This window comes from Aquarana catesbeiana, linkage group LG02 (assembly GCF_042186555.1).
Source record: "Aquarana catesbeiana isolate 2022-GZ linkage group LG02, ASM4218655v1, whole genome shotgun sequence".
Lineage (NCBI taxonomy): Eukaryota > Metazoa > Chordata > Amphibia > Anura > Ranidae > Aquarana > Aquarana catesbeiana.
Genome location: NC_133325.1, coordinates 578915416 through 579037311, shown reverse-complemented (window position 1 = coordinate 579037311; position 121896 = coordinate 578915416). Strand labels below are relative to the sequence as shown.

The 121896-nt window shown below is 43.0% G+C and overlaps 1 protein-coding gene and 1 long non-coding RNA gene across 3 annotated transcripts; both read right to left on the bottom strand.

Annotated features, from left to right (window-relative positions):
- Window positions 1-1447: 1447 nt before the first annotated feature.
- Window positions 1448-63452, bottom strand: CEP85 (centrosomal protein 85). Of its 2 annotated transcripts, XM_073616139.1 has the most exons (14): window positions 63320-63452; window positions 60617-60667; window positions 60401-60535; window positions 51303-51793; window positions 48563-48687; window positions 41363-41480; window positions 41089-41274; window positions 33889-34041; window positions 25232-25386; window positions 25024-25153; window positions 24902-24952; window positions 7383-7490; window positions 4513-4738; window positions 1448-1895 (listed from the first exon to the last, which is right to left on the bottom strand). In XM_073616139.1, exons 2-14 carry the CDS (start codon window positions 60651-60653, stop codon window positions 1735-1737), a joined length of 2076 nt encoding a protein of 691 aa, XP_073472240.1. In that variant the 5' UTR covers window positions 60654-60667; window positions 63320-63452; the 3' UTR covers window positions 1448-1734. The 2 variants fall into 2 exon arrangements, with proteins under 2 accessions (XP_073472240.1, XP_073472242.1); XM_073616141.1 differs by lacking the exon at window positions 60401-60535.
- Window positions 63453-79674: 16222 nt separating this feature from the next.
- On the bottom strand, window positions 79675-90993 carry LOC141130025 (uncharacterized). The gene is made up of 3 exons (XR_012241952.1): window positions 90870-90993; window positions 84529-84573; window positions 79675-79733 (listed from the first exon to the last, which is right to left on the bottom strand). It is a non-coding gene; the product is annotated as an uncharacterized lncRNA (long non-coding RNA).
- Between the last annotated feature and the right edge of the window lie 30903 nt (window positions 90994-121896).

Sequence of the window (121896 nt, the reverse complement as noted above, 5' to 3'; positions counted from 1 at the left end):
GGTTGTGGGGGTCTGCGGGCTGGGGGCTTATCGGAATCTGGCAGCCCCCTTTAACAAGGGGACCCCCAGATCCCAGCCTCCCCGTGTGTGAAATGGTAACGGGTACATTGTACCTGTACCATTTCACAAAAAAAGTGTCAAAATGTTAAGAAAAAACAAAAAAACAACGCCACTGATCCGCCATATGACACTTCAGCGCCTTTGACAGTTGTTATATAACTGAGGGCGGGGCCACACAGTGACGTACCCGGGTGTCCCCGCCCCCTCTGAAGCACAGGGACTTCCCCATGGCTCCCCCTGGTGTCAGAGGGGGGCGGGCCACCCGGTTACGTAAACCGGTTGCCCCGCCCCCCTCTGACGCCAGGGGAAAACAATAATAAAAGGACTTGTCCCAAGCTGTGTACAATGTAATGTACCCGTTACCATTTTGCACGGGGGGGCGTTTGGGGGTCCCCTTGTTAAAAAGGGCTTCCAGATTCCGATAAGCCCCCCGCCCTCAGGCCCCCACAACCATCGGGCAAGGGTTGCGGGGATGAGGCTATTGTCCCAGTCAAGATGGGGACAAGGTGCTTTGGGGGGCTACCCCAAAGCACCCTCCCCATGTTGCCTGGCACAGTTCAGGGGCTCTCTCTCTTCCCCCCTCTTTTCCTGCGGTCTGCCAGGTTGCATGCTCGGATAAGGGTCTGGTATGGCTTTTGGGGGGGGACCCCCTATGTCATTTTCTTTTAAATTTTGGCGCAGGGTTCCCCTTAAAATCCATACCAGACGTGAAGGGCCTGGTATGGATTTTAGGGGGACCCCCACGCAATTTTTTTTTTTTTTTAATTTTGGTTCAGGGTTCCCCTTAATATTCATACCAGACCCAAAGGGCCTGGTAATGGACTGGGGGGGGGGGGGTCCCATGCTCTTTTTTTCAATTAGTTGTATCTATATTGCTGAGACTCGTCAATTCATTATAGCCACGAGCAGTTTTAAATGACAATTTTTCCTTTAGAAAGGTAATTTTGCTGTGGTACGGTTCTAAACACGGGAAAAATGCGCCACTTTACAGGCATACTATAGGACACCCCCCAGGAACGATATTTAAAGGAATATTTCATTTTTATTGTTTCACTTTAAGCATTAAAAAAAATCAAAAAAATCACTGCTCCCGAAAAAACGTCCGGTTTAAAAAAAAAATGTTTGCACTGATACATGTCCCCTGGGGCAGGACCCGGGTCCCCAAACACTTTTTATGACAATAACTTGCATATAAGCCTTAAAAATTAGCACTTTTGATTTTTCATGATAGTGTCCTATAGACTTTAACGGTGTTCCGAATTTTCTCCGAACACCGCATATTGTTCGGTGTTCGCAGAACATCCGAACAACCAAAGTTCGGCCCGAGCATAAGTTCGGGCCGAACCGTTCGCCCATCCCTAATCCTGAGTATATATAAAATACAAGCTGCATGAAATAGTTTATTAAATAAAAATAAAATGAAACAACCAAAAAACTGTTTTACATACAACACAGATTCCAAGTCCAACTGTGATGTCAGATTTCTTCAATAACCAAGTCAGTAGTGTGCAATGTAGGCCTTCCCCTTTAAACTTGGTTTCTTCATTTCCAGGATAAGGATTTACATTGCCTGCTTTTAATGCCATGAAATGGAGTCCTCTTCATCCTAGAAAAGTCATAACTATCTAGTGCAGGTAAGCAGGCATCGTGATACAGGCCAGTTCTGAAAGTCTTTCACTGTGTAACACAGTTATCTCCCATGTCCTGGGCGTAACGATCACTTATGGTAGTACGCAAATCCTCAATATCCTTTTTAAGCTGGTCTATTCCATTCCAATACCTTTCAAGAGACAGTAAATCTGATGGTTCTTCTTGGTCTTCTACAATTGATGTTGCTATTGAAAAGAAAAAATGTATAGTTAGCTTGAACAAAATGTCAAGAAATAACTACAGACATCTGTATGCTTGGATACATGAATATCAAAGTCTTGTATAGCTGTCATTTTCAAGAACAGACTTTTCAAGGTATTGCATGGTTGTGTCCACTTGGGAGAGTAATGATAGCACTATTCACATCACCAAAGCAGATCTCCAAATAAATCGTAACAAACTTCGATACCTACAATTGTCCACAGGCGATGCATCGAAAGCCTTAGCAAGTTGTCAGTTTAGCATTAACTGTGGCCAAGAATTACTGCTCTCACTCCATCCTATTATGTGTAGCACAACTGTCATTTTCATATGCAGGCACATCTGACGCATGCATTTACATGGAGGTGGGGAGAACATTTTTTATTTTTTTGTTTGACGCTACTTTATTATTTTTTTTTTTACAACGCTTCGTCATCAGACTAGAGTGGATAGCCCATTTTCACGTAGACCTGGTGGTGCCAAAATGACTTCTAGCAGAGAGCCAACAGTTGGCTTGACAGTAGTAAATATACTCCTGGCTGCTACAGAAGAAGTAAGGAGTGTGTTGAAAATTCCTTGCATCTGACGGCTTCTAAGGTTGCTCATCAGTCCCTAACCACAGGTAATCGCTTGGTGTGCGGATACATGCCAACATCGACAGCTGCTGTTAGCCTGTCACTACTTTGTAAAGGCTGAGTGGCCACCTCTATTTGCATACATCTGTCATCCCAACTGCAAGAGTCCACTAAATTCTTGCCACTGGAATCTTGTCAATGCGTGTAATCACCCATGTGAGGAAGGCCCAAGTCCAATCCAAGAGATCACCAGCACACCATGTTTAGATAAACAGACAGGACATTTTACGAAGCAACATTTCAAGGCCACTAGGGGCCTCTTAAACAGTGACTGGGAAGATCCACTCACCATGACGATAAGTAAAGAGGTTAAAACTATTGGAGGCAGAGTGCAAACCTCCAATTTACAGACCTTGAAAATGACACTCTGGACCTAAGCAGCTGATATTTTTCCTGGGACCAGGTGGTCAACAGGCATTCTCCAACTTTCAGAAGCTGGGGTGCTCCATCTCTCTGAAGAGGCCTTGGCACTAGTCTTAGCTGGCTTGGAGGGTCATTTCTTCTTGCAAAGACTTGGCATTGAAAGACTAAGAGGGATGAAAGGAACCCTTCCTAAAATTAGTTTTAGAAGATCTACTGGTAGAGGTGCAGGCCTTTTTCTTCTGGATGAGATTACTCTGACCCCCCCTGTGATCTCCAAATGTACTGATCCAAAGAGGGGCCAACTAGGCATTCGTTTTTCAAAGGGAAACCACTCAAAGCATTTCTTGCATGGGAGCTCATCTGACCAGCATTTGAGCCAGAGAATCCTGCGCGTGTGGTTAGAGACACTAGATTTGGCAAATTGCACCTGCCAAGCCATTCACACAGTGTGAGTGTAGACAAAGGCATCCCCAAGGATGGAACTAGAACTATAGGGCTTGCACTTAGTCCAGGCAGCAATGGTTTGACAGACTGCCATGGACGCATCCTTAGGTTGCATGGCAGGGCCTGTCAAGAATAAAAAGAGCTTTACAGAGTGCTTATAACTCCTTATCTACTGGTTGTTAACACAGGATTATCCTCACCAGGGATTGTGAGGATCTTGACAAGACAAAATGTGGTAGATCTTCTACAGGAAGTGTCCATTTAAAAAGGAAACTTTTCTCTAATGTGGCCCATACAAATGTACTAGGCGTCACTTGGGGGATAGGCACAGGAACAGTAGAGCTGCAATAGGTGAGCCAGTGATTAAATTTAACCCTAGCCATCCAGGTCCTCTTCTGCAACTATCAGAAGAGAGATTGGCCTCTCTTGATGCACTCCAAAAGGGATTCTAAGCGAAAAGGAGCACCATGGGCTGAAAGATGAGAATATCATCTGCCCACCTCTCTACCTTGGTTAATCAGCAGAGGCCTTGCATCCTTTGATAAAAATACAAGGCTTCTCCTAAATGGCAAAGAGGCAATACAGTTTACCCTATAGCCATGAGAAGAGGGGAAGGCTATTGTACTACTACCAGAAAACTGCGCTGCTAACTCTACGTAGCACAAGTTACAAAAGTATTATTACAACATTAGCAGCAGCTGGACCATTTGGCCCCACCTGGCCCAAATTATTTTAAAGTGCTAGGAATTCTCTTTTAAAGTGGTTGTACAGGCTGAAGGTTTTTTAACTTCATGCATTCTATTTCAATCTGTGTGTGGCCCTCCCTGTTCCACAGAAGTCAATTGTTGGCTGCAGCCAATATTCAGTTTATTCTGACATTAGAAGAGCCCTGCTGTCAGAATACAATGGCACAGTGGGGAGGATGCCTCCATCCACCTTGCTTGTGTGGATGGGGGAATCCGTTTGATTTACTTTTCATTCAGCCTGCTGGGGAAGGAGAAAAAAAAAAAAAAAAAAAAACCACACTAACCATGTATAGCCTTAAGCCTCCTGCCGCTGCATCTTAAGGGCAACATGTTTACTTGATCAACTCAGCTCTATGGACTATATTAGCACGTTCCGAACAATTTTAATACAAGTATAATGGCGACAAGCTTACAGTGTACTCCTAGTAGCATGGACAGGTTGGGGTCTGAGCCCTGCATTCTTTGGCTTAGCAGAGTGCAGATAGATCGTAGGTCCTTTTGACAGCGATTCATCTCTTTGAAAAGCTTGAGAAGTTGATTAGTCTCCATCTGTATAGGCTGTCCCTTTACACATGCCAGTCGCATCTGCTCTTGCAGAGTTACATTGCGCTCCATTAGATCCTGATTTTGAATTGCCAACTGGAGGGAAAACAAACATGTGGTTTTAAAAGAACAATGGTAACATGCGATGTTAGGTCAGAGAAGAATGAATTCTTATTAGTTGCTATGGGTTCTTTTGATTTGCCTTACTAAGCCAGAAATAGTCATGTTTATTTAGCAAGAAAAAGTATAGTCTATTATCAATAAATGCATATTTTGTATTGCAATTTTACTGTACAGTAGCTTTTGATGAGACACTTTCATTCTTGTGCTTGTTTTTTTCATTGCATGAATTATAGAGATTTTAGGTGTTAGAAACTAGAAGGTATCTTAAAAATTTTTGTTTTTTCTCTCTTATCGACTACTAGGATAATAATAAATTAACAACACAGGGAATGTATAGTTCCCCTGACAGCATATCAAACTGCAAGAAAAAAAAAAAAAAAAGAATACAGCAGGATATCAACCCTTCCTCACTACTCCCAACATGAAATTGATTTTGAATGGAGTTTCTCTTTACAGTGCATCTAAACCCAAAAACAAATGTTTACTATATTGCAGTTTATAATCCTAAACTGAGATGGCTACATTAGTTTTCTTTTTTCAGGTTTTTCTATCCCATTTCTACCTGGTGATACTGCCAATAACACTTGTCCTAAGATACCGTAAAAGCTCACTGTATCTGTGGAGGAGCAGCATTGTCACCTCAGGTTGCTTTCCTGATTTGAACTACAAAACCCTTTCCCTCTACATTACACAACAGAAGAGAATTGGGAATGCCAAATAACATTGTTTAAAATTTCAGTTCAGTTACAAGAACACACATTTTATGATGTTCATGTCACTCTGTGATCCAGCCTACCTGTGTTCAAAATGAACTTGTAGAACCTACAGGGTCACATTACTCTTTTTTTAGAACCTTAGAGTTAAACAATTCTCCATGTCTTTGCGTTCTTAATGTTGCCCACAAATTGAAAATACTGCCTTCCTGAACCTTGCTCACATGCATTTAAAGGTTTCAATAATGTATTAAAGTAGTTGTAAAGGCTAAAGGTTTTCATGCGACTAAAGGCTAGAGAGCCAAGTCTCCAGGAGACCTGGACAACACAGTCTGAGACTGGTGAAGTGTGGTACTGCAGTTGAAGCTGAGTGAGCAAATGAGCCAGGTGGCTTGGCATTTTTCAATGTTTGTATTCTGCTGAAGCCGGAGAAGATCCCCTGAGTGGGAAACTTTATGATGGACTATTTTGCCTTCTGCCACTTTAATAAAAATGGGCCACCAGGCCCTTAAATCTAGTTTGTCTGCTGTGGATTCCTTGTATAAAAACGCATCTACCACGAGAGCCAACTACCCCAATGTCACAGTATGAATGTATGTATGGGGCCTTGGATTATAAGCTACTTGAGGACAGGGGCTGATGTGTACATTATGTAACGTGCTGTGATGATAATAATAAATAACACAGGCAAGTTGGAAGACATGAACCAAGGAGGGTGCGGAGAGCAGGATTCTAGCTTGTAGCCTCTGGAAACCACCACCTCCACCTAAGCATCCAAGATGCTGGCTGTTCAAATGTCCATAAAGACTCACAGATGTCTCCCCATTTCGGAAAGTGGGGGCAATCCTTCATGCTGAGGAAGACTTTTCCGAGGGCTTGAAGTCCATGTTCTGCGAGTGGACTGGGTGCTAGGCTTGATCTTGGATTTGGAGGTTGAGGCCTAGGAGTATATAAGGATACCTTTTTGGCCTCCAGGATGGATGAACCCTTCTGGACATGTGAAGCAGGTGCTTTTCTTCTCATGTTCATGACAGGAGATGCCTAACAACCAGTCCAAGCAGTAGTTTAAGGCTGCAGGCATGAGTTCCTAACCCTCCATAATTAGAGGATCAGTCTGAATAACAACCACATCCCTTCTGATGACTTTAGCCCAACCAGCCAAAGTTTGGCAGACTAGTGTCACAGCCAGGGCAGGTTGCAAACCAGGGCCTGTCATTGAGAGCAAGGTTTTTTTTGTTTTTTGTTTTTTTTAAAGGAATGTCAATCACTTGTCTATGAGGTCTTTGAAAACAGGTGCACCTTCCACATGGATGGCATACTGCTGGAGCAACAGCAGGAGCAGCCCACTTTTTTTTTACCCAAGTCCTTCTGAAAACGGTACAGAACCCTTGTCAGGGTTCTTCCAGTTTTCTATAAGGATGATGGGAAACAATGCACCACGAAGGTCATGGCAGTCTTGAGGACCCTAAAATAACCCTAGGCACGAAACAGCACTAGTAGAGGTAGCAGGCTGACTCTCAATTTTTAAAAGTGATGCAAACTGCATCAATAAGAACCGAAAAAGTCGCCAAGTCTGGGCTTAATGGCAGCAACCTGCAACGCCTCCTTTTTCCAAAAAATAAAAATAAAATAAATAAATACTGAGGGCACGAAAATGGCTATGCTCAGAAAAGTCTAATCTTATTGCTAGATGATTAAAAGGCATCCATCTTCCTAGGACATTAGCAAAAAACTGAGGAATGGTGAAGTATGAGGGGTTATACCCAGCTTGCCATTGTTTTTTTGTTTGCCTGTGTCCTACTCCTCTTCTAGGTGAGGATATAATCAACAGTTTTCTGAATTCATGCATCCCTCAAGAAATGAGAAAAACTTTGGCCAAGTTAAAGAAAGACGAGTTGGCTTACCTCTTTCATTGCAGCCTTCAGCTGTTGCAGAACAGCTTCTTTGCGCTGAGATTCTTCTTTTAAGGCCTGACCCATGCCCTCTTCATGGCCGACCTGCTCTTCCAGTTCCTGCAGAGATTTAAGCATATTGCATGGCATATTGCATGAAATGTAAGGTGATAAGGCAAGGTCCTCTCTGCTGTGATTTCTTGTACAAGCTACAGATCGCTTAACGCTACAGTGTGGGAAAACTGATGGCACTCCATCAATAGTGCACCTTTAGTAAGTTTCAACACTACTTTAAATTTCTCTAAACCATCATTTTTAATTCTACTTTTGTAAAGACTTTTGGAGAAATTGCTACATTTTATTTACAATAAGTTTTAACCAGCCTTAAAATGGGACACAGGCTTTTTATTGCAGAAGAGACATGCAATGTCTCCTACTATAAACTACACCTACCTGCCTTCTCGCAGCGCTCCCTGGAATCTAAGAGGTTGGCCAGATCCCTGGGTGCTGGAACGACTAGCTTCTGCACATAGGCAGGTGTGACGTCAGTCTGCACCGACCAAAGAAGATGGCTGAAAACCAGCACATGGGGAAAAAATTCAGACAAGAGACCGTAGCAAAAAAGGTGAGCACTGATCCCTTTAGTTCAACTTTACAGGTAAACCCATAACATTAACAGTTTCTTAAAACCGTTACTTTCAGTGCATGCCATAAATGATAACAGTGAGTTACTTGTACTCTCAACCAAACTGTCAAACCATTAAAAGGTTGGTGTCATAGCTGTTTACATGGGCTTCAGCATAGCAACTGCAGATCAAACAAAGGTTAACATCCTCCCGCCCGGCCTATAGCAGAATTACGGCTGGGTGGGGGCTTTACTGTTCTGACTGGACATCATACGACGTCCTTCAGAACAGGCCACCCTCAGACACATTGCATCACCGATCTTGGTAAAGAGCCTATGACGTAGGCTCTTTACCACGTGATCAGCTGTGTCCAATCATAATGTAAATAGGAAATACCGGTTATTGGCATTCCTCTCCTCACACTGACAGCGCATGAGGAGGAGAGCCGATAAGCGGCTTTCCTCACAGGGGTGATCTTCCCCGTCGGTAATGCCTGTCAGTGCCCCCCAGTGATGCCTGTCCATGCCACCTATCAGTGCCCATCAAGCAGCCCATCAGTGACGAAGAAAATTTTCTTCTTTACAAAATTTTATAAACAGAAACTAAGAAACTTTTTTTTTCATTAAATTTTGGGGATTTTTCTTAGTTTGTTTAGAAAAAAATAAAAAACCAAATGGTGATTTAACCACTTCAGCCCCTGGAGATTTGGCTGCTCAATCACAAGGCCATTTTTTGCGATACGGCATTGCGTCACTTTAACATACAATTGCACGGTCATGCAACGCTGTACCCAAACAGGTGGTATTTGATCATCTCTGCGGTTTTTATTTTTTGCGCTATAAACAAAAAAATAGCAACAATTTTGAGGAAAAAAAAAAAAAAAAAACGCTTTTTTTACTTTTTTGCTATAATACCGGTAAATATTCATTTTTTTTTTTTGTAGCAATGGCGGCGATCAGCAATTTTTATCGTGACTGCGACATTATGACGGACGGATCGGACAGTTTTGGCGCGATTTTGGGACCATTCACATTTATACAGCGACCAGTGCAATTAAAAATGCATTGTTTACTGTGTAAATGTGACTAGCAGTAAAGGGGTTAACCACTAGGTGGCGCTGTAGGGGTTAAGTGTGTCCTAGGGAGTGATTCTAACTGTGGGCGGAAGGGCTGTGTGTGACACAACATTGATCACCGCTCCCGATTACAGGGAGCTGTGATCAGCGACAGCATCACTAGGCAGAACGGAGAAATGCTTGTTTACATCAGCATTTCCCTGTTCTTCCTGTCCGTGAGATGATCGAAATAGAAATAGAATCCGCAGGACCCGCGATCATGCTTATGAAGCTCCTGGCGGGCCTGGGCGTGCAAGCCGCCTCTTAAGGGGCAACGTACAGGTATGTGCCCTTCTGCCGACGTATAATCGGCGTGAAGTGGTCGGGAAGCGGTTAAAAAGCACATTTTTTCCTCAGTTTAGGCCGATATGTATTCTTCTGCATATTTTTGGGGAAAAAAAAATTAATAATCGCAATAAGCATATATTGATTGGTTTGCGCAAAAGTTATAGCGTCTACAAAATAGGGGATTTATGGCTTTTTTTTTTTTTTTACTAGTAATGGCGGCGATCTGCGATTTTTAACCACTTCCCTACCCGGCCATAGACAAATGACGTCCACAGATTGAATCTCCCATCCTGGGTGGACGTCATATGACGGCCTGGGCTTCCCGGCCGCCTAGGGGGCGTGCGCGTGCCGCGTTCCTTGGGACCCGGTGCGTGTGACCGGCGGCCGTGATGTCCGCCGGGCACCCGCGATTGCCAGGCCGGACCGTGGATCTGTGTGTGTAAACACACAGATCCACGTCCTGTCAGTTGAGAGGAGAGCGATCTGTGTTCCCAGTACAGCGGAACACTGATCGGTCTCCTCCCCTTGTACGTCCCCGCCCCCTACAGTTAGAATCATTCCCTTAGGAAACAGTTAACCCCTTGTGTCCCCCTAGTGGTTAACCCCTTCCCTGCCTGTCACATTTACACAGTAATCAATGCAATTTTATAGCATTGATCGCTGTATAAATGTGAATGGTCCCAAAAATGTGTCAAAAGTGTCCGATGTGTCCACCATAATGTCGCAGTTACGAAAAAAAAAAAAAAAAAAAAAAAAAAAAAAATCGCGATCGCCGCTATTACTAGTAAAAAAAATAAATTTTTTTTTTTTAAATGCCATAAATCTATCCCGTATTTTGTAGACAGTATAACTTTTGTGCAAACCAATCAATATACGCTTATTGCGATTTTTTTTACCAAAAATATGTAGAAGAATACGTATCGGCCGAAACTGAGGAAAAAATTTGTTTAAAAAAAAAAAAAAAATTCGGGATATTTATTATAGCAAAAAGTAAAAAATATTGTTTTTTTCAAAATTGTCGCTCTTCTTTTGTTTATAGCGCAAAAAATAAAAACCGCAGAGGTGATCAAATACCACCAAAAGAAAGCTCCATTTGTGGGGAAAAAAGGACGTCAATTTTTTTGGGTACAACGTCGCACGACCGCGCAATTGTCGTTTAAAGTGCGACAGCGCTGAAAACTAAAAATTGGCCTGGGAAGGAAGGGGGTGAAAATGCCCTGTATTGAACCGGTTAATCGGGACTGCGACATTATGGCAGACACTTGACACATTTTTGAGATGATTCACAATTATACAGCGATCAATGCTATGAAAATGCACAGATTACTGTGTAAATGTCACTGGTAGGGAAGGGGTTAACACTAGGGGCGATCAAGGTGTTAACTGTGTTCCCTAGTGTGTGTTCTAACTGTGGGGGGAGGGGACTGACTATAGGAGATGACAGATCGTAGTTCCTAGCTATTAGGAACTCACTATCTGCCTCTCCTCACAGAACAGGGATGTGTTTGTACACACACGCATCCCTGTTCTGCCTCTCGTGCCCGCGATCATCGGCACCCCCGCAGTGCAGCGAGCGCGCCTGCTATCCCGCTTAAAAGAGCTGACGTACAGCTACGATGGCTCGGGGGATCGTGCCGACCTGCCGCAGTATAATGACAGTGGCTGATCGGCAAGCGGTTAAATACCACCAAAAGAAAGCTCTGTCTCAAAAAAAAAAAAAAAAAAAATTTAGTTGGGGTGCAGCATTGCATGACCGCACAATTGTCAAAGCGCGAAAATTGGCATGGGCAGAAAGGGGGTAAAAGTGCCGGTATTGAAGTGGTTAAAGTGGAAATAAACCCATCGATTTAATGGCCTTAACCACTTGCCAACCGCCTCACGCAGATATACTGCGGCAGAATGGCACGGGCAGGCAAAATCATGTACCTGTACGTGATCTGCCTCCCACGGGCAGGGGGGTCCGATCAGACCCCCCCGGTGCCCGATCGGACCCCCCCCCCGGTGCCCGAGGCAGTCGGCTTCTGTCCGGGAGCGATGAGAGGTGAGGGGGAGGCCACCCATTCGTGGCCCCCCCCCCCCCCCCTCGCGATTGCTCTCAGCCAATGAAATCCTTCCTCTGCTGCTGTATAGTAAAGAGCAGCAGAGGAAGTGATGTCATCGCTCCTTGGCTCTGTATTTTCCGTTCCAGCGCCGAGGAGAGAAGACATCCGAGTGAGTGCACAACACACACACAGTAGAACACGCCAGGCATAGTTTACCCCCCCGATCACCCCCCCCCCCCCCGTCACACTGACACCGAGCAGTTTTTTTTTTTTTTTTTCTGATTACTGCATTGGTGTCAGTTTGTGACAGTTAGTGTGGTAGGGAAGTTAGTGTTAGCCCCCTTTAGGTCAAGAGTACCCCCCTAATAAAGTTTTAACCCTAATCACCCCCCGTCACCAGTGTCACTAAACGATCGTTTTTCTGATCGCTGTATTAGTGTCACTGGTGACGCTAGTTAGGGAGGTAAATATATAGGTTTGCCGTCAGCGTTTTATAGTGTCAGGTACCCCCATATACTACCTAATAAAGGTTTTGACCCCTTGATTGCCCCCTAGTTAACCCATTCACCAGTGATCACCGTATAAGTGTTACGGGTGACGCTGGTTAGTTTATTTTTTTATAGTGTCAGGGCACCTGGCGTTTATTACCGAATAAAGGTTTAGCCCCCTAATCGCCCGGCGGTGATATAAGTTAGGTTTTAGGGTCAGATAGGGTCTGCATCGCCCCAGGCAGCGTCAGGTTAGCGCCAGTACCGCTAACACCCAGGCACGCACCATACACCTCCCTTAGTGGTATAGTATCTGAATGGATCAATATCTGATCAGATCTATACTAGCGTCCCCAGCAGTTTAGGGTTCCCAAAAACGCAGTGTTAGCGGGATCAGCCCAGATACCTGCTAGCACCTGCGTTTTGCCCCTCCGCCCGGCCCAGCCCACCCAAGTGCAGTATCGATCGATCACTGTCACTTACAAAACACTAAATGCATGACTGCAGCGTTCGCAGAGTCAGGCCTGATCCCTGCGATCGCTAACAGTTTTTTTGGTAGCATTTTGGTGAACTGGCAAGCACCAGCGGCCTAGTACACCTTGGTCATAGTCAAACCAGCACTGCAGTAACACTTGGTGACGTGGCGAGTCCCATAAGTGCAGTTCAAGCTGGTGAGGTGGCAAGCACAAGTAGTGTCCCGCTGCCACCAAGAAGAAGACAAACACAGGCCCGTCGTGCCCATAATGCCCTTCCTGCTGCATTCGCCAATCCTAATTGGGAACCCACCACTTCTGCAGCGCCCGTACTTCCCCCATTCACATCCCCAACCAAATGCAGTCGGCTGCATGAGAGGCATTTTCTTTATGTCCTCCCGAGTACCCCTACCCAACGAACCCCCCCAAAAAAGATGTTGTGTCTGCAGCAAGTGCAGATATAGGTGTGACACCCGCTATTATTGTCCCTCCTGTCCTGACAATCCTGGTCTTTGCATTGGTGAATGTTTTGAACGCTACCATACACTAGTTGAGTATTAGCGTAGGGTACAGCATTGCACAGACTAGGCGCACTAACAAAGGGTCTCCCAAGATGCCATCGCATTTTGAGAGACCCAAACCTGGAACCGGTTACAGTTACAAAAAAAAAGTGTAACAAAAAAATATATATAAAAAAAAAAAAAAAAAAATAGTTGTTTTATTGTTCTCTCCCTCTATTCTCTCTCTATTGTTCTGCTCTTTTTTACTGTATTCTATTCTGCAATGTTTTATTGTTATTATGTTTTATCATGTTTGCTTTTCAGGTATGCAATTTTTTATACTTTACTGTTTACTGTGTTTTATTGTTAACCATTTTTTTGTCTTCAGGTACGCCATTCAGCTGCAGCGCGGATTTATTTATCTTGACAGCAACAGCGTTTGCTCCCACGATATATAAAGCCGTGACTCCAGCGGAGGTGATATATGCCGAAGCATGGGGGCAGCAGGGGCGGAGGAGCGATTTGCTCCTACCTTTTGCGGGAGGATGCCCCCATGCTTCGGCATATATAAATGGTGCATGTATGCCCATCATTAGAAGTGGGTGGATGAAGGGAGGTATTCTAATGGTGGGCATACCCACCGATCAATCTCTTTTTTTTCGTTTAGCCAACAGGCTGCATGAAGAAAAGAAAAAAAAAAAAAAAAAAGAAGATTACAATGTATGCCCAACAAGGACCAGCAATGTACTGGTATGTTGCTGGACTTTGAGTGGTTATACCAGAATGATGTCTGCAGGTTTAGGTATCATCCTTTTCAGCCAGCGGTCGGCTTTCATGTAAAAGCAATCCTAGCGGCTAATTAGCCTCTAGACTGCTTTTGCAAGCAGTGGGAGGGAATGCCCCCCCCCCCCCCACCGTCTTCCATGTTTTTCTCTGGCTCTCCTGTCCCAACAGGGAACCTGAGAATGCAACCGGCGATTCAGCTAGCTGACAATAGAGCTGATCAGAGACCAGAGTGGCTCCAAACATCTCTATGGCCTAAGAAACCAGAAGCTGCGAGCATTTCATGACTTAGATTTCGCCGGATGTAAACAGCGCCATTGGGAAATTGGGAAGGCATTTTATCACACCGATCTTGGTGTGGTCAGATGCTTTGAGGGCAGAGGAGAGATCTAGGGTCTAATAGACCCCAATTTTATAAAAAAAAAAAAAAAGGAGTACCTGTCACTACCTATTTCTATCATAGGGGATATTTACATTCCCTGAGGTAACAATAAAAATGATTAAAAAAAAAAAAAAAAAAAAAAAAAAAAAAAAAAAAAGAAAAGGAACAGTTTAAAAAAACAAAAAAAACAAAAAAAGCACCCCCGTCCCCCCCCTGCTCTCGTGCAAAGACTAATGCAAGCGTCGGTCTGGCGTCAAATGTAAACAGCAATTGCACCATGCATGTGAGGTATCACCGCGAAGGTCAGATCGAGGGCAGTAATTTTAGCAGTAGACCTCCTCTGTAAATCTAAAGTGGTAACCTGTAAAGGCTTTTAAAGATGTATTTAGTTTGTCGCCACTGCACGTTTGTGCGCAATTTTAAAGCATTATCATGTTTGGTATCCATGTACTCGGCCCAAGATCATCTTTCTTATTTCATCAAACATTTGGGCAATATAGTGTGTTTTAGTGCATTAAAATTTTAAAAAGTGTGTTTTTTTCCCAAACAAATGCGTTTGCAAAATCGCTGCGCAAATACTGTCTGAAAAAAAAAAGAAACACCCACCATTTTAATCTGTAGGGCATTTGCTTTAAAAAAATATATAATGTTTGGGGGTTCAAAGTAATTTTCTTGCAAAAAAAAAAATATTTTCATGTAAACAAAAAAAGTGTCAGAAAGGGCTTTGTCTTCAAGTGGTTAGAAGAGTGGGTGATGTGTGACATAAGCTTCTAAATGTTGTGCATAAAATGCCAGGACAGTTCAAAACCCCCCCAAATGACCCCATTTTGGAAAGTAAACACCCCAAGCTATTTGCTGAGAGGCATGTCGAGTCCATGGAATATTTTATATTGTGACACAAGTTGCGGGAAAAAGACAATTTTTTTTTTATTTTTGCACAAAGTTGTCACTAAATGATATATTGCTCAAACATGCCATGGGAATATGTGAAATTACACCCCAAAATACATTTTGCCGCTTCTCCCGAGTACGGGGATACCACGTGTGAGACTTTTTGGGAGCCTAGCCGCGTACGGGACCCCGAAAACCAAGCACCGCCTTCAGGCTTTCTAAGGGCGTAAATTTTTGATTTCACTCTTCATTGCCTATCACAGCTTCGGAGGCCATAGAGTGCCCAGGTGGCACAAAACACCCCCAAATGACCCTATTTTGGAAAGTAGACACCCCACACCCGAAGCTATTTACTGAGAGGTATAGTGAGTATTTTGCAGACCTCACTTTTTGTCACAAAGTTTTGAAAAAAGATAAAAAAAAAAAAATTTTTCTTGTCTTTCTTAATTTTCAAAAACAAATGAGAGCTGCAAAATACTCACCATGCCTCTCAGCAAATAGTTTGGGGTGTCTACTTTCAAAAATGGGGTCATTTGGGGGGGGTTTGTGCCACCTGGGCATTCCATGGCCTCCGAAACTGTGATAGGCAGTGAAGAGTGAAATCAAAAATTTATGCCCTTAGAAATCCTGAAGGCGGTGATTGGTTTTCGGGGCCCAGTACGCGGCTAGGCTCCCAAAAAGTCCCACACATGTGGTATCCCCATACTCAGGAGAAGCAGCTGAATGTATTTTGGGGTAATATATCATTTAGTGACAACTTTTTGTAAATTTATTTTTTTTGTCTTTATTCAATCACTTGGGACAAAAGAAATGAATATTCAATGGGCTCAACATGCCTCTCAGCAATTTCCTTGGGGTGTCTACTTTCCAAAATGGGGTCATTTGGGGGGTGTTTGTACTGCCCTGCCATTTTAGCACCTCAAGAAATTACATAGGCAGTCAAACTAAAAGCTGTGTAAATTCCAGAAAATGTACCCTAGTTTGTAGACGCTATAACTTTTGCGCAAACCAATAAATATACGCTTATTGACATTTTTTGTTTTTACCAAAGACATGTGGCCGAATACATTTTGGCCTAAATGTATGACTAAAATTGAGTTTATTGGATTTTTTTTATAACAAAAAGTAGAAAATATCATTTTTTTTTTTCAAAATTTTTGGTCTTTTTCCGTTTATAGCGCAAAAAATAAAAAATGCAGAGGTGATCAAATACCATAAAAGAAAGCTCTATTTGTGGGAAGAAAAGGACGCAAATTTCGTTTGGGTACAGCATTGCATGACCGCACAATTAGCAGTTAAACGACGCAGTGCCAAATTGTAAAAAGTGCTCTGGTCAGGAAGGGGGTGAATCCTTCCGGGGCTGAAGTGGTTAAGCATGCCAGAAATGCTAACTGTCAGATTGGCTTATGCTCTCAACCAAACTGTCAAACCAAATAGCTGGTGTCATAACGGATCACATGTGCAGCATCAAAGCAGTTAACCACTTCTCTTTAAGTGGATGTCATATGACATCCTGGAGTTTAGGTGGTTAAATCTGATTGATGCCTGGCAGTCTCCATGACCTTCGGAGGCCGGGGGCGATATTATGTTATGTCCGGCCTCGGCAGATGTAAACACTGCAGTTTACTTGGCTGGCGTGACTTGTTCAGTATCTATTTATTCGGCGTAACATCATCTTACACATTATACAAAATAAATAAATAAAATCAGGCTAAGTTTTGTTTTGTTTCTTTTTAATTCATGAAACGCTTTTGAAAAATTGCTGCGCAAATACTATGTGACATAAAAGGTTGCAACAACCACCATTTTATTCCCTAGTGTCTCTGCTAAAAAAAAAAAAAAAAAAAAAAAAAAAAAAAAATTGTTTGGGGGTTCTGAGTAATTTTCTAGCATGTAGGAGAGGAGTGTCAGAATAAGGCTGGTATGGAAGTGGTTAAAGATCATGGCAGTTAAAGATCAGAGGCCAAGATGGCAGCTTCCTTGGCTGAAGGGTTTAACCACTTAAGGACCGGAAGGATTTGCAATTTGGCACTGCGCTGCTTTAATTGGTAATTGCGTGGTCATGCAATGCTGTACCCAAACTAAATTTGCATCCTTTTTTCACACAAATAGAGCTTTTTTTGGTGGTATTTGATCACCTCTGGGATTTTTATTTTTTGCGATATAAATGAAAAAAAAAAAAAAAGACCACAATTTTGAGAAAAAAAAAAAAGATATTATTTTCTAATTTTTGTTATAAAAAAATCCAATAAACTCAATATGCCTCTCAGAAAATGGCTTTGGGTGTCTACTTTCCAAAATGGGGTAATTTGGGGGGGGTTTGTGCTATCTTGGCATTTCATGGCCCCCGAAACTGTGATAGGTATTGAGGAGTGAAATCAAAAATTTACGCCCTTAGAAATCCTGAAGGCAGTGATTGGTTTTCAGGTCCTATACGTGGCTAGGCTCCCAAAAAGTCTCACAAGTTTGGTATCTCCGTACTCAGGAGAAGCAGCAGAATGTATTTTTGGGTGTAATTTTACATATACCCATGCCACATGTGAGCAATATATTAATTTAGTGACAATTTTTTTTTTTTTTTTTTTTTTTTTTTACACAAAGTGTAAATTTTCCTGAAACTTGTGGCAAAATATAAATTATTGTATGGACTCAACATACCTCTCAGCAAATAGCTTGGGGTGTCTACTTTCCAAAAAGGGTCCATTTGCGCAGCGATTTTTTAAACGCAATTTTTTAGGAAAAAAACACTTGAATTTTAATGCACAAAAACACACTATATTGCCCAAATGTTTGGTGAAATATAAAAGATGATCTTATGCGGAGTACATAGATGGTGAAAAACGCTATACGTTTTTAAAAGCCTATATAAGGTTACAACTTTAGATTTACAGAGGAGGTCTACTGCTAGAATTATTGCCCTCGATCTGACACTCGCAGTGATGCCTCACATGCATGGTGCAATTGCGGTTTAGATATGACACAAGACTGACGCTTGCATTCACCTTTGCGCCCGGGAGGACAGGGGTGCTTTTAATTTTTATTTATTCATTTTGCTTTTCTTTTTTTTACACTGTTCCTTTCATTTTTTTTTAATCATTTTTATTGTTATCACAGGGAATTTAAATATCCCCTATGATAGCAATATGTAGTGACAGGTACTCTTTTTTGAAAAATTTGGGGTCTAACACTCTAGATCTCTCCTCTGCCCACATCAAGATTGGTGTGATAAGATGCTTTCCCAACGGCGCGGTTTATATCCGGCAAAACCAAAGTCATGAAATTCTAATAGCTTCGGGTTGCTTAGGGTTGCTTAGGCCATAGAGATGATAGGAGCCGTTCTAGTCTCCGATCATCTCTATGGTCAGCTGGCGGAACCACTGGCTGCATTCTCAATTTCCCCGGTGGGACAGGACAGCCAAGGGGAGGGAGGAGGCACTCTTTGTATAGCACATAAGCATTCAGCAGAGCCAATTGAAATAAGTATACAGACACTTTTTACAGGCAATTAAGTACGGTGCCATCATCTGGTCATTGAAGTCCACCCCTCCCATGTTAAGGTTGGACACAGAGGGGCTTCTCAACAGCACTCGCCGTTGGAATTTCGACTGTCATATCTGCGTGAATGGAGGACAGAACAAACACATTCCGTGTGTCCCTCCACTTCACTGCAAGCAAATTATTGCATCTCAAGCAGGCCCCCCCCCCCCTTTCTAAGTCAGGATTCTACAAGCCCCGGCGATTAGATCACACAGTGCCACATGCACCAATTCCAGAATCAAAAAGGTGACTAAAAAGTGTCATGCTTGTGTAATATTTGTCCACGTACAAGTGGTACCCCTTTCCAAATAAGTCCCAAACAATCCTAACGCTGCTCCCTATGTAGTCTGGACAGTTGGGGGGTTCCACAGTGCCATCTTTTCCCTCTTAAACCATAAAACTATATGTATAGCCTGTGGCCTTGGTCACAGAGGTTTATACATCTTGACCCCGTATCTGGCACGCTTGCTGGGGAGATACTGTTTGAATAACAGGTGGCTAGATAACTTAATCAGGGACTCATCAATGCAGACAACTTGATCGGGAACAAACAAGGCTGCAAACTGTTGTTTGAAGTGGTTTACGAGGGGCCACATTTTTTGGACCCGATTGTATTCAGGGTCACCCCGAGGATGAGTGTTCATTGTCATTGAAATGCATGAACCGCAAGATTTGCTCATATCGTGTCCTGGTCATGGAAGCAGAGAACTCATATGGTGAATTGGGTCAGTGGACCAATATAACCGCAACTCACTCTTTTTACTAATGCCCATGAGGAGGGATAGGCCCAGAAAGGTCTTAAATTCGGGCACCATAATAGGTTTCAAGGCAAATTCTCTGGCAAAGGTCAAATGGGGATTTGCTGCGATAAATTGACCAGCGTATAAAATTGCTTTGGTCCACAATAGATCAATACAGATCTTCTGTGAAAAACAGCGAACAAAAGTCAAGGGAAGTAAAATCCGCTCTTTACACCTGAATTCCCAGTTAGCCAGTAAATGGGGGAGGAGGGGGTTGGGGGTAGTACGGGCGCTGCAGAAGTGGTGGGTTGCCAATCAGGAGTAGTAAACGCATCAGGAAGGACACTATGGGCTCTACGGACCAGTCTTTGAATTCTTGTTGGCTGCGGGGCACTACTTGTGCTAGCCACCGCACCAGCTTAAACTGCACTTATAGGACTCGCCACGTCACCAAGTGATACTGCAGTGCTGGTTTGTCTACGACCAGGATGTACTAAGCCGATGGTGCTTGCCAGTTCACCAGAAGGTTGAGGGGCACTAGTACTTCTCTGCTCCATACGAGAACCCTGCGGTTGTTGTACCTCAACAACAGAAGAACGGTGTCGGGTACGCCTGACCTTAGCAGGGACCACTACTCCATTGTCGGAGCTATCTGTCAGGGTGCCGCTGCTCTCTCAGGTTATTATACTGAGCCTGAATCTAACAGCGAGGCTCCCCCCTTCGCTCTCATCTGTCATGCTCAGCAACATGTAGGCTTCTTCACTACTGTATCTCTGTTTGGACATTTAGGCCACTAAATTTATAGGTACAACTAGTGCGACTCACAGGTAAAAGAGCAACTGGCTGTCAGCGACTGCTTGAATCACTACCAAAAAAAAATGAACTGTTAGCGTTAGCAGGGATCAGGCGTGACTCTAATGCTGCAGTTTTGTGTGTTGTATTTTGTAAGTGACAGTGATCTATTGATACTGCACTTGGGTGGGCTGGGCGGAGGGACTAAAACGCAGGTGCTGGCAGGTATCTGGGCTGATCCTGCTAACACTGCGTTTTTGGGAACACTAGACTACTGAGGACGCCAATATAGTTCTGATCAGATCAAAGATATTGATCCATTTAGACACTATACTAGTAAGGGAGGTATATGAAGTATGTGTGTGCGCGCGCGCGCGTGTTAGTGTACCTGGCACTAATCTGACGCCGCCTGGGATTTACGCTGATGCTAACTGATGCTAAAACCTAACTGATGTCACCCGTGACACGAATACAGTGATCAGAAAATAGATCTGTACCCTACACTAAAGACACAGTGACAGGGCGTTAAAAGGTTAAGTGGGGGGGGGGTGATCAGGGGGTTAAACCCTTATTAGGCAATATACGGCGCGTACACTGACGCTATAAAAGACTTGACTGACTCTTACTAGCGGCACCCAGGACACCAAAACGGTGATAAAAAAAAAAAACATCTGTACACTAAACTAGTGACACTGGTGACAGGGGGTGAAAGGGTTAACTGGGGGCGATCAGAGGGTTAATGGGGGGTACCCTAAACCTACCTGGGCCTATCACTAACTACCCTAACGCGGTTTAGTGACACCAATACAGTGATCAGTGAAAAATCTGAAAACTGCAATTGGTGACACAGGGAGTGAAAGGGTTAACGGGGGGTGATCAAGGGGTTAAAAGTGTGCCTACGTGTACTGGTGTCAGTGTAGTGTTGTGTACTCCCAGTAGAGGTCTTCTCCTCTTGCACTGGAACCAAAAAGGGCTCCAGGAGGGGAGAGGACATCATTTCCTCTGCCTGTGTTTACAGTAAACAAGCAGAGGACAGTCTGCCATTTGCCAGAACCGATCACCAGGTCCAGGCCTGGAAATCATTGGCCTGGGCCCGGAGACTGATGAGTTCCGGAAAAAATCCGATCGTCGCGGGGACGGCAGGCGCGATCGACGTACAATGACAGCGATTCACGCAGGGGAGCCAACCTGCCGCAGTACAACTGCGGTGGCTGGTCGGGAACTTTCATCTGCAGATCTAGTTTATCCCTTCGATCTGTAGACGAAAAAATAAAGTTACAAAATGAAACAATGTTTCATTATAGCTTTCTGTATTCATGGCTGAGCAATGTTGTTGAGAAACATTGTTTGACTGCTTTTTTTTTACAGCTCTTGCTGCTCGGACTTTCCCTGTGTACTCAGCAATGCAGCTGTCATTAACCACTTTAAGACCGGGCCTATTTTTCAAACTTGTTGTTTACAAGTTAAAAGAATTTTTTTTTGCTAGAAAATTACTTAGAAAAACTATATATAATGTTTGGGGGTTCTAACACCCTAGAGAATAAAATAGCAGTTGCAATACTTTTTCACACTGTATTTGCGCAGCGGTCTTACAATCACACTTTTTTTTTGGAAATACACTTTTTTGAATTAAAAAATAAAACCGTAACCTTAGCCCATTTTTATTTTTATATTGTGAAAGTTGATGTTACGCCGAGTAAATTGATACCCAACATGTCACTCTTCAAAATTGCACCTGCTTTTGGAATGGCGACAAACTTTTAACCTTACAAATCTCCATAGGCGTTTAAAACATTCTACAGGTTGCATGTTTTGAGTTACAGAGGAAATCTAGGGCTAGAATTATTGCTCTCGCTCTAACTATCGCGGTGATATGTGTGGTTTGAACACCGTTTTCATATGCGGGAGCTACTCACGTATGTGTTCACTTCTGCACGTGAGCTCGGCGGGACGCAGCGCGTAAAAATTTTTTTTCCCCTTAGACCCCTTTCACACTGGGGCAGTTTGCAGGCGGTATTGCGCTAAAAATACCGCCTGCAAACCGCCCCTAAACAGCCTCCGCTGTTTGTTCAGTGTGAAAGCCCGAGGGCTTTCACACTGAAGCGGTGCGCAGGCAGGACGGTAAAAAAAGTCCTGCAAACCGCTTTTTTGGAGCGGTGAAGGAGCGGTGTATTCACCGCTCCTTCACCGCTCCTGCCCATTGAAATCAATGGGACAGCGCGGCTATACCGCGGCAATACCGCAGCTATAGCCGCGCTGTACGAGGGATTTTAACCCTTTTTCGGCCGCCAGCGGGGGGTTAAAACCGCACCGCTAGCGGCCGAATACCACTGCAAGAACGACGTTACAGCAGCGCTAAAAATAGCGCTGTTGTACCGCCGACGCCCCCACCGCCCCAGTGTGAAAGGGGCCTTATTCATCCCCTTATTCATCTTACTTTTTATTTTTACACTGTTCTTTAAAAAAAAAAAAATTGTGTCACTTTTATTCCTATTACAAGGAATGTAAACACCCCTTGTAACAGAAAAAGAGCATGACAGGACCTTTTTTAAATGTGAGATCTGGGGTCAAAAAGATCTCAGATCTCACATTTACACTAGAATGCAATTAAAAAAAAAAAAATGTCCCTTTAAGAGCTATGGGCGGAAGTGATGTTTTGACGACGCTTCTGCCCTGCAATTGTATGAAGCCGGGTGGGGGCCATCTTCCCCTCACTCAGCTCCAAGCAGGGGAGAGGACGCGTTCGCCGCTGCCGGCGGCTCCAGTAAACGGCGGAGGGCACCGGAGAGTGTCGAGAGCCCTCTCCCGCCACCGATAAAAGTGATCTTGCGGCTAATCCGCCCGAGTCCACTTTTATCTGAAAACGGACCGCCCGCTGAAGAAGTGGATACCAGGTTATGGTAGCTAGCTGCTGCCATAACAACGATATTCCACTTCAAAGTGCCGCCGCATAATGATGGTGGGCGGTCCGTAAGTGGTTAATCATAGGGGGATGCCGGCAGCAGGGCAGAAGTACTGTACGTACCAGAATACCCTGTGTACAAAGATTACGTTTTTTGGGGGTGCGTCTAGTATGCTCAAAGTCTGCAACTTGTTAAAAAAAAAAAAAAGGCAGGCAGTCCCCGAGTTACAAACATCTGGCTTACAAAATGACTCCTACTTACAAACAGAGAGAGACAACAGGGAGGGAGAGGAAATCTACCCCTAGGAAGGGAAATTCACTCCTGTGTTATCCGTGGAAAAGTGTGTCTCCACTAATGCTTTAACACCAATCCTTGTTTCCACAACAACCCAAAATTTTCAAAATCCAATTGTCATTGGAACAGAAAGTGAGGTGAAATCTTCTGAACAGGGGCACAGACAGCAAAACAAATGTTACAGGGGTGGTAAACCTTCCCTACGCTATCAAAAAAAACAAAAAAACAAAACAAAAAAAAAGTAATTATTGTTTTGGCTGGACTTATACTTACAAAATTTGCCTGTTCCAACTTAAAGTGAAAATTTAGTCATTTTTTCATCTTTCCACCTATTAGTTCTTCTGCCCCTTGTTTTTTTAACTTTGGATAGTAAAACATTTTGTTTCTGCCAGTAAATACCTTATACAGCCCACTTCCTGTTTGTCTGGTAGGCTTATGACATGCACAGCTCTCTCACTCTCTTGAGAGTTTGCCAGGAAGGGAAGGAGGGGGTGGGGGTGAGTCATAAGAGGGCCAATAAGAGCTGCAGAGCTGGAGGTGTGCCTCTGTGTGAATCCAGGAAGTGGACAGGCAGCAGCTTCAGCTGCCCACAGTTAAAATGGATGCAGCCAGACTCAGTGGAGGGAGATTTCTGCAGCATATTTGGCAAGTACAGAATCACAGTATATGTAAAATAATTTGCAAAGTAGTTGGAAGGAAGCTTCAGAATGGCAAAGATGTTTTTATTACAAATTATGAACTGACTGCAACTTTAAAGCGAAGGTCCGCCCAAGAAAAAAAAAAAAAAAAAAAAAAAAAAAATTAAAAAGCAAAAAGGCAGCTACACATACTGCAGCTGATGGCTTTTAATAATAGGACACTTACCTATCCTGGAGTCCAGCAATGTCAGCACTGCAGCTGATGTTTCCATTAGCTGTCAGGTGCTGCTGCCGCCATTGCGGGTAAGGGAACCCGGCAGTGTAGCCTTACAGCTTCACGCCGGGAACCCTACTGCACATGTGCGAGGCCCCGTTCCTCTCTGCTACTGGCCCGGCGACTAGGGGAGCAGGAGGGAGCCCCACAGTGAAGTCACGGGCCGCAGTGCGGCCTCCCGGAAGTAGGAACAGGATATCTGTCAAAGACAGGTATCCTATACCCCCTCTAACCCGAAAAGGTGCCAATTGTGGCACCGGAGGGGGAGAGGAGACATACGAGCGGAAGTTCCACTTTTGGGTGAAACTCCGCTTTAAGAAGAAACCTACAAACCCCATCTTGTTTGTAACCTGGGGACTGTCTGTATTCCGACAACCATTTGTGGCTGACATATGCAACAATCGTATTCAGCATGACTCGTGTTCCTATGCCTTCATTCATTTTTTTTCCCATATTTGCATGCAGACTAATTTGCCCAGCAAAAGTGACCACGACAGGAGTTTGGACAAAAACGGCAACACTTACAATGGTCACCCCATATTTACATGGTTTAAACTGCTCAAGCACTCTGGTCAACCCTGTTATCAGGCAGCACGTAAAAGGTAGAAAAAAAAAAAGTCTAATTAGGAGCATGTGAGGTAAAATAAATACTTTCAGAAGCTGTATTAATTACATAGAGTCCATTATTTTTCACAGCTATGGTTCACTAAAAATGCATGTATAATGTCAATTAGAGAAGGGAACAACATAATAAATGGCTTGTTACCTTTGCTTTATTGCACATCTGCTCCAGCTTTTTCTTTTGGCTTTCCACCACCTATAAAATAGATATAAGTGAGAATTTCATAGGTTCCTTTTTGGAGGATCTCAGGTTATAGAAGTATGTACCTTTCTTAAGCCTTCCTGCTCTTTTTGATGAGATTCTATTTCCCGTCTTAAATCCTCTGCCTCCTGGAATAACCTCTTTTCTTCCACTTTCCAGTCTGTGGTTTCCAGCTTTTTTAGTTCCTTCTGCAAACTAACAAGCAGATCATTCCAAACGTTAGAAGATGGCAGAGGAAGCCATTTGGCTATGTGCATCTTATTTAATGGGTACCTTTCAATAGTATTCAGATGCTCCTGTACTTTGAAATTCTCAGCTGCAAGCTTAGTTTCATTCTCCCTACAGTTTGCTCTAGCTTCTGAAAGTTTTTTTTCTAGGTCACCCACTTGCTCCTGCAGAAGGCAATTCTTCTCTTGGAGTTCTTTCATCTGATAGAAATAAAACATGACATTATACAGCCTGTCAACAGAATTCACACAGCAGTGTTTGTTTTATAGAGTTGTTCTGTACAATTCAACTGTCCAGCAAATGTCACAGTTACAAGCAGTTCCAGACTTGGTGGTCAAAGCAGAGGTCAATCAACAAGCATCAGACTAGAGAACAGCTGTCTATCTGTAGATCTATATCCACATACATACTGTATATAAAAACTTGCAACTTGTATCTCCTATCCCGCGCCACTTCCCCTGCAGCTGTGTAGAATTAAGCTTAATTTTTTAGAAGCTTTCTTGAGAAATACCATGTAACAACATTGTTACATGGTATTAAGTTTCATTATTTTGCAGACCAAAGGGGTAACCTTTGATTTGCATATTATGTCAAAGAAAACCTAACAAATATAAAAAAAAAAAAAAAAAAAAAAAAATTATTTATTTTTTTTTTTTAAACCATAAAAAGAGTGTCCTCTCCTTCCTTGTCAAACCTGGAGCTATATCAAAATATTCTGTTTCTAACTTTATAAATCTATGCTCGATATTGGTTCATTGTTTTATTTTGCAACTTTCTTCTCCATTTCATCATGGTCATAGTATATTCTTAGATGGAAAAAAGTTTCAGTTTCTATGAGCAACATTGTATAACATTTCCAAACTACAAGCATATATGGAAATCTGAGAAAAAAAAATTAGCAAATCACATTTCATACATCTTACATGGAGACAACAAAGTAAACATCCGGACCCCCCCCACGGCCGAAAGCGGCAGCGGATGACCCGGGGACCTACAGCGGCGGCAGAGCGGGACATTGTGGAGCGGGTGTACTGAGGACATTAATCACCCCTCAGACCCCGACAGAGGAGGCGGGAGGACATCCAGCAGGACCGGGAGGTGGAAGGCTGACAGGGAGAGGTGGCGGGTAAGTGAAGTGCAGAACAGAGGGAGAGTGTGAGGCTGATCAGTGAAGCGGCGGCACTGAAGGTGACTGACTGCTAGTGTCAGATGACAAAGGAGGCTACACAGAGACTCAAACTACAAAACCTCAAGAATAATAATGCGCCAACCAGAAGATGGTGAGAGCAGCCAACACAACAATCAGACAAATTGTGGAAAAAATAGTGTGGACAAGTGTGGCGCTAAAACAAACAAAGGAAATACTTTATATGTATGTCATTGGGCAAAGCCAGGCAGAATGTCCGTCTGAAAGGCAGTATTGCGCAATAAAGTGTATTAATGAAACACAAAATTAATCGTGTGTAGACTGTTAGCTGACGCTAACAGAGGTAAGTGACTGTGAAGTGGTTGTAAAGAAATAAAAATAACCACTTCACAGTCACTTACCTCTGTTAGCGTCAGCTAGCAGTCTACACACGATTAATTTTGTGTTTCATTAATACACTTTATTGCGCATACTGCCTTTCAGACGGACATTCTGCCTGGCTTTGCCCAATGACGTACATATAAAGTATTTCCTTTGTTTTAACGCCACACTTGTCCAAACTACAAAACATGACTGACAGTTTATGCGAGTTCCTGAGGGTTTTGTGTACCTGAGGGTACACTCGGTCTGCTAGTGCCTGTGTATTGTCTTGTTGAGTATTAGTGTCAGGAAGTTAGTTGTTAGGCAATTTGGACAGGGTATAATCCCCAATCCTCATTAAATTTGTAGGTATGTTGACTGGCGGGTGTGGAGATGCGACTCAGTGTACATCTTGCAGCATGTATGCATTCCTTGATCATCCGATCGAGAGCGAATACTGCTGTGCAAAATGTAAGCACATTGTTTCCCTGGAAGCCCAGGTTCTGAATCTAGGGAAGCAAGTGTCAGCACTGAGAAGACCCTCCATACTAAAGAAGAGCCGGGAACGTGGCCAGCACAGAGGCGGGTGGAGACAAAGAGGTGCAGGCACTAGAAAAGAGTAAATGGGTGACAGGAAGGATAGAGGGGAAGTGCCAGGGAGGCCAAACCTGGGCTGGAACATCCCAATAAGTACACTCCATTGAGTGACATTGGAGAAACCAGTCAGGGACCAGCACTGCTGGAGCTGAGGGACTCTCCTAGCTGCCAGGGAAAGAACTCCTCCAGTGAGAGTGGGGGGGGGGGGGGGGAGCAAAGGAAAAGTATAGACAGATTCTGGTGGTAGGGGACTCAATTCTTAGAAGGACAGAGAGGGCAATCTGTGACAAAAGACCTGAAGCGCCGACATGTATGTTGTCTACTGGGCGCTCGGGTTCGGCACATCACTGATCTGGTGAGCAGATTACTGGGAGGGACTGTGGAAGACCCAACTGTCATGGTGCACATTGGCACCAATGACAAAGTCAGTGGCAGATGGGGTGTCCTAAAGAAAGATTTTAGGGACTTAGCAGCTAAATTGAGGAAAAGGACCTCCAAGTCAGTATTCTCAGGAATACTACCAGTACCTTGAGCCACAGCAGAAAAGCAGAGGGAGATTAAGGAAGTAATCAAGTGGCTGAGGAGCTGGTGTAGTAAGGAGGGGTTTGGGTTTCTGAAGAACTGGGCTGACTTCTCAGTCGGTCACCATTTCTATAGAAGGGATGGACTGCACCTAAATGAGGAGGGTGCAGATCTGCTGGGAGTAAAGATGGCCGAAAAGTTAGAGGGGTATTCAAACTAGGCAACGGGGGGGGGGGGGTTTCACAGGTAGAGATAGTCAACGCGGAACATATTCCAGAGAGTAGTATTGCGGGCATCAGTGGTAGGTTGACTAAAGCACATAAACCTGAGGTAAGTATAGTAAGAAGTCCTATTTGCAATCTCGGAACACCCAATAAGAGAACAGTGTGCGACCTGTCTAAACTATGTGGCATGTTCACCAATGCCAGGAGCCTGGCGGACAAAATGGGTGACCTAGAGATACTGTTGTACGAGGAGGATTTAGATTTTGTGGGAATTTCAGAGACCTGGTTCAACAGCTCTCGTGATTGGTTGACAAACATTTAAGGGTATTCTCTTTTTCGCAGGGATAGAGAGGGTAAAAAAGGGGGGGAGGGTAGAGCTGGGCGATTTTCTCCCAAAAAAAAAAAAAATCTGCGATTTAAAAAAAAAAAAAAAAAAAAAAAAAAAAAAAAACCAACATCTCGATTCACGATTCGTATCAGAGTTTTTTTTTTTTTTTTTGATGGACACAGCGCCGGTCCTGAGGAGCTGCGGGCAGGAGTTTTTAGGCGAGGTTGCGGCTTTGGCCTAGTCTAAAAACTCCTGCCCGCAGCTCCTCAGGACCGGCGCGGTGTCAGCGCTGGTCCCGGTGCAAAAAAAAAAAAATCGATTTGCTGAAAATTTTAATCGATTTGACCTCTCAACTCGATTCAAATCAATTTTTTCCCCAGCCCTAGGGGAGGAGTATGCCTATATCAAGAATATTGTACAAGTGAATGTGAGAGATGACATCAATAAAAAAGGAAGCTAGGGAGGAGGTGGAATCCTTATGGGTAGAGCTCCAAAGGGATGAAGCTAAGGGGAAAATAATACTGGGAGTATGCTATAGGCCCCCTAACCTGGGGGAGGAGGGGGAGACGGACCTCCTATCACAATTTGGATTAGCAGCAAGGATGGGAAGTGTTATCATAATAGGGGGGGGATTTTAATTATCCAGACTGGGTGGAGGGAACTACGCATTTGTCTAATGCTCGCCAGTTCATGGGTCAGATGGTAGGCGCACCAAATAGAAACAAAGCATTACAAGATCTACTAATTACCAACAATACAGACCTGATCACGGATGTGGAAATACGGGGCAATTTAGGAAACAGCGATCACAGGTCAATTGGCTTCACTATAAAATCACACAAATAGGAAACATAAGGGGAATACAAAGACAGTGAATTTCAAAAGAGCCAACTTCCCCAAACTACGAACCTTGTTAGAAGATATAAATTGGGATAAAATCTTAGGAACAAAGAACACAGAGGAGAGATGGGTTTGCTTTAAGAGCATGTTAAATAAGGGCATGAGCCAGTGCATCCCATTGGGAAATAAAATTTAAAACAGCGAACAAAAGTCCTGGATGGCTTAATTCCAATGTAAAAATGCATATAAAAGCAAAGGAGAATGCCTTCAAAAAATACAAGGCTGAGGGATCATCATCAGCAGTCAGACTTTACAAAGAATGCAACAAGCTATGTAAGGGTGCAATTAGGGTGGCTAAGATAGAACACGAAAGACACATAGCGAAGGAGAGCAAAAAAAATCCCAAGAAATTCTTTAGGTATATAAACAGTAAAAAAGGCAGGACAGACCATATTGGCCCCATAAAGACCAAAGAAGGACATCTGGTTACAAAGGATGGGGAGATAGCGAAGGTATTGCATTTATTCTTCTCCTTGGTCTTCACGAGGGAATCGGGGGTTTTCAGTAACCAAAATTGCAGTGTTTATCCTCATGACACATCACAGGAAGCACCCTCATGGCTAACAGAGGACAGAATTAGAAATAGACTTGGGAAACTTAACATTAATAAATCACCGGGACCAGATGGCTTGCACCCGAGGGTACTTGGGGAACTTAGTCAAGTAATTGCCAGACCATTGTTCCTAATTTTTACTGACAGTCTACTGACTGGAATGGTACCAGCTGATTGGAGAAAAGCCAATGTAGCACCAATATTTGAAAAAGGGCCAAAATACATCCCTGGGAATTACAGACCAGTTAGCCCAACATCATTAGTATGTAAACTCTTGGAGGGGATGAGAAGGGACTATATACAAGATTTTAGTAATGAAAACGGTATCATTAGCAGTAATCAGCATGGATTAATGAAGAATTGTTCATGCCAAACCCATCTATTAACCTTCTATGAGGAGGTGGGCTGCCATCCATATAAAAGGAAGGCCCGTAGACGTGGTGTATCTGGATTTTGCAAAAGCATTTGACACAGTTCCCCCTAAGCGTTTACTGTACAAAGCAAGGTCCATTGGCAATGGACCATAGGGCGAGTACATGGATTGAAAACTGGCTACAAAGGGCGAGTTCAGAGGGTAGTGATAAATGGGGAGTACTCATAATGATCAGGGTTGGTTGTGGGGTCCCCCAGGGTTCTGTGCTGGGACCAATCCTATTTAAACGACCTAGAGGATGGGGTAAACAGTTCAACCTCTGTATTTGCAGAAGATACCAAGCTAAGCAAGGCAATAACTTCTGAACAAATGAATGGGGTGGGCAACTACATGGCAAATGAGGCTTAATGTAGAAAATTTTAAAATAATGCATTTGGGTGGCAAAAATATGAATGCTATCCATACACTGGGGGGGGGGGGGGGGGGGGGAGAACCTCTGGGGAAATCTAGGAGGAGGACCTGGGAGTCCTAGTAGATAATAGGCTCAGCAATGGCATGCAATGTCAAGCTGCTGCTAACAAAGCAAACAGAATATTGGCATGCATTAAAAAGGAAATTAACTCCAGAGATAAAGTGATAATTCCCCCACTCTACAAGACTTTGGTCTGGCCTCACCTGTAGTATGCTGTCCAGTTCTGGGCACCAGTCCTCAGGAAGGATGTACTGGAAATGGAGCGAGTACAAAGAAGGGCAACAAAGCTAATAAAGGGTGTGGAGAATATTAGTTATGAGGAAAGGTTGCGAGCACTGAACTTATTCTCTCTGGAGAAGAGACGCTTGAGAGGGGATACGATTTCAATGTACAAATACTATACTGGTGACCCCACAATAGGGATAAAACTTTTTTGCGGAAGGGAATTTAATAGGACACATGGCCACTCATTAAAATTAGAAGAAAAGAGGTTTAACCTTAAACTGCGTAGAGGGTTCTGTACTGTAAGAGCAGCAAGGATGTGGCATGCTCTTCCACAGGCGGTGGTCTTAGCGGGGGGCATCGATAGTTTCAAAAAACTATTAGATAAGCAACTGAACAACCGCAACATACAGGGATATATAATGTAATACTGACATATAATTACACACATAGGTTGGACTTGATGGACTTGTGTCTTTTTTCAACCTCACCTACTAAGTAACATTTCTAGAAGGTTTCAAGCAAAAGTTATTCATCTGGCATGGCAGGCGCAGGCATCCTTAACCACCACATGTACATTTACATCGGCAGAATGGCACGGCTGGGCAAATGGGCATACAGGTACGTCCCTTTGAATTTGCCGCCGTGTGGTCACGTGCGCGCCGGCGACCCTTCCGGGAGCTCCGTGAGTCGGGTCGCGGGTCCTGCGGACTCCATCACCGCGGGGATACCCGTGATCGTCTCACGAAGCTGAAGAACAGGGAGATGCTAATGTAAACAAGCATCTCCCCGTTCTGCCTAGTGACACTGTCACTAATCATAGCTCCCTGTGTTTGGGAGCTATGATCAGTGATGTGTCGTTCGTAGCCCATCCCCCTAACAGTTAGAAACACTCCCCAGGATACACTTAACCCCTCCCTAGCCCCCTAGTGGTTAACCCCTTCACTGCCAGTGTCATGTCATTTTTACAGTAATCAATGAAATTTTTTAGCACCGATCGCTGTAAAAATGACAGTGGTTCCAAAAACGTGTCAAAATTGTCCGATGTGTCCGCCATGTCGCAGTCACGAAAAAAAAAAAAAAAAAAAAAAATTGCAGATCGCCGCCATTACTAGTAGAAAAAAAAAAAAAAAAAAAAAAATTATTAATAAAAATGCCATAAAACTAACCCCTATTTTGTAGACGCTATAACTTTTGAGCAAACCAATCAATAAACACTTATTGCGATTTTTTTTACCAAAAATATGTAGAAGAATACATATCGGCCTAAACTGAGAAATTTGTCTTTTTATATATTTTTGGGGATATTTATTATAGCAAAAAATAAAAAATGTGTTTTTTTTTCAAAATTGTTGCTCTATTTTTGTTTATAGCACAAAAAATAAAAACCGCAGAGGTGATCAAATACCACCAAAAGAAAGCTCTATTTGGGGGGGGGAAGACATCAATTTTGTTTGGGAGCCACGTCGCACGACCGCATAATTGTCAGTTAAAGTGCCAGCAAAAAGGTCCGGGGGTTAAGTGGTTAAAAAAACATTAAATATCATGGTTGTTAAGGAGTGGGCAGCTGTCGTGTCCTGAACCATTACTCATTAGCTGACAGCAGAATGCATACAATATAATTGCCAGCATTAAAAAAAACAAAAAAAAAACCAAACAAACAAAAAAAAAAAAAAAAAAAACGCAGTTTAGGGGCCCTTCTGGTCTGGTATGGATTTTGAGAGGAACCCCACGGTAAAATAAAAAAAAATATAGTATGGGGTCCCCCCAAAATCCATACCAGACCCTTATTAGAGCATGTAGCCTGGCAGGCAAGGAAAGGTGGTGGTGGGGTGGCATGATGGCGAGTTAGTGGGGAGTGCTTTAAGGACAAGGGCGTCTTACCCACAACCCTGGCTGTTGGTTGTGAGGGTCTGCAGGCAGGGGGGCTTATCAGAATCTGGAAGCCTCCTTTAACAAGCCCACCTGTTGATAAAGTCATGGGGGGGGGGGGGGGGTCACATCATTAACCCAAACTCATTCACATAGGCTGGGATCTTGGGGGCCCCCCCCCTTGTTGAAAGGGGGCTTAGAGATTCTGATAAGCCCCCCGCGCCCACAGACCCCCACAACCACCGCCCAGGGTTGTGGGGAAGGGGCCTCCCAGGCTGCATGCTCGAAAAAAGGTCTGGCATTTACCCAACCAGTAAATATCAGGGTTGTTTAAGAGTGGGTGCTTGCTGGCTCCCTAACAAGCATGAATCAAGAGGAAAACACCTTATGAATTAGGGGGACCTTGCATTTGTAATTTAACTGCTTACAGTCTCCCATATTGTAAAATGGTCAGGCAGGACCGCTCTTGTTCTGGGAGGACATCATATCGTCCTCTCATTTTTGCAGTGGGGGCATGCAGTGACACAGTTCATCTGCGATCACGGTAAAGAGTCAATGGCATAGGCTCTGTACCATGTGGTCAGCCACTTCTAATCACAGCTGATCACATATAAACAAATGCCAGTTATCGGCATTTCCTTTTCTCAGCGCTGTCAGTGTCTAAGGAAAAGAAAGCCGATTACTGCCTTTCCTGTGGTGACAGGGGCATTTACACTGATAATCAGGGTGCTGCTCATCAGTGCACATTAGTGAAGAAAATAACTTATTTGCAAAATTTTACAACAGAAAAGTTTTTTCTTTTCAAGATTTTCAGGCTTTTTTTCATTTGTTTAGCAAAAAATAAAAACCCCAGTGGTAATTAAATACCACTAAAAGAAAAAAAAAAAATTATAAAAAATTTGTGTGCAGTGTTGCATGACCGCGCCAATTGTCACTGAAAGTGCGACAGTGCTGAAACCGGAAAATTGGCCTGGGCAGGAAGGGGGTGAAAGTGCCCGGTATTGAAGTGGTTAACTCACGTTTTTTCATGAATTGCAGATATTTATGAAATCTATCTCATGCGGTAATTTATCAAACATACCTATTTGGAATTTAACACTTTGTGAATTGAGCCCATTGTGTGGGATTTTACCTGATGTAGTTGTTTCTGGTGGTCCTGCACAGTAGGAAGATCAGCCATGTATCTCTCCAGTGACTCAATCTTCTGCTGCTTTTCCTTGTTCTGTTCTGCCTCTTTTTGACACTTTTTTTTCAGAGAATTAATATGCCGCTCTCTTCCTTTCACCTAGAGAGGGAAAAAAAAAAAAAACACATATCAAGGTGTTGGGCCAGTTTTATTGTAATATTTTTTTAAACTTTCTCTATACACACACACACACACACACACACACACACACACACACACACACACACACACACATAAAATACACAATGTTTCTTGAATAGAATGTGGAATAGTTAGAACACATGTCAGGATGTATTTATTTCTGTCTGGGTGCCCTCTGGGGATATTTACTCTATCTATATGAACTGGTGACCATCATCTCTGGTAAAGAAAGTGAAGTGAAACCCAAATCTTTGAGCTCCATCTCCAAAGAATCTTGCTGCAACACTTTGGAATGATGAAATTATTATATGGGCCAGAGATACAGGGATTATTACGGTGCCAAAGGAAAACCAAAGTACATAGAATATAAACGAATAATATTTTATTAACAAGGTTAAAAAGATTTGTACAATATTACATATCCAAGGTGTGCTTCAAACTACAATAAATTAAAACCACTTTGTAGCCCCAGGCTAGGTCTTGTAAACACTGCTACAAAGTGGTTTTAATTTATTGTAGTTTGAAGCACACCTTGGATATGTAATACTGTACAAATCTTTTTAACCTTGTTAATAAAATATTATTCGTTTATATTCTATGTACTTTGGTTTTCCTTTGGCACCGTAATAATCCCTGTATCTCTGGCCCATATAATAATTTCAAATTTATTGGGATGAGGTGCCATATTGTACCGAGAACCATCCAGTTATTTTAACCCCCTACTTTGTAATGATGTTGCAGAACACGTGGCTTCCACATTCATATGCAAAATTATGCACATAAAATCACTGCTTTTAACTGAGTAGTTAAACCTTTTTAATTTTTTTTGGCTAGCTTGAAAGCGTGCTGGAGACCCATTTTGTATATTTCCCTGCCCATGTGCACCTTTCCTTTTTTGCTAGTTTTAAAAAGATCAGAGTGGCTGCCATATTTATTTTCTTGACAGAGGCATGGCATATTAGGGGCTGGCGCTGAAGGACTAAGGCATGTGCCTGCCAATTATCCTATATCAAACGAGACTATAAAACGTAACTTGGGGAGGCTTATGTCACTATTTGTCAACCCAGTTCTTGCAGCATACCTAGGAACTGGAAGGCACATATGTCCGATTACAACAGAAGAACAGCCTGTAGAGGCATTATTAGACTCTGGTAGCCTCATCACATTGGTCCATGCCAGTTTGGTGGACCCAGCTAAGATTAGCGTGAACTGAATGGGAGTACTTTGTACACATACTGATACAAAAGACTACCCTATTGCAGGGCTCTTAATAGAAATACTTAGTGGAACTGTTAAAGCATGTCAGGGGTTTGGTTACGAACAGTGTAATCCTGGTCTGTGCTTTTTGCCCTTTGCACCTTTAGGATGCAAAGAGCTAATAGATTCTAGTAAAGACCTGTTTGTAGGAAGGCTAGAATGTGAGGCAGAGTAAATCACTGAGGTTGAATTATTTGTGCTCATACCAGTAGGATTTTAAGGCACGATAATAGATCTTCCTGCAAGTAGCCTTTCTTGCCTTCAGTAAGGTAGGAATCACAGACTCAGAAATATCCCTTTCAACAACCATGTCGTTAAAGCCAGATACAGTGATGCAGGCTGCAAAAAAGTGCCATGAGATAGCAAATCTGGCCTGTAGGGAAGAGGCCAGAGATAGTTTTCTAAAACACTGGAGTATGCTTGTGTAGTAGGTCCTTCTGGGCCAGTTTGTTCCAAGTGAAATCATCGTTTCCTCAATTTTGTGAAGCAGGTGAGGCAAAATTTGTATTGGAAGGAAGGCATAAATTAGCCCAAACTGAGACTAAGCAAAATTAGAGCACGCAAGGCCAGAGCCAACAAATTCCTGGTTCTGGCGACAAACAGGGGTAGCTTCATGTTGTATCTGAAGACCACATCAGGAGTCCCCCCATCTTTAGCATGTCGGAACACACATACTCCTGGGATGTGGACTGCAGAAAAGTCACTGGACAGTGAGCTTTTGTCCACAAGAGAATATGGTTTGCTTCCTTCAAGGCAGTAAAGCTCCTCATACCCCTTGATGGTTGAAATACGGCATTATGGTGGCACTGTGACTGCACACGAATTGGGTGTCCCTTTGAAATGGGGGGGGTCTAGTGCTGTAGGACAACCAGAGCACCAAGATGTTGATGGGGAGTTTTCTCTCTTGACCATGTTCCCTGAACTGTCTAGGATTGAAAGACTCCTCTAATGTAAGAACTTTCCAGTTGTAAAGGAAGGAAACATTTTTCACTGTTAGAAAGAATGATCCACCAGGTCAAGGAAATCCTTGTTTGGCTGGATAAGAGCATGGGCATATCCAGGGAAAGGAGTCTGCTTTTACCATGCTGACAGAATGCTTTGTTGGATAGTTCTTGAGTGTTACTGGGCAAAAAGGTACTTCTTCGAAGGAGGCGACCATTAGACCAAGAACTCTCACAGCAAATATCACTGTGGGATTTCTCTTGGATCTCAGTTGTCGAACATGAGCTTAGAGACAGAACTTTCTTTTCTGGAAGAAGCATACAATGCCCACACTGGTAGGCTGGTAGAATGATTCAAAAGAACCATTAAAAGTGGTAATCAACCCAAAAGCAAACATTATATTGCAGCTTACCAATTTTTAGATGTGAAGGTTGCACTAGTTTCCTTTTTCAAAGCTTGCTTTCTTTTTCTTCTGGTAATTCAGCCAGCTAGTCTGTTTTTCACAGCACAAACTCTCCAGCAGAATGTATCAGTTTACATGGATGGAACAAACCACTTAACACTGGCAGGGGTGATTAAAATGATCAGCTTTGATTTATTCATGCAAAACAGTTACCCTAAAAAAAGTGTTTTCTATAACTGAAAATAAAGTGTGAAGTTTGGCTTCCATTTGTTAGTAGTTTTAAATCTGCTAATATGTTTATCACTCCCCTCCCTCCCAGAAAGACAATGATGCTGTCTGCTGTGCCTCCTATTCTCATTCCTCCAGAGTTGTACCTCACCAGGTGAAAAAAAGAGAAACTGATGCGACCTCCACATCTAATGACTGGCAGGGTTCAATATATTACAATTTTTGTTTTGGGTTTAATACCGCTTTAAAAAGGCAAGAAAAAAAAAGGGTTGATCAGGATGCAAAAGACTGGGACTTCATGTTACCATGCTTTATGTTTTTAAAGAGGGAAGTGTCAATGCCCTCCCCATGGTTCTCCCTGTCTGAACCTATACTTCCTAGGATCTCTAGGATATAAAATTTGGGAAATATGGAAGTGGCAACACCTCACAAAAGTGTAACCATACACAGAGTGCTCATATGCAGGACAGGAAAGTGGCAGTCATGCCCTTGGTTTGGGAAGTATGCAACAAGCCCAAGAGGCGCAAGCCACAGTTTAGAATTATTCTGCTAAGGATAGAACCTTTAAATTCAAGACAAAAGTCTTTACTTTACACCTTCAGGCCACTTTCCCACTGGGGCGTTTTTCAGGTGCTTTTGGGCTAAAGATAGCGCCTGTAAAACACCTCCCCTGCAGCCCCAGTGCTTTTACACTGGGGTAGTGCGCTTGCAAGATGGGAAAAAAGTCCTACAAGCAGCATCTTTGGGGCATTGCGGGAGTGTTGAATACAGCGATACTAAAATCAATGACCAGCGCTGCCGAAGCACCTGAGGGCGATTTGAACCCTTTCGGCCACTGGCGGAGTTAAAAGAGGACTGCTAACAGCGGAAAGCGTCGCTAAAATGAGGGTAAAGCGCCGCTTTACTGCTAATGCCAACACTGCCCCCACAGACCCCCCCCCCCCCCGCCCCCCGCCCCAGTGTGAAAATAGCCTTAGAGTGTGAATTTCAGGCAAAGTGGCATAGGTCCTCTGAGATCAAAGAGAAAATCAACTACCAGCCCAGAAAAAGTCCCTCCAAACAACCAATCCAATATTCACCAAATAAAACTAAGGCCTCTTGCAGTTTGAAAAAGCTCAGTACAGCTTTTTTTTTTTTTTTTTTTACTGAGCTACAATACAGCCCATTAAATTGTAATGTGCCTATGCACACAGACACGTAAACAAGTGCTGTGCATTCTTCAGTAAAAAAAATAAATAAAAATAGAAAAATCTGCATTTTTGGTCAGTAATGCGTGCAAATACGCATGATTGCACACAAATGGCCATTTATATACTGCAGAACAAGAGTGTGAGAATACGTTTGTGCGCAGATACATACAAAAAAACTACACAAACTGAATGAAGCCTTAGATGCAAGCGATCACTACCATGTTAGAATCATTGCAGTCTTAGGGTTTGTTTACACTAATGGTTGGTGGGCAGTAAATCCTTGTGGTTGTGCTGCATTTTTACTGCTCCCTTTAGCTGAAGAGGCAGTGGCTGGGGTGTACACATGCCAAGACAGCGATACTGTGCTTCGTAGGTGTGGCAGGAGCTATACCTCCTGTTGTGCTTGGTGGGCACTACCGCCCGCCAAACACAATATATTCTAGTGAATGGAGCCACGTTGCAACCACAATGTGCACATTTACAGTGCAGTAGTCTGGCATTATGTGGTTAGAATAAGTGATATATCTATTCTCCACCTATCAAATGCTCTCTGAAGAGTGATCCAAATGCAAATTGCTCTTCAGTCAAAGCAGGTATGAGAAAAAAAAAAAAAACACACCACAAACCATGTCTTGCAGTCTGCCAAACAACATTGGTACACTGCAAGCATACAGGAGGTAGGGCTCTAGGGATATTGTGAAGGCATTTCTTTCATAACCACTTGACCTCCCGAAGATTTACTCCCCTTCATGACCAGGCCATTTTTTTGCAATACGTTACTTTAACTGACAATTTCAGTCATGCAGTGTTGTACATAACATTACATTTAAATAATTTTTTCCCCACAAATAGAGCTTTTTGGTGGTATCTGATAACAACTGGGTTTTTTATTATTTTTTGTGTGATTAACAAAACAAAAAAAACAAAAAAACAAAACAAAAAAAACCAAACATTTAAAAAAAAAATAAAAAAAAAATAAACAGAAAATAAAATTAATTAAAAAAAGCCCCACAACAATGTGTTTTACTTTCTGCTATAAAAACATATCCAATAATAAAATTTTGTATTATGCTACTTTTTTTTTTTGTAAAATAAAAAAAAATCCTTATAAAAGCGTAGATTGATTGGTTTATGCAAAAGTTAATGTCTACTATGGGATACATACTGTATTTGTTGTTATACTAGTAATGGCAGCAAACGGTGACTTATAGCGGGACTGCGATAGTATGGCAGGAAATCTGACACCTTGGGGGAACCAGTGACACTAATACAGTGATCAGTGCTAAAAATATGCACCGTCACTGTATTAAAGACACTGGCTGGGAAGGGGTTAACCACTTAACCTTAGGTGGATGTCATATGCAGGCATCATTCAAAATATCTTTTGTCGGCCAGTGATTCCCTCACATGTAAAAGCAATCACAAAAAAATGTCTGTTTGGTCCTGCCTTCTGGTGCTTCTCGCGGCTCATCCGTGCGATCGGCAGCAGTTTACCATAGAGCTGACCGTGGACCAGATGGTCCACAGCCATCTTTATGGCCCTTGGAGGCGGAAAGCGACTTCCAGCGCCGGTAAACACTTCCATTTTTTTTTTTTTTGCTGGGAAGCCTGAGATCGATTTTTTAATTATTTTTTGATCGCAGGCTTACCAGCATAGAGGAGAGATCTGGAGACTTATAGACCCCAGATTGCTCTGTAAAGAGGACCCACCATGCCCTATTCCGATTACAAGGGATGTTTACATCCCTTGTAATCGGAATAAAAGTGATTGAAAAACAAAATTTAAAAAGGGAAAGTGTAAAATAAAAAAAAAATTTAAAAATTTTTTAAAGCGCCCCTGCTCTGTGTGTCCATTCAGATATGGAGCCACAGCCCGGCCCCCTCTCTCTCCTTATTGGCTCACTGACTTTGACAGCAGCGGGAGCCAATGGTTCTCCGCTGTTGTCTCAGCCAATCAGGAAGGAGAGTCTTGGCCAGCCAAGTCTCTCATGCAACCATCGCTGAATCGAGATGGGCTCAGGTAACTATTAGGGGGGGCTGCTGCACACAGGATTTTTACCTTAATGAATAGAATGCATTAAGATAATAAAAAAAAAAAAAAAAAAAAAAAAAAACCCTGCTGCCTTTACAACCACTTTAATAAAGGGGTTGTAAACCCTCATGGTTGGCTTTTCACCTTAATGCATTCTATGCATTATGGTGAAAAACCTTCTGTAGTGCTGCAGCCCCCCGTTTTACTTACCTGGACGCTGTCATCCTCCAGCCAAGAACGAGCACACCAGCTCTAGTTGGCTTCTCGTGTCCTGATTGGATAGATTGATAGCAGCGCAGCCATTGGCTCCTGCTGCTATCAATCAAATCCAATGACGCTGCACGGGGGGGGGGGGGGGTTGGGGGCAGGACGCTGTCCTGCATTCTGTGTGAATGGACACAGATGCAGGACTCGGGAGTGCGCCCGCATGGATGTCCACCTTAGGAGAGCGCTTCTCTAAAGTGGACACTCAATGCGGAGAGGAGCCACCAGCACCGCTGATGGACCCTAGAAGAGGAGGTTCGGGGCCACTTTGTGCAAAACTGCACAGTGGAGGCAAGTATGACATGTTATTTAAAAAAAACTTCCACGAGTATGTGCAATTTCAAAACGTGACATGTTAGGTATCTATTTACTCGGCCTAACATTATTGTTCACATACAAAAAACGGGCTAACTTTAGTGTTTAAAAAAAAAAAAAAAAAAAAAAAAAAAAAAAAAAAAGCGTTTGAAAAATTGCTGCGCAATACACACACAGGTTCTTGCGCAACCGGCCTGCACTGTAGCAGTAAAGCTACAGTGCGCGGTCGGCAAGTGAATATTTATGGTAAATGAATCTGTTCAGAGAGCTGGGCTCGTTGGGGTGGGACACTCCCTGTTTAAACCGGACAGCATATTTAACTGGGCAGGATTGAATGTGAATTGTGAGCCCTTCAAACCCTACAATAGACTTACTCGCTCCTCTTGTCTTTTCAATTCATCAGAATGCTTTAGGGCTGCCTCCTTGATAGCCTCTCTCATATCTTTATTTTCTGTCTCCACAGCACACAATTTCTTCTCCAACTCTGCCTTCTCACGGCTAGAAGACTCGGTCTTCTCTGCAAATTGGGCTCTCAAGAAAGTAACTTCCCGCTGAAGGTCCTAAAATAAAAGCAGGAAACTTGAGTCTGCTGGCTCATACAAAGAAAATAAAAACGGGAGAGGGAGTGTCTGCTCTAAAAGTACTTACCTGCAACCTGATCAGGTACATATCATTGTAGGAACTGGTTTGGCTTAAAAGCGCGCTGTGTGTTTTCATCTCACTCTCTCTTACTCTCTGTTCAAGCTGAGCGATATGCTGCCTCTGCCTGTAATCAGGAATGGAACAGACTTAATTGTCAGTCCCATTGGACTGATGAATAAAACTTAAGAATATCTGAGGGTGGTTGTAAATGGGCATTAAACCAAAAGAACGTGCAACATATTTGCCTAGGCTCAGTAGAATTCTTTTGTGACCAACATACATCATGTGGAGCGACACCAATGGTTGGTACAGAGCAAATACAAGTCACTACATATAGCACACCCATCACCTACAATGCACTTGTGCTTAGGGATATAATCAGCTTTACACTAACTTCTTTAGTAGCAACAATAACACTGCCCTGCTCAAGCTGTTTCTGGATCAATGGAATGCTAGTGGGGCTCAAGCACAGAGCAAATGCCTGTGAACACCAATCCACATATGTATCAATTCATCTTTACAGAATTTCCTGCCTGTGATTCCTCTTTATTACATTTTTAAAATCAGTTACTATTCTTTCCTTTTTAAAAAGTAGCTGGTTGCCATGGTTGACCTGTCAGCATATGGAACCACTATGTTGACTGACAAAGTGGTTTCTGGAATTGCATTAAAGAACATTTAAAACCTTAGGTAACTGTCTAAGGGCCACTATACACCAGATGCAGGCCAGTGCCTTTTTTCTGCAACAAAAATGCATGGCCAGTAGGTTATATGGATTCCAATTGGCATAGTTCACATCAGTGCAAAAAAAAAAAAAAAAAAAAAAATTATATATATATATATATATATATATATATATATATATATATATATATATATATATATATATATATATATATATAAATAAAACATGCTGCATTTTTTCTGCACACACCTGAACGAAACAAAAATGCACCTGTGACAGACCCAACCAGGAGAGGGGCTTTTGGAAGGGACTGCAGACTAGCCTACTGATTATGGTGTATGAGGGGGCTCCATTCTTTGGGAGGTGTGTGCCCGGGACGTCTTTGGAGCAGTTTTACTTCAGATTCAAGTCCTTGTCTCCTCGAAACACACAGACTCTGAGAACTGGAGAACCTGGATACAGAATTGGGGCCCCTGCGCCCACACCAGAGAATACTTCTTCAAACCCCTCCTAGACTCAGACTCTAAGCAGAAGATTATAATCGTCTGAAAACAACCTGATTCTGAGGTCTCCTGCTGCTATGTGTAATCTGTTTATTATGGTTTCTTTCTGTTCTTTTTTGTACAATTCCCCATTGTGTTCCTACTAGGTGTGAATTCCTATTGTTAATTGAGTCGCCTATTGTTTGTCTGTCTGCTAATTCTCTTGGAGATGCGATTAGTATTGTGTCCACTTGACCTTTTTACTGAACCATTGTGGGATGTTTAACTGCTTGCCGACCAGCGCACACTGATTTACGTCAGTAGAATGGCACTGGTAGGCAAAAGGGCGTACGGGAATGTCCCCTTTAAGAAGCGGTGTCGCGAGCACGCCGCCGGAAGCGCGTGACTGTGGGTCCCGCAGATTCGATGTCCCATGGGTGCCCGTGATTGTGTCACAGAGAGGTAGAACGGAGAGATGCTTTTGTAAACAAAGCATTTCCCCGTTCTGCCTAGTGACAGGACAGAGATCACTGCTTTTTGTCATCGAGAACAGTGATCACTGTCCTGTGCGTTGAAGCCCCACCCCCCACAGTTAGAACCACTCCCTAGGACACACTTAACCCCTTCACCGCCCCCTAGTGGTTAACCCCTTCACTGCCAGTGTCATTTACACAGTAATCAATGCATTTTTATAAGACTGATCCCTGTATAAATGACAATGGTCTTAAAATAGTGTGAAAAGTGTTCGATCTGTCCGCCATAATGTCGCAGTCCCGATAAAAAAAAAAAAAAAACGCAGATCGCCGCCATTACCAAAAATGCCATAAAACTATCCCCTATTTTGTAGACACTATAGATTTTGCACAAACCAATCAATAGACGCTTATTGCGATTTTTTTTTTTAACCAAAAATATGCAGAAGAATACATATCGGCCTAAACTGAGGAAAACTATTTTTTTAATATATATATTTTCGGGGGCTATTATAGCAAAAAGTCAAAAATATTGCGTTTTTTTCAAAATTGTCGCTTTTTTTGTTTATAGCGCAAAAAATAAAAAACGCAGAGGCGATCAAATATCACCAAAAGAAAGCTCTATATGTGGGGAAAAAAGGATGTCAATTTTGTTTGGGTACAGCATTGCACGACCGCACAATTGTCAGTTAAAGTGACGCAGTGCCAAATCGCAAAAAGTGCTCTGGTCAGGAAGGGGGTAAAATCCTCCGGGGCTGAAGTGGTTAAAGGGGATGTAAACCAGATTCATAAAATTTGAGCTTGGCACATATATCTGCATTGTTTTGTTATCTCTCTTCAAAGCACCATGTCCCATAGCCTTCTCCTGCTCCCTTCCTCCGTTATCAGCCTGATAACTTGACAAGCTCTACGAGACGGGAGCCTGAACTGTGTGTTGGAGGTGGTTGCTATAAATAGACTAGCACACAGCTAAACTATTCACAGGCAACCTTTGCATGTGTGCCTTTCCTCCAATCAGCTTTCTCACAGCGTCTAGCAATAATCCCCTCCTACAGGGGAATCAGGAAGAGAAAATTCTAACAGGATGTGCACGTTCTAAACAGTATATAAAAGGTGAAGACAGCAGATATGCATGTAAAACTTGTAGGGAGATTCGTTTCATCTCTGTAACATCTGAGGCTGTTCACTTCACTGGGTATATGTGAGGGTTTACATCCACTTTAAGTGTTTGCTTATGTTAAAATTGATTTATTGTTTCAACCACTTGACCTCCGGAAGATTTACCCCCTTTCATGACCAGGCCTTTTTTTGCAATACGGCACCGCGTTACTTTAACTGACAATTGCGCAGCCGTGCGGCGCTATACTCAAATAAAATGTATGTCCTTGTTACCACAAATAGAGCTTTTGGGATATTTGATCACCACTATGTTTTTTTTTTATTTTTTCATGTATAAACAAAAAAAGACTGACAATTTTGGGAAACCAAATAAAAAACAAAAAAACAAAACAAACAAACAAAAAAAAAAAAAAAAAACAAACAACAACACACCACAAAATAATATTTTTTTTTTTTGCTTCCTGCTATAAAACATATGGGGATAAAGAAATTGAATGAGAAAGAAAAAAATAAAAAACTAAATTTGTTTATATTTTGACCAATATGTATTCTGCTACATATTTTTAGTAACAAAAAAAACAAAAACAAAAAAAAACCAAAAACAATAAGCATAAGCATATAACGATAGGTTGCGCAAAAGTTATAGCATCCACAAACTAAACTTTTTATTTATTTTACTAGTAATGGCGTCGATCAGCGACTTATAGCAGGACTGTGATATTGCGGCGGACATTTTGACACTTACACTTTTTGGGAAACAGTGACACTAATACAGTGATCAGTGCTAAAAATATGCAGTCATTGTACTAATGACACTGGCTGAGAAGGGGTTAACAGGGCAATCAAAGGGTTAACTGTGTGCCTAACCAGTGTTTATGTGAACTGTGTGAGGTGCTTTTACTATGGGAAGAGATGGAATTTATTCCCTGCCATGCAGGGACACAAACTCCATCCCTTCCCTCGTCAGAATGGCAATCTGCTTTGTTTAAATAGGAATGGGTTGTACTATATGCAATGTGCGTTTACGCATGAAAACATGCAAAAAGAGTGAGCAAGAACATGCATTTCTGAGTCCCATTAAAAATAATGTGAATTACCTTGTCATAAAGTAGGGGAAAACGCATCAAAACTCAAAAAAACAGCCCTAAATAGCTCACAGTTCTACTTACTATGTAAGGCACAAGCCTCAAACTTTCATCCCACTGTAGTGCAAGCAGTCACAGCCTACAAGAGGATGACAACACTGCTCCGAATTCAAAACAGTGCACCAGCATTGTCACTGCATCACAGGAAGCTGCATTAGGTGGACCTCACTGGCAGAATCATCATGTATTTGTGATGCTTTCCAGGGGGACTGAGGGAAATCTAAATACAGTGACTAAAATAATGAAGTGCTGCAGAAAGTGTTTTTTGTGGGAGGCCATTGTACTGCATTAGCACATTGTAATTACAAATTAGCATTAGTCTACAGCATTGCAGATTATATAAGAGAGGAGAAGCAATGCATGCAAAAAAGTACTAAAAGTTAACCTGTGGTCTGTTTACACAGAACAAAACAGTCTGCATGTGTGGAAGGGCCTAACTCTAGATTTCATTTAACATTAGGTTTGTTAGGACCAGCATGGTGGTTCGCTTGGACCAGATCGTAACATCACCCGCACACCTCTCCACCTCAGCCAATCAGAGGAAGTCTTGCATTTATTTACAATACAAGGCATCCTGTGAATGCCTGAGCAGCTGAGCGCCAGGAATGACTGGAAGTACCGCTGCCAGAATACAGACCTGTATACTATTTGAAGTGGATGCTACATACATATTAGGAAATATTTTGAACCAGCATCCAAACAAGCTATTGATAGATGTTTTAACAAAAAAAAAAAAAAAAAAAAAAAAAAAGGGGAGGGGGGGGGCAGGGGAGAAAGAGAAGGATCCTGTTCCTTTAAAGCATGTTAACTACTTCCAGACTACCCACCGCACATATGCCACAGCAGGGCAGCCCGGCTGTGCGAACCGACGTACCTATAGCCACTGATTACTGTGTAAAGGTTACTGGCAGGGAAAGGGTTAACACTAGGGGGACGATCAAGGGGGTTAAATGTGTTCCCTAGGTGTGTTCTAATTGTAGGGGGGATAGTTTTACTGGAACATGACAGATCACTGTTCTCGATCACTGGGAACAGTAGATCCCTGTCATGTCACCTGTCAGAATGGGGAATCGCCTTGTTTACACCTTGTTTTCCCCATTTTGGCTCTGTAATAAGCGATCGCGGGCCATCGGCGGACATAGTCCGCCCCACCCGTGGGTACGCTTGCACAGCGCACGAGCCGCCGTACAGCGACTTGCGCGGGAGAGCCGACCTGCCGCCTTTTAACGACAGCGGCTGGACGGCAACCAGTTAAAGTGGTTGTTAACCCACTTATAGTTGTTACTATAATCCCCTGTTATAATAAATGCTGTGCCCCACTGTTTGTATTTTGACGTCAGCTGGGAGGAGAGGAGAGAGACGGCCAGTCATGTGATCGTCGAGCGGCGCAGTAAAATAAGGTATTTATCGGTGGATCTTTTAGAAAACACATACAGTGGGGCACAGCATTTATTATAATAGGGGAATATAGTACCAACAATAAGTTATGATACCAGAAGGGAGGAGGGGTTGAGGACACAGGAGGAGCAGAAGAGGAGAGCAGAGAGCAGGGCTGCGGATGACGGAGGCATGTAAACTGACCACGGTGCCAGGGCTCAGCAGCCATGATACACCGTGATCAGTTCACAGAGGGATGGGTATAGCCAGGCATTTCAGGTGTTACAGGGGGCCAAATGAGACAGCACAAGCACTGTGCTGTATAAAATGCTTTAAGGGAACAGAATTCAAAATTGTTTTTTAACCAAAAAAACCAAAACACTTTAATGCATTCTGTGCATTAAGATATAAAAAAAAAAAAAAACCCTGTGTGTAGCAGCCGTCTCAGCACCCCCTAATACTTAACTGAGCCCCTCAGCCGAAGGGACTCTCCCTCCTGATTGGCTGAGACACAGCAGCAGCGCCATTGGCTCCCGCTGCTGTTAAAGTCAGTAAGCCAATCGGGGAAGAGAGGGGGTGGGGACAAATGGCAGCGTCATGTTTGAATGGGTGCCCCCATAGAAAGCTGCTTGCTGTGGGGGCACACAATAGGAGGGAGGGGAGAAGGAGAAGGAAGTAGAGGAACTTTAAAATCACTTTAAACTGCATAGTGCTTGTGCAGTGTCATTTGTCCCTTTCTATGCTGTAAAATAGCTGGTTGATCCTGCCTGTTCCTGTGTCCCTCTTGGTGTGCTGACCACAGAAATTATGGCCGCTTATCCATGATATCGTGGTCATTTTACATGCCTCTGTCACCCCGCTGTGTGTGTGAGCCAATCTCCAAATCCACCCCTCCCGCCGCTATTTGGTGTAGCAGTAAAGTTAGTGATCACAATTATTGCCAGCCCCTTGTTATAACAAGATATACTACACAGTGTATGTGTTTTTTTTTAAATTCTGCAGCTAAATACCATATTACACATTGTCTATGTGCTGTCACGTGACCACCTGGCTGACGTCAGAGAGGAATCTTAGCCCCTCCCACTGTAGTCCTTAGATCGGGAAAGGAGAGCAGCGGGCGATGGAAGAAAAAAAAAAAAAAAAAAAAAAAGGGGGGGAGGGGGGGCTATTTAGCTGCAGAATAAAAAACAGTGTAGTATAGCTTGTTAGAACAGATAGGCTGGCAGTAATTGTGATCACTGACTTTACAACCACTTAGGTAGGCTTTGACGTAGGACTGGAAGTAAAACTTAAGTTTAGATTTGGCTTGAGGGGTTAGAACCACTGTTGGGTTTTTATTGCCTTCTGTGTCCCCCATTAGGAAGATTTGCTCCAACTGTCCTGATCAATAGTGTCATCAGGAATGAAAATAATGGGTAAATCAAAATCCCTTGACAACTGTTTAAGAAGGGGATTTCCCTCAAAATGGAAAAAGAAATTCTCTCCCTTATCTACAAGATAGGAAATTATATCTAAGTGGCTTCTTTCCTACTCTATTCAAAATGGAAACACAGACTTCAGATTTACAGAACTTTAAAAAGCCCAGTTCATCCACAACTTCCCTTCACCACCCCACTGTTGGGAGTAATGAGAAGCAGCCCAAGCCCTAAGGACTCTCCCTGCCCACATGTGACAGCACTTGGGCCCAAGCAACTGTCAAATAGAAGGAACAAGTTACATATTACCCAGTTACATGAACTACTGGGTATTACCATTTACTCCCAAAGCAGCAGTGGGAGAACAAAGGGAGGGCGAGCATATGCTGTAAGGTGGCCCGGCATTAAAATTAATCCATCACTTTTTTTTAGATTCTAGACATATTCAACACATAAGAACACTAATGTATTAAATTTTTACATATGAAACTTAAAAATATCCTTTCCCACCTTTCCAACATAATCTGTTTTTCCAGCAAATTACTTTCATTGGCCTGCATAACTCTCTCCCAATCATTGGCATTCTGGTGCATTGCTGCAGGATGTATCAACTTTGTGGAGTAATCTCTTATGATCTGAAATAAAAAAATTATTCATGTTATAATTATATCATCTCCAGGGAAAGAAAGAAATGCTCCCTTGCAGTGGGGCTGCCCCCACGCTGCAAGGAATGAACGCTTTCTTTTAGGCCTAGGGGACCACAAAATGCAGTTTTACGTATCAGATTCTGATTTCCTAGCTGGTGTTGTTCTCTTCCCTTCACCTTTGCATTGGACTTGATGACGTCACAGGACCTGCGAGGGCTGGAGAACATGAAAGAAGATGCTGCAGACTGTCCTTTCAAGTCTGGAGGGAGCCTACTGGAACGGAGGATTGTGTAAATAAAACTGCTTTTTGCATCCCACTAGACTTAATTAGCAGTTAACCCTTGCATTTCGAGACAGCTTCACTGCATGGGAGCACTTAAGCCTAAAGTGGATGTAAACCCTCACATATACCCAGTGAAGCGAACAGCCTCAGATGATACACCGATTAAACAAATCCCTCTACATAAGTTTTACATGTACATCTGCGGTCTTCAGCTTTATACACTGTTTAGAAAGTGCACATTCTTTTAGAAGGTTCTCTTCCTGATTCACCTGTGGATGTGGATTCTTGCCATACACGGAGACAGCAGATTGGAGGAAAGGCACCTACCCCCCCCCCCCACATAGGCAGAAAAAGGAAGAAACCATGCAGAGCTTTGCTTTGAATAGACCAGCTCTATGCTAATCTATTTATAGCACTCACCCTGACACAAATTTCAGCCTGGTTTTATCACAGTTGATAGAGAACTTGTCAGAAGTTATCAAGCTGATAACAGCGGAACGAATCAGGAGAAAGCCACGGAACTCAGGGCTTTGAAGAGAGATAAGAAAACGCGAAAGATACAGTCAGGTCCATAAATATTGGGACATCCGACACAATTCCAATCTTTTTGGCTCTATATACCACCACAATGGATTTGAAATGAAACAAAAATGAAACAAACAAGATGTGCTTTAACTGCAGACTTTCGGGTTTAATTTGAGGGTATTTACATCCAAATCAGGTGAACAGTGTAGGAATTACAACAGTTTGTATATATGCCTCCCACTTTTTAAGGGCCCAAAAGTAATGGGACAGATTAACAATCATCCATCAAACTTTCACTTTTTAATACTTGGTTGCAAATCCTTTGCAGTCAATTACAGCCTGAAGTCTGGAACGCATAGACATCACCAGACTCTGGGTTACATCCTTGGTGATGCTCTGCCAGGCCTCTACTGCAACTGTCTTCAGTTCCTGCTTGTTTTTGGGGCATTTTCCCTTCAGTTTTGTCTTCAGCAAGTAAAATGCATGCTCAATCGGATTCAGGTCAGGTGATTGACTTGGCCATTTCATAACATTCCACTTCTTTCCCTTAAACTCTTTGGTTGCTTTTGCAGTATGCGTCGGGTCATTGTCCATCTGCACTGTGAAGCGCCGTCCAATGAGTTCTGAAACATTTTGCTAAATATGAGCAGATAATATTGCCTGAAACACTTCAGAATTCATCCTGCTGCTTTTGTCAGCAGTCACATCATCAGTAAATACAAGAGAACCAGTTGCACTGGCAGCCATACATGTCCACGCCATGACACTACCACCACCATGCTTCACTGATAAGGTGGTATGCTTTGGATCATGAGCAGTTCCTTTCCTTCTCCATACTCTTCTCTTCCCATCACTCTGGTACAAGTTGATCTTGGTCTCATCTGTCCATAGGATGTTGTTCCAGAACCGTGAAAGCTTTTTTTAGATGTTGTTTGGCAAACTCTAATCTGGCCTTCCTGTTTTTGAGGCTCACCAATGGTTTACATCTTGTGGTGAACCCTCTGTATTCACTCTGGTGAAGTCTTCTCTTGATTGTTGACTTTGACACACATACACCTACCTCCTGGAGAGTGTTCTTGATCTGGCCAACTGTTGTGAAGGGTGTTTTCTTCACCAGGGAAAGAATTCTTCAGTCATCCACCACAGTTGTTTTCCGTGGTTTTCCGTGTCTTTTGGTGTTGCTGAGCTCACCGGTGCATTCTTTCTTTTTAAGGATGTTCCAAACAGTTGATTTGGCCACACCTAATGTTTTGCTATCTCGCTGATGGGTTTGTTTTGTTTTTTCAGCCTAATGATGGCTTGCTTCACTGATAGTGACATCTCTTTGGATCTCATATTGAGAGTTGACTGCAACATATTCCAAATGCAAATAGCACACGTGAAAAACTCTGGACCTTTTATCTGCTCCTTGTAAATGTGATAATGAGGGAATAACACACACCTGGCCATGGAACAGCTGAGCAGCCAATTGTCCCATTACTTTTGGTCCCTTAAAAAGTGGGAGCCACATATACAAACTGTTGTAATTCCTACACCGTTCACCTGATTTGGATGTAAATACCCTCAAATTAAAGCTGAAAGTCTGCAGTTAAAGCACATCTTGTTCGTTTCATTTCAAACCCATTGTGGTGGTGTATACAGCCAAAAAGATTAGAATTGTGTCGATGTCCCAATATTTATGGACCTGACTGTATATGTGCCCAGCTCAAATTTCATGAATGGGGTTTACAGCCACTCTAAACAGCAGACATGTTATATCAATCCGTGAAAAAGAAAAAAAAAAAAAGCTAGTTACCTGTAGTTTTTCCATGTTCATTCTTAGATTCTCTGAGTATTGGTTTTGTTGCTGTCTCCAAGCACTGTATTCACTCACAGGATGCTGCTTGAATGAATCTACCCCCCATCCTTGATGTGTGGCCCCTGAGAACCCAGCTCTGCTAGTGCGTTCAACTCCTCCGGTCTCGGGTAGAGCTTTGTAATGCGTGACCATTGTGCTAGGAGCTACAGAAGGGATTTCACTTTTCATATCACTGTAGAAGGTGTTTAATAGACCTGACTGGTTCAGCGTAGGTTCAATATTAGGCATTTCAAACCTTCTAGTGTCATCTGCTGTGGTAGGGTCTAACGTAGGTAGTGTTGGGAAAGCAGCTTCTGCGGAAAGCGGGGCTCTGTCCTGCATATGTGTATTACTGGAGGATGCTGCCAATGTAGAAGGCACAACATGAGCTGTGGGGATGGTAACCTGGCTTTTTATTGGTTGGAAGGTGGTACTGGCATTGCAGAATTCTGAAAAGAAGAAAATAAATGACTCAGTGTATTATAGCACAGAAAGTTGAATATGCAGAATATAGGGTAATCTGGAATGTTAAAAGAGAATTATAGCAAAAAAAAAAAAGACAAAAACACGTACTTTCATAATATACACCAGCAGTCCCCAACTTTTTTCGCTCCAGGTACCGGTTTCATGGCAGCCAATTTCCCTAGGGACCAGGGGAATGGGAAATGTATAAAGTCTGTCTTCAGCCCCCTTCACACCACAACCTCCCTTTATATCAGTGTCCACAGTTCCGCCTTTAAAGCAGTCCCACAGTGTCCTCCAGTGTTTCCCTTCACATCACAGCCCCCTTTTACATTACAGTGCCCCTTTACATTAATGTAACGGGGACTGCTCTGTAAAAAAAAAGGGGGCACTGTAATGTAAAGGGGCCTGCACTGTAAAGGGGCACTGTAACTGTGCCCTTTTAGATTACAGCTCCTTTACATTACAGTGCCCCTGCAGTCTGCCCCTCCTCTCCTTTCCTCTCTAACATCAATCTCTGCCTCCCCTGCTCCCGCCAGCCCAGTCGAGGTTACCCTATCAGCAGGGCAGGAGGAGCTCTCCATTCCGAACTGCAGCTCCTCCTGCCCTGCTGATAGGATGACATTGTTGGCCAGGCGGGCAGAGGAGCCAGGAGAGGACACACAGGCATGGCTGCACAGCAGGTGTTGAGCTGCGACTGTGGTCTTTGATAGCCCTGCAAAGCAGGAACACAGATCTCTGCCTTCCCATAGTACAAGCACATTTTAGGCACACATTTAACCCTTTGATCACCCCTGATGTCAACTCCTTCCCAGCCAGTGTCATTAGTACAGTGCATATTTTTAGCACTGATCACTGTATTAGTGTCGCTGGTTCCCAAAAAGTGTCATTTAGTGTCCGATTTGTCTGCCGCAATATCATAGTCCCACTATAAGTCACTGATCAAAGCCATTACTAGTAAAAAAAAAAAATAATAAAAAATAAATAATTCCATAAAATATCACATTGTTTGTAGATGCGATAACTTTTGCGCAAATCAAACACTTGCTGGGATATTTTTTTTTAACCAAAAATATGTAGCAGAATACATATTGGCCTAAATTTTTAAAGAAATGTGATTTTTTACTGGATATGTTTTATAGCAGAAAGTAAAAAATATTGTCAGTCTTTGTTTAACCCAGGGGTCTTCAAACTATGGCCCTCCAGTTGTTCAGGAACTACAATTCCCATCATGCCTAGTCATGTCTGTGAATGTCAGAGTTTTACAATGCATTATGGGACGTGTAGTTCCAGAACAGCTGGAGGGCCATAGCTTGGAGATCCCTGGTTTAACCCCTTCAGCCACGGAAGATTCGGCTGCTGAATGATCAGGCCATTTCTTGCGATTCGGCACTGCATCGCTTTAACTGACAACTGCGCAGTCGTGCGACGCTGCACCCAAACAAAATTGATGTCCTTTTTTTCCCACAAATAGAGCTTTCTTTTGGTGGTATTTGATCGGCTCTGCGTTTTTAGTTTTTGCGCTATAAACAAAAAAAGAAGAAGAGCAACAATTCTGAAAAATAAATAAACACACACAACACAATATTTTGTACTAATAATTATCCCCATTAAAAAAAAAAAAAAAAAAAACGCTAATTTTTTTCTAAGTTTAGGCCGATATGTATTCTACATATTTTTGGTAAAAATCACAACATATAAGGATTGGTTTGCGCTAAAGTTATAGCGTGTACAAAATAGGGGATAGATTTATAGCATTTTTGGGACCATTGGCATTTATACAGTGATCAGTGCTATGAAAATGATTTAATGATTACTGTAAAAATCACACTGGCAGGGAACGGGTTAATACTAGGGGGTGACCAAGGGGTTAACTGTGTTCCCTGTGTGTGTGTGTCTAACTGAAGGGGGGGGGGGGGGGGCGGACGACTGACTAGAGGGGATGGCAAATCGTGGTTCCTAGCCATTAGGAACTCACGATCTGTCATTCCTCACAGAACAGGAATTTGTGTGTTTACACACACGTCCCTGTTCTGCCTCTCGTGGCCGGCGGTTATAGCGACCGTCGGCCACGAGCATCGGCGCCCCCGCAGTGCAGCAGCGAGCATGCGCCTGCTATTCCGGCCCAAGTATAGCTACAGCGATTCGCGGGATCATGCCGACCTGCCGCGGTATAATGACGGCGGCTGGTTGGCAAGCGGTTAAAGCGCAAAAACTAAAAAACAGCAGCAGAGCTCAAATACCACCAACAAAAAGCTCTATTTGTGGGAAAATATGAAATAAATTTAATTTGAATACAGCGTCACATGACCGTGCATTTCTCAGTTAAAATAAGGCAGTGCTGTATCGCAAAAAATGGCCTGGTCATGAAGAGGGGTAAACTTTCTGGAGCTGAAGTGGTTAAAGAGCTTTCCAGGAGAGTGTAAAACACTTTGTAACTGAATTCTGAAAGCCGTTTCTTGGTCAACTGCCTGAATAGATATAGAAGGGTTTTCTATCACACAGCCCTGTAGTTGTTCATTTTCTTCTTAAAAAGAAACTCAACAAAAGTTGATCCCTGCATTTTTGGGGAAGGGGGTCGTTTCTGCTTCGTTTATCAGCCTTTTCAATAGCGTTACTGGGAAATGAAGAAAGAACAGCACATTGATGTGGTCTCGCTTCTGTCCTGAGCATGTTAGATTTCAAGCTCTATGGAAAGCAATGGAGTCCTGATTACTTGTCCCTGCTGTTCCTCCCTCTCTCATACTGAATGCTGCTGTTCCAGGGGACCATGAATGGCTAATAAAGTTTCAGGTAATAACAGCCATGACTTTTTTTTTTTTTTTTTTTGCCACCTGTGTCCTATTGCAGAGATTTTGCTTCACTTCCTGTCCCCTAGCCAAAACAGGAAGTGAGAGGAAAGCCCTCCAAAATGAGGGAATCTCAAGTGTGTCACCAGGGTCTCCTGAACTAGATTTACCCTCTATTAGTGTTCTGATGTCAACCCAAAATCTGGGATTTTCTTTTATGTTCACTTTTGAGGATAATGGTAAGCATGACAAATAGAGAGAGTGAATCTTCAGGGGTACAGACAGCAGTAAAAGCTGACAGGTGTTCTAATCCATCTCCAAGTTTTAAGTTTTAGCTCATAATTAAAGAGGAAGTAAACCCTGATGGGTTTACCTCCTCTTTTGCTCCCCGCAAAATTAAAAGCATAATGGGCACTATGCATCACATACTAGCCCATTATGTGACACTTACCTGCAAACAAATCCATCGCTGTCCCCTGAGCAGGCTGCGTCCATCTTCGCCCCTCTTCCTTCCGGGGGCCGCGGACTCCGGCTCTGTGACTGGCTGGAGCTGCGTTACGTCACTCCCGCGCATGCGCGCGGGAGCCATCAGTAACGGCACACGCTGCGGGAAGAAGCAGCACGGAGGTCTGTTTCTTCACAGCACCTGCGCCGATTACATCATCGGCGCATTACAAGTGAAATATCTCCTAAACGTCACACGTTTAGGAGATATTTTCACTACCTATAGGTAAGCCTTATTCTAGGCTCATCTATAGGTAAAAGTCACCAAAAAGGGTTTACAACCACTTTAAAAGGACAGCTTTAATATTTGGATAGGTCCAGTTTCAATGTTATATGACACTAATACACTTGAACACCCAATTTTGGTGAGCCTGTGCGAATTATAGCCTCAATTTCCTGTTCTCAGTGGACAGGAGTGGCACCCGGTGTGGTCTTCTGCTGCTGTAGCCCATCTGGTTCGATAGGTTGTGCGTTCAGAGATGGTTATTTGAGTTACCGTTGCCTATCATCTCAAACCAGTCTGCCCATTCTCCTCTGACATAAACAAGGCATTTTCGTCCACACAACTGCCGCTCACTGGATATTTTCTTTTCTTTTTGGACCACTCTCTAAACCCTAGAGATGGTTGTGCATGAAAATCCCAGTGGATCAGCAGTTTTTGAAATACTCAGACCAGCCTGTACCAGCAATCATGCCACTCTCAAAGTCACTTAACCACTTGACCACTGGGCACTTAAACCCCCTTCCTAACCAGACCAATTTTCAGCTTTCGGTGCTCTCACAATTTGAATGACAATTACTCAGTCATACAACACTTTACCCATATTAAATTTTTATCCTTTTTTTCACACAAATAGAGCTTTCTTTTGGTGGTATTTAATCACCGTTGGGTTTTTTATTTTTTGCGCTATAAAAGAAAAAAGACTGAAAATTTGGTAAAAAAATGAATTTTTCTTTGTTTCTGTTATAAAATTTAGCAAATTAGTAATTTTTCTTCGTAAATTTTGGCCAAAATTTATACCGCTACATATCTTTGGTAAAAATAAGTACAACTTGGTGTATATTATTTGGTCTTTGTGAATGTTAGAGAGTCCAAAAGCTACGGTGCCAATATCTGAAAATTGATCACACCTGAAGTACTGACGGCCTATCTCATTTCTTGAGACCCTAACATGCCAGAAAAGTACAAATACCCCTCAAATGACCCCTTTTTGGAAAGAAGACATTCCAAGGTATTTAGAAAGATGCATGGTGAGGTTTTTTGAAATTGTCATCTTTTCCCACAATTCTTTGCAAAATCAAGATTTTTTTTTTCTTTTCACAAAATTGTCATATTAGAAGGTTATTTCTCACACACAGCATATGCATACCACAAATTACACCCCAAAACACATTCTGCTATTACTCCCGAGTATGGCGATACCACATATGTGAGACTTTTACACAGCGTGGCCACATACAGAGGCCCAACATGCAGGGGAGCACCTCCAGGCGTTCTGGAGCGCCCAGGCCAATTCTGACATTTCTCTCCTACATGTAAAAATCATAATTTATTTGCTAGAAAATTACATAGAACCCCAAAACAATATATATATTTTTTTTAGCAAAGACCCTAGAGAATACAATGGCGGTTGTTGCAACTTTTTATCTCGCACGGTATTTGTGCAGCAATTTTTCGAACGCGTTTTTTTGGGGTAAGAAACAGTTTTGTGCTTTAAAAAAAAAACAAAACAGTAAAGTTAGCCCAATGTTTTTGCATAATGTGAAAGATGAAGTTACGCCGAGTAAATAGATACCCAACATGTCACCCTTCAAAATTGCACACTCTCGTGGAATGGTGCCAAACGTCGCTACTTAAAAATCTCCATAGGTGACACTTTAAAATTTTTTCCTGGTTACATGTTTTGAGTTACAGAGGAGGTCTAGGGCCAAAATTATTGCTCTCGCTCTACCGATCGCAGCGATACCTCACATGTGTGGTTTGAACACCGTTTTCATATGTGGGCGGGACTTACGTATGTGTTCGCTTCTGCATGCGAGCACACGGACATGGGCGCTTTAAATTTTTTTTTTTTTTTTTTTATTGTTTATTTTACTTTATTTATTTTAGTTTGACACTTTTTCCCCCCCCAAAAATTTTTTGATCACTTTTATTTCTATTACAAGGAATGTAAACATCCTTGTAATAGGAATATGGCATGACAGGTCCTCTTTACAGTGAGATATGGGGTCAATAAGACCCCACATCTCACCTCTAGGCTGGGAAGCCTGAAATAATAATAAAAAAAAAACGATCTTGGCTTCGATCGTAGCGGTGAGTCGGTAGAAGCACCGGAGGGTGGCGGGAAGGGGGGGGCGTCCCCTCTCACCTCCCATAAGAATGATCAAGCAGTGGAACAGCAGCTATGATCATTCCTATGGTGTAGGAAATTGCTGGCTGAAAAAGCTGATATCTGAATGATGCCTGTAGCTGCACCCATCATTCAGATATACCCGCTCAAAGTCAGGGACGTCATATGACTGTGGGCGGGAACTGGTTAAAAATTGCGGAGTATTGCGGGCTATTGCAGAGTATTGCGGGGTATATTGCAGAGTATTGCGGGGTATATTGCAGAGTATTGCGGGGTATATTGCAGAGTATTGCGGGGTATATTGCAGAGTATTGCGGGGTATATTGCAGAGTAGTGCCCGCGTATATTGCAGAGTAGTGCCCGCGTATATTGCAGAGTAGTGCCGGGTATAATGCAGAGTAGTGCCGGGTATTATGCAGAGTATTGCAGGGTTTTATGCAGAGTATTGCAGGGTATAGTGCAGAGTATTGCAGGGTGTTATGCAGAGTATTGCAGGGTGTTATGCAGAGTATTGCAGGGTGTTATGCAGAGTATTGCAGGGTATAGTGCAGAGTATTGCAGGGTGTTATGCAGAGTATTGCAGGGTATAGTGCAGAGTATTGCAGGGTGTTATGCAGAGTATTGCAGGGTGTTATGCAGAGTATTGCGGGGTGTTATGCAGAGTATTGCAGGGTATTATGCAGAGTATTGCGGGGTGTTATGCAGAGTATTGCAGGGTATTATGCAGAGTATTGCGGGGTGTTATGCAGAGTATTGCAGGGTATTATGCAGAGTATTGCAGGGTATTATGCAGAGTATTGCGGGGTATTATGCAGAGTATTGCAGGGTATTATGCAGAGTATTGCGGGGTATTATGCAGAGTATTGCAGGGTGTTATGCAGAGTATTGCGGGGTATTATGCAGAGTATTGCGGGGTATTATGCAGAGTATTGCAGGGTATTATGCAGAGTATTGCGGGGTGTTATGCAGAGTATTGCGGGGTATTATGCAGAGTATTGCGGGGTATTATGCAGAGTATTGCAGGGTATTATGCAGAGTATTGCAGGGTGTTATGCAGAGTATTGCGGGGTGTTATGCAGAGTATTGCAGGGTGTTATGCAGAGTATTGTAGGGTATTATGCAGGGATGGCTGAGCATTGAGGGATGGATGGATGTGACAGCAATTGTCACTGAGCACCGCTGTGGGCACTACACATGCAGCCCACAGCGGTGCTGCCATCCGATCCCTCCCCCTCTCCCCTCGCACTGTACCGATCGGTACAGAGAAGGGAGGAAGGAACCGGCGTCATGAGATGACGCCGGTCTGTTGACATGTGATCGCTCCGTCATTTGACGGAGCGATCACATGGTAAACGGCCGCGATCAGCGGCCGTTTACCGTGATCCGTGATGCGCCGGGTCCTCCGGACCCGGCGGTCACGGAAGTTCTCGGGTGCGCGCCCCAGGGGGCGCGCGAGAGCAGTATTCTGGGAGGACGTCCATGGACGTCCACCCAGAACTAGCCGACCGCGCTGTTGCCGTCTTTCGGCTATGGCCCGGTCGGCAAGTGGTTAAATACCCTTTCTTTCCCATTCTGATGCTCGGTTTGAACTTCGGCTAGTCATCTTCACCACGTCTAGATGCCTCAATGCATTGAGTTGCTGCCATGTGATTGGCTGATTAGCAATTTGTGTTACCAAGCAGTTGAACAGGTATACACACTGTAGCTGCTGACTTTTAATAAGGGCACTTACCTGTCCAGCGAGCCCGCGATGTCGCCCCCCAAGGCCGACCTGTCCATTGTATCAGGTGACGGCGCCGCCATCCTAACTAAGGGAAACAGGCAGTGGAGCCTTGCGGCTTCACTGCCCGTTTCCTACTGTGCATGCGCGAGTGAATGGCGAGTGCTTTGTAAATGGCCCTGTCGTCTTCTGGGACACACACAGGTCCCAGAAGACAACGGGGCAGCTCGCTGAAGAGGAGGAAGTAACCGAACAGCTCCGCGGAATAGGAAGAGGCAGATTAGGAAGACTGCATAGCAACAGGGGTTTCTTGTAAGTAAAACATTTTTTTTCTATGTTTTTTAAATTTGTTTCAAAGAAAATGTTAATGCATAAATGTTTTTTAGGGTGGACCTCCGCTTTAATCACATACTGCTCCAGGCGAGACCAGGCAACACACACACCACAATCACATCTCAGGCGCTGGCTTAACTTATATCCACCAAAGCAATCAATTGTACCAGCAACAGGAATACCGCACACTGAGAGATATAGATATATATGTATGAACAGTACTTGTTCCTGCTGGCTATTTTAGGGAAAAAATTATTTTGTATCTTGATGTGCAGTATTCCCGTTGCTGATACTATTGATAGAGTAGATACCTTGTTTTGGCTTGGAATCTGCATTTTGCAGTTCCCATACAACAGAGCTCCGACCAGCAGAGGGAGAACCTGTGCAAGAACCAAGGTCCCCGACAGACACGACCATGTGGTGTGGCAGAGCTTTGTAAATCTCCAAACTGAATGGACAGACATACAAATCCTTTGGCAGATAGAATATTCCCTATTATGTATTGTATTTGCCAGGAGAGCTTGAACAGTTATGATAATATCAGGACAGAAATACGGAGGTGCTATTGCAGATGTCACCCTACAGTTCCTAGCCTGTAAAGCTGGCAATACACTTTTTTTTTCCCCCCCATTTAGGCAGCAGCCATCCACATGCTGGTAGAATTTCATCTGGTCCCTGCTGAACCGGACAAACTTTGATCAGTGTATGGGCAGCTTAAGATTCGTGTGTCATCATCGACTATTATTCCGAGTGTGGGGTCAGGGAAGTGACAAGCAGGGCAAGTAAGTTCAGTTGACCTCGGACCCCCGGAGACTCCAGCTCAAGGGTCAGACTTGGGAAAAGCAGGTAAGGCATATGCCTGATCATCACTGGATCTGACAGCAATAAGCAACTCACCCTCTACATTTTCATTGCCAGGAATTGCCCCTTTTCTGATCCCATGAGGAAATGCCATCCGACTTATAGCTTTTCCTGATATCTGAGGAGTCTGCCAGTCTGTGCAAGAACTGCCAACTGGATGTACTGCTGTTGCTGTAACAGAAGGCATACAGTGAAAAACCCAGAAAGTTACCAATGAGAGTCCTCTGTAAACACATCGCAGGTTCAGCTTACCCATCCTGCTCGAGGGCTGGAATCCTACAGTTTCCATAGTGTTTCATCCAACTGGAAAAAAAAAACAGTATGGAACTCCATTAGATTACGTGTGAACATCTTTTGCAATCAGTATTTTTAACGATGAACCCCAGGCAAACATTTGTCCATTTCCAGTCATAGGGTGACAACGTTCTTCATTCTGCAGGTGAAATCACACAGCATTGTTGTCCCCCTGTGGGCAGGGTAGTCTTAGATGAACATGTCTTAACCGCCTCCCACCTCTCGTACGTCGACGTCGCCCCAGTCACACCGCTCTTGAGCACCCGCGGGGGGCGCTGTGTCCCTGGGACACGGCACAACCCTGATCTCGGCAAAGAGCCAATGACACAGTTCTTTACCCATGTGATCAGCTGTGTCCAATCACAGCCGATCACATATAAACACAGAAATGTTGGTAATTGGCTCTCCTTGCGGGGAGAGCCAATCAGCAGCATCTCCTCAGAGGGGAGACCTGTACAGGTAATCAAGGTACTGATTATCAGTGCCCTGATTATCTGTGGAGCCCCAACAGTGATGCCAATCTGTGCTGCATTTCAGTGCCACCTCATCAGTGAAAAATTATTTATTTACATAATTTTCTGACAGAAACTAAGAAAAACTTATTTTTCAAAATGTTCGGTCTTTTTTCTTTTTAGTAAAACATTTTTTAAAAAGTGGCGATTAATTACTACCAAAAGAAAGCTCTATTTGTGTGGAAAAAAAATGATCAAAATCTAATTTGGATACAGTGTTGTATGACCGCGCATTTGTCATTCAAAGTGTGACAGCGCTGAAAGCTGAAAATTGGCCTGGGCAGGAAGGGGGTGAAAATGCCCAGGATTGAGGTGGTTAAATGAACTTGTATATGTTCAAATGAATCTTGTTTTCTTAAAATTTATGATAAAGTAAATAAGGGTTGGAACCCCTGTCAGTTCATTTTTTTGTACTGACATTTAGGGCTCTGTTAACAGTAAACATGCCTCCCGTCGAAAAACACCTCTGATGGATCTGCGCATGCGCACTATCAAACGTCACGCCAGCTGATGTTGATCAGCTGGTGTGACGTCAACACAGCGCATGCGCAGATTGTCAGAGGCATTATCTGACACTATGCAAACAGCGGGGGAACGTAGTTGTCAGATTGAGCCTCGCTGTGCCTGGTCGGGTGTGTTGAAGGGTGGGTTTTGTGCGTGTTGCAACTCGCCCTTACACACAGGCAAAACCGGCCTGTTCAACACACCAAACCCACCCTGCAACACAGACAGAACATGCCCAAACCACGGAAAAACCGCCCCGGAACAGCGAGGCAAAATCTGACAAATACAGTCTCCCTGCGCTGTTTGCATAGGTCCAATACTGCCTGTGGAAAAAATGACTCAAATGATCTGCGCATGCGCTGTGTTGATGTCATACCAGCTGATCAACATATCAGCTGGAGTGACGTTTTGTAGTGAGCATGCGCAGACCCATCGGAGGAATTTTTCAACAGAACACCGGAACTGAGGGCTCCGATGCGCAGGAGCAATGTCATCGTGCCTTAGGCCAATCACATAACTGAAGTGTGTGAACCCGGCTTGAAGAAAGACCAGTGGGAAGATGTCAACCCTCTCAGTGGTGACAGGGTGCTGCTGGAAGGCTTTGTTTTAAGGCAAGTATTTCATAATGTGCTAGTATGTGGTGCATACTATCGCATTATGCCATTGTCTTACAGGTGTTTTTGTTATTTTAACCAGCCACAGTTTAGACACCGCTTTTAGATGTGGCTGTTGTAGCTCCTCTGAAAAGTGGTCCACAGTGCTTTGCTTTTCAGTGGTAATTGAAAAGGCAGCTTGAGGTCCTCCTCAATGCCTGCGGTAACTATTGTAAGCCTGCTGCTACGAAATCGCATGCACTAAAGAGTTCTAATGAGCAGGGCCCTATGCACAAACTGTTGGCACTATATAAACCCTGTATAATAATAATAATAATAATAATAATAATAATAATGCAACTCCATTCACTTGAATGGACCAAGTCCAGCGGCGGTTCTGCCTGCTGGCCGTGTTCATTTGCAGCTCATCAGCTGATAAAACTGCAGCTCAACCGCCTCTTTTTACTGCTCCCCAGCTGTGTAAGTGAGGTCCAACTGTCATTTCTTCTGGACAGCTTAGTGTGTGACAGGAACTGGAAAATAACAGATTTACTGGCCAGGTAAACAGATAAGTAAACAAAGGGCTGATCTAAAACAAATCATGCTGTATAATGTTGGTGACAGTCTCCATCATCATACATGTTACTTGTGACTTCCTCCACATTACACTGTACTGCCAGCTCCTCTCTCTCTGTCACCCGGATCCCCATTTTTTCAACCTATAAAACAATACAGCAACCCAACACCATCTAAAATCAGGGGTAGGCAACCTGGGGCCCTCCAGCTGTTGCAGAACTACAAGTCCCATCATACATCTGGGAGTAATTGTAACTGCCAGCCTTGCAATGCCTCATGGGAAATGTAGTTCCGCAACAGCTGGAGGGCCCCAGGCTGCATACCCCCTATCTAAACGACTATCACTGCAGGAATCAAGTCTCATAGTAAACAAGTTACACAACAATAGTAACCAAACCCAAGCTCAGTAAGGCTATGAATGACTTCTCATAATACTAAACGTAGCAGACTTGTGTGGGGCTCAGAGAGGCGCTCACCTCACCGGTGTGGATCAGCTCCCACCCGGAAGAAGTCCTAGGAACGGGAACACAGCAACGGATGAGAAACACACAGCCGGGAACTGGGCGGAGTCACCTTCAAACCGTCTCCCCGCCACACCTAGCCAAACCCAGCTTCCCTCTGCGCCAATCGCAGATGCGTTGTTTAGCCAATAGCAGCGTGTAGTCGGAGTGGGTGGGGTGACGTCCAGCCAATAGCAGCGTGTAGCCGTGGTGGGCGGGGTGAAGTCCAGCCAATAGCAGCGTGTAGTCGGAGTGGGCGGGGTGGCTTGGAGCACAGGCATGATTTGTGTGTCTAGGAAAGGTTGTATGTAGTGTGAGGTGAGGTGGCAAGGAACCGTTGCTCCTAACGTACGTCAGTGTGACCAGGCTTATTGTTCTCTCTTCTCTGTCGTGGGAGTCATTCATGCGTTACAGTGAGAGGGCTCAACTCTAATAGTAAAATATAGAAGTGTAATGTGAATGAACAGTACGCTTGGCACTTGGGGGCTCATTTATGGAACAAAGCTGATATCACTATCTGCACTCCATTGCACTTTACAGAACCACTTGCCCTCCAGAAGGTTTTACCCCCTTCATGACCAGGCCATTTTTTGCTATTCAGCACTGCACTAATTGCGCGGTCATGCAATGCTGCACCCAAACTACATTTATATCCATAGAGCTTACTTTTCGTGGTATTTGATCACCACTGTTTTTTTTAATTAACCACTTGCTGCCCGCCCGCTGTTAAATGATGGCAGGACATGGCAGCTCTCGTGAACGTCATATAGGCGATCGATCGTGGTCGTGCCGTGTTCCTAGGACATGTCACAACCCGATCTCTGTAAAGAGCCGCTTACGCAGCTCCTTAACCATGTGATCAGCTGTGTCCAATCACAGCCCCTCATATGTAAACCAGGAAGTGCCGGTAATTGGCGCTCCTCGACTCACACTGACAGAGTGTGTGGCGAGGAGAGCTGATCAACGGGATCTCCTCACAGGGGACAGTTAGCCCCGGTTCACACAGGGGCGGCAGGACTTGCAGGTCACCTCACCGAGGCGACCTGCACACGACTGCCACGGCGACTTGCAAAACGACTTCTGTATAGAAGTCTATGCAAGTCGCCCCAAGTCGCCCCCAAAGTAGCGAAGGAACCTTTTTCTAAGTCAGAGCGACTTGCGTCGCTCCTATTAGAATGGTTCCATTGTACAGAACGGGAGGCGACTTGTCAGTGCCCTGATTACATTAGAGCGCCAGAGGTGCCAGCAATCAGTGCCCATTAGTGATGCCAGTCAGTACTGGCTTTCAGTGCCCATCGTTGCTGCCCACCTCATCAGTGCAGCCTATCTGTGCCCATCAAGGCCACCTCATCAGCACACATCAGTGAAGGAGAAAAATTACTTATTTACAAAATTTACTGACACAAACTAAGAGAAACCTTTTTTTTCCCAAAATTTTCCGGCTTTTTTTTTTTTTTGTAAAAAATAAAAATCCCAGCAGTGATTAAATACCACCAAAAGAAAGCTCTATTTGTGTGAAGAAAATGATAACAATTTCACATGGTTACAGTGTAACATAACTGTGCAATTGTCATTCAAAATGTGACAATGCTGAAAGCTGAAAAATGGCCTGGGCAGGAAGGGGGTAAAGTGCCCAGTAGGTAAGTGGTTAAAGGGGTCGTATGTATTAAGGTGAAAAACCTCCTGTGATGCAGCCCCCCAGAGCCCCCCTTTTACTTACCTGAACCCGGTCTTTCCCAGCGACAGGAACAAGCACACCAGCTCCAGCCGGTGTCTCGGGTCCTGATTGGATAGATTGAAAGCAGTGCAGCCATTGGCTCCCGCTGCTGTCAATCAAATCCAATGACGTGGGAGCCGGGGCGGAGCCAAGTCCTGCTGTCTGTCTCGGGCCCACACCAGTGCTCCAAGGGAGAGCGGCTCTCTGACGGGGCAGAAGAGGAGGAGCCAGGAGCGTCACAGAGGGACCCCAGAAGAGGAGGATCTGGGCCACTCTGTGCAAAACCAACTACACAGAGGAGGTAAGTATGACATGTTTATTTGTTTTTTATTTTAAAAAATGGAACCTTTAAATATCTTTTAAATACACGAAAGGAGATGAACATTTTTGAAAAAAAAAAAAAATAAAAATTTTTACTTTCTGCTATAAAACATATCCAATAAAAAATATTGAAAATCTAATTTCCTCATACATTTAGGCCAAAATGTATTCTGCTACATGTCCTTGGTAAAAAAAATCCCAATAAATGTATATTAGAAAGTTATAGTATCTACAAATACAGTGCCTTGAAAAAGTATTCATACCCCTTGAAATGTTCCATATTTTGTCATGTTACAACCAAAATTTTAAATGAATTTTATTGGGATTTTATGTGATAAACCAACACAAAGTGGCAAATAATTGTGAAGTGGAAGGAAGATGATAACTGTTTTTTTAAAAATGTTTTAGGGCTCATTTACACTTGCTTCGGCTTCAACACAGATTAAAGCGCCTACTGCGTCAACATGCTTTTATGATGGCTTTTTTCGGTGGTGCTTCAGTGAAGCTTACATTGTTATATAAAATGAAATAGTTCAACTCACCATAATGCAGAATCAGTGGGAGCCCTCAGCGTGTCACTTGCCAATGTCACCTGCCACAAGTTGCGGATTGTCACTTGCCACGTCACCTGCCACACGCTGCAAATTGTCCACTTGCCATGTCACCTGCCACAAGTTGTGGATTGTCACCTGCCACAAGTTGCGAATTGTCACTTGCCACGTCACCTGCCACACGTTGCAAATTGCCCACTTGCCACGTCACCTGTCACACATTGCGGATTGTCTACTTGCCACGTCACTTGCCACAAGTTGCGGATTGTCACTTGCCACGTCACCTGCCACACATTGCAAATTATCCACTTGCCATGTCACCTGCTACACCTTGCGGATTGTCCACTTTCCACGTCACCTGCCACTAGGGTTGCCACATCATCCCTTTAATCCAGGAAATATATTAATTACACAGGTTCTGAGACTGATTGAATGCATGTAAGGCATCAAGTGAGTTTAATTACCACCTTAATCAGCCACAGAACCTGTGTAATTAATGTGTGTCCTGGATTAAAGGGATGATGTGGCAAAAAATCTGTGTAAAGAGGCTTACAGTGATCATGATTGACCCAGCAGATTCTCAGTGTGACACTCCAAAAACCCCATCCAGCCTGATAACGATCTTATATCGCGCAAAGGAGCCCCCAGATATTAAGATCCAATGAGAAACGCCTAGTGTCCCAAGCAAAAAGAAAATGCTGGGGGGAAGGGGAATGTGGAATCTGAAAAAATATATATACACACTCATCATCTGTGAGGGAGATAATGCATCCATGGAAAAGAAAAAAAACAAAAAAAAAAAAAAAAAACACACAACTAACCTTGTATCGGAGATGCGGGTTTGTGTGCCTTCAAAGGCGAAAAGATTCAGTATACAATAAAGAGGAGAGATTCCCCTTCCTGGGAACAAGAGGAAGAGGGATCGGAGTAAAAAAAATGCAAAAATAAATAAAAAACACAAGAAATTACTGGCAATGCATATATGGCCAAAAAAAAAAAAAAACCCAGGTTTATAAAAGCAAACCCATAAAGAATGACTAAGAAATATGTATTTCTCACTTCCCAGATACTGTCCACAAGTAGGGAAAACGGTCTGGGGAGGAGGTAGCGGGAAATAGAATTTTTTTTTTTTTTTTTTTTTTTCCATGGATGCATTATCTCCCTCACAGATGATGAGTGTGTATATATATTTTTTCAGATTCCACATTCCCCTTCCCCCCAGCGTTTTCTTTTTGCTTGGGACACTAGGCGTCTCTCATTGGATCTTAATATCTGGGGGCTCCTTTGCGCGATATAAGATCGTTATCAGGCTGGATGGGGTTTTTGGAGTGTCACACTGAGAATCTGCTGGGTCAATCATGATCACTGTAAACCTCTTTACACAGATTTTTTGTTGGTTGTTCAAAAATATATATGTTCAAAAATATATATGTATGTATACTTATGTCACCTTTATGCCTTTCAGATAATGGCAAAAATTTATCCATGAAGAAGAAATTTAATCATTTTGAAACGCGTTGGATCATATAATTTTTTGCCACTTCTGTAGTGTATCATTTTTTTATTCTTTGCAAATGTATATCTTCATATGTTTAATTACTTTTTAACAATTTTTGTATAAATAAAACTTATCTAACTTTTAAAAAAATTTTTCTTTCTTTTGTTGCCTTAAAAATCCCAATCAAATGAGGTTCCCATTGTATATTGTTCAGGGATGATGGCAACCTTTTCACACTAATCTTTGAGAAGTCTATATCTATTCTATAAAGGGATGATGTGGCAACCCTACCTGCCACACATTGCGGATTGTCCACTTGCCACAAGTTGCGGATTGTCACCTGCCACACATTGCGGATTGTCCACTTGCCACAAGTTGCGGATTGTCACTTGCCACGTCACCTGCCACACATTGCAAATTGTCCACTTGCCACGTCATCTGCCACAACTTGCGGATTGTCGACTTGCCACAAGTTGCAGATTGTCACTTCACTTGCCACAAGTTGCAGATTGTCACTTTCCTGCTAAGGTGGGGAATGAGGATTGTCACTTCCTGTTTCCCAGTCTGAGTCATGCAGCAGAGAGATGATGTAATCTCTCTGCTGCCTGCACAGTGAGTGAGGGCAGAACTACCTACTGCAGGGCGGGCCCCGGGCAGTCATAGATGATGTCATCTCTCTGCTCCGCCACCCGCTGATTGGCCAGTCCACCCACCGAGTCTCCCAGCTGACAGCGTCCCGTACGTTACCTCACCCGCCCGCCAAGCCACCCAGCTGCGTCCGCTCGCACAGTCAGTGTGACTGTACGAGCGCCGAACGGACGGGCAGCTCGGCAGCTCACCCGACGCCCGCTCACTTGCACACCGACTCACGGGGCCCTACTCGGCTGCGGGGCCCCATAGCGCGCATGTGGGTCACTATGGCGGTAGTTCCGCCACTGCTGTGTGCGTATATCTCATACCTGCAATTTCTCCAAAACGAAGCTAAAGCTGAATTAAAGCCTTTCAAGCTTTCAAAGCTGCAGGTGCTTAAAGCAAGCTTCAAGGGAGTTTTACCATAGACTTTGAAGCACCGATTAGGCTACATGGGGTATAATGTTTGAAGTGAAGCCAAAGCAAAGCCAAAGCAAGGTGTAAACAGGACTGTAAGCTAACCATTTTATTTAGTGACAGGAGCTTTGACTGGTATTCAGAGAGCTTTAACAAAGCCTATCTGAAGTATTATTTTAAAGCAAGTGTAAACTAGCCCTTACAAATAAATACGTAAAAAATTTATATTCAGCTTTGTAGAACCACCTTTCGCTGCAATTACAGCTGCAAGTCTTTTGGGTATGTCTCTACCAGCTTTGTACATCTAGAGGGTGACATTTTTGCCCATTCTTCTTTGCAAAATAGCTCAAGCTCTGTCAGATTGGATGGAGAGCGTCTGTGAACAGCAATTTTCAAGTCTTGCCACAGATTCTCAATTGGATTTAGGTCTGAACTTTGACTGGGCCATTCTAACACATGAATATGCTTTGATCTAAACCATTCCATTGTAGTTCTGGCTGTATGTTTAGGGTCGTTGTCCTGCTGGAAGGTGAACTTCCGCCCCAGTCTCAAGTCTTTTGCAGACTCTAATGCCGTATACACACGATCGGAATTCCGGCCTAGCAAAAGACCGATGAGAGTTTTTCGTCGGGAAATGCGACCGTGTGTATGCTCCATCGGACTTTTACTGGCCGAATTCCAGCCAGCGACAGATTGAGAGCATGTTCTCAATTTTTCGGTCGGGAAAAGTTTCTATCCGAAAATGCGATCGTCTGTGGCAATTCCGACATGCAAAATTCCTTACGCATGCTCAGGAAACAATTCAACGCATGCTCGGAAGCATTGAACTTCATTTTCTCAGCTCGTCGTAGTGTTGTACGTCACCGCGTTCTTGACAGTCGTAATTTCAGCGAACTTTTGCTTGAACATGTGTATGCAAGGCAAACTTGAGCAGAATCCCGTCGGAAAAGCCGTCATATATTTTTCTGACAAGAAATCCGCTCATGTGTGTACGCGGCATAACAGGTTTTCTTTTAAGATTGCCCTGTATTTGGCTCCATACATCTTCCTATAAACTCTGACCAGCTTCCTTGTCCCTGCTGAAGAAAAGCCTCCCCACAACATGATGCTGCCACCACCATGTTTCACGGTGGGGATGGTGTGTTCAGGGTGATGTGCAGTGTTAGTTTTCTGCCACACATAGCGTTTTGCTTTTAGGCCAAAAAGTTCAATTTTGGTCTCATCTGACCAGAGCACCTTCTTCCACATGTTTGCTGTCCCCCCCACATGGCTTCTCGCAAACTGCAAACAGGACTTCTTATGGCTTTCTTTCAACAATGGCTTTCTTCTTGCCACTCTTCCATAAAGGCCAGATTTGTGGAGTGCACGACAAATAGTTGTCCTATGGACAGATTCTCCCACCTGAGCTGTGGATCTCTGCAGCTCCTCCAGAGTTACCATGGACCTCTTGGCTGCTTCTCTGATTAATGTTCTCCTTGCCTGGCCTGTCAGTTTAGGTGGACGGCCATGTCTTGGTAGGTTTGCAGTTGTGCCATACTCTTTCTATTTTCAAATGATGGATTGTACAGTGCTCCATGAGATATTCAAAGCTTGTTTTTTTTTTTTTTTTAATAACCTAACCCTGCTTTAAATTTCTCCACAACTTTATCCCTGACCTGTCTGGTGTGTTCCTTGGCCTTCATGATTCTGTTTGTTTACTAAGGTTCTCTAACAAATCTCTGAGGGCTTCACAGAACAGCTGTATTTATACTGAGATTAAATTACACACAGGTGGACTCTATTTACTAATTAGGTGACTTCTGAAGGCAATTGGTTCCATTAGATTGTAGTTAGGGGTATCAGAGTAAAGGGGGCTGAATACAAATGTGCGCCACGTGCTTTTTACATATTTATTTGTAAAAAGTGTTGAAAAATGAGATAATTTTCCTTCCAATCCAAAAAGGAAAATGCCTTTACATCAGTGCAGCTGGTGCTCAATTTTCTTGAGGGGGCGGCCCCCCTCTTCACCTTATAACATCTCTCCACTGCATATACTGTATCAACTTGCATCAAGTATGATGAAATAGCGGTATAGTATAATACCGCTTATGTTTTATTGCTTTAAAAGAGCACTTACATAGTCCAGCATGAAATCACAAACAATCTGCTCACGGAAGCAGAAGCCGGTCCGACGCCGGTATAAAACTTGCAGTGTGCGCAGTGCATCTCAGCTGTGCAGACAAAAATATAGGGCTCCTGTGGTTGTAGGTGTCAGGCCTTGCTTCAATATTTAAAGCACGCTTGTGTGCCTGTAAGAAAAGCTCATTGGCATTTGAACCCACACCTCCAAAGAGACTGGAGCCTTAATCCAGCACCTTAGACCGCTCGGCCAAACTACCATGTTACACTTGTGTGCTTGTAAGCAAAGCTCATTGGCAGTGGTGGGACTATGTAAGTGCTGTTTTAAAGCAATAAAACATAAGCGGTATTGTACTATATCCTGCCTTCTGTGGCTCTTTGTTGTGGAGCTATTTCACAGACATACTTGATGTAAGTTGATATATGCAGTGGAGAGATGTTATAAGGTGAAGATACCTACATTCATTACCTGCATAGTGGATTGGGATTTAGCTTCCTCCATACATGATTTCTTGATTGGAATGGGATACGTGAAGGAGATACAGCATTGAATTAAGGATTCCTTCCTAAAAGTCATGCTTTGTGGTCACTTTGTGGCTGAGACTATCTGGTGAGTGCATTTTTGTTACCACTTTGGGTGAAGCACTTTAAGCAAGTTTATTGAAGCACATTTGCACTTTATTATTCATGGTGTTGGAGTAAACACAAGAAGATTTGATCACATATGTTTATTATGGACATTTCTGATGGTTTATTTCATTGTGCACTTTACTAATTAGATACACACTGTATATGATTTATTTGTTATTTAATTAATTTATTGTTCCCTTTGCGCCCTTCATATATTTCTTCATTGTGTATTAGTTTCTACTAATTTTAGGTGCAGCATTGGTGTAGTCAATTAATATTTTTTTCTTTTTGGTTTTCATTGTGGCGCCGACACCCTGCACTTTCCCTCTTTCTTCTAAGATTGCCCTGTATTTGGCTCCATCCATCTTCCCATCAACTCTGATCAGCTTCCCTGTCCCTGCTGAAGAAAGGCATCCCCACAACATGGTGCTGCCACCATCATGTTTCACAGTGGGGATGGTGTGTTTAGGGTGATGTGCAGTGTTAGTGTTCAAAGAGGGGGAGTCGGGACTTTAAATGAGGCATTGGCTGACAACCAGATAGAATAAATAACAATAATGTTTAATAAATAGGTATATACAAATATATTCATATAAAACAGATAATGAATATGTACCATACCATAATCATACATAATTGTACATTTAATAATTTCCATTAATACAATTAATCCTCCCTTATTCCACATGGGCAATATATAAAAAAGATATAAATTCATTCATGATCCTAAAGAGACCACAATGGGTATTCAGGTGATATCAGTATGATGACGTCGCATCTAAGAAGCTCTACGCGTTTCGTGGAACCCTCCACTCATCAGGAGCAATGCGATATACGTCTGGTTGCATCTGGAAAATACATAACCAGAAAACTTAAGCCTTAAGTGGGGGGGAGAGATGGGTTGATTGGAAAGGTAATAAAATTATATAAAGAAGGGGCAAAACCACAATAAATGCACCACCACTGTACCTGGCAAAACCACCCTGTATGCCAACCCATGAACATGGAGCCGAGAGCAAGGCGGAGGCATCCAACCGGGAGCTGAGGTAATGGTCCGGCAGTGGGATCAGCACATACAGCAATGGGCAAGCAAATGTGAAGGGGACCTAAAATGCCAAAAGAAGTAAAGGATAAGTAATGAAATGGGATGAATCCAAAAATGGAAAAATAAGAAGACTGGTGAAAAGTGGAATGGGAATGTGATAGGACCAAGAGCCCAAAAGGATGTCAGAAAATTGCTCTCGGCTCCATGTTCATGGGTTGGCATACAGGGTGGTTTTGCCAGGTACAGTGGTGGTGCATTTATTGTGGTTTTGCCCCTTCTTTATATAATTTTATTACCTTTCCAATCAACCCATCTCTCCCCCCCACTTAAGGCTTAAGTTTTCTGGTTATGTATTTTCCAGATGCAACCAGACGTATATCGCATTGCTCCTGATGAGTGGAGGGTTCCACGAAACGCGTAGAGCTTCTTAGATGCGACGTCATCATACTGATATCACCTGAATACCCATTGTGGTCTCTTTAGGATCATGAATGAATTTATATCTTTTTTATATATTGCCCATGTGGAATAAGGGAGGATTAATTGTATTAATGGAAATTATTAAATGTACAATTATGTATGATTATGGTATGGTACATATTCATTATCTGTTTTATATGAATATATTTGTATATACCTATTTATTAAACATTATTGTTATTTATTCTATCTGGTTGTCAGCCAATGCCTCATTTAAAGTCCCGACTCCCCCTCTTTGACCATTACGCTTAGGGATGGAGGTACCTGATGGTAATTTAGTCATGACCTCATTTAAAGTCCCGCCCTTCCTCTTGTTAGCTTAATGTGCAGTGTTAGTTTTCCACCACACATAGTGTTTTGCTTTTAGGCCAAAGAGTTCAATTTTGGTCTCATCTGACCAGAGCACCTTCTTCCACATGGCATCTTGCAAACTGCAAAGGGGACTTCATATGGCTTTCTTTCAACAATGGCTTTCTTCTTGCCACTCTTCCATAAAGGCCAGATTTGTGGAGTACACGACTAATAGTTGTCTTGTGGACAGATTCTCCCACCTGAGCTGTGAATCTCTGCAGCTCCTCCAGAGTTACAATGGACCTCTTGGCTGCTTCTCTAATAAATGCTCTACTTGCCAGGCCTGTCAGTTTAGGTGGACGGCCATGTGTTGGTAGGTTTGCAGTTGTGCTAAACAGTTTACATTTTCAGGTGATGGATTGAACAGTGCTCCATGAGATGTTCAATATATTTTTTGAGATATTTTTTTATAACCTAGCCCTGCTTTAAATTTCTCCATAACTTCATCCCTGACCTGTCTGGTCATATAAAATCCCAATAAAATACATTGACATTTTTGGTTATAACACGACAAAATGTGGAAAATTTCAAGGGGTATGAATACTTTTTCAAGGCACTGTTTATATATAGTATCTATTATCAGTCCTGTAAGTGTGTGCCATCTAGTGGACTTTTTAGAACACTACATTTATAGGACCTCTCTTAGTTTGTGTAGTTATGCATATTCATTTTTATTCACTATATATGTCAAAGCTGAGCTTCAGGCAAACAACTAAATACAGAAATGAAATACATACAGTAGCTCACAAAAGTAAGTACACCCCTCACATTTTTGTAAATATTTTATTTTATCTTTTCATGTGAGAACACTGAAGAAATGACACTTTGCTACAATGTAAAGTAGTGAGTGTACAGCTTGTATAACAGTGTAAATGTGCTGTCCCCCCAAAATAACTCAACACACAGCCATTAATGACTAAACCGCTGGCAACAAAAGTGAGTACACCCCTAAGGGCACTTTCACACTGGGGTGTGGGAGGGGCGTTGGCGGTAAAGCACCGCTATTTTTAGCGGCGCTTTTCAGCTGATAGCAGGGCACTTTTAACCCCACTAGTGGCCTAAAAAGCCCCCGCAAATTGCCCGCAAAGCGCATGCAAAGTGCCGCTACCGAAGCACTTTGCGGGCACTTCGGCAGTGTTGGCCATTGATTTGAATGGCAGGGGTGTATTCAGCGGTGCTTGCAGGACTTTTTTTCCAGTCCTGCAAGTGCACTGCTGCAGCGTGAAAACACTCGGGCTTTCACACTGGGGTGGCAAGGGAGGCGTTTTTCAGATGCTTTACAGGCGTTATTTTTAGCCCTTTAGCGTCAATTGAAAAACTAAAATGGCGCATATGATTGTGTCATCATTTGTTTCATTCGTCCAAACAAAATCCAGCATGTTGGATCAGGCACTTTTGCTGCGATTCCTGTGCCAATCACATGCAGCGTCTGAACCGCAGCAGTGTAAACCCAGGCTAAAGCCAGGTACACATGGGCCAAATGTTGGGAGACATTTGCCGGTTCAAAAAAAAAAAAAAAAAAGTGACATTCGGCCTGTGTGTGTCGGACAGAAGGCTTCTGTCGGACGAGCATGCTGTAAAAACCAGCAGCCGACCGACTCCCAATCAGCGTCTCAGCCAATGGCGGAGAGCGCTGAATGGAGTGTTCTAGCGAGGTGGCTATCCCCCTGTCAGAACACAACACCTCAGCGGGGAAGATCGCTGTTCTAATTTCCGATGGTTAGTCCTGCGGCTCCGACCGGAGCTGTCAGTTTAAAAAAAAAGTGTAGTGTGTACCAGGCTTTACTGTTAGTGAAAAGTAAAAAGAACAGCAGGAAACTGATAAGGTAATCTCTCTAATGCCCCGTACACACGTTCAGATTTTCAGACGGAAAAGTTCTATAGGAGCTTATTGTCAGAAATTCTGACCGTGTGTAGGTTCCATCGGACATTTTCCATCGGAATTTCCGTCACACAAAATTTGAGAGCTGGTTCTCAAATTTTTCCGACAACAAAATCCGTTGTCATAAATTCCGATCGTGTGTAGACAATTCTGACGCACAAAGTTCCACGCATGCTCGGAATCAAGCAGAAGAGCCGCACTGGCTATTGAACTTCATTTTTCTCATTTTTCTCGGCTCGTTGTACGTGTTGTACGTCATCGTGTTCTTGATGTTCGGAATTTCCGACAAGATTTGTGTGACCGTGTGTATGCAAGATAAGTTTGAGCCAACATCCGTTGGAAAAAAAACATGGATTTTGTTGTCGGAAAATCCTATCGTGTGTACTGGGCATAAGGCCCCTTTAACACGGACGGATAGAATTCAGCTTTTAGCTGCGGATAGATGAAGTTATCTGCCGCACCTAAATTCACACAATGCTTTCCTATGGCCCCATTCACACACTGCATTTAGCAACGGTTTCGTTACATGGGGTTTTGTGCAGTTAGAAAAAATGTATTTGACTGCTTCCAGGACTGATTTATTGCAGCTATCTGTACATAATAGCAGGTAATCGCAGTGTACTATTTCACCTGTGGATAGCAGCGCAACAAGGAAAGAAAAACAGGAAGGACATCAGAAATGTCAAGAATGTTCCACCGCAGCTAAACGTAGCCGTATGTAAACGCACGTAATCGCTGCCAATGTACAACTGCAATTGACTGCTGTGCCTGGAGTCTATGAACTTCAAAATAACAAAACATGCTTTTAACAGCGGCAGGACAGCTGTCCGTATGAAAGAGGCCTAACACCTTGCTTTCTCTCTTATCAGCATGTACCTTGATAGCACATGAGCCCTGCATCACAAATGACTGGCCCTTTGTTCTGATTCTTCAATTACCAGTCTGAGCTCTGCTGTACAGGGACTGCAAGAGGTGGATACCAATTCAAACTAAGTTACATAAATTGCTTGCATTTAAAAAAATACATGAACCAATTTATTAATGTGGTGGACCTTTACTCCTAGAAAACAATTTTCATCCTTACAACCCCCCCCCCCCCACCCGACAAATCTGAAAAGCTGATTTTTTCTTTTCTTTCCTGCCTAGGGGAGCATGGCATCTCCTCTGCTTCTAAGCCTCCTGGGATATGCATCAGCTTCAATATAGTGACTGGAAGGGGGCAGATCTAGCAGCATGTCATCAGGGGGCCATAAAGAGACTGTTACCTCCAGATAACATCAGAAAGATGGTGGTGTAGGTCCCAGCAAGCAGCAGTGAATCAGCAGATCACAGTAGAGAAACACATGGTTCACTGAGTGCATTAGTATGTTTTTTGAGGACAACCCAGCGGACAAGTTAAGAGGGAAAAAAAAAATATAGGGGCAGCGAAGTTCCTCTTTCATGCATGCATAGCTTCATGATTTGTGTCTTTTATATCTGCCTGGAGTTCAGCTCTAAATACAGTGGTACCTTGGATTACAAGTAAAATTCATTCCAGAAGAATGCTTGTAATCCGAAGCACTCGTATATCAAAGTGAGTTTCCCCATAGAAGTCAATGGAAACTCAGATAATTCATTCCACAGTGACTTCTATTGTATGCAGTACCACATGTGGCCAGAGGTGGGTGTGGCGCCGGAGACACTCAGAAACCGCTCCAAGACGCTCAGATGCACTCAGAGTGGCTCTGAGTGCATCCGAGTGGCTCCAAGCGGCTCCGAGTGTCATCGGCGGCCCCACACCTCTGGCCAAATGGGGTACTGCACACCGCAGAGGCTTGAATTCTACTTGTTTTGCATGACAACGCTCGCAAACCAAGTCAGGATTAAAAAAAAATAATAGCTTGTATTGCAAAATGCTCGTTAACCGCGTTACTTGCAATTCGAGATATTACTGTATACATTTTTAATTTTTTTCAGGACTGTGACTTATAAGGAAATATATGTGGGCACCACCTAGTGTTTTTTTTTGTAGGCCACAGCATCTATAGTATGTGCTGTACAGTTTATGTACAGTATATGAATATGTATATACTGTATGTTACTGTATATGTTTTGTTTTGTCACTGATTTCTCTCTGTAGAGTATACACTGGATTGGACTGACTGCCGAAAGGAAGGAGGAAGGAGAAATCTTAAGACGGCAACACTCAGAGGGTGTTCAAGGTAGTGAGAAAGAAAAAAGAGATATCAAAGTAAGGGTTAATGCCTTACCACTTTTCACTCCTTTTTCACCTTCTGTTTGGCTGCTTCTGACAATAATTCTTTCTAATATTTTTGATTGAGTAGAGATGTAAGTTACTTTATGTTTCACTAATCCCTGAGTGAATGAGTGCTTGCGGGGTTCGCCAAAATTGTAATGTAGATGGTATACTGTATTTATCGGCGTATAACACGCACAGGCGTATAACACGCACATTCATTTTAAGAGGGAAGTTTCAGGAAAAAAACTTAAATTTTTAATAAGGAACTTTGAAGCAAAATAAGGGTCAGTGCCCATATGCAGCCTCACCATTGCCATCAATGCAGCCTGATCAATGCCCATCTGCAGCCTCACAAGTGCCATTAATGCAGCCTCATTAGTCTACATCAATGCAGCGTCACCATTGCCATCAATGCAGCAGCCTCACCACTGCCATCAGTGGTCCAATGGCGGCCCAGGAGATGGGACTTTCTATTACAGAGGCCGCCAAGTAAACAGGAGATTCTCACTGTATTTAATCTGACGGCGCTCATCCCGCCCCCCTCCCTGTCCCCTCAGAGGCAGCTAAAATTGAAGTATTGGCGTATAACACGCACGCGCTATTTGCACCCGATTTTCATGATGAAAAAGTGAGTGTTATACGCCAATAAATACAGTATTTGATGGCTGATAGATTTTTATAATAGAGTAGGTTTCACTGTAGTATATCTGGGGAAACCCAGTACAAGGAGCCAATCAGTTGTGTTGCACTGCTCAGTTGCTAACAAGAAACATGCTGATAGAAGGAGAAAGCAGAGTGACTAAAAGATGAGTCAGTCAATCTGCTGCTTCTTCTTTCACTGTCCATTCACAGGCTGTGGGAGGAACAAGACCTGTAAGTGTTACACTGCAGCTGGGAAAAATCAGGTTTTCTGCCCAGCTGGACTGGTGGTGCTGTGTGGCAGAGCTGTGCAAATCAGGACTGAAGGGACAGAAATAAAAATCATTTGGCAATGGCAAGTAAGACAGTTTCCAGAAATTTATTTTACCATATGTATTATATATTAACCCTCACATGACAGAGGTAAGTGTGAACAGTGACAGCATTGGAAGTGGCAGGGAGGGGATAATCAAGGGTGAAGGTTCATGTCAAAGAGAAGTCTGCAGAAAACAAAACCTGCTGGGCCAGCTCTACTTTGAAGGCTGCTTTATAACTCCATACTGCTAATGATCACAGTAGTCATAAAAATAAGCAGAAGTTATTAATACTATCGGAACTTCTAAATGTCACCCTGCTCCATGGCACACATTTGTTAGTAAAATTAGGTAAGCCTGATAGTATTACAGTGTTATCCTGGTACATTGTGCAAATACCAGTAATGATGTGCAAGATGTCAATTTGATATGGGTTATTGCATTTTGTGAATAATCCTGTTAGATTCCCATTAAGGCCCTGCTGATTAAATATTACCTGTATGTTTTGTATTAGGGTATTTAAAGCATATGAAAGGATAACCTAATGAGTACATTAGTCCAACCTTTTTCAACCAGGGAGCCCAGGCACCCTAGGGTGCCTTGAGGTCTCTTCAGGGGTGCCTTGGCAAAATTGCCCAAAAATTGTATACAAGCCAGTGAGTGGATCAAACCTGCCTTTTATTACACAAAACCCCAAGTTTTCACTGTGCACCTTAGGACATTCTAGCCACCGGCATCCTAACAACCAACGATGCCATCAGTTGATTAGGAGGATGTTGGTCACTTATGCCGCGTACACACGGTCTGACTTGCCAACGGGATAACCTTCATCGGCATTTCCGATGGAAAAATTTAGAACATGTTCTATATCTAAGTCTGTCGGAAATTCCGACAGAAAAACTCCGATGGGGCATACACACGGTCGGAATATCCGACCAAAAGCTCCCATCGGACTTTTTATGTCCGAAATTTTGACCGTGTGTACTGGGCATTACACAGCATTCTTGTGCGACCCTCCCTTGTCCCTCTCTGTTAACATTGGGGTGACATTAGCTGACTGATGGAGAGAAACTGAGGGAGAAGAGAAACATTGGAATACTAGTCAGTACCAGTGTGCAAAAGTGCATTTGCTTTGGAAAAATAAATCACCTCTAATATTGGGTGTCCTACGTGTGGATGTTGCAGCATTGTGTAAAACGATTAGAATAGCTTTTTACATTTTTATAATGAGATGCTTCGAGACTGTTTATAATTTTAAAGGGTGCCTTGAGATTGTCTATAATATTAAAGGGTGCCTCGACTGAAAAACGGTTGAGAAACACTGCATTAGTCAACGGTATATTTTTACTGAATTATTTTACATTTGTCACAAATACATTGGTGTAAATTAAAAAAAAAACTTTTATAATTGTATATTAAATAGTAGCTAGCTCCATCCAATTTCTGTTCATTAATAGAATGATGGCAACATTATCTCTTTTCCTTTCGTCTTCTATATCTTCTGGATATCTGAATATGCATCACAATATGAGCCAGATCAGGTAGAGGCTGAACAGTCCTGTGAAAAAAATTAGAAAGCAATAATGGTGTTACATTTTTCCCTTATACAAACCAGACCTGTAATATTATTAGATTTTCTGGGGGCTCAAGGTCATTTTTCCTTACATTACTACTGGGTTTTCAGCGAACCCTCTTTCAATCAATTCAGCTCAGTGCAATGAAAGACGCATAATATAGATCCTGCAAGTAGGGCACAATACCCTGCCTACTCATAGCCAGCGGCAGAGAAAGGACCCCCAATAATTCTGACTGGTGGGAGGCTAACAAAAGGATAGACATTATCTATTAATGTAAATATCAGCACCAAATGATTGATGCCCATTACACAAGCTCTATATATTGTTGCACCAGCTGTGCTTAATAACTTTAAAAATGCTATGCAACTTTCTATTAATGTCTGCCAGTTTGTGCCAAAATAATCAAGCACTTGCGCCAATGTTCTAAGTTAAAATTTGCTGTAAAATGTACGCCATTACCACAGTGGCTTAAATATGGTGGTGAGGAGGGGTGTAGGATTTGTATGGATGGACAGTGAACCACTATCGTGGAACAAATGAACAAACTCATGTGCAAGGCTTTTATTTGTTTGCTGCATAAAAGTGCGCACATAGGAATTGGAGCTTTTTTCTCTATGTGCCGATTTGGTTAATCCCGCCCCCAATGTGTCAATTCCTTCTGAATTTATTAGTTTGCTGCTGGCAATATATAGGCAGGATCCGGTATTCATGGTAGCCATGTTTTTGTTTTTTTTTAATAAATATGTTGTGTGACAAAAACATTGTTTGCCACTGTAGAGATGCAGTAGGTGACAGGGAGAGAGCCTGTTTCAGCAGTAAAGAGGGGCCTGAAAGATAAGAACAGAAGACTAATTGGAGACTTGTGGGTCTTACTCACGAATGGGAAAACTTTCAAGCAGTCGGTGCTCCTAGGTGCTGTGATAGTAGCTTGAGCAGGGCCGTCTTTAATATTGATTAGACCCTGGGCAAAAATTGTCTTGGCCCCAACCCCCCCCCCCCCCCATGCAATTTCACTCTCCGCCTGCTCTGAGACATACAATAAATAGCAGCTAGACTCAAAATGAGTTTACTGCATCAGATCAGGCAGCGATTGCGATTGGTTGCCAGAGGTTACAGCATATCATTACCGCTCACTGACTGGTTGCTAGAGGTTACAGCACACATTACGGCTCACTGATTAGTTGCTAGAGGTTACAGCACATGGTTTCTGCGTGTTGATTGGTTGCTAGAGATTACTATACAGTAATACTGCTCACTGATTGGTTGCTAGAGGTTACAGCACATCATCTTCTCACTGTCTGCACACCATGGACTGGGGAAGTGAGCGGACCCATTAATAGACAGAAAACTCCTAGGGATCCTAGGACTCCTGGGATCAGTGGCAGTGCTGGGGGAGGGGAGGGTGTGATCAATGGCAATGCTGATTTTTTTTACCAACTACCAATATAAAGAGGAGTTTCAACATTGGCCACCAATGTAATAGGGGTTTACACTGACCACTAATGTAATAGAAGCCTTCACAGTAACCACCAATGTAAGGAGGGATTTACAGTGACCACTAATGTAAGGTGAACATTCACACTGGCCACTAGTGTGAATGAAAGGATTCTACACCAAGCACCAATATAATGAGAAGATTTACATATGTTAGGCCTAATGACCACAGTTGCAGGCAGGACTTTCAAGCATGCCCCTTTATCTCCCCAGTGGGCAGCATTTAGTATAGGTGATGGTGGATATGACCTCAGGGGGGCATGATATTCATATGAATGCTGCCTTTATTTACATATCAATGTTGCTGGCCGATATTTGCATATGCATGCAACCACTATTTACATATGAATGCCGGTTATTTACATGTAAACACAGGGTCTGCAGGTGAGTCATCCATACATAACAATAGGGCAGAGTTGGGCAGCATTAGTAGCAGCACTTCACACTTAGATATTGGGACACAGCACAAGACTGAAACTTCAAGGGACAAGGGAATTTAAACCAGGATAGTTGGCAAGTACGAGGCAGCTGCTTTGGGCCCCACAACAATGACAGGGCCCAGGGCAGCTGCCCCTTTTGCCCTGCCTTAAAGACGGCCCTGAGCTTGAGTGTGGACACGTGTTGAGTACATGTCGAGGGCTGTCTGGCCTAAACAGGCAGGCTAAAGAACCTGACTGACTTCTGGGGCGGCCACGGTGCGGTTTCCAAAAGGGTCCTGTGCTTTTTTGGGTCTGGTTCAGGTGCGAATTCAGGCAAAAAAATCGGTGAACACAAACGCACCGGACCCCAGGTTGGAAACTGGGGCAGCACATATGTGAACCCGGCCTAAGGAGGGACAGAGACAGTCCTCATCTGAACAGACCCATGTGTTTAAGCTAAAGCTGGGTATACACAGATCGAAATACAAATCTGTGCCCTCCTGTCTGACAGAAGCCGATTGGAACTGCTGGAAAACCTTGTTTAATCAGCAACACTGCAGCCAATCTGCTGCAGTGCTGATCCGTGTATTCTGAAAGTAGAAAGTCCCCATTCCCTAAATACCGTGTCTGGTGGTGGTGGGGATTCCTGTATCAATATTGCTTGTGTGGATGCAGGAATCTGTTAGCTTATTTCATTCAGGCTGCCAGCTGAGCAAAACAAGCAAAAACAAAGTATGCATGTGTACCAAGTTTAAGCAAGCTGCAGTCTTTGTGTGACTGATAAACCAGCTCAGCAAAAAGGCTAAGGCAGGCCATAGATTATGCAACTTTCTTTCCTGCAACCATGGGTTAATGAAAGCATGATCGGAGACATTGTGCATTTGCGTGGTGTGTGATTAGCTCTGAAAATAAGGGCATTTAGAAACCTCCATTCAGCTCCCAAGACCAGCCTTTTAACCACAATGGTTGTTTGGGGAGTGATTAAAGTTCTTCCTATGAGCCTTCTGGACCGCTCTCAATGCTTGCTCTCTACCCCCTCCTGGCCCACTAGGGTCAGGCCACCACCTGCCAGAGGCGTAGCTTGAAGCTTGTGGGCCCCAATGCAAAAGTTGACCTGGCCCCCCCCACTACCACCCACCACTTCCACCGCTTGTGCAGATACACCCACCGAACGCTAACATACTCAAAGTGGCTTAAGAGTTTTGAGTTCCCAGAGTTCCTCCTTACATTAGAGGACAGGGATCACCCCTGGAGAATCAGAGGACAGGGATCATCCCTGGAGAATCAGAGGACAGGAATAACCCCTGAAGAATCAGAGGACAGGGATCACTCCTGGAGAATCAGCGGACAGGGATCACCGATAGAGAATCAGAGGACAGGGACCCCTGGCAGGTCATTTGGCAGAGCTCCTTTCCCATTCCAGCACTGTAAACAGCTCCCCCTCCACAATACACAAGGCTGAAATCACATTCCTTTACACAGTCTATCAGTCTTCACAGGGTGTATCTGGCTTTTATGTTGCCGTTCTGACCTGTGAAATCCCCTGGTCGGAACGGCAGTGTAGTTGCAGTAGGCAGATACACCCTGTGCAGATCATGGCTGACTGGCTGTGTTGTAAAAGAATGTGATTTCAGCCCTGCGGAGGAGGAGCAGTATAGAGTGGTGGTCAGGGGGCGCAACCTAGATCTGAGGGGGCAAAGCAAAATCTGGAGCCTGCAGCCCCTCGGGCCCCTCAGGAGGTGTTAAGGGATTTGTTTTAGCAATTTCTGAAGGTTTCTCTGTCAGTGTTGGCAGGTGTTGGTGGAAGGTCACACCCCGGAGGTGCGTGTCTTTTCCCCAGTTGTCAGGGAAGTGGGGTAAGCAGACATCCCCGGGTGGGGGTACAGAGAATCCCAGCTAGTGACTAGAAGACACTGAGGGGTGTCTTACCTCACCAGTGACATCAGTCCCATCGTGGTTACAGGTTGGCACTCTCCTCCTCTTGCCTCGCTGAGCTCGGTTACCATTCCATTTTGCCAGCACACAGCACAGACACTTCCCCGTCCTGGGCTGTTTTCACCCCGTGCTCCTCTCTATTCAGAAAAAGGCTCACAGCTTCTCCCCAGACAATGAGAACAGAGGGGTGTGGACTGTGGAAGGCAAATTGGAAGCCCAGTACCGGAGCGTGGCTGTGGGGCCCTAGGGCAGATCGGTGCTGGACTTTGTGGAGGATATGATAATATGACAGGGAGGCTGTAGGGGCCCCCTGAGAGCTAGGGTCGGGGTTATTGTGACCCCTGCAACCCCTTATGCTATGCCCATGCTGCCTGCTATGCTCCCAATGCTCTTTGAGTGACAGTGGGAAAAAGATTTTCTCCATCTGCCAAGTATCAGAACTCATGGCTCCTTCCCTTTTCCTTCCTGGCCCACCAGGGAATTCAGCTGCTGTCTGTGAAGCCTCCATTGCTCTGTGAGTGACAATGGGGATCAGGCAGAGTTTTCCCTTCTTCTGCAGAGCATCAGAACTCACTACTGTCACTGATATAGTGCAGGAACTCTCCCAAACACAGCTTCAGGCGTTGGAAGGTTCACAGGGCAACAGCCACACACCTTGGTGGTGTCAGAGTCAGTACAGGGGCCAATAGAGAAAGTCACTGATACTCCAACCAGTGTCAGAGGATGATGAACATTACTGGGCTGTAACTGACAAAGTTTATAATAAATTGCCACAGCAAGGGAAGTGTCAGTAAGTGCTAGTTATAAACATTTTGTGTATGTGAGTAACCTGAGAAATGTTACCTGATGACTGTTTAAACTTCACTTTTTACATTTTCACTTTTCAATAATGTCTACCATGATAAAGTACTTCAATGTTACTAGTTACCTATACTTGTTGGACTAATAGTAGCACTGTTCCCGATCTCAGGAGCTGGAAACAAATCAGATCAATGTGTAAGTAGTAGTGTGCAAGAGTTTTGAATGACATCACAAATTTACACTATGTTCGCTCTTTATAATGCAGATTAATACTTTGCATGTTATTATTTTCTCTGTATAAAATATTATCTAACCCCTAATAAAAAGATGGCATGAAAAACACATAGGGGCTGATTTACTAAAACTGGAGCACTCAGAATTTAGTGCAGCTGTGCATGGTAGCCAATCAGCTTCTAACTTCAGCTTGTTCAGTTGAGCTTTGACAATAAATCCTGGAAGCTGATTGGTTACTATGTAGAGCTGCACCAGATTTTGCACTCTCCAGTTTTAGTAAATCAACCCCATGGGGGGGGGGGGGGACATGGAAGGAAAACAAAAAATAGCTTTTTTTTCTTGCACATGTTTGGATGATAGAAATTAGCAGGGCTTCCCCTCATTTCAGATCTTCCCCTCGGATCTACAGCGACTGCACTTCCAAATGCACTTGTAGTGAGCAGTGGACTTGCCTTTAGTAAATCAACCCCATTGTGTGTCACAATAGTATACTCTGCTCCCCTTCACATTACTTCATATCACCCCCCCACAATAGTGACCTCTGGCCCCCCCCACCCGTCAGTAATGTCCTCTGCCACCCACACAGCAGTGTACCCTGCCCCCTTCACATCACCCCCCCCCCCACTGTAGTGCCCTCTGCCCCTCTGCCTCCCGCCCATAGCAATGTTGTCTGCCCCCCCCACATTAGCCCCCACAGTAGTGTCTGCTGCCCCCCCTATAGCAGTAGCATTGTTGTCTGTCTCCTCCACATCACCCACCACTGTAGTGTACGCTGCCCCTCTGCCCCCCTCTCTATAGCAGTGTCCTCTGCACCTCTCCCCCCCCCATAGCAGTGTCCTCTGCCCCCTCCACATCACCCACCCCACTGTAGTGTCAGTTGCCCTTCTGTACCCCCATTGCAGTGTCGTCTGCCCTCCCAGTAGCAATGCCCTCTGCCCCCTCCACATCACCCACCCCACTGTAGTGTCAGCTGCCCTTCTGTCCCTCTCATAGCAGTGTCCACTGCCCCTTCACATCACCCCCCCCTTCTGTAGTGTCCTCTGCCTCCCGCCACAGAAGTGCCCTGCATGTCTCCCAACTGTCCCTGATTTCGAGGGACTGTCTCTGTCCTTCTTTCCTCTTCATTTGTCCATCATTTTGGTCTGATCTCTATAGCTGTATATAAAATGCACTTTTTATCTTTCAAAAAGTGTTTCCCAGTACTAAACCTTTCATCCAATTTCTAAATTGCTGCATTTGTTTTCCAAAAGCCAGTATAAGAATAGTAGTGGTTAAAAAAAAAGCGTGGCAAGGGGTGTGGCAAGGGTTTTGTCCTATGCCCACATATTTTTGCTAATAGGTGTCCCTCGTTCCCATCTCAAAAAGTTGGGATGTATGGCCCTGTGACCCCCAAATCATTGATTTCTGACCCCCTTACATCACCCCCCCCCCCCCCATAGCTGTGTCTTCTGCACCTTTACATCACCTTCCCCTCACTGTAGTGCCCTGTGCCCCCCTCCCCCAAGTAGTGTCCTCCGTCCCCCTTCACACCATCCCCCGGACACAAACAGGAGTGGGAAGGTAGCATTCTCCTACCTGTTATAAGGTGTACAGCAGAACAGAAAGCAGGAAGGGAGGCAGCACAGTACTGGCTGGTGGGTGGGAGCAGGAGCTGCCGGTGTTAACTTTTCATATCAACAAGCTGGTGATTGGTTGCTAGGACCGCCGGCTTCCTAAAAACCAATCACCTACTGATTAACTGCAGTAGCTCCCGATCCCTCCCTCTGTTCATTATGCTGCCTCACTTTCCAGCAGAGTGGCAGAGGCAAAAGGGAAGGACCGGCTAAATCGTCTTGCCTGCGGTTGACAGGTAGATCGCGATTGACAGGTTGCTGACCCCAGATGTATAGGGGATACTGTCCCATATATATATATAAAATATTCATCATTTGCTGCAGATGACAAAATATAGGCACTATATTAGATATAAGTAGTGTGCAGTTTGCCAATTCTGCAGTTGGTGTCCTAAGGCCTCATGCACAATGGACGTTTTTTAAACTCTGTTAACTTAGCTGTTAGGGGTCCCTGGTGATTTTTTTTCTGCCTCTAAATGCCCCTGCATGTTAGCCTATGTGTCTATGCACACAGGTGTTTAGAGATGTTTAGAGGCAGGGGTGTGTAGAGGCAGAACAAACGCTTAGCGTATGTATATGCGTCTCAATACGTGTTAATGCTAGGTACATTTAGCGATTGAGTGTTAATTCATTTCAATGGCCAGAATAATTATTATTCTGGCCAGTGGCGGCCTGTCCATAGAGGGTGAACTGGCGCCGCCTCCCCTATCCATGCGTCTGGCCCCCTGATCCACATATCAGAGCCCCGGACCATGGATTCCAATACGGGGGGGGGGGGGGAGGGGGGTTTGAAGCACCTGATAAGCATTGCACTCCAATCCCACCCTGTTGTGTGACGATCGTAAAAGGAATTTTCCGCTATTTTCACACCAAAGTTCCTCCCAATCAGGAGGCAGGTTGTGAAACCTGTTTACCGATTTGCCAAAGCGTCAGACGATCCTATTGGATGCCTAGCGCTTTGGCGGAAGAGGAGACACAAGCTTGACACAAGCTTGAGGAGCAGGCACCGGAGCCGCCCCTGCCCGCTCTCCAGGAGAGGACACCACAGCCCCGCCACGCAAGCGGGCAAGTGCTGCGCTGCCCGGCAGGGGGCTGCTGTCAGTGCCGCCCCACCGGGGGGTGTTGTTTGTTTGCCGCCCGCCCAAAAAAAGAACCCACCAGCCGCCGCTGATTCTGGCCAATGAAATGAATTAACGCTTCCCAGGAGGAAAGGCATCTAGGAGAGATGGGTAGAAGTCCTGTGTTCATGAGGCCTACATTTCTGCATGACGCTTTCAGATGCCTTTTTAGTTGAGTTCCTGTTTTGATACAAAATGTGACTTCTCAAAAAGACATTGGGGGCATTTATCAAGCAAATGACATGACCTTGTACGGGCAATGGGCCCATCCACTACAGACTGCCTAAAGAAAGACCACAGATCCTGCACAAGTTGAGAACAGCAGTGACCGGTCTTTATTATAGGAATCTACTGCACAGAGGCAAAGTATCACACCGGATTACTGCACACATCTGGTAGATACACACACAGCGCAACACGATTCAAGTAAAGCCTCGTACACACGATCGGATTTCTGGCCAACAAAGCCTCAGACTTTTGTCCGAAGGGCGTGTTCCGGGAACTTGTCTTGCATACGAAACAGTACACAATTGTCGGCCAACAAACACGAACGTAGTGACGTACTGCATGGAATTTCAGCTCTTGTGCGCCACCCTTTGGGCACCTTATGCTAATTTCGTGTTTGGTGAGCACTGATTTCGAGCATGCGTGTTTGTATTTTGGACTTTTGTGTGAAAGACTTGTGTACACAGGAGACGAAAATCTGAGAACAGACCGTTGTCCGCTGAAAAATTTACTAGCCTGCCATCCAACATTTGTTGGTGGAAAGTTTGTCAAAAATTGTCTGATGGAGCGTACTAACGGTTGGATTTTAGGCAAACAGTCTGTCATCACACAATTCCTGGACGTAAATACGATCGTGTGTACGAGGCTTAAGAATAGAGAATACACATGCCTCTTGTATTTAGACAATAATTGTTTACCCTGAAGTTCAGCCTTACCATTAAGTTTAAGATCATTATTTTTAGAACTCTGTCTGGAAAAAAAGAATTACTTTGCCTCCAGCCTGGTTCGTTTTTTCTTTTTTTAAACTTTGTTGTATTGTTATTTTTACATGAACTATTTCAGTAAGAGAGAGTAAGCAATCTTTATTTTTTTTTTAGACACTGACATTTAGGGATTGTTTTATGTGGATAGCTTTGGTTTGAGACACTGAAAACAATCTGTGCTTATATTGTTTAGCTATGTAGACAGTTCTTTTTTCTAATCTGGTTGTTGTTTCCCAACATTTACATTGTTAGGGCCAGAATTCTTATATTTGGACTAACCAACTAATATCCTAAAATATTGCACTGTTATTGTTACAGGACATATTGTCCTACACTTTTAAACTATTAGCATAATATTTTAGCCAACCACAGTTTGATCTTCACTAAGAATGAGGTACTTTGTGAACCTGCAGATTCTGTACAAACAGAACAGTAAAAAAATACAGTCTGACAATTGCCCACAGTTAGCATGTGTATTATTAGTAGGGTTGCATTGATACTGTATTGTAATCGGCGAGTACGAGTACCGATACTTTCGGTCAAGTACTCACCGACACCAAGTACCAATACGTTGTGGTGCGATTTGTGTCAATACAAAATAAATGGGCGCAAATCGCACTACAAAGAATTGCATGTGATTTGAACAGGAATGTGGTGCGATTCCTGTCCGAATCATATGTGATTTTCCCCACTGCTCCTGTGTGTGTATAGGAAAGAAAAAACGCCATCTAGTGAGCAGTTTATTAAAAATGTTAGAACTCACATTAAAGTGGAAAACCATGCAAAATCTAAAAATCCCTGCATCTATAAACACCAGGCATCTAACACTAACCTCTCTATCCCTGCAAAGAAAAGCTGAGTATACGTACCTTTGTGGAAACCGATCTGACCCGCTCCGACGCGATCTCCAGCGGCGGAAGCTCTGCAGAGGACTTGGAGGACAACGGCTGTGAAATGAATGGGAAGTGACGTCACCCATAGAGTTACTATGGGGCTTCCGCTGTCCTCCGTCCTCCTCTGCACCCTCCTACACAGAGAAGCCGCGGCTGAAAGCTCGGTGTGGGATCCGGTCGGATCGGGTCAGATCAGCTTCCAAAAAGGTATGTATACTCATTTTTTCTTTACAGAGATAGAGAGGTTAGTGTTAGATCCCTGGTGTCTATAGATGCAGGCATTTTAGATTTTGCATGGACTTCCACTTTAAGTAGATATCTGGTCAAAAGCAAAGTCTGCATAGTTGTCCCGGTCCCACTGATGATATATAACCATGGCCGCTGGAGGTGCTCACTGGGCTGGAGAAGTTCCAGGACCCCTGTGGCTATAGGGCGGAAGTGATGTCAGCTTGGGGGCAGACCGCCTCTAAATCTCCTCCAGCCTTGTGAGCACCTCCAGAGGCCTCCAGAGGCCGTGATTTCATCTTTCAGCTATCATCGGCGGGTCCGGGACACCTATGCAGATTTTGCATTTGACCAGAAATGTATTATTATTATTATATAGGATTTATATAGCGCCAACAGTTTACGCAGTGCTTTACAATATAAAGGGGGACAGTACAATTACAATACAGTTCAATATAGAAGTAAATAAGGAGGGCGAGTGCTAACATTTTTAATAAACTGCCCACTAGATGACGCATTTCCCTTTCTATACACACACAGACACAGGAGCAGTGGGGGAAATTGCATGTGTAGAAAAAATGATCCGCACTCTGTTGCTCTTAAAATTTCTTCATTTTATTGAATAGCCACAGTGAACAAATGCTGATTAAGTCAGTTGACGGGTTTCAGCCTATAAGGCTTTATTCATAACCCATTCCTGTCTAAATCACATGCTATTTTTTGCAGTGCGATTTGCGTCCATTTATTTTGTATTGACGCAAATCACAACGCAAACTATCAGTTTCGGTATCGGGAGCATTTTCACGAGTACGAGGATTTCAACTATAACAGCCAGGAACCGCACAAGGGACACTTCAGTTTGAATGTAAGTACTGCCCATTGTGCTGATGTTTCTTGTTTTGTTTTTCTTTTTAAGTGGAACTTCATGCTGGCCCCTTCAGTAGGTATACTGTAGCTATGTAAAATATTAAAAATAAGTGCCTATAAAATCCACAATAATACACTCAACCTGCTCTGCACATGCTCAGTTTCTTCTATTTTTAGGCACTGTGCCAAATTTTTGTCCAATCTGCTGACAGGCTAAAGATTTACTGCTGCTCAGGGGCTCTGGGCTTCAGCAAAATGGTAGCCTCCAGCAAAAAGAAACAGAAACAATGCTGGAGGCAATTTACAAGACACACTATTTGTGGTAGCATACTTATTAATGTGGAATGTATGTTCCTTGCTAAAGAACGTTATTTTTATCAAGTCGTTATGGGTAAAATTCCACTTTTAAATTTTACCTAAGCTTTTTCCCATTCCTTGTTCTTTTTGCTGGGCAGTTTGATTTCCATATTATGTATATATGTTTGTCTAGCATAGTGATCCTATAGAATGACAGATACTTAGATCTCACCATTGCAGCATTTGGTCACATTGTTAAACTTGAGATCAGAAGGACAACAGAGGGATCCAGGAAGAAGGCAGGAATCATCAATCACACAAGGTTCTGATCCGCTTCCATTCCCATCCATGATACAGGTACAGCTGTCTCCATTGCACTGCTTGTTTGAGCAACTAGAGCACAGAATTTCTGAAAATAAGCATAGAAGATACCAGAGAGTTTGCTTCCAGTAAATATAATGATACTTTTTTGTATGCGGTGCTATTAAGTTTTACCAGTGCAGTTACAAATAGGCCAAAAGCCATTTTTGCTATCCAGTACCATGAAACTGAATTGATTTTGTTATCATTGTCAGTAACATAACCTTGAAATGCCTTCCAGGGTAAAAGCATGAGCATTTAAATGTCTGCTAGATTATAAAAACATCATAAATAGAATTTTACTGGTTCAGGGAGGATGAAAGATACAAGAATCCTGGGAACATTATCAAGCTGGCTCATTAGTTTTAAAGTATACCTGTGACCAGGCTATAGACATCCAAGTATTTACAAACCCTTAACAAACACTAAATTCGTTTTAGCCCTGATTCACATTGGAGCAATTTGGCATGCGATTTAACAACAAATCGCTTGCCAAATCTGCGGCAATTGCACTGACCGAATCGGTGCGACGCCGCATTAGCGGCACCGCACGTTTTCCCAAAAATAGTTTCTGTATTACTTTTGGAGATTTCTGGGTGAGATTTCCATTGAAATCTGTGCATCTGTGCAGAAACCCACACAGATGTCTCAGCTGAACTCGCACAATTTCATTCCCGCAGTCAGTGTGAACCTTTGCTTAAAACATGTTCATTGACTTCTGTAGCTGCAGACACCGTGGAGTAATTCATCCTCAAAGTTCATAGTAGAGTTGCTAAGTGTATTTAAGTCCTCTAAGCAGCTCAGCTCACCTTGCTCCACTCTCCTGGTGCATCTGTACTGTGTTTATATTGCACATTGGAAGGCTGTTGAATCACTGCTGGGAAGGGGGAACTGAGTGAGCTGAGCTACCGAGAGAAGGACTGGAATGACTTCAGCGCTTCTGCTGTGAAACTTGAGGATGAATTACTCCACAGTGCCTACAGCTACAGAGGCCACTGAGGGCTTGATTTAAGGCTAATTTACTGCTTGTGTAAATATGTAAGTATCCACAGCATGTCCACAGGTCCATTTTAGAAACTTTGAGTTTGGTTTTATAATTATTCATGCAAGAACAACATTTGGCAGATAGTGATAGTCTGATGTAGATAAAGGTACTAAAAATAATCCTTGAACACACGCATTAGAACACAAGAAAGAAAAAAAAAATAGGTATGCAAAGGAAAGCAAAGCCAGCTACAGTTTTGAAATCAAACAGTACAGTAATAGAATATAGCTGCAGTTCAAAAAGTGACATCACTCAGATTCTTGGAAAATGGAAAATATGCCATGTTATGAGATAAACAATCACAGTAATTGTATTCCTACAACATAAAATCTATTCTTTGATGACAGTCATGCTTAAATATAATATTGGTCAACTTTACATACCTTGTGGAGCTATAATGAAAACAATAAAAAAAAAGGAAAATTAATGTTTTTTTAAGGAAGTATGACAAATGTATATATACATATATCTCTAATCCTGATATACTGTACTGTAAATCTGATTAGCAAAAAAGTAAGATGAATGCAAAATGCAATCTATTTAAGAATTATGAAAATCAAACTTGTGTTTCAGAATTTTGAACAACTAATTGATAATATTAATAAGATTTATAAAATCCCCATGAAGTAGGTTAGGTGAGCTGCCATTTGGAATTTTAAGGAGAGAGATTTAAGTGTATATATACTGGTATCTAACACTGAAAAGAGACACTTGTATTCAGTACTGGGTGCCTTTAGGTGTCTGCAGGCAGACTCTCCTTTTTCTTAATAAAAAACCACCCCCTGCACATAAGTATGATATCCCAGTAAAGGTCCACATGTCAAGGTTAATACTTCAAGCCTTGCTGCTCTCTCAAGACTGGGGATGTCCTGAAGCAACTACAAAAGGCAAAGGACAGAGGGTGCACCAGCCTAGTGCATTATCCCACAGCATTTATTATAAAACCACATAAAATTATACTCACAAACATCAGATAAGAAATTGCTTATCAAGGTACTCGTCTGTAGCTATAAAATCCAGGCGACTCAGCCACCTCCAAAGCCCAGGAGGACCTCGGGATCTTGAATGGCTGGTGTCTTTCAAAGGATAGACCTTCTTCCTTTAGAGCCAACCTTGGCTCTGAGGAAAAAGGTCTATCCTTCTAAACGCGTTCAAGATCCCAATGACCTCCTGGGCTTTGGAGGTTGCTGAGTCACCTGGAATTTATAGCTATGGGTGAGTACCTTGATAAGCTATTTCTTATCTGATGTTTGTGAGTACATTTTATGTGTTTTTATAATAAATGTTGTGGGATAATTTACTAGGCTGGTTCGCCCTCTGTTGTTTGTGTCTCCTTTATTTAGCCCACATAAAGAGCCTCTAAGTTTGCAAAAATCTCTTGTGCAAAATTACAATTCTCCTAGAAAGTTGACACTTGGGCCTATCCCTCTGCTGCTTTGTGAACCTTCTTATTGGGCCATGAAGCTGCTCACCATAGCAACTGGGCCAATAAAAGGCACAGGCAACAAGTTAGCATCAAGTGTCAGCTTTGTAGATGAGGTTGATATCTGTATAACATAGCTCCTTAGGTTTTGGAGCTTCCAGGGTGCTCTAAGACAAATCTGAAACTGCCAACCAAACAAGGTAGGCCACAAGGGAGGATGTTGCAGTCCACAACAGGCATGAGGAGCTCTTTACACATGATAAAGCCAACCACCTTATAAAAGATAACAAGTCCCAAACGTTAGAAACTACCAGGAAACTGAATAGTTAAAAAATCTCAGAGCAGCCTCTAACATTAAAAGATGCTAGAAGAAGCCATAATAATTTGTTGAGCTAATGATAATTTCATAGATTCTAGCACCTCTAGAAAGTTCCTTTAGCCAATGACCTGTCTTGGAGAGGACTAGGAAGAGAGCACCGCTTTAACTCTCTATGGACTCAAGTCATCAAATTCTTACATAATTGTTTTATAAGGAGGATGCATTAGTGGTGGGACACAATGCTAGCCATTATTATTAATTAAAAATAAAGCACAGATTAAGTTATTCAAAAAGCAGCTACAGCAGATAATGGGTACCAAAGATGGTGCAACAAAAAAAATTGTTTTGTTTAGTTTCGGATTCATTCGTTAAGAAAATAATTTTGTTTTGTCATATTTGTTATGTTAGAATGATTCACTTTTGGAATTATATTACATTTGGATTTGTTTTATATATTTAGTATTGTGACGTATATTCGTTGTGCTGAATTGATTCGTTTTTTTCAGAAATTTTTTCGGAAGAAAAAAGGCAATATTGATTTTTCACCATTAATTTGTTATTTTGGGGGATTACTTATGCACTCTGGTGTCCGTTTATGAAGCAGTGAAATCTATTCACTGCTTTGTTCTCCGGCGTTCACAGTGAAGATTTTTCTCCTCTGTGTGCCAGTTTATGAAGCTTTGTAGATCGCTTCACCTTTGGAGGAGTGAAGAGATCTACAAATGCTTTCAACAGTGGAGAACGGCCCCTGATACTGGAATCTCGTGAGACTTTACGAGATTACAGCACCAGAAATACAGAGATGTCAGTTTATTAAGCAGTGATAAATTATCACCGCTCAATACACGGACGATTAATGTTAATAAAATAATGAGTCCCCCTACATTATATACATATGTATACACACACACACATTATATATACATGTATATACACATACATTATATATATATACATATACACATTATATGTATATATGTATATATATGTATACAACATAAATATGACAGGGGGACATGCTTACAGTGTTGGGGGGTCTGAACGAGGCATAAGGAAGTTAAAAATCTTCCTCCTTCCCCCTCAGATCCCCCCAGATTCCCTCTTCACTCCCCGATTCACCACCTCTGAGCTGGTGAACCTGGGAGTGTGAATTCTGACTCAGATCGCCAGTGAAGCGGTGAGATCACCGCTTCATAAACTGGCCCTTTCTGTGTCATTCAATGAGGATTCTCTGTGTGTAGAGATAATCGGCGGGAGAACAAGTTCAAACACTTCTCCTCCCGATTATCCCTGTTTCATAAACTGTTTATGGACTGTGATCAGCGGTGATCCTCGGGATCACCGCTGATCACTGCTTCATAAACGGACACCTCTGAGTTATCCCTGCTAGTCCAGCCCACAAAAAGAAATGAAATGAGTTGATTAGACACTATCAACTGGAGCTGCATGCAACCGAAAGTAACAAAATGGAACAAAATTAGTTTTGGATTAATTTGTTATGTTATGATTCATAGATTCTGATCTACCTCCATCCAACCCAAACACACAAAAGTGGGAATCATCATCTTATTTCACTTTAATACCCTCCTGTATTTTTTGCAATATGTTTCCATTTCCAATGTAGTGCTTTTTCTTTTTATAATAATGAAAAATGTTAATGCAACATAAAAACAAAATTGATCTAAATCAATTTGGATAATTCGTTATGTAGTTACGTTATTTCTGATGCTTCAAACATTAACAAAAGGCCCAAACTATCACATTATATCATCCGAATGAATACAAAATGAATTTGTTGTTTCATTATAATTTAGTGTGGATTTGTTGAAATTCATTACTATTGTGATTCAGAGATTAGGATACATCCAAATCTCTGAATAATGAAAATTTTGTCCTAATTTCGATTTGCAACTAAATGAATCGCACATATCCAATGGGTACTCTTTTATCATTCATGTGGCATGATGTCATGCAAGCAACATATTGCTATGAAGAAAAAGTACCTAAAAATGTTAAAGGTGAACTTCAAGCAGATCTAAAAAACATATTTACTCTCTACCTCTGGGGTCTACATTTCATATCCAGTTTTTATATCCGTAAACTAACAAAATTGTACTATAAAGAAAACAAGGAAACTGTTATAAATACTATAAGTATACATTACCTGAGCAAGCAGCAATACCTGCAAAGATACAAGTAAAGTATCACATTTTCTTGCAAATAAAAGATTTTTGTTATACATACTTCAGTTATAATCACCATTATGCATTACAGCTCATTGTTAATTGTGGATTATAATAAACTGTACTGCCCTATAATTGAGTACCACCAACAATAGCTTTACTAGGCATAGTAAATTAATTACAAGTAGCAATTTTACTTTCGCAGGCTAGGCTTTACTGTTTCAGAGCCTGAAAAAATGGATGCACTGGGCAATTTGGGGTCAAAGTGACAGGATTAACACCAGGACATTTTTAGTTAAAACGCTAAAAAATGCAGATAAATGCTCACAAACGTGGCTCACTGGCATTTTTTGTTTTTGATCCCATTAATTAAAAAAAAAAAAAAAACGATTAAAAACGCTAACGCTAAAAAACACAGAAAAATTCTACAAACTGCTATAGCAAAAACGCTGAAAAACGTTAAAACTCACTGCAAAGCTACTGATGTTTTTATAATGTTATTATAATGTCCAGTGTGCCTGAGGCCTTACTGCTATGCAGGTGCTTTCTCGTTGTATGCAGCTATGTTAGAGAGGGACAACTATTAAAAAAATAAATTCTGAAAGAGATAATGTGCTACAAATATACAGTATATTACTTTTTTTATTATTAGATGATACAGTATACCTGCTAGCTAAGCCACCAGCAGCTGATAATTGCTAGTAAACTGGCTTATCTGAATATCTAATCTCATAGACTTGTACATTTTTACCCAACATCTACAGAGCAGTTACTGCAAGTCCAAGGTCATCAAGATTGGCTAAGTTATTTGTAAGATTATAAAATTTCTCTGTTGTACCAGAAACAAAATAATTTATTACTTGATTTACTAAAACTGGAAAGTCCCAAATCTGGTGTAGCTGTGCATGGTAGCCAGTCAGCCCCTAACTTCAACTTAAGCTTTGACAAAAAAACCTGGAAGCTGATTGGTTTCTATGAAGAGCTGCACCACATTTTGCATCTCAAGTTTTAGTACATTAACCCCATTGTTTTTAAACATATTTAAAACTTAAAGGGTCAGTCTACCCAAAACGTGAACATTTCTTCTAGAGACTATTTCACTGTCTCTACCCTGCAGATGAAACTGTAAGACCAACAGTAGGGCAAAACTGGGAATTTTCAGGAGATCTCTTAGGTTGCATCCACAGGAGACAAAAGAAGCAGGAGTGTAGGAACAGGGGGTCTCAGAAGATCCAGTGGGGCCCAGATGATGGTACACACTCCTCCAATCTCCTCCAACCAAAGACTTAAGACCTCCAACCAAAGTTACACTGCTAAGAGACCAATGGGCATATCTGCCAACCAGAATCCACCTATAAGTAAAATATCACCTCTAAAGGAAGACCTTACTACTTGTACACAGAAGTCAAATGGCCCTTGAACGGAAAATTGCAGAAAAGAACTTCTAAAGACTTTCCTTACTTATTTTTTTTGCTGCTGTAAAACTAAAATAAGCCGTACAGCAATGAATAGATGGCACACACTGTATTTTTGCCGTGCTGTTGAATTTCATCTAGTAGTAAGAAAGTAGTCCAAAGTAATCATTACTTTTATAGGAATTACTTGTTTACTATTATTACTCCTATGCATTGTGCACAACAGCTAATAGAAGAGTAAGGTGTGCCATAGGCAGACATTTCTATCATCAGTAGGAGAAAAGATATGCAATAGTGGTAGTTCTAATCACTTCAATGCTTACCTCAGTGCAACTTTTGAACCCTGCTTCTACAGCTTTGCATCCTACAGAGGATGTAGTGATAGAATTACTACCTTTTCCATGGACAAAAAGGAAACAAGTTCCATATTTGCAATGGTTTTTTAACTTATCAAATTGTGAACAGTTGCTTCTGACATTTACTCAAACTCTCCATATGTGTCCTGTAATCAGTGCGAAATAAGGCATACCCTCTGATTCCTCTTGTACCAAATTGTAATGTAACTGTAATGTCTGCCTTCATTTTGTTAAGCGCTGCGCAAACTGTTGTCACTATATAAATCCTGTATAATAATAATAATAATAATATCCTGTGCAATGGTTTTAGGCATACATGTGATACATGCTATATCTGAGTCCTCCATGAGGCTAAATACCTGTGTGAATCCAGTAGCACAAAACGAGAAAAACTGCAAGCATCTTCATGGTCCTCAGTGTAGATCTCATATTGTGTTGCTTGGCCCTAATACCTCTTGATATAGGAAAAAGTGATTGGTAGGTGGGGTCGTTTGACATTAATCTGTGTACTTACAAGAGCCAGACTCTTATGGACAATCTGTCCTGCAAACATAGGGACAGACATAGACAATAGTTTAAAAATCTCTGGTAGCCATGTGTTGCAAGATCTTTGGAGCAAAATTTTCTTTTCATTTATTTATCCTTCCTGGTTACATGCTTTCTTTTTTTTAAATGAAAAAAAACCTCTTTCTCAATAATATAAAATACTGTACTGTTGCTACACAAGTCATTTTGTGATTTTATGTCATTAAAATAAATATTTTTCATATTTAGATTCTGCAATTTTCTTAAATTGTAAAAAATAAAAATGCATCTTCCTTAGAATATAGCAATCTGGAAATGTCCTGTACGCTGCATGTGTAAAGCTGGTTATACACTGGATCAGTTGATAGTCTCCCATGACTTCCAATATCATTTCTATGCTGATGACACCCAAATCTATCTCTCTACCCCTCAGCTCACCCCATCAGTTTCCTCACGCATCACTAATTTACTAACTGGCATATCTGACTGGATGTCACACCACTTCCTCAAACTCAATCTATCCAAAATCGAGCTCTTAATATTTCCTCCCCCACGTGCCCCTTCCCCTGACTTCTCTGTCAAAATCAATGGCACAACTAACTGGTCCCCACATGCCAGGGTGCTAGGGGTAACCCTGGGGTCTGAACTGTACTTACATGCCCACATCCAATCACTGTCCAAATCATGCTGCCTCAACCTCCGCAACATTTCAGAATACACCCCTTTTTACCCAATGAAACCACAAAGCATTTTTCCTGCACTGGACTGTAATGGAACGCAGTAAAACACATCAAAAGCGCACCAGAATGCACTGAAAGGCAACACAAAAGTGCAGTGGAAAAGAACAGGAAAAGAAAAGAAAAAAAAGCATCTAGAATGCATCTAGAAAAGCATCAAAAACGCACTGGAACGCACCAAAAACGTGTTAAAAATGTGCATGCAAAAATGCATCCGGAACAGATCTGAAATGCTTTTGTGGTGTGAACCAGCCCTTAGTGTACAGGACTCCTCTAGAATTGCTATTTACTACTTGTATAGCTGGCTTACTGCTTTCCCGTGAAAATAAATCAGAGAGGGGAGTTTTGGAACTTTAAATGAGGCACAATGAATGTGCCTCCATCCCTGGTTCAGGTAAACAAGAAAGGAATGTGGGACTTTGAATGAGGCGATTGACTTGTGCCAAATGCCGTTTCTATGACATGTGTACTTGTATGTATTTAGACCGTTTCATCCATATTTATTCGTTACTTTTCTCATGTGCTGCCAAGCTGACATAAATGTATTGATGTATCCATTATGTTCATGCCATGTGTGCATGTGTATGTATATATATGAAATGACTTTTTTACTTGTTTCACACTATTGTCACGAATAAATAATGTTTACTAACCACTCTACCTCCATAAGTCAATCGCCTCATTCAAAGTCCCACATTCCTTTCTTGTTTGCTTTCCCTTGAAGTCAAATTTGAAACATCCTATGCATTGCTGGTCATACACATTATGCAAGAAATCGGATGAAATTCGATCGTCCGGACGATTTTCTGATAGTTCGCGAATGACGAACGATAATCGGTTTCAGTTGTTCGGCCCCGAAAATTGGATTGACAATTTTGAAAGATTTTTATTGAATGAGCGAACTTTGTAAGGTTAGTGGCTTTCTCGCACGGGAAAAAACGCTAGATTTTTCGTGCGCAGGTGCAAGAAAACTTTAACCTGGAAGTAAACAAATTTGTTATAAAACATGCAGCCACAACAATCTTTCATCTACACAGGCTCAAATGCACATTCACCTAGCAAGACACATAGTACATTTGAGTTTGCCATTGACTACAGTCATGTCACAAATAAGCTTACAAAGTAAAGACAAATAAAATTGCTTTTAGCAAACTTTATTGCAATCAGAGGGGTCGGATTTCTGCGTTTTATACTTCCCTCACTGAACCAGATTCAAAGTTGGCTTATATGGTCCAATGGGAAAAGGATTTGAATATAACTTTTGACCTCACAGAATGGCAAGATCTTGCTTATCAGCAAAACATTTCTATTAATACTACTCTGATAGAGGCTAATTACAAAACGCTTCTATGTTGGTACCTGGTACCTACTAGAGTAGCTAGGATGCATTCTGCTACTTCCCCAAACTGTTTCCGACGTTGCGGTCAGTTGAGGGACGATGCATCATATATGGTGGCAGTGCCCCCTCGTAACCAGATTCAGGATCCGAATTTTCAATGTAATCAATTCAGTGACAGGGGTAAACATTCGTAGATCTCCTGAAGCCGCCCTCTTTCATAAATTGCCTGATGAAATACCCAAACACTCAATGAAATATATACTACTGGCAGCGAGAATTACGATTGCAAGGCATTGGAAACAGTCAATAATCCCTCTTGACCAGGTTAAGAATAAACTTAACTGTATTATGATCAACGATAAACTCACTCACATTCTCAGTAATAAGGCCAAGAAATTTAATAAGATATGGGACCCATGGATTGACTATATTTCAACCCCATAGCGAATCCCAGGACGACCCTCCCCCTCTCCAGTTCACTCTCTTTCATTTCTTCCTCTTCTTTCTTCTCCTCTCTTTTTCTTTCTGTTTTGTTTTTTTTTCTTTTATTTTTGGAAACTCTAACACAATACAGCTGATCTCATATGAGACCTTTTATGACCGTGAGACTTGGGACTGTCCCAGGGATTTTATCTGGGACCTCCAAGGACTCTGGGTCTATACTGTTCTCTCACATAGGGACTGCCTGGCCCATGATTAAGGGGCCATAGTTGGATCCCACTGATTTTTGTGTTTGTCATATTTTTTGTGTCTCGTTGCCACAATAAGTGGAGAATGGATGATGTGAATTTACCTTAACTACTGCTGTATTGGAGTATATTGCTTTGATAATTTGATATTAATCTACTTATGTGACTGACTATTTTGTACCTTGTTATGTTTTTCAATAAAAACATTGAAATATAGAAATCAGATAAAAGGTTTAGTGCTGGAAAACACTTTTTAAATGATAAAAAGTGCATTTTATATACATCTATATAGATCAGACCTAAATGAGGGACAAATGAGGAGGAATGAGGGACAGAGGGACATTGCTGCAAATCAGGGACAGTCCCTCGAAATCAGGGACAGTTGGGAGCTATGGGTAATACAACAAGGCCTATATTGCTTATTGATCTAAAACGGCACTCTTGTTTTAAACAGCTGTGATCAGGAATGACACCAGTTGTCCAATAAGCAAGATTTGCAATATGCATGATAAAGTTTACAGGCATGATAGAGAATGAGCAGTACAAGAATAGACATAACCGTGTGTGCATAATTGTATTGCAGATTTGTTTGAATGTTTATTTGAACCTGATTGTTTAATGTAATTGCATATGGACTTTGCATACTGAATCCCCTCTTTTACTACACATGAAATAATATTAAAATTAAAAAAAAAAAAAGGTTCTGCCTGCTCAGGTCTACTCATATGATGCCAAAATGTGCCCTGGGACTGGGCTATGGCATTCGGCAGTTGAAATCACAGCTGAAAGAAATCTCAGGGTCAATAACAAGTTTACCATGCAGTGGGGCTGCACAAATGCTGTAATGGCTTTTTTTCTGATGTCATCAAGCCCTAGACCTGCTTGGGATGTTAGGAGTGACCAATTTCAACATTGGATTTTTGGAGAACAATGTTCCCTTTAGCATTTGGGTGAGTATACAGATCTCTCTTGTCCCTGTGCAAAAGTAAAATTTTAAGGTTGTGCATTGACAGCCCTTCTGCATGTTTTTTTTGTGCCATAGTTTAATCACTTCAGCCCCGGAAGGATTTACCCCTTTCCTGACCAGGCCATTTTTTGCAATACGGCACTGTGTCGCTTTAACTGGCAATTGCATGGGCGTGCAACGCTGTAGCCAAACAAAATTGATGTCCTTTCTTTCCCATAAATAGAGCCTTCTTTTGGTGGTATTTGATCACCAAAGGGTACTTAGGGAACTCAGTCAAACAATTGCCAGACAATTGTTCCTAATTTTTACTGACAGACAACTGACTGGAATGGTACCAGCTGATTGAAGAAAAGCAAATGTAGCAGCAATATTTAAAAAAGGGCCCAAAATACATCCCTGGGAATTACAGACCAGTTAGCCTAACATCAATAGTATGCAATCTCTTGGTGGGAATGATAAGGGACTATATACAAGATTTTAGTAATGAGAACGGTATCATTAGCAACAATCGGCATAGATTCATGAAGAATTGTTCTTGCCAAACCAATCTATTAACTTTCTATGAGGAGGTGAGCTGCCATCTATATAAAGGAAGGCCCATAGACATGGTGTATCAGGATTATGCAAAAGCATTTGACACAGTTCCCCATAAACGTTTACTGTATAGTAAGGTCTGTTGGCATGGACCATAGGGTGAGTACATGGATGGAAAACTGGCAACAAGGGCGAGTTCAGAGGGTAGTGATAAATGGGGAGTACTCAGAATGGTCAGGGGTGGAAATTGGGGTCCCCCAGAGTTCTGTGCTGGGACCAATCCTATTTTATTTGTTCATAAATGACCTGAAGGATGGGGTAAACAGTTCAATCTCTGTATTTGCGGACGGCACTAAGCTAAGCAGGGCAATAACTTCTCTGCAGGATGTGGAAACCTTGCAAGACGATCTGAACAAATTAATGGGGTGGGCAACTACATGGCAAATGAGGTTTAATGTAGAAAAATTTAAAATAATGCATTTGGGTGGCAAAAATACAAATGCAATCTACTCTCTGGAGGGAGAACCTCTGGGGGAATCTAGGATGGAAAAGGACCTGGGGGTCCTAGTATATGATAGGCTCAGCAATGGCATATAATGCCAAGCTGCTGCTAACAAAGCAAACAGAATATTAGCATGCATTAAAAAGGGGATCAACTCCAGGGATAAAGCGATATTTCTCCCATTCTACAAGACTTTGGTCCGGCCGCACCTGGAGTATGCTGTCGAGTTCTGGGCACCAGTTCTCAGGAAGGATGTACTGGAAATGGAGCGAGTACAAAGAAGGGAGACAAAGCTAATAAAGGGTCTGGAGGATATTAGTTATGAGGAAAGGTTGCGAGCACTGAACTTATTCTCTCTGGAGAAGAGACCCTTGAGAGGGGATATGATTTAAATTTACAAATACCATACTGGTGACCCCACAATAGGGATACATTTTTTGTGGAAGGGAGTTTAATAAGACACATGGCCACTCACTAAAATTAGAAGAAAAGAGGTTTAACCTTAAAATGCGTAGAGGGTTCTTTACTGTAAGAGTGGCAAGGATGTGGAATTCTCTTCCACAGGCGGTGGTCTCAGCGGGGGGCATCGATAGTTTCAAAAAACTATTAGATAAGCACCTGAACGACCGCAACATACAGGGATATACAATGTAATACTGACATTTAATCACACACATAGACTGGACTTGATGGACTTGTGTCTTTTTTCAACCTCCCCTACTATGTAACCATTTAACCTCTGCGGTTTTTATTTCTGCGCTATAAACAAAAAAAGTGACAATTTTGAAAAAAAAACAATATTTTTTACTTTCTGCTATAATACATATCCAAATAAAATATAAAAAAATGAATTTATTCATCAGTTTAAGCAAATATGTATTCTTCTACATATTTTTGGTAAAAAAATTGCAATAAGCGAATATTTATTGGTTTGCGCAAAAGTTATAGTGTCTACAAAATAGGGGAAAGATTTTGGGACTTTTCATTTTTTTTATACACCTTCCCGCCGGGCCTATAGCAGAATGACAGCCAGGAGGTAACTTTCACATTCTGACTGGATGTCATATTACGTCCTGTCAGAAAGTGGCGCTCATGCGGCCATGGGGCCACGCAGCGGTCCGATCTGTCACCGGCTGTGTCCACTAGATGTGTGGGATAGAGGTTAGGGCTGAGCCACTGAAAACCTCTTGTGTTTCAGACTGTGGGGCTACAGACCTGCTGGTCCTGCCTGTCTGTGCCCACCTTCAGAGAGATTGTTCCTGAGAGAGCCAGTGAGAGTTTGAATGGTGGGATTGAGCCTTGTAAGGACTTGAGGACCTGATCATGAAGACTTGATCATAAGGACTGAGCCCTCTGAGACAACAGATCACCAAGCATGCTGGACTGGATTTGTTGCATACCACCAGTGGTAAGCAGAACAACTGAACTTAACCCTTTACTACCCACAATTAATGCCGATAGAGACTGCTTCTTACTTATCAGCCCATCAGCCAACTATTGTGGACAACCTTAAAGAGACAGTATCATGTGCACCACCTTACAGATGGGCCCCAATGATAGCCGGCTTAATATGGTCAATTAGGCGCCAGGTATTTTCCCACCATCTCCAGGGGTACCCCTCTCAGGAATATATACACCCACCCACTCAGGGGTGTATGCGCAGGATGCAGTTGGACACTTTTTTTTATACCTATTGTCAAGAGTTACAGTGAGACTTTTCTTTATGCCATTTATGCTTTCACAGTTGATGTTGCTCTTATTAATGCTGTGTATACGGGTTTAATGTGGTTTGGCCTAGTTGTGCTTTAAGTCAATTGCAATGGTGAGTATAGTACCCCTGTTAGCTAGTCTAACCCATACTAACATATTCTAACATATTCTCTGACCTGTTTATTGTTTCATGTATTGAGGTTATCCTATCTTGCTATAATACACTTACTTTATCTACCGCCAAGTTGCTTGTGGTATATTTTCTGTGTACAGTTATAGAGTGGTATCATACTAACTAACACAGGTGTGAGGCTCCTTCAACCTTCCATCAGGTGTGTCAGTGGGGACTGAGCAGTTTAAAGAGTCGTGGCATAGCAGAGGACCCATCATACCAAGCGGCTCCTTCGGGGGTTGTGCCACATACATTACTTGTTGCAAAAATTTCTCACTGAGTTGCAAGAACAATTCTTGTCTATCATTGAGAAGATAACTTACTGGACACTTACGCTGTATATACCATGTATGGTGACGTGACCTAAAGTGGAACTAAATTGTATCTGAGCACCACAAGCTGAAAACACTATTTAATTCATGCTTAATATTTAACCACTTGCCGACCGCCTCACTTACAAGGACAGCAGCAACGCAGCCTCTGTGTGCTAGATCACGTATCTGAAAAATTATACAGTACTTTTGGGTAGTAGGTGTGCGCACTTGCACCTGCCCGCCACCCTGTACTGTGATTAGTCACAGCACAAGCCAATCAGCGGGTGCGGGCACCTGCAGATCGGCTCAGTCACTTCAAGGAAGGTAGCTCAATCACTTCAAGGAAGGGAAAAAAACAGCAGGATCACTTAGTAAAAGCACCACATAACACACGCATTACACATAGTAAGGCACATACATAACCCATTGATCGCACCTAGATATTAACCCCTTTCCAGCCATTGTCATTAGTACAGACAGAGTGTATAGTATTAGCACTGATCACTGTATTAGTGTCACTATTGATGTCAGTGTCAGTGCCAGTCAGTTAGCTAATGTCAGCCAGCATTAGCTAGTGTCAGATTGCCCATCATACTATAACAGTCCCAATATAAGTCGCTGATCATCGCCATTACTAGTATAAAAAAAATATTCCGGTATCTATACCAGACGCTATAATTTGCACACAAACCAAATAATATACTGTACACTTATTGGATATTTTTTATTGCAGAAAATAAAAAAATTTTAATTTTTCTAACATTTCTGTCTTTTTTCATTTATATAAAAGATTAAAAAAACAGTAGTGATCAAAAACCACCAAAAGAAAGCCCTATTTGTGTGAAAAAAATAACTTAAATTTCATTTGGGTACAGTACATCACTGCGCAAATGCCAGTTAAAGTAGTACAGTGAGGAATAGCAAAACATGCTCTGGCCATGAAGGAAGTAAAATCTTCTGGCAGTCAAGTGGTTAAAGCAAACTCACCCATCTATCCATGTCTCCATGCTTTAATTTGCTGGGAAATCACTTTGAAAAACACCTCATTTGCAGCCGTGACCATCTTGAGTAAGGGCAATTGATTCATGTTCATAGCATGATTCATAGCTTAAGTAAATTTAGTTGGCTCACAAGTAGCTAAAGTAAACATGTTTGTGGGGTTCAAGCCTAGGTCAGGCTGGAGGGCTCTGCAGGCCAGGTCTCTGTCGCCTCCCCCTATTTCTGGAAGTTTACAGAAACTTCTAGAAGCTAGTGGACAGGGGAAATAGAGGCAAGGATCTGAATAATTATAGAAGTTTGACCAATCCCCAGGCAGGAGGCCTGGCAGGGTGGTAAGATGTGCCCATAAGAATTGAAGAGTCTGGCCATTGAGGCTGTTGTTGCTGTTTGGAGTATGGAGTTCAGAGTTGAGGATTGCGAGGCCTGGAGAGGACTCCGGGTCTCGGGGTTCTGCCTCCAGGCAGGAGCTGAGGAAGGAAGGAAAGGAGCAGTTTGACCAGAGGGATCTTCACCAATCTTTAGTCTCATCCATGAGACACCCGGTATTGCAAGGAGAGAGCTGTACAGCAGGAGGCCTGAACAGCAGTCTTTGCCAAGCAGCAGGATTTTAGGGGGCAGTGTGAGTACCTCTACCTACCACCCCCAGAGCCAACAAAGGGAAAAGGAAGCCAGATGCAATATTTAGCTAGCCTAAAAAGGGACAGTGCCACAACTTACCTTAACCCCCTTGCTGTGGGATTCACTCATAGAAGCCAGGTGCACTATCATGTTCTACTAAGGGGACACAGAGCTCCTGCATACAGTTGAGACTTTGCTATCTTCACCTAGGGGACATAGAGCTACAGTTGAGACTTTGCTACTTTTCATGAAGGGGACATACATCTCCTAAATGAAGTTGGGATATCTGTTACTGATCCATTAAGGACTGATATTATTCCAGAGGGAGTACAGTCTAGGATCCATTTTGATGCAAGTTGTACAAAGAGAAGTTTTCCTCCAAGTCGTTGTTGAACCAAGTTTGGGCTCCCCATAACCCCTTATCCCCATCCAAGTTTATATTCCCTCAATAAAAAATAAAACAAGGCTTGGTTATTGACTGATATTTGCAAGTTGAAAAAATGCGTGTTGCCTGGCTGTGCAGCATGGGGGGACCCAAAACTTAGACGCCCTCTAGGGGGTAGCACTACATAGCATTTACTTCCTGAAATCCATCTGCCTTAAGCTCAGGCATGCAGGCAGGAGGGTGTGCTTAACAGAGATACCCCTCCTCCGGATGAAAAAGGAAACAAAAATAATTATGAAGACTCTTGGGATGTATGACAAAATTTGGCCTAGCCCTGGAAACCAGGAAGCAACTGATGACTAGGAGTTCTATGATCCCTAGGAATTTTCTGTCTATTAATGGGTCCGCTCACTTTCCCAGTCCATGGTGTGCAGACAGTGAGGATAGGTGATGTGCTGTAATCTCTAGCAACCAATCAGTGAGCAGTATTACTGTATAGTAATCTCTAGAAACCAATCAACACGCAGAAACCATGTGCTGTAAACTCTAGCAACCAATCAGTGAGCAGTATTACTGTATAGTAATCTCTAGAAACCAATAAACACGCAGAAACCATGTGCTGTAACCTCTAGCAACTAATCAGTGAGCTGTAATGTGTGCTGTAACTCTAGCAACCAGTCAGTGAGCGGTAATGATATGCTGTAACCTCTGGCAACCAATCGCAATTGCTGCCTGATCTGATACAGTAAACTGATTTTGAGTCTAGCTGCTATTTATTGTATGTCTCAGAGCAGGCGGAGAGTGAAATTGCATGGGGGGGGCAGGGTTCAATCAATAATAAAGACGACCCTGGCCCAGTCTCCGAAGGGAGGGGTCATGCTCTGCTTCAGTATATCACAGTACATGTTGGCGTTCATGGTTCCCTCAATAAACTGTAACTCCCCAGTGCCAGAAGCACTCATGCAGCCCCAGACCATAACACTCCCACCACCATGCTTGACTGTAGACAAGACACACTTGTCTTTGTACTCCTCACCTGGTTGCTGCCACACACGCTTGACACCATCTGAACCAAATAAGTTTATCTTGGTCTCATCAGACCACAGGACATGGTTCCAGTAATCCATGTTCTTAGTCTGCTTGTCTTCAGCAAATTGTTTGCGGTCTCTCTTGTGCATTATCTATAGCTTCATTGTGGGACGACAGCCATGCAGACCAATTTGATGCAGTGTGCGTCGTTTGGTCTGAGCACTGACAGGCTGACCCCCCACCCCTTCAACCTCTGCAGTAATGCTGGCAGTGCTCATACATCTATTTCCCAAAGACAACCTCTGCATATGACGCTGAGCACGTGCACTCAACTAACTTCCTTTGTCGACCATGGCGAGGCCTGTTCTGAGTGGAACCTGTCCTGTTAAACCGCTGTATGGTCTTGTCCACCATGCTGCAGCTCAGTTTCAGGGTCTTGGCAATCTTCTTATAGCCTAGGCCATCTTTATGTAGAGCAACAATTATTTTTTTCAGATCCTAAGAGAGTTTTTTGCCATGAAGTGCCATGTTGAACTTCCAGTGACCAGTATGAGAGAGTGAGAGTGATAACATAAAATTTAACACACCTGCTCCCCATTCACACCTGAGACCTTGTAACACTAACGAGTCACATGACACCTGGGAGGGAAAATGGCTAATTGGGCCCAATTTGGACATTTTCACTTAGGGGTGTACTCACTTTCGTTGCCAGCTGTTAAGACATTAATGGCTGTGTGTTGAGTTATTTTGAGGGGACAGCAAATTTACACTGTTATACTCACTACTTTAAATTGCAGCAAAGTGTCTTTTCTTCAGTGTTGTCACATGAAAAGATATAATAAAATATTTACAAAAATTTGAGGGGTGTACTCACTTTTGTGAGATACTGTATATATATATGTAGCACTAACTCTCGGTGGAGCTGCTGGTTTAAGCGGGCTGTTACCTTCACTCTTGACACCTCTGTTTCACCGGCACCGGGTCTAGGGTTCCGTTGAGTTTACCTCTGAACGATATAAGCACCAACACTTGAGTAAGTTTTTAATGCTTTATTGAACCAAGTAACGAAGGAAGTAGCAGGAAAGAGGCAGGAGGAAAACTGCAGGGAAGCTCAAATACCTTTCTTTAGGTTTCTTTAGAACATCCTTTAAAGTTGGATACTGTAATTGAATGCAATCCCCTTTTTGTGGGACACAATCTTTGTTCGCCTGGATAGGCCTCTCTCACTCGCCTAGCAGCCAGTACGTAGCATGAACAAAAGTCTCTGCCACAGACTTGCTTGAAATAAACCCATACGATCCTGTGCCACAGGATGTATTGGTTCACGATGAATGTCAGACACAGTACTTGGACCTCTAAGCCAACTCGGCAGTACCATGCAATAAGACTACTTCAGGATACGTCCTCCAACCGAGTCACCAGGCCCCTCTCCAGACCAGCACGATCCTTCCATGATGGGTCCTCCTCTGGGATCTTCTCGGTTGTCCAGCTTCTTCACTCTAGACCATTCTTCGGCTGCTGTGGTAGGCCCCAGACAGTCTTCTGGGCCCACCCACACGCCACAGCAACGCGGGCCTTCGGAACGGAGGACCACAAGGTGGTACTCTAACACATACCTGTCGGCCAGGAGGGCCAGCAGGTGGCTGAAAACGAACCCCTAAACATGGCGTCTGTCCCATAAATACCCTCTCCCAGAATGCAACTCGGAGGACCACCTCCACCGAGTCGTCTCCGGGACAGAGGAGCACTCATCCGCCCCAACACGCCGCCCCTCCAACACCCGCCGACGGCGACAACGACACCCACCGGCACAATGCGGAACCACACGCAACGTCAGCCAAGCTGGAACAGAGGCAAATCTAACTTCCTATAATGAGTAATTCACTAAATTTACCTATCAGATGGTAGATCATAAATCTACCAGCGCTACATATATATATATATATATATATATATATATATATATATATATATATATATATATATATATATATATATAAACAATTTCCTGTCTATTTACTAATGCTAGCAGCATAAGGGTTAAAAATAATATTGAGAGAGTTTAGTTCTGCTTTGAGCTGGCCATACACAGTTAGATTTTTTTGTTTATTTCGACTGCCGGTGCCAGCAGCTGTCAGAGTACCTAAACCGCAGCTGCATCTGATTGGATGCAGGCACTGTTAAGCCAACAATTTTCCACCTGCTTCTTCAATTCTGCAGTCAAAAAATGTTGGGCAGGAGTGTGCCGAAAGGGACACCCATGAATCGAATTTTTGGCTAGTTGCTCAGGAAGCGGCTGTTATGGCCAGCCTAAAGCAGAACTAAACCCTCCTATCCTTTACAGCCAAATAAGCTGCCATCCTAGTCTGTGTTTGATCTGCAACTGCCATGATGCTGCACATGTGATCAGTTATGACACCAGCCATTTGATGATTTAACAGTTCAGCTGAGATCACAAGGAAATGTGACAGTTAGCACTACTGGCATGCCTTTAAATGTTACTGTTTTTTGAAACTGTTAAATCGATGAGTTTAGTTCCACTTGAAGCCTCCAGGGGGGGCGGTAAAAACAGGCAGTTGGTTCACGTTTCTTACTGCCCACCCACAAGTGGACATAATATGGTGCGGGCGAGTTCACACCGCAGCGTCCCCAATGCTTTGCACCGCACCACCTTTAAAACTCTAACATGAATTGGCTTGGCTCGCAGGTGTAGGGTGGTCCCACAATGCAAACATTCATCTTCTGAATGCCTGCAAACCTCCTTCCACCGTTCTCTGAAAAGTGATCCACCGAGCATCGTTTTTCAGGGAGACGCTAGACACTATTGCTAGTGTGAAAGTCTGTTGCTTTGATTTTAGTTTATGAGACAGTGATTTGAATTCGATACCCAATGATTCATTTTGGCATTCAATCAGACAAGGCAATCCCCTTGTAATACAATGCGCACATCTCACTCTTTATCTGTAAAAGTATGTAGGGCTGCTGAGAATATTGGTAAACGCTATCAGGAGGTGATGAGTAATAAACGTTGCCATTGGTTTCCTTTCAGTCAGCCAGAATTACATGTACAACTGGAAATGTAATAGGGTTTTAGTAGATTACCTTACTGATAGACAATCTGTATGAGATGTGTGATGAAACAGAACAATACTGGCTCTGGCAATATAAGTACCAGGAAGAAGATAAGAGCCTGGATACATCCTCTATGGATAAAGATGCAGTAAAATGTGTGATATTGTTGATACCTTATTCTTAATAAGTCAAGGCATTTTATTAAAGGGACATTTAGAGATTTCAAACCTATCCCCCATGATGTTCTCCTATATTACAGTCATTCTTGCTGTATGCAATATTTCTATGATTTTTTTGCATTATGTAAATAAGTCATGGAGGCTGCAGTTCCTCAACAAAATTACATTAAATGGCATTAAAATGAATTACATATATAAAATCTCATAAAAGATTTATTATGTCATTAAATAAACTAGCAAAGATACACCACCACAGGATGCTACCGTGGGTGTATAAACAATGGTAGAAAGTACCACATCCTAGTAACTAGGTTCATTGTATTGAAAAGGAATCAAGGGAGTCCTGGAGTAAGGAGAGAAAGGGATGGACGGAGGGACGGCATAACAATGTGGACATTCCACAGTCATGTATATAGGCAGAAAATGTTGTCCCCTTTAAGGAAAGGGGGTGGAGAGAGCGGGGAGGCGCTGGTGTGCTGGAAGAGAGAAGGGAAAAGTTTTGGTTGATAAAAATGGGGCCGTCAGGACAGCCCGGTAGTGGTGGTCTTTGGAGGAGGAGAAGATGGCTGTTATCTATATATAACATGGTTGGGACCCATCTGTGGTATTAGGTTCTCAGGTACCTTCCGGTTAACGACCAGGAAGGGGTAAAAGGTAGTCACTGCGAAGGTTGAGTACCGTCTCTGAGTGGGTAGCTTAGGACTGGAGGCCTAAAGTTTAAAAGAAGTTGGTCGCAGTGACCAAGTTGTGTGCATTGCCCTTGAAGACCCCAAAAGGTATATAGAAAATTGGTTAATTGTTATTTAAAAAATGTTATTTATTTCATTTACAGTAATTGTTAATAAAAAAGCCATCAGGCCATTTACTCCAAAAACCTTGTCACGTCATTTGTGGCGGATTTGGAGGGGTTTAGAGTTTAAGTATAACAGGTTGGGTAAGGGTCTGCGAGGTTATGCCCGTCATATGTCATGGACTTTACAAATTGGTCATTTTTTTTATTAATAACAGATGTACAAACATATCTTAAAAACATATAAAATACAGACTTATATAGGCTGATTACTGATTAATAAAAATGACTAATTTCTACTACATTGGTGCTTGTAAAGTCCATGATTCCTTTTCAATCAACCTTTATTATTTTATTGTCATTTCAAATGTCTTTTACAATATTTATCATTGAAATGATACCGGGTGATCCTGCAATAAGGAGCCTTCATACACATCTTGTTATAAAGTGTCAGTGATCCGTCATTCAGAGTGAAGAAATGTCATCAGCACACCAGGGATTCCTCAAAAGGGTCCAAAGTTTTAATTTCAAACTCACATGGTACACATATAGCAACTTGTCTGATGAAGGGTCCGTGCGTGGCTCTGAAACTTTGCCGTATGTGTTTCATGTGACCTTGAAATTAAAGCTTTGGACCCTTTTGAGGAATTCCTGGTGTGCTGATGACATTTCTTCACTCTGATTTGTCTACGGTTTCCAGCCTGTGGTCATTACGACACCTAGCATTACCATAGTTGCCAGCATTGTCAAAAAATGTAAAGGGACACTTTTTCGTCTGTAGGCGGAGTCTTATTATAAGTAGGGGACTGGGCATTCATTTATAGGTGTGCCGTAGTTGGGCATAGCACGCTCCGGAGAAGCATGGGGGTGGTTTGAACTAAATATTGGGTGTGGTTTAAAGGGGGTGTGCCTCAAAGAGGGTGTGATTTGAGTCTGAGATGAAATACAGATAGAGGGAACAAGAAAAAAAGAAATAGGGAGGGAAGGAGAAAGAAGGCAGGAAAGAGAGGGATGGAGGGACAGCAGGCCCAGATCCTACACCACAATAGCAATATGTGTATTCCATAAAGTTTAACAATCAGCAGATAAAGATACTCCAAACACCTGGTGTTAGCACTTCAATCATCACGGCACCATGGTTGATATGGTGTCAGGGTGATTGAAGCACATTATTTCTATTATTGTATTATCAAATGAAATAGTTCAACATAATGCAGAATCAGTGGAAGCCCTGAGCCTGTCACTTGCCACCATCGCCTGCCAACCGGATGCCATCAGGTGTCCCCAGTAGAGTCCCTCCTGATGTAAAGAGGGACATTTCCCGGGAAACAGTTAGACCGGGACAAAGGTCTAAATACTAGGAGTGTCCCGGGAAATTCGGGACAGTTGTAAACTATGCATTACTATAGCCATTTTTCAGGAATGTATGCGTGGGGAATTTTACATTTAGATTAGTGATCTGTCGTGTCCTCCTGTCACAGAATTGCGATAGATCTACAAGTGGCTGTTACAATACACATTACAGATGCCATGGTCCAATGTTTTCACCATCAAGAAACTCACACTGAGAAATGCCATCGTTTGAAGTGATAGTAAAGGTTAATGCTTTTTTAACCTCTTGCCGACCAGCCGCTGTCATTATACTGTGGCAAGGTGCCTCGTTCCCGCAAATCGCCTTAGGTGTACCTCGGCTTGTGAACTCAATTTTGCGCGCGCTCCCATTGGCCAGTAGGGGAGCTAATCAGCAGGTCCATCCGCTAGCCACCCGCAATCGTTCCCCGCAGTGACAGATCGAGGATCTGCCTGTGTAAACAAGGCAGATCTCCGTTCTGACAGGGGAGATCACACAGATCTTGTCTTTCTGCTAAGCAGGAAGACGGATCTGTGTTTCCCCAGTCGCACAGTCCCCCATACAGCTAGAAAACACAAACAGGGAACGCATTTAACCCTTTGATCGCCCCCTGATGTTAACCCCTTTCCTACCAGTGTCATTACTAAAATAACAGTGTATATTTTTAGCACTAATTACTATAATAATGTCACTGGTTCCCAAAAAATTGTCAGAATGTCAGCTAGGTGTCCGATCTGTCTGTCGCAGTCCCGCCAAAAATCACTGATCGCCGACATTACTAGTAAAAAAAAAAGATAATAAAAATGGCATAAATCAAACCCCTATTTTGTAGACGCGATAACTTTTGGGCAAACCATTCAATATACGCTTATTGCGATTTTTTTTTACCAAAAAATGTAGCAGATTTCATATTGGCCTAAACTGATAAATTCTTTTTTTTTTTTATTTTACATTTTTTTTTGGAAATGTTTTATAGCGAAAGTAAAAAATGTAGTTTTGGCACTCTTTTTTTGTTCATAGCACAAAAATTAAAAACCGCAGCAGTATTCAAATACCACCAAAAGAAAGCTTTATTTGTGAGAAAAAAAAGAACATCAATTTTGTTTGGGTACAGTGCCGCACAACTGCGCAATTGTCAGTTAAAGTGACGCAGTGCCGTATCGCAAAAAATGGCCTGGTCAGGAAGTGGGTAAATCCTTCCAGGGATGAAGTGGTTAAAAAAAATAAACAAAATAAACATGCTATACTTACCTGCTCTGTGTAATGGTTTTGCACAGAGCAGCCCCGATCCACCTCTTCTCGGGTCCCCTGCCGGCGCTCCTGGCCCCTCTCCCTTATTGAGTGCCTCCATATCAAGCCTCTTGGTATGGGGGCACTTGTGTGTGTGCTCGCTCCCAAGCCTGCACTCTGTGTCCATAAGACACACAGAGGGAGACTCAGCCCCGCCCCCCGTCATTCCCTCCTCACTGGCTGTGATTGACACCAGCGGGAGCCAGTGGCTTCTGCTGCTGTATCTCAGCCAATTTGAAGCCAAACTCTGGCTAATACTTTATAAGCAGTTACAGCAAACTTTTTTCCTTTTGGGATAAAGGTTTTGAAAGGAATATATATCTGATCATTGTAACTGCCCATGTATCCCATCTCTGTTACTGTAAGAGAGCTTGCTTTCTTACAGTAGAGAAGCAACAGACTTACTTGCTGGATCACTAGATGAAAATAAAGGAAAGAAAGTCTAAAAAGAGAACTAATGCAGCCATCACATCTAAGAATTGGTAAGCTAGAATATAATAAATGCTGGCTTTTGGGTTTAATACCACTTTAAAGATTACTTTGCTCCCCAAGCTGTTTTACCTTTGAGCTACAATTGCTGTATGTATCCCAAGTGTGATCCTAAAACAACACCAAATTAATTTGAATTTCTGTGTCTCAGGAATTTTCATAACCTTTTGTGTGACAGAAAGTTGTAAAACATCCATTGAGAGTAACAATTAAATGGCCGGATGTTTTCTCGGTGCACAGAAATTTGTAAAAGTTTTACGTTTGGGGCCTTTTCTCTCTATGCAAAGTTCAATTTTTCTATGCTAAAAGTGTATGTATAGACAAAACCTTTTTATAGTTGGGCAAAATAGAGAAGAGTTAAAACCCCTATCAGGTCGTTATTTTGCTGTCTGTGTCCTGCTTGTAGGCAGGTGCAGTCTGCTTTCTCCACTCCAGGTAGAGCTAAACCGCAACTGCAGTGCATAGGGAGAGGAGGGAACTTAGTTCCTCTATGGTTTCCTGGGTCACAGGGGGCAGCTATCTGATTGGATGCTGGTGCTCCATGTGACTGTGTCAGTCATCTTGGGTCAGGCAGTGTCTATTTAGGCTCCTGGCCTTGGCACCCATTATGTGTGTGAGTAGAGTAAGGACAGGTCACCCCTCTGGCAGGAAAAGTGCTTAGCGTCAGAGAAAGCTTTCAGAAGAATAGGACAAGTGCAGGGACAGGCCATCCCTTCTGGAAGACTCCCCACTTGGGTACGGATCGGCCAGGCGACATTCCACCCCTCCAGACAGATGCTGTCAGCACACCTGAGGCCTACTTCTAATGACACATTGCTGAATGTTCCCAGTCGGATTGTCTTCCTGCCGGGCCTGTTCTGTAGTACCAAACTTCAATTACAATATATTCCTGTTTCTTTGCACTGGGACCCCGAGTGTTTTCTGCCGACGCACCACACTGCACCAACGCTCATACTAGAGAGATTTATTTTTATTGCCTGTCTTGAAGATGCAACAGGAAGTGAGAGGAAATCTCCCCAAACATTTACCCCCATTGGAAGATTATTCCCATGACCTTCTGTTCTTATGCCAACTCAAACATTTTTGATTTCTCCTTACTTTCTGCTGTAGTGTTAATGATTACCACTGCTAACAGAGGGGGACTCATCAGGGACACAGACCACAACAAAAACTTGGGTATCCCTTACACATTCCATCCAAAATAGGGTTGAGCTTCTGGTTTGATCAGAACCCATGTCCATATTTGGTCAATTTTGTCACCCAGGTGACCCCTTCTCTTTATTTACTTTTAGCGATGGGGCCTTGAGGAATGTCATTTGGCACAAGTAAGTGAACGGATTGTGTTGGCGGTAGGCAGGTTCTTGTTCATTGAGACTGACGTAGATCTGCATCGCTGGACAATGTAACTGTTGATTCATTTACATTGTGGGACTTTTTTTTGTCAAAAAATATCAGTGTGTCTATTTACGGTTTACTCTTTTTTTGTGAATGGGTAGGGGTATTATGTACCCCTTAGTCGTTCACATGAGTTGCAGGTACCTGAGGACCCCCTTTTTGTTAAAGGGGGGTCCAGATATGAATAAGAACCCCTGCCTACAGACTCCCACAGCCAGCCAGGGTTGTGGGGATGAGGCCCTTGTCCTCATCAGCATCTCTAATCCTAAATTTAAAAAAAAGAAAAAGATTGCCTTTATTTAATTTCCTAAATTGGCTAACGTTAGTGTTGTCCACAAATTCTGCTTTGCATGTAAATTAAAGTAGCATTAAACCCAAAAAAACAGTTTTTTATACTACAGCTTACCAATACTTAGATGTGATGGCTACTTTAGTTTTCCTTTTTAGACTTTCTTTCCTTTATTTTCACCTGGTGACCCAGCCAGTAAGTCTATTTTTTCAACAGAGCAAGCTGTCCTTCAGAAGTAGCAGTTAGAGGGTTGTTTTTATCACAAATAATGTGAGCAGACTGTAGTTCCTCTTTAATAACAGATGTACAAACATATCTTAAAAACATATAAAATACAGACTGATTACTGATTAATAAAAATTACCCATTTTTACTACATTGGTGCCTGTAAAGTGCATGATTCCTTTTCAGTACAATTAACCTTTATTATGTTATTGTTAATTTCAAATGTCTTTTACAATATTTGGAAATCTGCAGCTTTCATTGAAATGATACCTTTATACACATCCTGTTATAGAGTGTCAGTGATCTGTCATTCAGAGTGAAGAAATGACATCAGCCATCATCAAGCCCAGATTAATAATGCTGCTGTCCAAAGGTGTCTCTGTTTCTCCTTAATCTATAGTGAGGTGCAGCCAGTGCTGCCAATAAAGGGGTACCACCGGTCCTCCTGTAATGCCCGGGTCACCAGGGGGGCCCAGGCAGCAGGGAGAATCTAATGTGGGCAGGGTAGGTGATTGGTGTGACAGAGGAGGCATTGCTGGAACTGATCCCCTGTGTGGCTCTCTCTGTAACCTGGCTTCTCCTCTTCTCCCTCCTGCCGACTTTCAGGTGCTGCAGAGGAAGTCAATTAGATGATTGGCTCCAGTAATTGCCCCCCGCCGCACCGATCATCCTTCCTGTGCACTATCCTCTTCACCCTGCTGACCAGACACGCCTGTGTGCCAAATCCCCCCCCCCCCCCCCAGTGCTTCCAGCTTCCCTCCTCTCCTTATCTCTTCCCCCTGCTGCTGCAGGCACACAGGGGGATGTTTCAGAATGGAGAGCAGGGGAAAGGGCCCCATATTTACCAGCCATATCCTTTCCTGAATGAACACAGTGAGTGATCGGTACCGATCACTCACTATGTTCATTCATAACTAAAGTGTAGTAAACTGTGTTACTATGCTTCAGTTTATGAATAAACAGTAGCCTCTGCACAGAGTGATTTCTGTTCATTCACTGCTGAGTGCAGTGAAAAGGTCTCTTTCTCTGTCTCGAAAAAGAAACATCAGGGGTCTATTTAGACCCCTGATTTTTCACCAATGCCTCCTCAAACAACATTGTGAAAATAAATAAATAAAAAAAGTAGAAAGAAAATTGTAAAAAAACAAAAATGTGAAAAAATAAATCAATTAGGGATATAAATCACACAGGTTCCCTGGCCCATACAGTATGGGCAGTTTCTGCGGCTGGAGCTACCTGGTTCTTTATGAGAACGCAGCCATAGTTCCTAATTTGACAGGTGTGTAGGTGTGGATGAGTGGTCCCATATGCACGTGGTCTGTGTTCGGGGGGTTGAACACCTGCATAATCCACGTGTCTGTCAAATTAGGACCTGCGGCTGTGTTCATACAGCTGATGTGTCACCATAGCGTAACATAACCTGTGCACACACAGCTCCAGCCACATAAAGAAAAAACACTGATTCACACTGTAGAGGCCATAGCACCCATGTAAACGAGCCCCAAGACCTCATTCACACAGCTTTATTTATTAACTCAATACAGTTTTATCTTTCCGATCTAGCAGGAATTTTGTACGTTATGTTGTGTTAGTGTCTGCTAATAATGATTTTAGTGTATCTTTAGCGAAAATATTGTTTTGATATTTCAGACATCCCAAGTCTCCCGCGAGGTGTGGGAGCCTCCCGCATTTCGGGGGCGGCTCCCGGACACCCGCAGGTGCTGCTCGATATACCAGCTGCGGGGCTGATCCTGGATTGTCCCCTGGTTCACAGTCGGGGATGATCGGTGCAGCAGGAGGGACAGCTGTGAACACCGATCTCCCTGTATAGCTGACAGTCGCTTCTCCTCTCCCTCCCACGGCTGTTGGCTAAAAAGCTATACAGGGAGATCGGTGATCACAGCTGTCCCTCCTGCTGCACCGATCATTCCCGACTGTTCCCTGTATCCTCCTCCTCTAGCCCCCTCCGTGTCCTTCTACCCCCTTGTTCTTCTCCCCCTGTTCTTCTACGGCTCCCCTCTGTGTCCTTGACCCCCCCTGTTCTTCTCCCGCTCCCTGTCCTCCTCCTCTGCCCTCCCTCGTCCCCCACAGCCGGCTTCCCTCCTCTCCTCTCCCGCGTCTGTGGGGATCTGTCAGGATGGAGAGCGGAGGAAGGGACCAGTCATTTACCTGCCCCTTCCTTTTCTGAATTGGACACAGTGAACAAGATCTCTCCTGTGTCCTGTGAAAACTGAGCAGAGTAACCTGTGTGTTACTATGTTCAGTTTATGAATGGACAGGAGCCTCTGTCTTCTGTCCATTCATCTTCAATGATGAGAAAGGGACTGGGGAACCTCTGTCGTCAGCCTCTTTCTCTGTCTCAAAGGGGAGATGTCAGGGATCAGTATAGACCCCTGATATCTCACCAAAGCCCCCTCCCAAAAGGGTTGATTAAAAAAAGAAAGAAAATCTAAAAAAAATGAAATTATAAACAAAAATTATAAAAAATTAAATTATAAAAAAAATAAAATAAAATTGTAAAAAAAAACAAATGCAAAAAAAAAAAAATACTATTGACACCATCCACTGCCTTACTGACACCATCCTGCACATACTACTCACAGATGTACACTTCACACTCCTCAAATGCACAATATACCCACCTACATACACTCCGCACTCCTCTCCTGCACAAACTATCGACTGCCATACACTCCGCACTGTATATTCCCTATTTAACATTACTACATTCTGCATGTATGTCATCTCAGACTATATAAAACCACACCCCATTTAAGCCACGCCCATTATGTAGCATGGTTTAAGCCACGCCCACCTTCCTGAAATGAGTTTTTGCAGGTTGATATTTTGGGGTGGGAGGGAGCAGGCCTGTCATATAGGCTATACGGGGTCTGTGATTTCTAACAGAAGCCATAAATGCAGCCATGACATGTAAGGATTGGTAATCTGCAATATGTATAACCAAAGGCAAAACTTTTTTTTCGTTTTGGATAGAGTGGAGAGAGATTAGAATGCTTGTCATTTTTTATTGCTGTCTGTGCCCCAGATAGGAAGATTCACCGTCTCAATTTGTCCTGTTTTCTAGTATATTTGAAAGTGAAAGTAAAAGAAAATCCCACATTTTGGGTTGTCCCCAGAAAAGTAATAGAGGGGAAAATTTCCAATGGGGACACTGGTTCTGGTGACCTGGGGGTCCCAAAGGAATTCCCTTAATTTGCAGGGATTTCTTCTCACTTCCTGTTTATGGGACAGAAAGTGAAGGGAAGTCTCCACAATGGGACACAGATGGTGAAAAAAAATCTCACAGTGGGTTTTACCCTCCCTCGCTCTATCAGACATCTCAAGTCTCCCGCAAATCGCAGGGATGACTCCCGTATTTGGATGCTCCCTTCTCTCTGACGCAGACAGTATTCATTACAAAAAACATTTAGTGTGCTTTCACACTGAGGCGTTTGGGGCGTCGAAGTAAAGCGCCGCTATTTTTAGCGGTGCTTTACTGTAGTTTTAGCTGTGCTATTCGGCCACTAGTGGGGTGCTTTTAACCCCTGCTAGCGGCCGAAAAAGGGTTAAAAGCGCCCACAAAGTGCCGATACAGCGTCGCTTTGCCGGTGGTTTGGCAGCGCTTTGTCGGCGCTGCCCATTGATTTCAATGGGCAGCGGTGCTTTAGGAGCGGTGTATACACCACTCCTACAGCGCTGCAAAGATGCACAGCTCCAGCGTGAAAGCACTCAGGCTTTCACACTGGAGTGAGAAGAGAGGCTGTCAGGAAAGAGGCAAGTACCAGTCTCGCCAATATCGCTGCCTTCCTTCACACATGCGTGGTAGAGCGGCACTCCAGCGCATCCCTTCGCACAATACAGCAAAACGGCTAATGCGCGTGCGCAATTTGGGTAAACGGCCAATGTTTGTGTGCAATTCAGCGAAACGGCTAATGCGCGTGCGCGATTCAGGTTAACAGCGAACGCGCGTACGCAATAGCGCGCACAACATGAGCCTCTCACTGGCCTATAAAAGCCACTCTGTGCCATGACCAGATTGCTGGTTTGTCTTTCAGCTCCCCGTGTGTTTCTTGCTTGTATCCTGATTCTTGATTACCTGTTGTGACCCGGATTGACCTTGACCTGCTCTGATCTCTTCCTGCATCTGACCCTCGGCTTGCCTCTCGGACTTTTGCACTTGCTTACTGTGTTTGACCCTCGGCCTGTCTACGGATATTGCTTCCTGTCTCCAGTGATTGACCCTCAGCCTGCTCCTGGACTTTGCTATTGTCTTCAGTGCTTGACCCCTGGCTTGCTCACAGTCCTTGCTTCCAGTCACCTGTGTTTGACCCTCGGCCTGTCTACGGACTTTTGCTATCCATCTTCAGTACTAAGTCATCAGCCTGCTGACAGACCTGCTAACAGTCCTTTGCACGAGACTGTTTTTGCCTATCTAGAGACTCTCACTAGTCAACGGTGTTTGACCCCCGGCCTGTTGTTGGATCAGCTATTCATCCTCCTTCTTGAGCTTCAGCATTTTCCAGTCCTGCACAGCTGTCTCACTACCGGTGACCTTCAC

Bases quoted from the DNA above. Each gene is read 5' to 3' on its own strand.
- CEP85 (XM_073616139.1), bottom strand. From the start codon at position 60,653: ATGGAAACTGTAGGATTCCAGCCCTCGAGCAGGATGG. The intron at 60,536-60,616 runs GTAAGCTGAACC...CTTCTGTTACAG, and splicing joins CCAGCCCTCGAGCAGGATGG to CAACAGCAGTACATCCAGTT. The intron at 24,953-25,023 runs GTACATACTTCT...TCTATTTTATAG, and splicing joins AGCAGGAAGGCTTAAGAAAG to GTGGTGGAAAGCCAAAAGAA.